General features: G+C 39.3%; 6 protein-coding genes across 8 annotated transcripts in view; 3 read left to right on the top strand and 3 right to left on the bottom strand.

Moving 5' to 3' along the window:
- The window catches only part of sec14l1 (SEC14-like lipid binding 1), an 11,217-nt gene extending 7,250 nt beyond the window's left edge, over positions 1–3,967 (bottom strand). The window contains exons 1-4 of the mRNA XM_080511996.1: positions 3,810–3,967; positions 3,144–3,230; positions 314–463; positions 1–107 (exon numbers count right to left, since the gene is read on the bottom strand). The exon at positions 1–107 is cut by the window's left edge and continues 25 nt beyond it. Of these exons, the coding sequence (XP_080368122.1) occupies positions 1–107; positions 314–463; positions 3,144–3,206 (320 nt within the window). The 5' untranslated portion in view covers positions 3,207–3,230; positions 3,810–3,967. The remainder of the gene's footprint in view (positions 108–313; positions 464–3,143; positions 3,231–3,809) is intronic.
- Positions 3,968–27,488: 23,521 nt separating this feature from the next.
- mgat5b (alpha-1,6-mannosylglycoprotein 6-beta-N-acetylglucosaminyltransferase B) lies at positions 27,489–91,340 on the bottom strand (the record flags this gene model as incomplete). The annotated part of the gene is made up of 17 exons (XM_080510728.1): positions 27,489–27,687; positions 28,285–28,556; positions 34,303–34,377; positions 37,030–37,146; positions 37,289–37,435; positions 37,556–37,711; positions 40,793–40,923; positions 41,843–41,976; positions 43,340–43,471; positions 54,280–54,449; positions 60,797–60,988; positions 63,465–63,632; positions 64,877–64,950; positions 66,794–66,903; positions 70,892–71,036; positions 89,945–90,057; positions 91,303–91,340. The coding sequence occupies 17 exons, from the start codon at positions 91,338–91,340 to the stop codon at positions 27,489–27,491; spliced, it is 2,373 nt and encodes a 790-aa protein (XP_080366854.1).
- A 9,820-nt stretch (positions 91,341–101,160) lies between these two features.
- On the top strand, positions 101,161–107,009 carry LOC308141550 (uncharacterized protein). Its single transcript, XM_080511743.1, has 4 exons — positions 101,161–101,292; positions 101,391–101,484; positions 103,535–103,858; positions 103,938–107,009. Exons 1-4 carry the CDS (start codon positions 101,212–101,214, stop codon positions 104,294–104,296), a joined length of 858 nt encoding a protein of 285 aa, XP_080367869.1. The 5' UTR covers positions 101,161–101,211; the 3' UTR covers positions 104,297–107,009.
- A 14,544-nt stretch (positions 107,010–121,553) lies between these two features.
- Positions 121,554–122,254, top strand: LOC308140954 (ras-related protein Rap-1b-like; the record flags this gene model as incomplete). Its single annotated transcript, XM_080510933.1, has 1 exon — positions 121,554–122,254. Exon 1 carries the CDS (start codon positions 121,628–121,630, stop codon positions 122,252–122,254), a length of 627 nt encoding a protein of 208 aa, XP_080367059.1. The 5' UTR covers positions 121,554–121,627.
- Positions 122,255–125,782: 3,528 nt separating this feature from the next.
- LOC308141778 (phosphoribosyl pyrophosphate synthase-associated protein 1) lies at positions 125,783–134,393 on the bottom strand. Of its 3 annotated transcripts, none has more exons than XM_080511995.1 (11): positions 134,275–134,393; positions 133,838–133,890; positions 133,531–133,597; positions 133,148–133,320; positions 132,941–133,056; positions 132,766–132,821; positions 132,456–132,601; positions 132,173–132,268; positions 127,979–128,049; positions 127,516–127,662; positions 125,783–127,427 (listed from the first exon to the last, which is right to left on the bottom strand). In XM_080511995.1, exons 4-11 carry the CDS (start codon positions 133,299–133,301, stop codon positions 127,269–127,271), a joined length of 945 nt encoding a protein of 314 aa, XP_080368121.1. In that variant the 5' UTR covers positions 133,302–133,320; positions 133,531–133,597; positions 133,838–133,890; positions 134,275–134,393; the 3' UTR covers positions 125,783–127,268. The 3 variants fall into 3 exon arrangements, with proteins under 3 accessions (XP_080368121.1, XP_080368119.1, XP_080368120.1); XM_080511993.1 differs by having other exon boundaries at positions 134,031–134,389; XM_080511994.1 differs by lacking the exon at positions 132,173–132,268 and having other exon boundaries at positions 134,031–134,389.
- A 3,315-nt stretch (positions 134,394–137,708) lies between these two features.
- On the top strand, positions 137,709–143,901 carry LOC308141850 (cytoglobin-1-like). The gene is made up of 4 exons (XM_080512080.1): positions 137,709–137,809; positions 137,902–138,044; positions 141,214–141,445; positions 142,842–143,901. The coding sequence occupies exons 2-4, from the start codon at positions 137,902–137,904 to the stop codon at positions 143,004–143,006; spliced, it is 540 nt and encodes a 179-aa protein (XP_080368206.1). The 5' UTR covers positions 137,709–137,809; the 3' UTR covers positions 143,007–143,901.
- Positions 143,902–144,179: the final 278 nt, after the last annotated feature.

Below are 144,179 nucleotides of genomic sequence, written 5' to 3'. Positions count from 1 at the left end.
ATAACTCTGCTGGAAAAAGTTTCGTTGCGGACTTCAATGCGAAGGGTCCGGTCTCTGCGGTTCAAGGTGTTGTTTTGGATGAAGTACAGGTACTCAACACCAGCAATCTAAAAAGAGAGTGAGTTTTTAGGCGTTTATCAGTTTGCGAAGTTATCAAGCATTACGAAACCAACACGAAAACTGCTTGAGCTGCAGACACCGATCCACAGCATGGTTAATTTCCCGTCTTTGTTCTTCAAAACAAATAATCTCACTTCAGCTAGTTTGTACAGTGCAACACTGTTTTCTCTCGAACAGATCAAACATGAGGTACCCGTTTGAGAAGTCGTGGAGCGTCGATGTCGATCGTACAGCGCCGCTCAGTTACCAGCACTGATCGATCCTCATTTTCACTTTGGCTGATGACCTCACTGTCCACAAACACTGGGATCAATGGGCACTTTGGGAACCTCCTCACATAGGCCTGCAATAAAAAAAATACATGAAATGTCAAAGCTGATTTACACAAGAAAAAAAAAGTTTGTTGAACTTTTCTCCACATCTTTGTTTGTTTTCAACAATAGTTTGCCTGTGTTGAGAAAAGTTGTTTCATTGGAAGGTTTTCCATGTCGTGATATTTATGGAGTCTATTTCTGTTTGGTCGAGGGAAGTGGGTCGGTACTAATTGCTCCTAGAATGAGCTACGTTCAGTGTTGTTAACGAACAACTAACAGCATGTGATTTGTGCATGACCTCCATGTACAATCAGGATTTGTTGGATAGTTAGTGGCTTTAAAAGTTCCCTAAAATACATGTCAACATGTTTATGACTTGAACCTGCAGCTGTGCAAGCTTTTTATACGCACTGATTACTTTGTTTTACTGCCCCGGGCAGATGCCCATATGTTCTAGCTAATTTCAGCAGAGCCCACCTGTCAATATTGATTGAGTAACCTAACCGGAGCTTCAGGATCTGTGACGTTTACTATCCTGGCTATGCCACGAGCAACAGGGAAGCTGCAGATGAAACCTAATGAAGGGACCAGACCTCGGGCTGATACAGTAACAGAAGCTTCACTTGTGGCAATTCAGATAAAGGGACAGCTTTGCAATTAATGTGATGCAATTATCTATTCATCTATCTTCTCCAGAGCTTTATCTTAATCAGGGTCACAGGGTGCTGGAGTTGATCCCTGCTGACTGGAAGGTTTGCCAGTCAATCACAGGCCAAACACAACGAAACACTCACACACAACCAATAGGCACTGAGTCTCAAATTAGCCTAAAATTAGTGTTTTTGTTTATTGTGTGTGTATTTATTTTTTTGTAAAGGTCCCTAAGCCCAACCTGGACTCAAAGCCAGACAAAAAAAATCAATTAATTAAATTATTGGGAGATTTTCTGCTGGAACAAATGGAAGAAATGGACATGGTAAACAGGTGATGGGATTTGTAAAAATTCCATAAACAGCCTACTCGGCAGGATCTCACACCTTCTTCTACACATACATGTCCCGTTGAGGTTGCATTTAAACTGTAACATGAATGATCATGCAAAAGAATTCAGATCTCAGCCTAAGTTAAAGGTATTAATTAATGTATCATCAGGTCCCAAAAAAGTTTCCTGTAAAGTTGTATGCTGTGCACACCCCAGAAGTTCACAGGTCTTTGTTTCACACTATTATATTTCACATTTGCAACCCGATAGCCATCTAATTACCGTGGCTCTGGAGCATAAACAATGTATTTATTATCACAGGTCAGATTGATTAAATGCAATTCAACAAGGGGACACCCATTTACAGTTGGCTCAGTGGCGCAATATTAAAACATAACTAGAGAATCTCTGTTATGTAAAGGCCCAGGAGAGTCATAAAGGGGTGTCAAGAAAAGGACAACAGTGATGTCACTGGTTAAACATTCAGTAATATCCAGGACACTGATTAGGACTGTTAGCTGGAGTAATAACTGTCAGTGGCAGGATCAGTCGGGGGACTAATGAGAAAGCTGGGAGACAAATGGAGAGCAGAGGAGGTGGCAGAGTATTGAATGGATCCTCTCCTTTATGCCATCGAGGCCTCAGCCCTCGCATACGAGCTGCAATTTAGTTTTCACAAAAGACTTATTTTGAGACCCTTTTCAATAACCTGCGGTGACGGAGTAGAATTTTATACCTGCACTGTTTCATGAGAAGGCATTAAATGACACTTGTGTGGGTGCTCGACATACAGCTTTATTGCATTATCTGGGACTGTGTTCAAAAAGCCATAGCTGCAGAACAAAGAATCACTAATGCCTCACAGTGCATACCCCACTGCAAATGGAACTTCAGAGAACAAGGAACAAGACTGAACAGCCAGTAAAGGTGAGTGAAATCAGACTGCCTCTCAAGGAAATATTCTCTATTATACGTTTGTCCTTCATTTGTTTTGCCCAGAGTAAACATTCCTGTGTGATTTTAAAGTACAAATTCCAGCCTAATAAAGCAATGCATTGGTATCACAAGAAAACTATTCCACTCAAAATGAGGGTTGCAACTCAGATGCTGGAAACGTGTATTGAAAATTGTGAGACATGTTGCTACTTCTGTGCACTTTCCTGCTTAAAATGCTGCACTGAACTCAAGGTCTGTTTTGTGTTACATAAATGCAGCCGGGAACATTTCTCCCCATGAACTGTGCTGAGGCCACATCTTATCTTAGCGTTACATCATCTATATTTTGTCACCTGCACATGTGAACAGGCCAGGAAGTATATTTATATTAGTAAAATAGCAGCTTTTTATAAAACTTGCAAAGTGACACGAGGACATTGGTTATATTTAATGAAAAGAAACCAACAGGGACACAGTTAGTTGCTAGTTTACCGAGATAAGGGTTAACTGTCTGAAGAGAATCTTTCCCTACAAGCTGTATTGCGGTATAGACCGCAGCAGAAACACAGAATAAACTATATGCAATGCACTTAGTCCACTCTACAAACACACATGTCCTGCAGGTCACCAGGACTCAGACAGACATATGGCCCTGGGAGGAAGACAGCCTATTACCACTCGTTTTTGTTTTGTTTTTAATTTTACCAAGTGGAGCAAGAGCAGGACAAGTAAGAGTGCACTGAGTGAAAACCCTACAGGGAGTAAAAGTACTCAAGTTTAAAGATACTCACCGCCATAATGTACTCAAACGGATGCTTGAAGACCCGAACAGGAGACTGGTATTCCTGCACCATGGTGGAAAGTCTTACGAGAAAACTCTGTTGAATACGACAAAATGACGGAGGTCAGGAAGAGTCATAACAGAGCGAGAGAGAAATAAATAAATAAATAAATAAAGTTACATCAGCTGAGAAAAGTTCAGTGAAGGAGAGACATTGGTGTTTCGGCTTAACTGGTTCCCCAGTTCATTGGTGACCTACTTCCTTCAGCAAAGGACGTTACAAATCCGTGTCTGTCCTTGAGAACAGTTTAATAATCACGCAATAGTTTTAAAGTCTCGCACCTTCTGTGAGTCTCTATCCTTGCCCGATGAACAATGTGTCAGATCGTGACAGTCACGCAGCTGCACGCGCTCATATTGGAGTTAGTGAGGGGGTGGCGCTCTTACCCGGGTCACCAGCTAACGAGGAAACCAGTTAATCCGAAACACCAGTCACATTCACATGATACTAATTTTGGACTAAATCTGTCTGTGAAGTAAATAAGAACAAACCCAAAGAGATGACAAGTTTCTTAAAGAATGCTGTTCGTAACGGTTAAGGGTGAGAATCAAACACAAATTCCCAACGGAGTCGCAACAGATAAACAGCAACAAAAAAGAAGCAAACTGGACTTACAATCAGTGAAACTCTGGTGGGAACTTTTCGACGAGTTACGGAAGCTGTTTAACTTAGTTTATGCATGCTGTTAGCTGAGAGAAGAAAGTTTAAAATCCTGCACAGTCAACAAACGAAGTAAAAACTCCAAGTCCGTCCAACCGTCTGCCTGCAGCGCCGATCTTAAGTTCCGCCCTTTTGGACACCAACAGGAAGCGCGTCATGACGTGTGACACTGACGTAAAGCAAGGCATGAGGATAAAAGTTTAGAAAAAATTCATTATAGTAATCAACTTAAATAATGCGGAAATACTGCTAAGCAAATTACACACCAAATGTATTTATGCATAGTAAAAATAAATAAATAAATAAATAAATAGATAGATAGATAGATAGATAGATAGATAGATAGATAGATAGATAGATAGATAAATGGGTTCAAGTCCCGGCTGGGCCTGTCTGCCTGGAGTTTCCATGTTCTCCCCATGTGTGCATGGGGAGAACATGTGTTTTCCTCCCACAGTCCAAAAACATGTATGTGAGGTTAACCGGTGACCCTGAATGTAAATGTGTGTTGTTGTCTGTGTTTGGTTGCTATGTGATGAACTGGAGTACCTATTGACCTGTGTCCTCACTCAGAGTTAGCTGGGATGGATGCCAGTGCCCCGCAACTCCGAACAGGTTAAAGCGATTTTGAAGATGGGTCGATGGCCCTTTGTATTATTTATGTCACAGTCACAAGAGGAAACCAGAATTTTCTGGTTCAGATGCAAATTTACATGCTACTGCGAATGTGCAACTGCCATGGATCCCTGAGCAACACCCTTAATCGACAACTTCTCAGGTAGTGTTTAGAAGGATATTTGATGTAAAACTTGTGCGAAATCAAACAAGCAGACCATATGATCTGCTGTGGTATCCCAAAAGGACGCATATAGGTATTTGCATATATTATATTATTGGTACAAACGTACAAATGTGGAAATGTTTAATCTACAAGTATTTACAAGTATTTATAATATGTTGTGTATACTTGTTTAAATGCAATGTATTATTACGTTCTCACTTTATCTATGAAGCTCGAGCTCAGAGTCTGATGTCTTGCAGTCTTCCTACGTCTTGTATTTGATTTGTCAACAGGGTTAGGCAAAATACGTGTTTAACGTCAGCCTAAACCCTTCAGGTCTGTAAAATTGTCAACCTATGGATGAAAAACTGCTCTTGCTTATTTTATTTAGTTGACCACTGACCGAAGAAATAAAAGAAGAATAACAAATGCTGAATCACAGTTACAAGTTACATAACTTGTTCATTTGACCAAAGTAAAACTAGATTAATGTTTAACAAACTCTTAGTTGATAGGTTGTATTACAATTTATATGATAAGACTTTATTGTAACTTTCCTTATCATTATTTATATAATAAGTAGCAGGAGTGAGAATGTGTTGTATGTGGTGCTATATAAATAAAGTTGAATTGAATTGTTAAAGTGAGTGTGAATATTTCTTTCCTGGGCCATTCATACATAAAAATGTGATAGTAACTTTACTTTGAAGGAATAGAGATAGTTACTATGGATGTTTGACTGCATGTTCTTGAAGAACACATCTATTGATTGATGTCTTCTATTATGTTCTGTCGAATACTGATAGTGACTCAGTCTGAACCTGTTGAATTGTTTGAAGCACTTTCCTTGACCTATAATACAGCATATACTTTAACTGTTACTGGATGAAAGAACATAATGTATACTAATGTGAACAAGGCTTGGAAAATATCCTTTATTTTGTCAAGGGTACAGGTGAGTTTTGACAGTATGTGGGATTGACCAGGTGAGCTCCTTCAGGTAGAAGATTAGATTCACTATGTGGTAATCCTCCGTATCTATGATGGTGCCAACAGAACAAAGCTCACTGGGATTTTGACGGTGAAAAATGTGGCATCAGAAATAAGTGAAAGTGTCAAATATTACATTGTTATTCTCTGCAAAGAGTGGATTTTCTCAGCATGAGATCATGGCAGGGTTTCTGAGTGGGCAGTTCATGGCATCCTAAAACAGTTTGAGAAAACTGGATGCGTTGTATCCAAACTGCCATCAGGCAGGCCAGAAGTGAACACACAATGAAAAAATAAATAAATTCATCAAGCTGCTCGCTGAGGGAAAACAATTATCATTTTCATTATAAACGTGGAGTTTCCAAAAGGAAGAATCAGCCTCAGACATGCCAAAAGTGTTAAAAAATAAAATTAAACTGCAATGGATCAGGGCAGTTGTGAGACATAATATGGATATTAGGATCGAGAAGTGTTGTTTGTAAAGTTGAACAGGAAAAATACAGCTTTCCCAGTGTTTTTACACTGTTAGGGTCTGACATGTTTGCTGGACACTCATTTTGTAAAGTTATTTACTCCCTAACTTCGCAGCCTTACATTTTGCATCCCATGGAGACACAGCTGTGCTCACAGAGGGACTCCTGAAGCAGCATCTGTGGGGGGAATTCAAAGGATCTGGATCTGGCTGCCTACAAAAGCTCCTCGAGTCCAGCAGGGGACATCCTGAGAGGGGGGAAGTGAAGTTGAGATAAGCTATTTTTTCCTAATCAGCCTCAGGCAGAGAAAATAATGTTACAATGTTACCGGCAAGCTGTTCTCACCAACTGTCTCTGCGAAATTTTAGATAAAACTCAGCCACAGCTCTGCAATGACTCAGTCACACCCGTTTTTCTTACAAAAACACGGCAGATGTGGCATTGAGGATCTTCTTCAGTATTTTGTTTACCAAACCTGTTAGACAAAAAAAATGCCATTTTAGTTGTGATTGTAAACCTGTTCTTTGTTAAAAGAAAGCTTACACAGCAGTCAGTATATGAAGACAGATTCATGTGAGCATTTCTGTCTTAGTACCGGTACATCTTCTTCTCTCCTTGTGAGTGTTTTTGTTGTCATCACTAAGGGTATAAATGTTAGCGTGCCAATTTTATTTAATACTTTAATTCTGATCAAGTGCCATAAAAAGCATCCTTGAGTCTGTTATGACAAAGATGATTGCTGAAATCCATATCCTGCCACAACCCACCGGCTGGTAGAAGAATATCCCAAAGATACTCATTTATTCAAATGGGAAACTGGCAGCAAAAATGTGAACACTGGAGTTTACAGATTGTCTTCTTTGAACTCAGCTCATCACCTCTCATGGCCCATTATCATTTTTACTTTCCCCTTAGCTCTCGATCTAATTATCTACAATAATGACAGAAGAATATTGGATTTATTTCTTTTGGGATGCACAACACTGTCAACTCTAAAACCTTTGGAAATAAAGATTGCGACCATACAGCTTTTCATTCATTCATGCACTGGTAATGCACAGTAAGAATAATCCTCTTTTGATCATCTGGGCATTTCCAGAAGATCAGAAATAATGTTAAAAAATAAAAGACTGAAATAAAAGTTTTAACGAAAGGACTTTTTAAATAATAAGGCATCTCCAAATACCGTAACTTCAGAAATCAATGGATCACTAAGGCCACTGACTGACCTTCATATCTACAGCACTTTTCAGGTTGGGGCAAAGGGCTTTGCAGAACGATTGATACAGTGAGTACAAGACGAAGCAAGGAAGGACAAGGAAACCAAAAAAAATTGTAATTCTCATAAAATTTAGAGGAAAGAATTAATTAAAAATATGTCATATTAGACAACAAATTAAAAGTACAAAAGCAAGGTAACCACATAATCCCTAAAAAACAACAGTTTATTCCACAGATAGTAATCAGGTAGAATGTTTATATGACAAAGAAAATATAAAACCAGAGGAAAGAAGCTAGGAAGGAAAAGATAAAATAGCTCAAATATAACATAATAAAGAAATAAATCCAAGTAAAAGTAACAGATTGAAGGTAATAAAATAGTTTTTAGCTTTTCTTTAAATGTTGTAATATTTCTGTTTGCCTTCACATCCTTGAGAAGCTGAATCTAACAGTATATCTTACCGTTGAAGCTGAAAGATGCTTCATGGAAGATCTTTGTTTCATATTTTGGGCATCACATCTGATTGAGGGGTTGGTCTTGGTCACACACTGTGAGGATATAAGTCTCATATTCACCAGCGACACCACGAAGAAAGAAATGCACGATCTCCAATAAGTGTGTGGACTTCAACATGTTCTGCAGATGTGAACTAAAACCAGCAGATACAATATTGTTTCCCCCCCCCCCCCCCCACATTTAAAAAATACTTTGAGCTATTTTGGAAAAATTAGCAAATGGGAGAACTACAGGGGAACTGATGTAGATGAGGTTGTTGTTTGTATAAAGTGAACTCAAGAGATTACATTTTCATTTTACTTCTAAAATCCTGCTGCTGTTCTTCTGTGTTTCTTTTTGGAAGGCACCTGAGGGGAGAAGTCAGTCAGAACTGAAATGGGGGCTATTTAAAAGTAGAAAAAAATAACAGACCACGCTGTGAGGAATTTGAAAACGATTTCCAGACAAGCACAGAATTTATCCAGAAGCCTCAGTGTTAAGCAGCATGAAATAGATGATTTAAAATTCAATTATGGCAGGCCTCACCTAACTTTCAAAACGTTCTTGGTGGTGCACATGTTTTTATTTTGAGAAAAACAGAAAATGTTTCAAAGGCTGAGATGCCTGAGGTTACACTGAAAATTCAATACTGGTTATTATTATTAATACCTATATCAGATTAGATAGTGATACTAGGTAAGGATGTTTAAAGACCTTCTTTAATAACATAACAACTGCTGAAACTGTTAGTTATGATGATGATTAATGGTGGAAATACACTACCTTTTCAAGTATTTACAGTATAATACAATTTAAATCTTGTTAATGGTGCTGTTCAAGGGAAAACGAACCCTACAGCTAATTCAGACTCAAGATCGTGGTGTGTTGATCTGTATCATCCACTTATAAGAGAGAAAAGGTCTTTATTTTTAAATCCCCTAAAATCCTCAGAGGGATGAACGAAAACTTTAGCAGAGTTTTTAAAGTGCTAATTCATTAGGCTTAAATTCTTGCTGAAGTTGAGGGACTCAGAAAAAAATAAAAGAAGACTGATTTATAATTCAGATTTTAATCAAAACAAATCCTGTTAGTGAGGGCACTAATCATCTGAGGTCGAAAAGTAATATACTGAGAGGCAGCTTGAAGGTACTGTCACATTACAGCTCAGGTTTACCTTGTATGGTCTGAGACTTCATTCGTTCTCAGTGAGCTTCAATAGATATGCTCCCCTTTTTACTATTTACTTTCTTGTTTTCTCGTCACACTTGGCTGGATCAATCTATCTTAGCTCTCCAGGAGCTGTTCCATCCCCCAATCTGTTGTGTTATTGTTGTTGCAATATTAAGGTTAAATGAGAAAGTTTCAGAGGAAATTCTGTGCGCCTGCCTCTCGTTTGATCTCAGCGCCTCTTTGGAAACAGACGCTGATCTCCTTTGTTCTCCTCCATGAAGTGCCTCTCCCATTCACTTTGTATAGGACATGTTTTCACAGTTTTGGGAGTTTTGGGAGATTTATTCATAAACGGTGACCCAAATCGATCCTAAAATCGAATCGATTGTTCCTTGGATGATGACAAACCATCACTGAAGATTCCATGCACTTCGGATTAATAGTTTTTGCAAAACTACGGTCTGCGGTCGTGAGGCTGGTTGTATGTACTGCCAAATTCCATGATATGCCTTTGGAGACAGCTTATGGTAGAGAAATGAACATTCAATTCAAGGGCAACAGCTCTGGTGGACATTCCCATTCCTGCAGTCAGCATGCCAATTGCACGCTCCCTCAAAAGTTGCGACATCTGTGGCATTGTGTTGTGTGATCAAACGGCACATTTTCAGATTGGCCTTTTATTATGGCCATCCCAAGGCACACCTGTGCAATAATCATGCTATCTAATCAGCATCTTGATGTGTCACACCGGTGAGGTGGGATGGTTTATCTCGGCAAAGGTGCTCACTAACACAGATTTACACAGATTTGTGAACAATATTTGATAGAAATAGGTATTTTGTGTATATAGAAAATGTTTTACATCTTTGAGTTCAGCTCATGAAAAATGGGAGCAAAAACAAAAGTGTTGCGTTTAAATGTTTGTTCACTACACACACACACACACACACTGCACTTTGAATGTGACCACACAAAGATATAACCATATAGAAAGAAAATATGTTTAGCCATTTATTTTTAAAAATGTTTGCAATAACATGAGGCTTGGTTCATGACTTTTTTTGTTTCAGTCCTTTCATGTTGTGGGTTGTTGTTCTTTTAGCATCCACATGATGTCCTCAGCATATTAACAAAAAAAATGTTTAAAAGAAATAAAAAAAAAGATTTTAGCTGTGTTTTTAATTTTTGTCAGTTAAAGCAGGTAACTCAATAGCGATTCCTGTGAATATACTGGCATGATGCATGTTTGATTATTACAGATGGGGAGGGCTGTTGGAACACGAAGAACACCTCTCTCCCAGCAGGTTGGAGTCAGAGCTGACGCACCAGATAAAAAGCACAAAAAAGGCAAGCATGCCAATGTCAGACTAATATTAAAATGCAAAGCACCACCAGAGCGTCAGTGACTGTGTGATTGTTATAACACAGTAGCTGATCTTACCACGGCTCCTATCTGTGGTAAGGTACAACTTTTCGAGGTAGTGACAGTTTAACTGATACAAGCAATTTTTATGCAGTTCATTTGCTAAAAAATAAGGGTAATTACAGTTCAATTTAGACTCCATTCAGTGGTCCATCCTCTATAGAACTTTATCCATCTTAGGGTTTTAGGGTACTGGAGCTGGTGACAGCAGGCAGGATACACTCTGGACAGGTCAGCATTCCATCGCCGGGCAAACACAGAGAGATAGACCACACACACTCACACTTAATTTAGAAAACCCAAAATGCCTGTTTTTGGACTGTGGGAGGAAACCAGAGTACCTGAGCACACACAGTGAGAACATACCATGTCCATAGAGAAAGATCTCCAGGAAAAACCACTACACCATGGGACAGCTTCTTTCTACATTTACTATGACTACGAAACAAGGTAATCGTAAAAATATAATTAAATCCTTAAGAAATGGCATGTTCATGTCATAATGTTGGTTACTGAGTACATGTGTTCTTCAAGCATTTAGATAAGGAACATTTTGCATAAGCTGTCTAGACCTCAGGGATTTTTGAAACTGGATATTTGGTAGGAGTGGGAAGATATCATGTAACAATTTAATTCAACTGGTGCAATATAAATGCAATATCCGAGATGTTCTGCTCATCTTTCTTTCATTTTTTTTTCCTAAACAGCACAATGATTTTATCCCCTGCTCTCCTCCACCCACACGTATACTAGCCTTTGTATTAGTACCATGCTTCTTTGCTCACTACATACAGGAAACCGACAAGGAGAAAACAGCAAGGGAGGAAAAATAGACCAGCAAAAGTGTTATATTTCGGGAGGCTTGGCCCATAAGAAATTGCAAACTATTTGGTACTGATTGATACTGGACTTGGTGTTGATTCATGTCAGTCCAAATTTATGTCGACTTTGGGAACCGCCTTTGGTGCTTGTGCTCCAAGGATAAACGGCAGAAAAAAGGTTTGCATAATTGGGATAACAAATTAGTTTGTGTGTGCAAAATAGGTGTTGCTCTCTGTCAGCTCTGTTAAATACTATTCCTGCATAGGCTGCCACCTTGCGTCACGTTGACACTTGTTTGTCAGCACAGTATCAACCCTGCAGCCCTGCTAATGTTGGCCTGGTCACACTTTATAATAAGCACAGCACCATAACCTTCTTAGGGAAATTAAATACATCCCATCCCTTTCACAGTAAAATCTCAGGTGGTTAAAAATTGAAACGGGGAAAAGATTAAATTCTATTTCTCACATCTGAGGAAGCAAGTGCATGAGAACTTAGTCAGGGAATCATACTATGTCCAGGCACCTGGCTGTAATTATTACATCTGAGAATATATATATATATATATATATATATATATATATATATATATATATATATATATATATATATGTTACCATTAGAATGAATAGACAATGGGGAATAGAAGATAGAACCAGCAGTCAAATTGAAAGAAAAAAAAAGAAACTACCGACAAGCTTATCTGCAAATGCATTTGTCTGTGTGGGAAAAAAACCCCACCACATCCCACACTCATGCTTCTTACAGCTAAAAAGAGATATCAGCAGTGCAAAATTCACATAACTCAGGATGTCCCCCATATTTGAGTTCAATCACAACGTCAAAGTTACGCAAATATGTAGCCACCCAGTTTCCCCCTCATAAAGAAAGTGTGCGAATCGGCACATGGCCAGCAGAGCAGTGCTGATACAGTAGTGTGCAGGTGGTAGTACGTTGCCAGAAAATCTCTCGGTTTTCACAGACTTGGCAGTTGTAGACAGATCTGGCTCAGCTACTGTGCTAATCTAAGAACGGCTAATTAGTGGATCTTTAATACATCGGCCTTCTGATATCTAGACAGATTGCAAGGCTGTGGACTCACAGGCACCGCATGACAAATGATTCTTCACAGATTCTCCTCTGAATCAATCATCTTGATGTATGTTTCCACTGCCCTTTCATATTCAAATGAGGTGCATGCAGGAGTCTGGGTAGCCATAGGAAGAAGAACCTGTACATGAGGCTTAAAGGAGACTCACTTGGATCAGTCATCTTTAAAGAGGTCTGCTTTCTTTACTGTTAGTTATTTAATGGAGATTTAACCTATAGAGGGCACTACAGTAGAGTACTTAGGAGCTAGAATAGAGCTTTTGGGTCTTTTGGAGCTTGCATGTTTTCTCTGTGCATACATGGCTTATGACTGATTTTCTCATATACTCCAAAAACATGCCATTTGATGGCAACTACTCACTTTAAATTTTCCGTGTGAATGTGAGTGTGTGTGACTGTCTCTCTGTGTTTGCTCTGTGATGGAGCGGCGACCCGTCCAGGATGTACCCTTCTCCCAGTGTCAGCTGCGATCGACTGCAGCCCAGAGAATAAATTGAAAAGTAAAGCGGTATAGAAGATGGATGAGACTCATTAAGGCACAAAATACCATGTTATATATATATAAGCTGTTTGTTTTGATAATGATAATGATCTTTCTTATAATTCACAACATTTGACCACATCAAACAAAACATACAATGTTTAAATACATATCATCATATGTATATTTTTGAACCATTATGAATATGATTCATGATTACACTGAATACAATGAATCATAATTCTGATGATAGCTGCCAGAAATATATTTAAAAAAGAGCAGAACTCTTTTATTGAAGAAAGACGCCTACTTACCGAGAGGGAAAGGAATAATAAAAAAAGAAGAGTCCATCACTAAGTTAAAAAATGTTACTTGTTTCTCTAGTTTTCCTAGTTTTCTTAGCTTGGGCCCCTACATAAAGTACAGACGCCAGTCTAGTATGGATCCTTTAAAATACAGGAGAGCAATAACATTTGTATTTTCAAATGTCAAGCTTATTTCTCTGCTGACTGCTTGTTAATTTACAAAAAGAAAAAGATTGCATTCAGCGAAAATGGTATCTGAATCGTCACATTTCTCAGCTTGAACAGTCATATTTGATGTTCACACTTCTTTTCTAAAAGTATATTTCTGACACAACCGACCCTTTATAGCACACGTAAAGCATCTAATGTAAAATATGTTTACATTAAATTGGATCCAGTCGAAGTGGTTTGCATTACCTTCAAGCTATGATGTATAAAACAGTTTCATGCACAGTCTGTTTTAATTTATTTATATTTGTTTTTGCTAACATGAACCTCTAGGCAGAATCAGGCATTGACTGTGTTAAATCTGGAAGACATTACCACCCACATGGCGGGAAAGCAGCCTTATTTGCTTTTTGCTATTTTCACTGGAGATATCCTCTATATGCAATATTGCACAAGACTTCTACATATATCCTCTATCAACAGTTATTCTCCGGTGTGAACAGACAGCAGCAGAGTGTGTGAAAGATTGTTCATTTCTGTGATTTGCTTTCATCTACTGACTAAACAGTTTATCTACCATTGCTTTTCCCACATTGCTGTTTTCCAAACTAGGCTGCATCTTCATGTCACACTCACATGATAGTCATGACGTGCAATTAGTGAGCTCTGACAACGCAAGTAACAGATGTGCCTATCAGTGCAGAGGGGAAGCCTTAACCAGCACAAATGAGATCAGTTAAGGCCAATCAAAGCAGGAAATTACAGCAAGAAGATGCCACAGTTACATACTGCTGTGATTTATTTGTTCGCCCCTTTGACATTCAAGCATGGAGCACCGGCAGCACTGCCTGGTACCACACAATGAAACACATTTATAGACATGACCGTGCGTCATTTCAGTGTCACTCCATCCCGTGAAGAACATCAGTAATTACTGAAGCGCTTGGGTAGCTGAAGCAGCTCTGGAACCAGTCCTCTGTAATTATGTTGTCAGCCAGTGAAACTTCACTGGGGTTTAAGTAGCCAGAAGGTGGAACAACCATTCTTAAAACAACTGATGTATTTTAACTTTGATATACCTTTTACTTCCTTCCTGAACCAGAGCTTCTTTTTTTCATGTTTAACGGGTTAAAACGTTGTTTAAAAAAAAAAAAAAAAAAAAAACATTTAGGGGGGCAGTTTTCAATAGATGAACATATTCATAAAGTTTTGTTCAAAATCACATCTATGAGATTTTGTACAAATGGTCACTCCAGAAACGACCTGCAGGCTACCAGGTTACTACTCCTAATGTAAGATACCTTCAATAGAAGTCTTTTAAAGATATTTCACTTTCACCTTGGTGATTGTGTTTGTTGCACTCTTTCTGTGATGTTTCACTGTGGTTCAGGATGTTGTCAGGTCATGGTATTGAGATCACTAGATATGAAATGTATGAATTAAGGGCAAGTGAGAATGTTTTAAGTGTTTTATTTATTTTTTTCTATTTTCTTTGGTCTCACATACCCTGCGGACTTCTTCAAAGTAATCCCATTTGAAGTAAATTGCCCCTAAAGAAATTATTGGTGCAGAAAGAAGATGAAGTGGCTGTCTAGAGAAACTTAGTGGAAGACTCAAACTTGTGTCCTTGGGTTCTCTGAAGCCGCTTTCATTGCTTTGTACAAATCAGAGAATATAGCACTTAGAGGTCAGCTGAAGTCTCCTACAAGAGTACATGCCCACAAACAGCAATCTCTATGATAGAGCCCTCTACGGAGACATGCATTAATCCTCGGCAACAAACCAGGAAGTCAGGGGAATTGATTAGCCTCGTGGTGAATCATTTATCAAACATAGTCTTCGTCTGCAATCGGTGTACTGAGAAACACATCTGAAGCTTTTCAGGCAGAAAGAGCATTTTTAATCAAGAGTAAACATCTCAATGATTTACTACACAGGATGTGCATTTTGGCAACAGGCCATTTCTGGCTTGAGGGGCATCGTTCTGATGCGGCTGAGGGGGAAAAAAGACACGCCACGCTCAAAGTATCAAGTTAAGAGACAAGGCATGTGCCTGTGATTATGATCCATTATGTCAGTTGTAATTGAGATTTCACTAAAGCAGTTCTGAAGAAGTTTAAATGATTCCAGCGTTATTTTTAATCCTGCTGTCGGGTGAATGAATTTTAACTACCGGTAACTCATACTCCTTGTTTCAAGCTGTGGACATTGTCTCAGTGATACTTTGATTGTTACTGATATTCTTTCTTTTTGTATTATTTCATTAACATACAGTTTTCTTTAAAAAAAAAAAATGTTTTTAAGGGCTGTGAACGGTAATCTCTTTAGAAATTAGTGAAAAATGTATTCTGCCAGCATTTGAACTGCCATGAGAGTTATTGTGATACGTTTATTGGTGCGTTTATTGTTTAATACTTTTATGTACCAGAACTTGTCTGTTCTCATTGGCTGTGGACTAATTTAGGCTCACTCAGGGTTTACGACTGCCTGGGAGAAAGCCTGGGTTTGAATCACACGTGGGGTCTTTCTGTGTGGACTTTGCATGTTCTCCCTGTGCTTCACATTGCTCTTAGGAACTTTAGCTGCTATCCACATAGCAAAGGCACACCTGTTGAGGTTTGCAGGTGACTCTCAATCGGCTGCATTTGAGAATTTTGTGTCCCTCTGTGATAGCCCTGCAACAGTCTGGTGACCTGCCAAATTTACCCTTTCTCCCACACTTTATCAGCTGACATAGGCTGGGATGTATCAATGAGCACCACTCTATTAGATAGATGAAGGGAAGGATAGATGGAACAAATACTTCAAGATCAAGTAAGAGAAGGAATCTTTCAAACTCTCATTTATTTAATGCTTTATTCAATTTGGGGTTGCAGGGCGTCTGGAGCCAATATCAGCTGAAGGAAACCGGAGAACCCACTCATAGAGCTTTTCCACCAGCAAGAACCAGGAGCTAGTTCAAGGCCAAGGAACTGATTCTTTTTCTACACTTAACGGAGCCAAGTGAGAGCCACGTCACTGTGTCACTCTAAAATGTGATACGTCACTGATTTCACAAGTTTGGCACTGACAGCGCTCATAGAAGAACGAGGAAACGGACTGTATTCATCAGTTTGGTGCGGGTCGCTCCATCTAGTCTGGCCTGAACCTCAGATGCAGGCCAAGGAGAGAGAAAACATTGCGTCTCCTCGTATCTCTATTGTTGTTTTTTCACGTATGTCTTGTTTCAGTCCGGAGCCCCGGAGTGGCTCAAAATAAAAAAAAACAAAATGCGTGAACAAGCTTGGAGCTTATTTTTCAACATTTGGGCATTCTATGGTGATTTTCTGCTCCTTTCATGAAATGCAATTCAAATGCTTCAACATCAGGAGGAATGGAGCTGGAGAATGATAAAATGCAGCTAAAGCCATTTATAATTGAAATCTATGTAAACATACACTGATTAAAGTTCTCTTTCACATGAAGCCATTAAAAGGTAACAATAACTCCGGTGGTAACTTCGCCCCCACCTGATGACGCGTCTGCCCCTGGCCTGGCTGTGCTCTGGCCTAACAAAGAAGTGGAGCCAGTGTAGCCCCAGTTTAGCTCCTGTCAAGCACCGGCTTTGGCAGTGGAAAGACAAAGAACTGGTGCTAACTCTGGCCCTGGCTCCGAACTAGTCGTGGTTCTTTCCGGTGGAAAAGCCCTTACACAGGTCTCAAAGGTCCTTAGGCCAGACTCAAACTTGTGAGGGTGTTAGTCAAGACAACCAACGGCATCCTGAACTAAACATTTGACATTATAGACAAGGACAGTTTGTTTGTCTTCAGTTCTATGCTGCAATTACATTTGGAGGTTCGTCCAAAGTGACCCTTTGAGTACAAGCACTGATTGACTACCACCTTAGTTTTCACACCTTCAGGGACAAAAAGACTTTTCAGCTGGCACTGCACTTTGCTGCTCATCTCTTTCTGCATCTGATTACTAAAACCTATGCAGGCACATTCACAGTCTCCCTCTCTCACCTCCTGCATCAATCCATGCTTCACTAAATAACTCATGAGAACATGCAGTGTGCCGGCCAAAGACTGCAAGATACGCTTGATCTTGTTGAAAACATTTACATCAAGGTCCTAATAACACAATAACAAAAAAAAAGACAATATGGTTTTTTTCTGATTCAGATTTCAAGAGCCTTTTCCTACTCATCATTGGTATTGTGTGTGGAAATCATGTGGCACATGATTCACATGGCCTTTACTCCAACCTCAACCTCTTCTAATCCTGTTTTTCAACCATTTGCCTTCTTGTTACTATGTTCCTACACTTAGATTTGGCTTTTCCTTTGCAGGATGGTCAGCCTCTTTCCACTTTTCTCATCTATGTCTAATTCCTCTCAGACCTTTTCAATCACTTCTATTGCAGCTTGACAGTCCAATCAGACAGCAGGGTCACCAATGCAGGTGGACTGTCAAGAAGGAATGGAGATCTCTCTCTCTCTCTCGCTCAGCCTACCTGTTATTTGTCAGAGCTGAAGCTTCGCCCTCACAAAGCCTCTCAATTGTACCAGAAAGTTTTTCAACAGACAGCTCTGCTCTTCAGTCAAAAGCCCCCCCCCCCCCCCCCCCCCCCCCCCCTTTTAGACGAGCACAGATGATTGGCTTCCATATGTCTAGTGAGCTTCAGACTCACGAGAGTGTGTCTGAAACTTCAGAAAGAGTTTGGACTTTTGCATTGTATGATGGTTGTGGCTGGGATGCATCTGCCAGTTGGCAGTTGAAGCAGAGAAAGAGGATGACTTACTAAGTGAGATTGACTGTTGAGCAGCCTCTTAACTCGTCATTGTGTTCTACACCACCACTCAGGACATGCATTACTGAAAAAATACACAGATACATCAAATGTGAAATGTGTCGATTTACTGTAAGAGGGCAGAAAATCCTGCCAAATGAGACCCAGCCTGCAGGCCATAACTCTGTCAGCAGGAGGCTGCGAATGCAGAAAATATGAAGCTCAAATGAGAAAGGTTTTTCCAGGACCTATATCTCTGTTTCTCCTGATTTGAGGGGAGGGAGGAGAACACTTGCTGTTTTTCTTTGTGACTTGGGTTGTTGATGTTTTCTAAATCACTTGGATAGTTTTAGACTAATGATGGTTCAACACTGTTTGCATATTTGAGAAAAGACTGCAGTTATTGGACTCTGCTTGTGAAATACATTTCTGTTCAGGCAAAATGAAAGCAAACAACCTGATTAATGGGAATATGCGAGCACGATTCAGATACTAATTAATGTTTCTGCTATTCGTGTTTAATCTTTATTCATAGCCACCTTTCAAAAACTCCACCTTTTTGTAAAGGTACTATTTAACTAATTAAAAGAAACCAAAAAAAAATAAAAATAAAAACACAATGTGAGGAGATTGCTAATACTTATGCAGCCCTCGTCATGGTATAGTCATTTTTGTGTTTCCCAATAACTAATCTTTTAACCATCAATAAAGCTTCAAGTGTTCAAAAAACAAATTGTATTACGAGGCCATGATAATACTGTATGGATTGAGGTTTTTTTGTTGAAAGATTTCTACAGATCATATCAGGTTTTGATATCTAAGGACAAACAAGGATGAACCTTTTTTTTTCTCCAAGGGTGTAGAGCCGAAAACAAACTTTTGTGATTCAATATTTACTCTGCCTTTCTCCACCTACCAGTGGTTGATTTTGTTCAGTTGTGTTAGACATTCTACAACAAGAAGCCAATGCAAAAAAACCCAAACAAAAACAAAACATAAAACAAACTGAAACAGCAAAATACAAGGGAAAAAAAGAATATTATAAATATATACATATTTGAAATATTGAGTGAAAAGGGCAATTATGGGAAACTGTGATGCTTGGGGGAATGTAATTAGTTTTTAAAAGCTCTTCAACCATTTTCTTTGTAATCAGATGTGATGAAGATGTTGACAACAGAAGCACGGATGGATGAGAAACGATTAAAGCAAAGATTAAAAACAAACTGTGGCAGCGTTCCTATGATTACAGAATCACTCTGTCCACATACTTTCCAAAATATTAATTTGCAAGTACATAGTTCACTGGTAAACAGCTATGCACATCAGTAACCTTGTTCACTATACTTCATTAATATGATGTCTTGCAACTTGACACATATTTTTCATCCAATCTGCAGGCACTCTTCATTAAGTTAGGTTTAGGAGAGTGTCATTTTTTTTTTCTCTACAATTATTGTCACTGAGTGAGATATCTGCTTACAGAATGCACACGCCAGACGAGGCACAGAATAATTACGTGTGATACATTTATCTCTGTGGGAGGCAGCACAAGCAGAAAGCAGCCAGACTCCACTCTATCACCCATACTGAAGAGACATGGGAGAGCACAAGAGAGAACAGGTTAGAAAGGAGTATTGAAAACACGGGATGAATGGAACTGACGGGCTATTGCTCATAGAGAAGCTTTTGGCATCCAGAAAACGAGAAAGCAAAAAAAAAAGTAATCTCCATCCAGAGGAGATGATGATGGAGGTTTTTCAAAGAAATAGAAAGGAACATGTGTATATTAGGAAACATTAGGGAAAAAAACAGATAAAAGAAACAGGAGGAAATAAGAGGGCAGAGAGGGCTTTATTGAGAAGCGGAACTGAGCAGGACGAATGGATGAGTCTGCTGTGTGTGGAGGAAAAGTGATTAGTCCTAGCCTGCGTAACTTCTCTCTTTGGGGAAGGTGACCTGCAGCACAATGAATCATACGGTGTTATGGCCACTATGTAAAATTCACCAGCATGTAAAACACACATACATTCGCTTTGCGAGACAGTATGACGTAAATCAAATCTCATCACTGATGTTGATGTACAGGGGTGGACTTTGTGCAGTCTGTGGCTGTTTTCATGAATTTTATTTTCACCACATCAATTTGTTACTTATTATTTATTGCTATTCATATTACGATATAGATTATTCCATTTGTATGGTTATGTGCAGTGTACGTACAGCTATTTAATTTAATTAGTTGAGTTAATGAGTTGAGTTGATCACCCTGAAGTATGTTGTAGTCTTTTGCTGTGTTGGAAAAATTTAAAAAGAAATAATGTGATATTGAAGCCTGCATATGATCCATAATGGAGATGACCTGGGGAACACCAGGAGTTAAGAAAAGAGGATTACACTACTGAAGTCATACTTTTTTCCTTCATATTTTTGATGCCAAAAGATGACTCTTAATACCCCCTTCATAAAAATGTATGCCAGACAACCACAACACACTATATGCAGATATAGTGTGGATAAAGGAGGGCAGCCTCCCGACAACCTGGAGTCACTTAGGCCGCAGTGTATTTGGACCCAATTCTGAATTTTTTGCTCTTATGTGGCACAGATCAGATATGTTTTTGGACAATGTAAGCTGGAAAAAGATGCATGCATTCAGATATTCTGAGATCAGAGCCAGGCCTCATACGTGGAAATGTATCACACATGTAACGGGTATGTGCCAATACGATATGGGTCAGATATGGGTCACTTGATAAAATGGGTCTATAACTGCATGGTTTGTGTTGAGGAGATGTAAGTGAGGGCTTGGGGTCATTCTGGGGTCATTCCGGGCTCATCACAAAAAGTCATTAAAACTTGCAGCATAGATTTGGTTAGTTTTTATGTCCTTCTTGCTACATAAAAAGAAGGACAGGTTTGTTGAACTTGACTCCCCAACAAATAAACTTTAAACCATTGCCAGTGCATCACATAAATATAGGGTTGTTACTTCAGAACTGTCTGGAAATAGTGAAATAAAATCACTTAACAAATGAAATAATTTATCAGAAATACACTACAACCAATGACTTCCTCCAAATGCACACAACTTTAGGAGGTGGTGGTATGATGGCTATTAGGGCTTTAACTGCTACAGTTTCCACATGTCCCTGTGATGTTTGAAGTTGTAACAACAGCTATACAGCTCAATCAGCCGTAAAAATCCAGTGAAACATGGTGACAAGGGATCCTCCTGGGATGACACAATGGGTAACAGAAGTGTTTCATCAGCCTTTACCTCCGGGCTGAGCTGTGACCAGAAGTAAAATTGCTTTCCTAAACCGAGCGTGCTATGTCTCTGTACGTAGAAACTCAGTGCAGTGAACTTTTCTTTACATTGTCTTTTGGGTGACTTTTACACTGTTTGTGAGATAAAAGGGATTTATAAGAAAAATATTTTCCACTTCAGTCATTTTTTTTTACCTGAGAGGTGCAGCTCAGCTTTCGGTTCTGAGATTTCAGGGACAGAGTTTCAGATTGATCCACAACTGCATGCAGACTAACTTTTCTGAGGTCAAACCCAGGTCTTCAAGACTAAATGTCTGACTGGAAGGAGCTCTTTCAACAAAGTGAAGGTTACTAAGTGTGAGGGATGGACGTCAATCAACGCAGTGGCCAGAATCAAACAAATGATCGACCTTGACAAAATTAACTAAAATGGGCATAGCCAGAATTTTTCTTTGAGAATATCCTCTTTTCATGATCACTTCTTATAATCTTGATTTTAAGCAACAAGCAAGATACTTTGTTTGCAAAGCACTTTAATTCAACCAAAGTGGACTAAAGTGCTGTACAAGTAAATAAGTACAACACTGTAACATATTTAAATACATTTCGATGGAAATTTGAGGGTTTCGAGTGTTATTTGTTTGTTTGTATTTGAAATTTGTTACAGATTGTTTTCAAAACTTTAAAAATACCTTTGCTACCCACTGGAACTGCAAGTCTCAACACAATGGAAAACTCCTTTAACATGTGCTTTTGTATTTTTATAGGTTTGTAAATGTTACAGATGCTTGTCAGTTGATTCATAGCTTGTTAGCCTGAAAACCTGAAAATTGTATTTAAAGTTATAAATCCGTCATCAAAACATAAACATTTTCTAAATCATGTTGTAGGGGAATCACATTCTACTACATACAACTGAACTAATTAAAGTTTTTGAATGCCACCCAGCATCAAAACTACTTTTTTTCAATTCAGTCCAGCAAAATTGCAAGTATTTTAAATAACTATTGTAGGTGCAAGTCTTGCCTTCACAAAAGCTTGCAGACCTTGCAGATGTTCTTTGTTGCTGTAATTAAATCTTTTTTCAGGTTGTTTATGGTGAAAATGGCCGTTAAGAGAATAGTCACAGTGCTGTGGCAGGCAAATAAGAGAATTTCATCCTTTTAAAATGCTTTCTGGACCCACGTGAGGCTCTTCTAAAGCACATAAGGTGTCAGTTTTTTTTAAACTCTGAGGAGAAGACAAACATATCACCCAACAAGGTGCAGATGATATGTTCAAAGACTGAATGAACATCCACTCCATCTGAAATCCACATTCGTGCTAATAATGGATGTAAGAAAAGTTTTATCTTACAAGGAAATTAAACCACCCACTCTAGAGGTTAGGGCCAAAGTACAACCAGACATTAGAAACAATTTCTGATAGGGTTATGGCTCTTCAAGTGTCTTCACAAACAGCAAACCATTCCCTGTATGGTATCATAGCTTCACAGGTGATTGTATGTGCAAAGACTCAGTATATTCCCACTATTGGAGCATCACTTTCATCACTGTTGTGGAAGATATGAGAGTTTTATTACAGTAAAGTTGAGAATATTTATATAATTTGTCAGATTTTTAAGACGGTTTAAAGAAGAATTTGAGCTGAACTGCAGCTGAGCACAAAGTACTTTACTGTTGGAAGAGCTTTGAAGTCTTAGCATAGGAAGAAAAAACATATTCACCTGGTATTATGGTATATTTCTATCTCTTGGAGGTTTTTATTCGGCACACGAATCCTCATCATAAAAGCCCGAAAAGATTCACGGCTCTCTTCCTCTGACTGCTGCTGCTGCTGCCGCTGCTGTCACACACAAACAGTCTTCCTCTTCTGCTTTCCGGGGATCAGGAGAAAGTTCAATATTAGTTTAGAGATTACAAATTTGAGAGTAGAAATGGAAGTATTGTAAAATGGTCCTGACTATCAGTCAAAAAGGCGTTGGCAACATCATTAAATGGAAATTGGCAAATTCCAGCTCTGTCTTCTGAGGCTGTCTCATTAAAATCCTCTTATCTTAGTGAAGAGTTTCAGCTTCAGTGAAGCAGCAGCTCACATCATAATGACTTTAGTGACATTGCAGCCATTGTGTGCATATTTTAATCTTGGTCTTAAAAAGGTGATTTTGATAAAGCTTGGGGTATTCCACTTTTTCTCCCACTTGTGAAAGTAACCAAAAGGAAGGAGTATAGGGTACAATAGAAATACCTGGGAAGTTTCAATCATAAAATATACATGAATCCCTTCATTTTTCAGTGTCGGCTCAGTGCTGCAGAGAGCACTCCATCCGAGAGAAAAGCTGTTTATGCCGATGTGTGTGAACAGTGAGTACAGTGCTTTTTGTAGAAGATTTTTCGAACTTTCGGGGGTGAAGAAATTCATGCCGAACCTGGCAAAAGGCAAAGGTCATTAAATATGAATATTGTTTACTCAGCAACCACAACATTGACTTCTTTTTTTTGCCTTGATTCTTTTTACTTGTGTTAGAACACTCCAGGTTGACACTTCCTGAAGATGACATATCAAAGGAACAAGTGGTCATTATTGGTGGTAAAATCCACTGAAGACAAAACAATACATACACAGGATCTAGACAGACATAACAAAACATGATTATGGTCAAAGGACAAGAAGGTAATAGTAAGATAAGGAGCACCACCACTGTAGAAAATAGTAGGGTCATCAAAATCCGACAGGTAGCACAGCATCGAGCAGGGGGCTCCACTGACAGAAGGCGGTCCAGCAGAGAAAAATGAAATAGAACTGCACAAAAACATGGGCATCAGCAAGGGGTAGGGTAAAAACACTGACACAGCTTCTACCAACTAAAATTTCATGATTTAAAACATTCATGTGAGCATTTGCTGGACCTGCACAGGAAACTCTCACAGCGGCCCAGTGATGGTGCCTGGCCTCCCTCGGAGGTTCTGCTGCTCCACTACTTTTTTCCCTATGGATTCAACAAGGGACTGGATACAATCCTCTGAGATTTTACTACATATTGTCACTAGACTATAGCACAGTTGCTGCAGATTTATCGAATGAACATGCACAATATAAACACCGCCCACGCCACTGGATTGAAATATTTGAAGGTTATTTAAACACAGTGACCATATTCAAGACCAGGGACCAGCTTGAGATGATTGGTGCTTTGGGATGGCATGGGTACATAGCTTTCAACCGATGGATACACTGTTTGGATCGGATATGATTGGATATGCTGATACCAATTCTCAGGCTGTGGCATTTTAACATCACTTACCAACAGCCGAGTGAAACTTTTATCTTGAGTGAAGATTTGATCCCTGCTTTCATAACTACCATCTATATGCAGCAGCAGGAATCAAGACTCATCAGGGCAAGGGAAGATTTTTCCAGGCTCCTATTGTTCAATTTTATTGAGTCCATGTGAAATGTAGCCTCAATTTCCTGTTCTTAGCCGACAGGAGTGGCAGCCGGTGTGGTCCTCTGCTTCTGTAGACCCGTTGATTAAAGGCCTGACGTGTTGTGCATTCACAAATGGTGTTCTGCATACCTCACTTGTACCAAGTGGTTATTTGAGTTATTGTTGCCTTTCTGTCCTCTGGGACAACTCTGGCAAATTTCCTGCACACTTCTGGCATCAACAAGGCATCTGCTTGCAGAAAACTGCTGCTTGCTGTTTATTTTCTCCTTTTCAGACAATTCTCCACCAGTGCTGAGATGCGCATGGAAATCACAGTAAATTAGCAGTTTCTGTAATACTCAGCCTAACAACATGCCACTTACAGCACTTAGCAGCCCCCAAAAAGTCTGTTGGTTGTGGGAATGCCTTTCCCATGCATGACTTTATTTGTATTCTTGAAGTTCTTGAAAAGAAATCATGATAAATGGAAATAAGTGAGGGGTTAAATTTATAGGACTAAACTCAATAGCTGTTGAGAAGGGCTTTTAACACCTAACAGAAGATATACTATCCCTTTTGAAGACTTACTTCCTTCAATGGCAGAACCAATTGTGGGGAATAATGAATGCAGACACCAATCTTCCATACAGAAAAGTGCTGCAGCACTACATTGACTGATTTATGGCAGCGCAAGATACAATCGCAGCTTTCTCAACTTCCCAACGTACAGTCTTGTATTGGTAGTGTATATCAGTCATGACTGAGGCGACATATTCCTCCTTGTGCAATTTGAATAATTTAATCCCTGCTGGGACTGTGATATCCATCTTTTTGTTCTTGCCAATCAAGTCTTTCAACACTGACATTAACAGTTTTTGGTCACTGTAATAATTCATCCTGTTCATTCTGGCTGTGTAGGCAAATTCTCATGCAAGTCCAATATATGAGATGGACAGCCACAGCTTGGATGCAAGCTAAAATGCATCGTCACTGTACCAGACTGCCGTCTCCAAAATCAACCACATCAAGTAGGTTTCAAATCTTTGTAGAGAAAATATGTGGTTGTAGAAAATGCATAGGGTGGATTTTTGGTTCGAAAAAGACTGTACTATCATCCCTCAGTTTCCTAATGTAACACTGGTGATCCCTCATATAAACTATCTATATCTGACATTTGTGTGCTTTCAACTTTTCTGAACTTGTTCAGCTGTGGACCAGAATTTCAAATGTTGAAGTTTCAAAGTTCAGGAAAATTATTTTAAAAACTGCCGCAGTGTGACACCTTCTTTGGCTGGATTTAACTAATCCAATTACCATGAACGTTTATCACTGTGTTTGCAGCATGCATCCCCCTGCATGGACCATTTTGTGTGGTTTCACTTTGAAGTGGCAACAGATGCTAAATAAGGTCAAAATATACTAATTTTAGAGTAACAGCAACTTTCTTTTGAAATATCATCTTGTTGAATCATACCATCCTTTTTCTTTATTTTTAACATTACTTGGGATAAGGAAACTTTCATCTGTGAAGAGTGAGAAAACAATATCCCGCTATATGGTGATTAAGTTATCTCAAATCAGACACATAATAAAACTTCTAATGAGAAATAACTTTGTACTCGAGGATGGTTAAACATGCCTTGGCACATCCTGACGGCGGGATGAGGTGAAATTACATTGGAAAGTGAACTGACAACGAGACAAAACGTGGAAGCAATTATAACACTCTGCATGAATAAATACAGTGTGTGCATGACAGTTTTGCTTCAGAAAGAAAGAATAGCCATTTTGGGCTGAAAAAAGGTTGTAAAAAAAATGTGTAACAAGTAGAGACTAAAAGAGTAAAGCAATAGTGCCACTATGGAACACAAATTAAAACTAGCAATAATAATGATAAAACAAATCTTTGTAGAGACAAAGAGACAAAATAAAAAGTGGTGAAGGCAGAGCACTCCAATGTCCTCTTGTATCCAGACTGCTTCATAAACGAATGGCTCTTTGTCAGCAGTGTTAATATATAAATCACACACCGATATAAATAATTAGAACACTTCTCCACATTTGATTTAGTCAAAATTGCTAAGAAAGATTGATGCATTGCACCTCAACTGAGGACTTTTGAAAGTAATAAACAAAGACCATCCATCTTATCAATTATTTTGGCCTTTATTTTATTAAACAACACGTATGTACAAATATATTCATCACAGGACATGTAAAATAGTACATCTCAACATTGTGTAAATGGCTTTGGGTGCATTTAGTACAAATCCAAACTCCACTATGATACTCTAAGAATTCACAATACACCAAGTAAACACACTTGTAAAATTCAAGCATTTTGCAACATTTTTCATCAAAGCTTTCCTTCTGATTGCTCATGACATCTGCACTATTCTAACTGAGCCAACAAAGTAACACACTTCATCATGACTGTTGGAAGGACTGAAGTCCTGATGTAGCCATGTAAGCGTGTGACGCAACGTTTCAAAGTCATCGGATTGAAAGTACAATCATGCAGTTCCCTGAGAGGTAATAAGACCTTACCTACTTTGGCGGCCTGTCCGGGGACAAAGGTAAGAGAGCACAGTCACAGAATGCATTACTGCATTGTTGTTGTTGTTGTTTTTTTTAAACCACAAGGTCTCCTCAAAATGAGTCTTCTGGGGCAGCTTGCATGCTTCCCAGTTTTACAAAAGGATTCTAATCCATCAGATTCTCCTCTGGTCATAGGCAGTCCCTGCATAATGCCACCTGGCCAACGCGGTAGTCCCTGCAAGGACAGAGGCGCTGGTATTTGGCACTGGAGCCGGCACAGCTGAACAGGAGCGGATCCTGCTGCAAACCACATTCAGCATGCTTTGCCGAGAAAGCAGGGAAGAGATGGTTCATCTCAGACTCCACTCCTTCACACTGGAGGTCCAACCTGGGAACAAAGGCAAAGGAGAACACAATTCACAGTATAATTTTTATTTTTTTTTTAAATCAATTTCATATCTGCATTGTCAGCCTGAATGCCAGAAGGCATGAATGATTATTAAACCCACAGATTTAATATTAATGCTGCAATGTTTCCTTTAATATGATCTTCAAATGTGAATGGAAATATATGGGAAAGGGTGAAACAATGTCATCTTCTATATGTTGTACTACTGGAGAATTTTAAACCTATAGGTACAAAAGGAAATGACTGGATTATTTTAGTTGAATTCCCTGTGTGCAGGGCAAGCTGCAGGAAATGCTTTTTATTATGGCTCAACTAGAGTTTACATGTCACATTAGATACAAATAAATAATTATTAGAAATGTTTTTTTTAGAAAATGAATGTATGAACTCACACATTTTAAGTCTAGATTGAGGATGGGGGCCTTATGTGACGTTTGGATGTTCTTTCTTTGTGCATCACTGTTTTCTACAATTTCGAACATGTATTAAGGGTTAATTGGACCCTAAATTGCCCATAGGTGTGAATCTGAGTGGTTATGTCTATGGGTTTGAATGAAAAAAAAAGTAGTTTCTTACGCGCTAAAGGCCTCCTTAATGTTGATGAAACGATACAAGGCAGGTTCGCAGATCAGCCCTGCACTCTGGCATGCTTCAACACATGACTGGTCCTCCAGTGAAGCCAGCAGTCGCAGCGCGCCGAGAGGAGGCCAGGATGAAAAGGAGCTGCTGTTGGATGCCCAGGTTAAGGCTCTTGAGTCAGGCAGCAGGGTGAACGGACTGGGAGGACTGGCCTGCCAAGCCTGAGATGCATTCACTGGAGGGAAAGGAACTTCAGGGGAACAGAAGTCCTGCAGGAGCAAAGGTGAAACAGCCATGATGAAGCATAGTTGCTGTTGTTACATTGGGTCAAATTGTATACTCTGATTGATTATACCAGAGTTGGCACAAGTGATTTTGCTTATTTTATCTTTATTTTACCAGGAAAACCGCATTGAGACAAAAAAAATCTCTTTTTCAAGAGTGTCCTGGCCAATTATATTCTTCACTTAACATACAGACACAGGTGTGAACAATGAAAACAACACTACTTATTAATCTACTTTGCTCAATGTACAGGTGCTCAAGTACAAAAGTAAAACATTTGAAACCTTTTTTAAGACATCTTGATGGTGGTGGGGCTCATAAGCACATAGATTTAGGTACATGTGGTGTGGATACACTAATTATTAACAAGAACACAAATCACAATTAAGCTCATATCATAGTGTTGGCACAGAAAATACATTATTTATATATAACATTTCTGATTAAAAAAAACAAACATACCTGACTTGACTCTATAATATGCAATGAATTACTGGCATATACTGGCAACAGAAACCGGAAGTTCAACCATTAAGGATGCCACCGCCAGCTGTTTTAAACTTTCCAATGTAACTCAGAATAATAACAATACAGGTAAAATAAGCAACAAGTAATGCAGAAATCAGTTTGAAGAACCTAAGGAGAAGAAAATACAAATCTTTTTGTTTTAAAAAATAATGAGTAAAAGTAAAAAGGCATCAGGATAATAGATACTCCACTAAAGTACAGAGAACTGAAAAAGTCTCCTGAAGTACAGCAATGAAGTACTAATACTGTGTTATTTGCCACTTTAACATCTGGACATGAGTTGTTGGACAAGTGGAATGATAAAAGAACTGTTAAAACACAACCGCGCTCATCAGAACTGACAACTCCTCGTCAAGCTTCCAGGAAATTATGAGGCAGCAGTTATGCTTCCCAGTAACAAATGAGATTTGGAGGCAGAATTATGCTCTGGTGAGAGCCCTGATTAGATCCTCCCTCCAGCTGGGGCTATTCATAAAACCGAGGTAATAACATTTCCCTGACATGTCCCTCTGGCCTCCAGACCCGTTTATTAAACAGACTCCGGGAGCCCGCAGGCAATAACAAGGCTTCCGATCTCTCCGTCTCTGCTGCACTTCAACCTCTATGTAACATCCTTGATCACACACAGCTCATCAAGAAAATAAGACGTAATAAAGAAGAGTAAGATTACGAGATAAGAATAGCACGTGTGTGGAGAAGCTATTATTTGTAGTTTTCGTGTTTTGTTCTTCTGCTTGAATGGATTCTTTTATCTGAATTGGACTGGATTTGGACATGAGCCTTCAGATTGAATAAACACTTAAATTCGCTACATATTTTCTCTCAAACTCATCAATATTGATGGAGAAGTGATTCAAATTACGAACCTCTGTGCAATTGAAACAACTTCAAAAAAAGGTCTTTTGTAAGACAACAAATATGAATCATCACGGTAAATAGTTTCAGTTCAACATCATAGCCCATTTGAAAAAAAACACACGCACACATTATCAATGTGGATTCACTTGAAAAATTGTCAATATCTAGACAGCTTTTGAGAATTTGCCAAGCAGCCAGTGGAGTGATAAAAGTTGTTAAGTACTTTGCTATTAACATATGCCAAAGGAATCAGAATGCAAAGCAGGATGCAATTACCTGAGTGAAACTAAACATTACTTAAAAAAACACTCAACTGCACACACTTTGTAAACAAAACAGATAACCTTAAGCAAGGGTTGTTAAAATATTGTTATCCCACACAGAAAACTATTTGATCAGTAAACTATTCACTTCAATGTTTTATTCCCTCTTAGTTTCAGTGCAAACAAGTCTCTGCACAATATTTCATGGAATGCATTTCAAAACAGTGCTTTGTGAAATCCTTCCCACTTTAGCATTTGTCTCCACAAAACTGTTGGCAAATGTTGCTCAGGCAACCATACACGTATTTATACAAATTCATCCTGATACAAAGGCAATTTTCTCCAGCAAAGACGCAGCGTCTTACTGAAATTGGCTGTTTAATTCAGGGTCTCTGTGTTAACAATTGCAAGGAAATGTATGATTATTGTACTGAAGACTCAAATGTAGTATATTTTGTGGTGAACAATCACAACTAAAAACAAAAGCCTTGTAACTTCAGTATGGATCAAATTAGCAGCTCAAATTCACATTGACGTTACTCGAATGTGTCCTCCATCTGTCTGGACGACTTGTGGGGTGAGCACAGCTGACCAGAAAATCATGCCTGTTTCTACGAGACAAAGTTCACTTATACATCAAGCTCATAAAAGTGATAACAGCTGGAAACATACCACATGTGGCAGATATCTCCAGGGTTCAGAAATAAAAATGCATTTACAAAATAGTAAAATGATCATCTTTTTTGGGGATTCATCATACATTGGACAAAGGCCCAAATTATATATATCACAAATGTAGTCATTATCTTTACCGAATGTGTGACATCTCTGCCTTCAAAGAACAGTTTTGGAGAATGTAAGTCTGATTTTAAATTGTCAAGAGAGCCGAATAATTTTACTTCTATGAATGATTGACTGATTGTGTTGCTGCCCTTCCTGGCTCATATTAAGTGATTACTATGAAACAAACATGATTGACAGGCACGATCAGTAAAATTTATTCTGGTAAAAATCCTTTCTTGAATGTCAAGGCATAAAACTTAATGCGTCCATTCATGCAGTGTCCTTTAATTATATACTGTAAAACACTGCTTCCATTTGTTATGGCACTCATGAACGTCCACAGATTTCTTTCCACTGCAAGAATTTTATGGAGTGATTCATTGATTCTGGCCCTGACCTACGACTAAATTCTTCAATGTTCTATCCAACACACTGATGTTTAATCAATGACGGAAGCATGAAAGCGTCTAATTAGACCAAACAAACAAGACCCAGCAAACACATTTGGTTGTCTAAATTAGCCTTTTATCACCAATTTTTAAGCAATATTTGAGAAATGATGAATCATCCACACAGTTTACTCCCAGCAAAATGGTTTTAATAATGATGCGTGGGATACTTTAGGAAATCACGGGAAATTATTAGGATGTCATCAAGTTTCATTTAGAGATCCGAGTTATATCATCAAATTCTCCTGAGGCACAACTATACAATACAACAACAGCAAATGAAAAATGTATTAATGTCAGTAAATAAGTCATGACAGAAAAAAACAATGTTAAGAACAATGAAAATCTACAACCTGTCTTTGGATGGACGGGAAAAGAAACAAAACGGCTTTTCTTAAAAAGAAATCAGTGCTAAATGTCTGCCGTAGCTTTGTAGGTGAAAAGAGCTTTCATCAGGCTATATTGTACGAGGGTCACAAAGGGATCTGAACTCCATTGTTGAGCAGAGGTGAGAGGAAATCATAGCGGGTGATAACACCGAGATTCATGGGGGGAGTCAGAAAATGAGGCTGAGAGAGGTGTGCAACTGGAGAAGTTGGAAATAGAATTGGAAAAAGTCAGAAATGGAGGAAAGAAGGTTAAGAGAAGTGGAAGAAAGGGAAGTGAAGAGAGTCTGATTGGGAGTCTGTCCTTGTACACGCCAGGCGGCGAGTCTCGGTCTCCGTCAGTCACGGCACATTGAGTAAGCGCGTGCGTGCGTGCGTGCGTGCGTGCGTGCGTGTGCGTGCGTGCGTGCGTGCGTGTACGTGTGTTATTTCAGAAAAGACAGAAGAGTAGAGGCTAACTAGTCTCCTTAACCTTCCACTTCCAGACAATCCACCAGCATGACAGATGTGGCAACGTAAGACGACAACAACTGTAAATATCAACTATATGTATTTAGAAGATTTCCGGGGCAGTGTTTTTTCGTTATTTTGCCCAGGAACAATTACGGTGACAGGCCAACAGATTTATATCTTATGTGAGCGACTGACTCATTCCTATTTTGATGAGTTCACATTTCGGGAAGAAAGAAAAAAAAATAACTAGAAATGAGCAAGATTGTACTCTTTCATAACTGAATTTCAGAGGAAGCATTGAGAAAAATCGTTCACTGTGCCAGTCCACTAAGCTTGCAGCTGCTGCTTGCAAAAAATTAATTAGGTGTCGAAGACTGCATGGTACAGGAATAAGTCCCTGAAAAAGATAAACTCACACGATTTCTTCAATAAGAAGAAAACCTTGTGCAGTTGTAAAATACACCTGTTTTTATTAGTCATCTTTCCGACTACTAAGAAACTTTGTGACGTGAAGTGTTGTCACTGCCAATTCCTCCAAATCCAAGTAGAAGAAACACTCATCAGCACACATTTGATTAAATAAATCCATCAAGGAAAGTAGAAAGTGAAAAAAAAGTTTCCTCCAATAACTAATTTAGTATGTGTGGTATGGCATCGAACTGAAACACTTCAGGAACACTTGAGGAAAATAATGCTTGGCCCAGGGACAAATACCCAACATGCAACAGCAATCACATCCAAGGCAGCCTGGCTTCTTAGCTAAAGCCAATTAAATTCCTTCTGCTGTCAACACAAGGGTTTGGAGATTTTATAAGTAAGATTGACGTGATGAGCAGAGTTAAATACACCCATGCTTCAATTCCCAGTCTTGTATTTAATCATTATGCTTTTGTTCTCTCACGGTAGTTCATCATTATGTTGTGCTTATCTCAACACAAATTCATCAATGAAATAAGGACACCGTGCATGGTTGTGAAATATGTTTGTGGAAAGCATGTGACCAAAAAACAACACTTCAGGTGATCAAGTAACCAATGAGTTTGGTAATTTAGTACAGCACGGCAAGCCACTTCTGCATAAATATTCCACTCAACCATATCTTTTTATATTTCTAATCACACTAAACATGTTTATCCTGCTGCAAAGAAGAAAGTACGAAAGGCAAGCGTTATTTTTATACTCACTGTATTGCTTTGAAATGAAAGCTGAGAAAATTATTACCGCCCATGTCTGTACTGTCAATTCAAAGCTACAGCCAGTAGCCTGTTGGAATCACTTTGCATAAAAACTGAGAACATGAGGCATCAGTTCTGCTCACCAGCCACTAAAAAACTAATAAATGAACATACAACAAAGGACACCATCTAACACCAGCTTCTGAAGACTGATCATGTATTCTTCATATTTCAGACCAATGCAATTGCTATTTTTCACAATAACACTCTTCCATCCAGTATTTCTGTTTCATCCACATCTTTTTATATGAAAAACAAAGGATGGACTACAAAAGTTTTTGTTTTCTACCTTTTTGTAGTTGAATTGGCCATATTCTGTCCAATATACATTTTCAGTGCAAAGCTCCCTCAATAAATAAATACATAAGTACATTTTTTTTTTAAAGTCAAAAAACCCTGTACATAACAATACATGCACACACAAATACATCTGTAACTACAGACAAAAGCTAGTGTTGATAAAAGTAAAAAAGTAATTTTTTGATGATGTTTGTTTACCAAGCTGAAATAGCTTTAGTGGCAAACTACTTCCCTGCTCTGGTTGATTTAATACCCTTGTTGCATGACGATATTAATATCAGAGCAAAAGTAGTTGAACCGTAATCATGTAACTAAACAATGCTGTAGTTCAAGAGCACCACAGCATTTATTGATATGGTTTGTTCACAGCACCAAACTGCAAGTACACCACCTTGCTGGGAGGCAACAGATAATCCCGAGGGTTGTATTTTCATCATGGCTGGCATTTTCTTCTCGTTTTAGCTTGAACACCCACCTGGTTCTGAATGTAGGCATGGACTCTTTCAAGCATTCCCTCACAGGTGTACTCATAGGGCAGGAAAGGCTCCACCTGCGAACACAGATGTTCATACAGATAAAGAAAAGTGGAGGAAGGTCTGTGTGTGTGTGTGTGTGTGTGTGTGTGTGTGTGTGTGTGTGTGTGTGTGTGTGTGTGTGTGTGTGTGTGTGTGTGTGTGTGTGTGTGTGTGTGTGTGTGTGTCTCCACAGCGCCCAGCCATAGTAATTACAGGAACTATGCATCTGATACTTAATCAAAGCTGACAGATTCATTAGCGTAATTGTGAAAGGCTTATATCATGCCACAAGTCTCGCATTAAAATCAATGACCTAATACATCACAGGTGACAGCTTTGAAAATTGATTTCATTATTTTTAGTGATGACAACATCAATATGTCAAACAATGGATGGAAGTGACAGCGGACCACAGGTCATTCAGCACTGAGGAGACTGTATTCTGGGTCCTCTGAGTGCAGCTATCGCAGCTGCTGTGAGACGCTGTCACTCATTGTCACATTTTTGATGGCAGACAATAGATTAATATTCATGAAGAAAGCCCTGATCGATAGACTTTCCTCAGTGACACTTACTAACTGGTGTTATAGAGAACATCGCAGCGTACTTGGTGAGGAAAGTGCCTGCAGGGTTGTTGTCTGTGGAGAGCGTCTTCTATTAATTAACACATTTTAATTCTATTGTGGTTTGATGATATCAATAATCATGAGATATATCAGCGAGGGATGGATTCTGTCAGGATCCCCCTCGTGCAGAGTCCCTTCTGCAAACCTCCCATGGTGTCTGAAGTGAGATCTCACTGTTTACTATTAGCCCACTAAAGCACTTAGGCTTTTAAATTGATAAATGGATCCTTTTAGGGTTGTGTTCCTTTTAGCACTCTCTTATTACTTTATTTCATCTGAGTTTAATGAAATGTATCTGGCACTTCATCAGTTATTCCGCGATGCAATTTGCCTTTTGGGCATCTTTATATAATAGAATCTGAGTCGCAGAGGGAGAGAAAAATGCTTCATCGAGGGTGATTTGAATTCAGCACCGGGAACATTCTTTAAATGACTGTATCATTCATATACTTGAACTTACTGCCTTGACCACAAAAATACGGCACGTGAAGGAGCAGTCATTATTTTACGTCACCGTTGAGGATATAAAATGGAATTTCATCCGAGTTACTGAGGCGAGTTATATTCCTGTCAACTGAAAAAAACAGCACTCAGCTGGCAAAGAAGATCATGCAGGTCTTATAGGCCTTCCTTATCAGGCGCCTGTTTCAGCTTTTCCATCAGGCACAGTTGACGTGGTGTCATTAAAATTTGAGCCAGTCATTTTTCAGGGGAATAGAGGAGACCATCTAAAATTACCAACATAAGCGACTGCACTGCGAAGTAAACATTTCCCGAAATTTGAAGAAATGGAGCTGAGCTGGCTGTATGTATTTTTTTAAGAAACTTACTGTATGTCTTTAAATCTCCAATTTACGCTGGTCCAGACTCTTGTCAGTATATGAACATAACTTTATATACAAATAGAATTCTAAAACAAACTGAAGCCTTGTTAATGCCTGTGCAATAAATATAAACCTCATTTTATTGCACAAAAATGTTAGAAACAGAAGGAAACAGCAATCCTGAATTCGTCTAGTGGAAACAACATATTCCAACTCATTATTCAACATATGTGCACAACAACCAGAATGAAACTCTGGAGACCTGTTGCCAGGTGAGACTGCGGGAAGTTTCTATTTTCAGCTATGCTGGCATTAAGAGAGGCTTGAGAGCTACTTGTTAGGAGAACTTGGAACTGAGCTGGGCTCAACTGAACTTTCCCATTCATCATGCTGGAATGAAAACTACATTACAGTCTCATTTAGAAAGCAACAGGAATATTTTCCACAAAATGTCCCTCCCATTTTATAGCACTTAGCATTAGCATTCAGCAGTTTTCTTGTTTTTTTCACTAATGTGTAATAAATACATAGCGTGCTTTCTTTGATTAATGGTACACTTTTTAATTCCATTTTGCTGTGCTCGTCAGGATTGTGGAAGACAAAGCGTCACTTTTTCAAGCACTCTTTATAATGCCAGATAAGATATTTTGTTTTAAATTTTAAAAAAAATGTGTCTTCACATTTTATTGATTACTGAGTGCAACAACAGGTACTTTATTTTGCCCTATCAGCAGGAAAACACCAGGTCTATTTAACACACCTGGCAGGTGGAAGCACACACATGCGTGGCGGCGCTGTGAGACTCTTGGCTGTGGCTCAGCGCTGTTCTGGTGACAGATTGAGCACAGTGTGATTGATTAATGCGATCTGTTGTGGACAATGCTCACCGACTGTGCGGCTGGCCTGCAGAAAGCTGCCATGTACGCCAAGATGTGGGCACACTTTTCCCACTGAGTTGCTCAATATCTCAAGCAATTAGGGGAGCAGGGAGCATAGAGGGAGCCAGCTAAGCATTTTGCTGTAATGTTGAACGCCATGATTAAGAGCTCTATTAAAGGCCGGGGGCTTCAAAAGTGGGTCAGACCAGACTGCGAGGAGTATAAGAGTAAATCATGCTCCCACCTATGCCGTTATGCAGCAGCATGTACTCTGGTGGATGACAATATTAGAAGACCATTATAGTGCTGAATGAGTGCTGCAAAGACTGGACTGCAAACAATAAAAAGAATGTGCATACATCGATCTTCATGAGCTCTCGGATGGTGGCGTCAAACTCTTCAGAGTTATTGAAGTCAATGGTTATGACGTGCGGCCTGCCAATATACTGCTCTGCATACGGGTGCTGCGAGGACACCTGAAAGAAATAAGAATGGGGCACATGAGACATCAGACAGGAATTAATTACAAGCAACGTTGTTCTATGCTGCATGAGTTTTATTTGTGTTGTGTTACTTAAAATAGATGGCTGGAGACCGTGTATGGTGGCTGGTATCTACCTTTCTGGAGGTGGGCTTCCCTCTGAAGAACTCATGATTGAGAGAGCTGTGAGGGGGACTAAACTTGGGTTGCAGAAATATACAGCCATTGGCAATTGCCTCCAGAGGGGCAGGACCCTCGTACGGGAAGCCAAATCCAATGAAAAGCTAATGATGAAAAAAAAGAAGAAGAACATGGGCTTACGAAGACAGGCACTGAAACGCTCTTATCCAAGTCAATACTTTGTGAGCACTTAGTTTAACTCTATAAAGACATGGAAATCTCACCTTTGCCTTTCGGAGGAGCTGCTGCAGCTCCTGCTGAGGCAACAGGCCGTGGTTCTTAACAAAGGCAGGCACCTCCGGGGGCCGCTGTGTCTCATAGTACACCGTCCCATGGACATCCATGTAGCGATGGAGAATAGACAGGAAATTTTCTTTACCCTTCGAAATATGCAAAGAGGTGAAATTAGTTAGGCATTGTAAAGTGAAATATTTATCAGCAAAACAATGACTGGGTCAAGTTGCAGCCAAGGTTTTTGCTGAGCATATGCTACCAGGGAGGGTTTCTTTTTGATATTACAAACAAAATGAAAACATTTTGACCTGAAGTTTTCAAAGTGTGAGTAGGTGCCTCACTCAAATGCTCCCTCCTAATTTCTGGTTGAATATTGGACTTAGTGATGATTAAAAAAAATAAAATAAATTGCAGTTCATATCTCTGCTTTTACCACATGTTATCTCAAAGAGTGGTGGGCTGCCACAGTATGGTGCCAGGCCGCTGCAATCTCTATAGGCTCCGAAATGTTTATTTGCCGATGCTAGTTAAACGTTTTCAAATTGAAATATGAGGGAAGTCTTTCTAAACTGTCGGCAACTGTCAAAACTGTAGCACTGATGATGCTGCACTAATTATTTCAGTGTATTTTGATACAAGAGCAGAACTGTAAAGTGTAAAGTGTTGTAGTGCAAAATTGTGAGGGAGTCTATGGAACATGGCTCGAGTTCACTAGTCTCACAGCTTCCGGGAAGAAGCTGTTCCTGAGCCTGGTGGTTTTGCTCCGAATGCTCCTCAGCCGCATTCGGAGCAAAACCACCAGGCTCAGGAACAGCTTCTTCCCCGAAGCTGTGAGACTAGTGAACTCGAGCCATGTTCCATAGACTCCCTCACAATTTTGCACTACAACACTTTACACTTTACAGTTCTGCTCTTGTATATTTGTATATATTTTTACGCTCTATATATTTTATTTTATTTTATTACTGTTACCGGGACCTGAGTCCAAATTTCGTATCATTTCTTCTTTTGATATGACAATAAAGAATCCTTGAATCCTTGAATCCTTGAATCCTTGAATCCATATTTTTTTTCATCTTAAAATTAATTTGTTTAAGACGTTTCATTCCCAAAACTGAAAAAAAGAAGAATATGTCGGGAAATGTTCAATGTCTTAAACTGTTTCTTTTTCCTCCTACAGCAGTATTGTTGCCTTGTCTGGTTAAATGAGCTGAACTGATTCATTAGTGATACACAAAGCGCATTTTAAAAGGGCCAAAGGAAATAGCCCAAAGGTGCTGGGGTATAACAACTACAGAAAAAAACCAAAAAAAAAAGAAAACGAAAGATATTGGCTGAGAAATGGGGCAAGCAGAGGACGCTCTAATGAGCTGAGTCTGCTTTGGCTACCAACATCATCATCTTGGTAGTGACCAGCTGTCAAGCACCTGTGGAATTTTGGTGCAACATGAAAGACTGAAATCAGTGTGTGTGCTCCTGGGTTTCCTCTGCGTTATTCCACTAGTTTTATCCCCCCAAAAAAAGAAAGAATTTGTTAATCTCAGGAAAGTTTTTTCCTGGATGACTGTGATGAATTATTCACTCAAGCTATGTCTTGGAGGGATAAATCATTTATAAATGTCATCCGAGTGTTGGTCCTCATTTTTCATTTTGAACCATTTTACTGTCACGGAGCAACAGGGTGATGAAATCATGTGTTCTTTCACTTAAAGTGAGAATACATCCCATATCTGTCTGTGCACAATCAAACTGTCACAATGTGTCACCTTGGAAGTTGACAACAAAAGATTTTGTAGTTTCATCTTTCTCTGACAACAGTTGCTGTGTGGCAGTTTGAGTCATAATTGTAAAGGAAGTCCTATTAGAGAATGGGCAACAACAACCAATCTATCTTTAATTCAGATACTTAAATAATTATTTTCATCAGACATTTACAGAACAAAGGGACAGCTCAAGCTGAGAAGTTTACAGAAAAAGCTGGAGAGGCAAGATTTGAATGGTGACGATAGAGGCTGCAGAAATCAATATACAATATAAAAAGTTTAATTTTATGGATTCTACCATTGTATACTACCTGGACTCATTTTACAACTATTAGCATATGAGTAAACATTCAAAACTACATCAGGTGTGAGCGAATTCCTGAAATAAATACGTAGAAGTTGTGTTTGAGGATTCAAAAAGAAATAGCTTTGCATGGTTCTTTAATGTATTTCAAAATCTTAGTCGCTTAAAGCAGGGCCTCAATATCTCAATATCAATCATCCATTTTTTTTTCTGAATAGCTGTGTCGGTCATCTTCATCATACTAATAACACTGTCATTGTCATCATCCAATTCAAGACTTTGAGTTCTGTGGAAGGACTGTGAGGTCTTGAAAAAGTCTCCACTAACATCCTTGGTTTGAGTTTTGACATTTGGAGACTCAATAATTCCTTTGAAAAGGCAGGCGGACTCACTTGAAGCTGTGTCGATCCATCAATGATGCATCATGAGGTGATGAATAAAGAACAGTACAGAACGAAGAGAAGAGAATCCAAAGCCGCAGATGTAGAAAAAAAAAAGGGAGAACGTGGTATGAAGTAGTGGACAATCTCTCTTTCATCAGGTACAGGCCTCAAATCTCAAACATGGACCTCAAGAGTCGGACAGAGGGATTTCTCTGCAAAAAACAAGGGGGCATTTTCTACCTGGAGGGACCCCAAAACTACTGGCTATAAAACATCCATCTTCCACATTCACAATTGTTACACAGCAGACTTGCGTTGTACTGAGAAACTGGAAAAGCTGTGGCAGTATGGGAACAAAGCAGCAGCAGCAGCAGCCGGATTCAAGCGCAATAAACCTTGAGGGAGGCTGCAGCACACTTCAAAGTTACAATATGAGCAAGAAACCCTGGCAATTGCTCGGAGGGAAAATTTACACTAAACAAAAACAATTGTTCCTTTCCCGTCACGCTTCAGGCCAGATTCCTAGAGGAGGCGAGTGTTTGCAGGAAATGTAAAATTTAGCAGGTGTTTCTCGGCTATGGGAAGAAATTTCTAGATGCCCTTCAAACTGATCACCTATCCTGATTTTATCACATTCAGAACACTTTATAAAGCACCAATAGATGCTGTGCCATGTGTTACCATTACCATTATCCACCTCTCCAAACAGTATTGGCAACATAAAAATATCCGCATTAATTAGATGGAGATTTATAGGGGTTATAGTGCTTTACTCACCTTCCACATGTTGGCTTCCTTGCCATAGACAACAGCCATATTATTGACCTTGTTCCTCTGGATATTCAGCCTCTCTGTCTCGTTTAGCTCCTCCGCAACAAAACCCATAAAGGAGTTGTCTGGTGTGTGGGCTGCCAAGGACAAACAAAGTAATTGGCAAGACAGGGCTCCAATTCCATTTTTATGTCTCAGAAAATGTGGTCAAACTAAAGGTCGTGTCATGTGGATCCAAGCTGTCGCTCACATTGTGGAGTGGAAGAAGCAGTATGGGGAATTTCGAAAAGTTCAGTTCAGTTAAAAAGTTTTCAGATAAAGTGTTAATGTGATGAAAGACACAAAATAGTAAAATTATTTTCTAATCGGATGCAGAGATATTCTCACAAGGTTACTTGAGTTGCCTTGATTAAATATGCTTTTTTTTTGTCCAATAAGTGCTGGGTTGTGGTTTTTATATCATCGCTCTCTGTTTTCAGGAAATAAAACTGTAGTCTGAGTGGTGGCACACCCACAAAGGAGACATGCTACAGTGGGGGGAGTCGTGGGGAGTGGTATTTTCAGTCAATTTGAAGATCCGAGATGAAAGTAGACATCTCAGGCTTTGTGACAGCAGCAAGTATTTCAGAAAGAGCAAGGCTGCCCGTTGTCACTGAATTAATTAGAGAGGAGTACAAACATGTGAAGTTTCTGTCAACAGTTTCACCAAACGTGCCACAAATGTTTGCGATTCTGTTTTTGTACATTTCTGTGTGTCTGTAGGACTGGTTGTGCTCCGTCTCAGCGGGAGGCCTCAGGCATCTGCGTGGGCAGCTGTTTCTGAGCAAGCTCTCTGTCTGCGAGGCCTTCACAACAAACTTTCACAATGTGCTCGCCCTTTCGCTCACACCAGCACATGCACATATGTGTTCAAACGCAACTGGGTTGTGGTCGTCAATAATCACAGAAAAATCACAGCAAATAGCAATTGGACAACTGTCCAATTCCACAAATAAATATGCACACTGGTTGTTTGGCCTTGGTGAAAGGGCCTTCGGAAAGTGAAAAAACACTTACGAAACATGGTCATGTACTGCTGGCCGTGAAGGTTCCAGTACCCCCAGTTGGTTCGGTAGCCATGCAGAGTGGCGTACTCCTCGTGATTGTAAGCAGGCTCGGTGCCAAAAGTGTCGATCACTCGAATATGGCACCTGGGAGAAGAAAATAAGAAGCAGGCACAGCTAAAATTAGAACAAAGCTGCCTTCTTGCTTTCAAATAAAACATTATGCCATAGGTAAGAGAGGCAAATTACAAAGAGGTGATTTAATTCCACTGGCTTGTTGTTCCTCACTAAAACAGCAATGGGAGTACAAATTAGGTGGACTTCGGAAAATGGTACTCAACAATAATAAACAATTATCCTCATTTTGAGTAATAGGGGCTAATTTCAACATAACAATAGCGTCTTTTTGTGAAAGTATTGCAACATAAAACCCTTATTAGTGATAGATGTCAGAGTGTAGCACAAGGTTCTTAAATAGACATTCATTAAAGAAAGATTTGGTTAACAATGAGAGTAAACAAGGAAAATCACTTATCAGCATCTTATCAGCAGTAAATATTCACACTTGGAAGTCAAAAATCAATTGATGTAATCCAATCTGGAGGATTTGTCGATGGCCTGGATGTCTAATCAGTGCCAGGTCTGTGGAGGAAATTAAGGTATTGGTCTGTCGATCTGTGACAGCTGAGGAGCGTCGGTCGATCGGCTGACCTTGAGCTGATGCTGACTGAAATCAGCAGAGTCTTCGACTGCTGCCATGTTTTTAAAGAATTGAAAATAAAGGAGAAACAAATAGCAGCGACAAGCAATAGATGTTCCTTCTGCTCAGGAGATACATAAATTATTCCTGGTTACAGTTGTTAGGTCATAGTTCGTAGTTTGTTGTTTTGTATTTCAACATTCTTATTACATGAATGTTCCATTTTTATTTCCCCCTAGTTCTTAGTAGAGTTGTTCTTTTGTTTCAAAGAACCTCCCCTTTGTTATTCTATAGCAACAGGATTTGCTTGTATACTGTGACTGTTATAATGCTGCCCAGATGGATGCGAAGAATAAAAGCTTTAGCAACCGTATTTCCTGTTTTCCTGTTTCCAACTGCTGGCTGCTGTAAAACACATTGTTTTGGCATTCACAGAAAAACTCCCAACCTTTTTTTTTTAATTTATTTTAAAAGGTGCACATAACCATGCATGCATGCATGCGTGTGCATAGTGTATGACTTTAAGAATGACGAAGTAACATCAATCCAGCAGGCTGTACCCGTGGGTCATTGATCAGAGTTTTAAGGGGCCAAATTGGTCGGGAGGAATTTTGCTGATGCACAGCACAGGCACCGACTCTGTGTCCACCAGCCTGAGAAGAAGCCAATAGAGAAAGATTTTGTGAGCGAGGCAATTACTGTTTACTCAAAGGGACACAATTAACAAACAGAAGCCTTAGAGCTTGGTCAACACACCCAAATTATAGTTCTCCGACAAGACAGACTGAGAAGGACAGAAAAGGGACCAACTTGTGCTTCCTCAGAGAAAGACCCATATGGTGCTTCATCTGTTGCAAGCCATGGTAGTCGGTGTAGATAAGGTCAAAGGGCAGTGGTCCAGTCAGAGGGCAGCTTCCTCTTCCGGGAGGGACGCCCAAAAACCTGGACACAGGTCAGATGAATGCTCATTTTAGTATCGAGGACAAAAAAGCATGAAAGTAAAAATTAATTTATGAAAGGGATCAATTAGTTTACAATGTGTTGCTGGAGCTATGTATCAATAACGGATTATTAGTTAATACATAGTCAAAGTATTCAAAATAATTTAAAAGTGGATGTGGGAAGTTGTGTTGCAGTAGTTGAAGTGGAGAATGTGTTGAAAGGTCGAGTTTATAAAGAAAACAACAGACATGCATTCAGTGTGGTTGAAGGAGAAACAGGAAGCAAGAAAGACACAGTAGGAAAGGAAGCATCGGATCAGGATGTGAAGCGTGTCAGAGCTCTCAGGAAGAGGGCAGAGCCATTCAACCATACAACACAGAATTCAGCACTACCAAGCATGATTGTTTCACAATCGCGACTCACCCAATTTGTGTGAACATGTTTTCATTCACAGACAAAAATCACACAACCTGATACCTGCGGCAAGTTTCTTTGGTTGCACATCTCTGACAGAAACAAAGGCATCATTGTTTCAAGGCATATTCCTTACAAATCTGATGCCAAGATGAATCTCAGGAGAAGGACATCAGTTTTGTTTCTCTTTCATAATTTTTTTTAATCGTACTTCTATCATCTGAATATTACCCAGATAGAAGAACTTGGATAACCATAAAACTTATTGCATTAAATATTTGCTCACAGCACACCTATATTACCTCCAGGCCAGATGGGAATTGGGGATAAAGAAAATCAAGAGGAGAACAGTTACAAAAGATCCTCTTGTTACAAAAAAACAGACAAGACTGCAGATGTAAATTTCCTGTCTGCTATGACAAAGTACAGTGAAGCTTCAGAGCGCTCTCCTTTCAGTTAGGATCAAGGAAGCACTTTGTTTGACGAAGCGGTACTTTGTCTTGTAATGAAAATAGACATGCTTGATTACATTTTTTTCCAAACTTCAGCAGTTCTTAAGACCTGCAGCCCACAACAATACAAGTGAGCACGGTGGGTGTGAGTGGATGTACACTTTTGTGGAATCCTCTGAATACTAACAAGAGCTTACCGCCTGTCAAGATAACCTGACACAAAACAAACCGTGGGATAGAAAAGCCAGACTAATTCAACAGTGTGCATGCACGCAACACGCACACGCACACGCACACGCACACACACACACACACACACACACACACACACACACACACACACACACACACACACACACACACACACTTAGAATTATCTGGTGATGATCCAAGATGGCACCATCCTATTTTTAACTATTAGTGCCATGCAGAGCTGTTGTGATGACTGAATTTCCCCATATGGGATCAAGAAAACATTACCTTACATTATTCTATCTATGATACAAAACCCTCTGTCTGAATCTTTACTTAGTGACCAGTAATAATGGCCCATCTTTTTTCAAGATATGTAAAAGATTATTAAGAAATAAATGCACTGGGGAAAATAGATGCATAAGTCTACTCTTTCAGTGTTGTTATTTGATCAATGGCTGCACGGTGGCAGCCACAGTACGACCATTTTAAAACAAAAATATTTAGTCAGTTCTTGAGGGAAGTCATTTAATTTTTTTAATTGAAATTATTTAAAGTGATAAAAATAAAATGGATTTGACATTCAATGAAAGTCGAAGACAAAATGAGCTGTTTGATGCAGTATGTACAAAGCATAACAATGTTTTTGTCAATATTGACCATGCAATGATTTGCATCTACCTCTTAATGCTGATGGGAATTAGAGGAAAGCCTCTTCATTCCTCTGCTGTTGAAGTTTTCTATAAACTGTGATATTTTTACACTTGTGCTCTTTCAGCTGGCACTCACACAGCCTGTGAATGTTGGCTTCTTTTCCAAAGCTTGAAGGCTTTTACTGCCATCAGCTACAGGTGTCCGTGGGCGACCTGTTTGTGTTTATTTTGATGTGAACCAATGTTTTCTCTTGTTTCCTCAGACCCTTCTACTCTGCTGAACTAATTATAACATTTCAATGGATGGTTTTTGTTTTGTTTTCTGTTTTGTTTTTTTCTTAGGATAGACTAGCTTTTTCCATGTCATGGTAACTTCTTTGGTCTTCATGCCGGTTTCTGCCCTTTGGCTCTAATTACAGGCTCAACAGATGAAAAGACTGAAGGGTGAACGGAAGGTTGGACTCCTTCCGCCCTTTTATGTGCGATCAAAAGGAAAAAGGTAAACACCTGGACAGTGATGCACATGTGTCAGTCAACCATCCATCCATCATTTCCCAACTTTTCTACACGCCAGACATAAACTCAAGCCCCAATACCTTCAATTAGTGATTAAAAAAATGCAAACTGTTATGCAGCTACAACACATTTGATTATGATCAAGAACAATGGGTGCTGATTTGGTCTCTCACTTGTAAACAGATTGCAACAGCAAGTCATTATTTTTCACACAGATTTGGCGACTTTTACATCAGATGCTTCCTGCAGCAACCGGACTGAACAATGATACATCAAAGCTAAGACTTAACCTTATACACCAAACCAGCATAGAATAGAATAGAATAGAATAGAATAGTCCCAGTGGGAAATGCTTTCTCTTTTGGCTGTTTTGCAATAAATCCTGAACAATTTGAAATTGAGAAGAAGTCATTGAGTCAGCAAGCCATGTGTTTTCCCAGTATGAGCACACCTGGGTTGAATAGCAAAGCAAACTTGGCTTTCTCCAACATCAGTACAGAAACAACAAGCAATGTTTGTTCGTTCAAGCGTTCAGTCACCGAATACAATAACAAATTGTTAAAAGTTCCAACAATCAGAACAGTCCACTGAGAGTTCCCAAAAAAAAAAGATGTTGGGTTTGAATAGATTTGTGACCTTACATTGGCCTCCTTTTGTTACCTGCCTCATAAACACACCCTGCACAACAAACACCTACAAAACAGCAGCCTATTGATCTTCTCTTGGACAGTGAACATATTTAGTCAGCGCTGCAGACTGGTAGACAAACAGGCAACAGGCGTGACAGCCAGTTTCTCCACAGTAGAAAAGATAATGAGCAAGAGTGTATCAGCCAATGGTGCTGATGTGGTTTCATCAGTCGATAGATACACAGTCCAGCAGGTTAGAGCTGAGACAAACAAAGGGGCTTCATTTGAGTTGCATTTATGCTGTCTATTGTGTGAACACTGAGTGGGAGGGGACATGTTACAGTATAGCTGAGAGGATACTTAACACAGGATAGCCATGACTGAGGAAAGTGTGTGTGGGACACTGACACCCCCCATTATATTATTTAATGATATATTCTTCCTTTGACTTGCTTCTATGGATGATAAATTCTTTGCAAAAAAACAAAAAATAATTTTGAATTTGACGTGTATAATGACGCAAAAGACACATTGATGCTGATTTAAGTGGTCAGAGCTGGTAAAGCTCTTTAATTTCCCTCTTAAAGCTCTGACAAGCACAGTCGTGACACCTGAGAACAAACTACAGATGCATTTTGAGATAAGCTCATCTGCGAGCATGTGGGGCTTCTACCTGGTTGACTATGAGGCTGGCTGTGTCAGATTTCACTGTGGGAGTTTAGGTTTGAATTACAGTTGGTATGGGATCTCACAGTTTACTGCTGGGGAGCATTAAACTCTGAGAGCAGATGTATTACAGTGACTGAGTGCAGAACTGTATGAGACTCAGCTCCTCACAGATCCTCTAAAAGCTGCTGCTGTTCAGAGGTTTAATTGGATATATGCAAATCCAGAGAAACTTTAAGGGAAGAGTAAAGGGATTAAGGTGCATTAAGGAACCAGGAGAGTGGAAATGAGAGAAGGCACACAAACTGTAGCTCTGTACACACACAGCATCCATAAGGACACAAACAACCTATCTTTATCTTCTTCACATAAATACACACACACAAACACAAGATTACAGGATAAGACTTGCATTATTTTATCTTTTTATCATTACCCACAAATCTTGTGAAAAGCCCAAAACACCAATAAATTTGTTATACTAACTAAACGCCATCAGTGTAGCGTCGATCTGATGCCGCCAGTTCCTAGATAATGTTCGGCTCCTCTGTCAACTATTAACGAAACACAACAGAGCCAAACGAATAAATACTGAAGACATTTCACTTCAGTGTGATTTTACTCAACAGCATCAAGAGGCAGCAGCTCCATGAGCAGTCTCTGCAATGTTTTACTACTGAGCTACTGAGAAGTGAATAACAGTATAAACTACATGAATGTTTTCAATAAGATATTCCACAAAATACTACTTCATGCATAAAGGTTATGGATTACACAGGAAATGTAAAAATACATACACATGTTAGACTTCTATCTGCAAAGATAATCTTGATAAATATGAGTTTTCTTTATATAATAAAAAGACAAAGAAAGTCGGCATATCTTTTCAGAATTTTGCAAATGTAGTGTCAAGGTGTTCTGTAATGAAGGTGGGTTTTAATGACCTGCCCCGACTTCACAGAGAAAAAATAAGTTGTGACACAGCACAAAAGAAAGACTGCATGCAAAGGAAAGAACAAAGGTGCAGGACTTGCATACATTTACTACACTTGACAACCACCGCTGGGCACAATTGCTGTATTTCACAGCTGGCCACTGGCACCACAGCACTTCAGCAGTTTGATGAAAGCGAGAGAGTCAGAGGAACAAACAAGTGAAAGAGACTACACAGTCGCAATGCATTACTTTTCTAAAAGAAGGGTGCGCATGTCCAGCAGGGAGGGGAATTGGTTGAGGCAGATTCCCAGGCACATATGGGGAGATGAGGCTGGGGGCAAAGAGTTTACTGAGGGGGGCTGCAGGGTAGCAGGGGAGAGGGCTCACAGCGTGAAGAGAACGACATGGGTAGAAACATGTGATGTTGCCAGCGAAGCCAGCCGGGCTTACGGGAGCAGTGTCTGGCATGCTGATTGACCACTGAGACAAGCCGATCACAGGACAGGAGGAGGAAAAAAAAGAAAAAAAAATTCAGTATGTTGCCGTTATTGCATTTAGAAATAACAAATCCCCCCCCCCCACCCCCCCTTTTTTTTTTTTTAAACTTACTGGCCTGTTTAGCTTAAATTAACATTAAAAACACTACTCAAAATATGGTAGCTGCATAAAACAAAAAGAAGGATAAATGTGTTTGGCCACTTTATAAACATCGACGAAAACTATAAACACTCCAGAAGAAAACACCATTAATAAAACACGTGGAGAAAAATGACAGGATTTTCATCCTCCATCGCTACAATTTCTTCACTTTCTATTCTTGATTCCTTCTTGAAGCTCATATTGTTATGAACGATATCCTTATGTGACATTGTTTTAATATGAAGAACTGTAAAATAGATTTGGAAAACCAGATTTTTTTTCAATAAAAGTTTATAAATAGCAAAAAACATCCGGGATAAACGCTCTGGGATCCTATTTTTTATTTATTTTTTTGTTCTGTTTTTGACAAATTTTTATTTTAGCTTTATATTTCAACTTAAAATGCTTTACCTTGTCTTGTTTGATGTCTTTGTTTTCAGCACAACCTTACATGTCTAATTTTACAGTTTTTGTTCCAGTTTGACACACCGTGTTAACGCCCTACTATGGTGTGACGCTTGCATTTCAAGCCTTACGGTGGCTTTTTTGGGCTCAGTATCTGTGGCAATGTGCACAGGAACATGATCAGTTCTGCTGCTTTGCCTCAAGCTGACAGAAGAGGAGAAATGCCTCCTACACGTTCAGTGATCAACTGCACACTCACACACGCACTGTACATTAAACACAGTACCCTACTCAATGGTCAGCACCAAAAGTTGCAAATCTCAAAACTGACCATCGGTATCCTCGACTCTGTGTCATCATTGTGATTCCCACAACTTTCTGCTCTTCATAGCAAAGAAACAATTTGCATCATCATACAATTCTTTGATTGGTTGATGTCGTGCATTTTCCCACTAATAATAGTTGCAGACTAAATAAGGATAAAGCCTTACTAAATATATCAGATTTAGAGCATCCACCCAATGATTCCTAACGGACATATCTTACAATGTAATAAACATTTGGAAGTTCATTAAAAACTCATTTAAAAATAACTACTTGGGTGTGAGACAAGGCTTGAACTTCATGAGAGTCTGAGAAAATAAGAGAAGGGAGCCCTTTGTGCTCGCACTGTGGTGATTACAATGAGGTGATAGCACAAAATGATGAGTGCAACACTTGAATGAAGCGCAATTTTAGCTCAGTCACTATGTTACTTTGCATCACTGAAGACAAATCCTTAAGATGTTATGTCACCGCCAGCTTGCTCTGGCTATTTTTAAACAATGCTCCTCATTTGCATCATCTTATTTTATAGAAAAAATGGCATCGATACAAAGGAAGCAGGGTGAGAGTGCATCAGTACTTAATCAGTAAAATAAACCTAGTCATGAGTCTTAGAAATTTAAAGTAAAAACCTGCTTTGACTTCGAGGCTTTTCGGTTAATTCTCACAAATGCCTATTCAAATATATAATATATTTTGCTGTTCAGGGTTAGCCCGATAGCTTACTCGATGACAGACACAGTTGACCCAGACTTTGCCATTCAATAAATCGTTTCTGGAGGTTATTACTGATCACTCACTTCAGGCTCCTCTTCATGTTTGACAAACAGGGTGGAGTTATCTGATGGTGTTGTTAATATGCTCAGAAGATCCTTATTTAGATCAAATTAATAGCGAGAGGTTGTCTGCAAAATACCTCCACAGGGCTGTATTCACATCCTGCATGCTAAAGCACAAGGAAGTGGGAAAGCCTTCCATCAGACAGAAAGGAAGAGTCAGAGTTTGGGTGGAGAGTGAAATCCCACTGTGACAGAAGAGGTAGCTGAGGTGTAGTGTATCCTGTGGGAGGAGGATGGAGGGGGGGAAAAAACCACTGAAATATTGGTATTCTTCAGATTATCTCTGGATGACAACACCATTATGATGAAGTGTATGCTTACATTACTTCTCCACACTGCTGACAAAAATTTCTATACCTGACAGCGTGAAGCTGTCTCCCTTTTTTCTTTCTGTGCTTTCGTTCCCTCGCTCCTCAGGTGCTGCGATGCCGTGCTCTGTTGTGGGCTAATTACCCGTGTCGCTCTGGGAGGAGATGAGGGGAAATGCTCAGGCGGAAGTGACAGCTGTCTTTGCACCTCCGCAAACTGCTGTAGGGCTCATCCCGGAGTGTGCGACAAGTGCGGGTGTTACTGACAGAAACCTTGTAGAGACCTCCTTGGTCTCTACCTCAATTACTGTAAATCCAGGAAAGCAGGCAGACAGATGGTATTTTCTTCCCGATGTATAGCCATTATTATCCCTTTGAGTTTACATATATTTGCATTTACTCTTCATTTGATGGCTCTTTCTCCTGTCAACACCTTTCAAATCTTACACGAGTAGCCCACTTATTCAACAGATGACAACATTTATGGATTAGCGTCTCAGAAAGGCCACAGTCTTGATTTATTGGGAATATGCGATGTAACAAAAAGTTAATAGTGTTTTCAGGCAGCAACTTTACAAAAATAACATTGAAAAGTGTTACATTTCTAAATACACAGGGAGCCTATAGTCCATTATAAATATGTTTTTTTATGATCTACAATGAATTTTCCTAATTGTACATAGAAATCACGTGGTCCATTTGCAATCCACATGATTAAAAGGATGAGATGGTGGAAACAAGCAGTTAGAATATGTTTTCCTCACAGGGTGTCAGACCACATCCTTCATGACGGTGAACGGACAACTCGTCCACAAAACTGCAACCCCAGACAACTCATCCACAACAATTTTTTCAGCATTATTGATTTGCAAGATTGGATTTCAAAGTATATTTAACACATTTGGAAGGATTATTAAGTGTATCTGACACAAAAAACATAAACATTGGCAGCTGCCCAGAGCGCAAACTCAACAGGGCCGTGCCCTGCACCAGCTCAGATGTGGTCTTCGGATATACATTTTTCAGAAATATATTTCTGAAAAGAAATAAGCCGTAAAGTTAAAACGCAGCTTAAGAAATGATGGCTTTGAGTGATGCGTTCAGGTGCTAATTAACGTGTCGAAAGCCCGCCTTCTGACACGTTAAGGAGCTGCAGGGATCATACAGTAGCGACGTTACATGATTTTTCAGCATTACTGAGTTGAAGGACTGGATTTCAAGGTATCTTTGTAACGGTGTAAAGACATTGTAGTGAAAACCAAGCAACAATCACACACATTTTACACCTACGGGTATTTTTGTCAATTACTTTCAAATACATGCTTTTGCACTATAGGGAAAAAAACAAACAAAAAAAAACTAGAGTACCCAGAGAAACCTCACACATTGGCGAACATGCAAACTCACCACCATGTATAATGTTTATAATGAGAGGCTGTTGTGTACAAAAAGAAACTCATGAGAGCATATTTTGAGCTTCTGCCAAAAAGCACTTGAACATGGTCAATATACCTGGAGATATCACCAAGTACTGAAATCTATTGTGAAACCTCTTTGCGGAGCATGTACATTGCGCCATTGCTTTTCTTAAAGCAGGACAGCAGCCGAGGGCACAGCAGAAAAAAGGCAGACAGTGGTTCTAACTACTCCCTCGCACCGGCAGCTCACGCTGGACCTGGGGAAAAAAAACTGTTAAAAGTCTCATAGCACACCATCAGCACCAGTCTGAGACCACATACTCATCTGGTATCTGAGAGGACATCAACTTCACTAAATGAGCTGCAGTTCGAAGAGTTTAGTGGTGATATGATTTTATTTCAGAGATTGAACTCCAGCCTAATAGGACTGGGAGGCAACAGATTGATGAAAAAACTGAGCAATCATAACCCATAACAAACTAATTTAAAAGCGGTTTCAAAGTTGGTGTAATTTAGATTTTCCCCAGAAAATTCTGCAATATGTTGTTGAAGAAAAAAAAAGTGGAGCATCTGGAGGGAGTATCTTTATTTAAAAAAAAACAAGAATACAAATGGTTGAAGAAGCCATGTGTGAGAAGAATGGATTTATCTGAGCATAACTGTAAAGACGCCCGCCGAGGTGACAAGCCAGTGAAGCCAGTGGAGAGCATGAACGTCGCTAGTTAAAGGCAATTATGCAATGCAAACCAACAGCTTGATATTTACTGTAAGTAAATTCCCAGTGTGGCTAATCTGTCTATCAGAGAGACTGAGAGCATACCAACAATACTGTCTACATAAGAACCACAGCGGGCCATCTCAAGATATTAAGCTCCAGTGCATCGCATGGGTGGAAAAGTAGAGAGCAGGAAATGTAAATAGATACAAGCCTGAGGGAATCTGTGGGAGCACAACCCACATAACGATCTGTCAATTTAATAGCGTGTGGGAGAGTCAGAGTAAAAGATGTTCTGCTATTCTGTTCAATAAAAGTCACGGAAAAGAGATTTATGGAAGTTTGGCATCTGTCAATAACGGCCTACTTTGAAAGAAGAGTGATATGCAAACTGTGTTGATTTATGAGTGATATTGCAATGAGAATTTTGTCCAAAAACTGACAAATACATTCTTGACGATTTTCCACTTCCATGTTTTTTCTCTTGGGTTGAACATTTTATTTGCTGATAAATAGAAGCCGCGATCAGTTTTTATAGAGCACTAAAGCCCTCAAATGTCTCTCTCTTGTAGCATAAACACCAAAATGTAGACACACACTCTGTATACCGCTATATTCAGCTCTTTGAAAGGATTAGCGCTAACCTTGGCTGATGCTTCTTTGGGAGCTTCTTTCAGAACTTCTGCAATTTTCTAAACATTTCTGAAGCGGCTCCCAATGGAAAAGGCTTGCAGTGATTCAATACACCATGACACCAATTAGTGGAGTAAATAATGGCGTGGCCAGCAGGAGCATTCCCACTGCGGCTTCCCCACCTCACTGATCTCCCTAGTCTGTCCTTATCAAAGCAGCTTTTCTTCACTGCCTGAAATTTAAGATCAAAGGGCAGCAATAACTCATCAATGCCCTTGCCTCTTTCTCTTACAGCAAGGGATAAAGTGTTCAATAAGCAACGCGCATTATTTTTGGTCAGCGTCACACTGGCAGCACTCTGGTGAAGAAGAGTCAACAGCAAATCCGGTGTTGTGCACAGTCATTACACCAACAAGCCAGCGTGAAACCAGCACAGTTCAGAAAAATCACGGTGCTTTGTTACAAAATCAAGCCAGGACTGAGCACATCTGCTTTCTGAACTGTTGTTATTGCACCTTGCCAACATGACGATCAATAGTTGTTGTTTTTTTCAGATGAAACCAACTCGTCTGACTGACTGACTACAAAGCACATTGTGCAAATGTGTAAGTCTATGTGGGTGCGTGTGCCTCCTGGCCTAATCGCTTATATTTGTGATGATGAGTGACAAGCCTGTTATCATTCAGAAGTCACTGAGCTGCCGCAGCAAGGAAGCACAGGAGCTGTGGAGATGCTGTCAAGCCCCCGGGCTGTAACAGCACACTGCAGCAAAGGCAGAGATAACTTATCAGTGTGTGGCCAAAGGTGATCGAAAACCATGTGTGGGCAACCGCATTCCAATCACGCAGGTTGTCACTGGTAGAGCATCCAGAATGAACAACAAAGCAATTTCATTCAGGGTAGAAATCTAGATAACCGTTAATGGTTTTATGACATTTTTGCACAACTTCTGTAACTCAACGAGCTTATAATAATTCAAACACAACACAAAGCTGTGCACTGTATATCTACAGCCGCCGTGTTCAAACAATGTGCAAAGCAGAGAGAAATCCGTCCAAGCTCATCTTACCCGTGTAGTTCCTTCAGAGAAACAGAGATCTTGAGATCGTGTCCCAGCACATGCAGTGCTGTCAGAATATCGGCCCATTGCACCATCTCACCCAGCGGACCTCCTTTCAGCACTTTGGGGCTGAAAACATCCCCAGACTCCTCTGTCAGGAAGCCTACATGGACTAGAATCTGAATGAAGAAGAAGGAAAAAAAAAAGATTCATCTTCAGACAAGTAATAAAAGGATTTACACAGCATTAAAAAAAAAAAAAAAAGGAATCAGTAAACATTACGGCAATACACACAATTAAAAAAAGCATAAAACAAGCAGACCTCACAGATCAAGTCTGAACAGGCAAGTCTTCAGCTCCCTCTTAAAAAAGTCCTCACAATAGCTTTCAATTCAGGATCAGACATGGCCCAGAGCCAGAGAGAGAGAGAGCTTATGAACATGATACATTCAAAACCACAGATTTGCTTGTATTCTGATTTCTGTGTAGTTTCATGTGGGTGTACCTTTACCCTCATTGTGTTTAATAACATAGTTTTTACCTCTCAAAAATGTGAGCACATAGTACAAGAACAGATGGATAACGCAAGTTAAGGCATATATATCCAAGCAAGGTCATGTGGTCAGTTTGTGGAGAACCGATTGTTGCGATTTGAATCAACATTACCGGCCAATATTTGTCGAACAGGAACATCAGAATCTTGGAATATACATTTTTTTTTTTTTTTTGTAAAACTGAGTTCAACTTATGTTTTGCCCATTCATTCACACGAGACCATCATGAGTCCATGAGCCAATGAACTGCTCACCCCTGGTCTTCATGCCGTGGACTCAAAGGCTCGATCAAGACGCATCTAAAGGTTTTTTCATGTAACAACTCCAACAATGCAGATGCAGAGGGAACAACTCAATTCCAGTCTACCACAGTTGAAAGTTTTACGATAACAATGTGCCTTTGTTAAACTGTTACCACAGTGTTACTGTAGGGAACAGACCATTCCTTGTGCCATCTGTGCGACTTTAACTTTCCTATTCACACAGATCTCCAGGCCTGCGAGATGACTGACAGGGGTTTGTAAGAGCAATTTTCACAAACGCTTCAGAGAATTTACATCAGAATAAATAAACGTATTCGGCATGGGTCAGTGGTGTCAAATTTGAAATATAACCAAGAATCTAATGGATGTGAGAAACAGATTGACAGCATATTACCGGCGACACAAGTGAGAGAAAATACAGTCAACTGTGCATGAAGTTGATTTGAAAATTGACCTGGGGAGGGCTAATTGATATGCATAACGATACATGAGCAGTTTAATTGCTGATGGAGAAGGATACAATTCCCAGCCTGTTAAATATGTAATGATATCAGATTTTTCAACAGATGGCAGTGTTAAATTTTTTTCAATTTTTTAACACCTCAATTTGTCTTAAAACATTTTTTTCAATCTTTCAATAGCAATTTTATTCATCTCCAAGACCCCGGCCTTTTCTTCACAGTTGACACAAACCTATTTGAATCACAAAATATTCCGCATGTAGAGCTGTGCCCACGTATGACTGGCCCGACACACACGTATCTGATGTGAAAATCAATATTCACAAAAACAACAACAATTCAAAAATGTGCTGGGACAAAAATCTCCATTTCGTAGAGGAAAGAGAAAAGGTGTATATTTGGATGTCAGCTCTTTTGATGTGTGCAGTAGACTGTACAAAATAGAACCTAATGATAATATTATACAGGGTTTTGAGTTATGAGCAAAATAAAATGGGGGAAAATGTGAGAAAAAACTACTACAAATGTTCATTCTCCTGTCAGCAGCTGACAAGCCGAGTTAAGGTCTCGCGGGTGCTGCGGTCTGCACCTCTTTCAAATAGCTCTTCCCCCTGTGGTAAAACGAGGCTTCTTCTCTGCTGAGGTCAGGGCATGACAATGAGAGGGGACTGGAAGGGTTTTGGTGCAAGGTAATGCTTCTCAGAAGATGACCAGTTGGTGTTGGAGATGAGGAAAACAGCCATCCGGACTCATCTGAGCTGACTGGTGACTCTAAAATCATATAGAAAAATCAGTCTAGAAGAAAATTGATGGATAGATTATGATGTGAAACATGTAGGTGTTGGGTGAAAACAGCAAGAATGCGTAGCGAAATTTTCATGTGTAGATGTTTTAAAAAAGAGGCTCAAGGCAGAGTGAGCTTTATAATTACATATATGGAGATTACTAGTGTTGATTAAGTTGTAAATTCCATATTGGGTATGACAAAGTGGCCCAAATCTGACTTTCTGTAGAGAATGACTCATACATGACTGGTTCATGACACCCTCAACAGCACAAATCAAATTTGTCAAATCTAAGCTTCAGTTTTAATGATCAACATTCATTTTATTCAGCTTTTATGTCAGTGAAATGAGACAAATGCTACAAAATCATATTTGAAAATTGACAAAACTCTCCAAACTATATATGCTGTATATACTGTAGGTAGCCACACTGCTCCTCAAAGGGCCATTATACATTTTTTTGCACAGTCCTCTTTCCTTCATCATTTGTTCACAATATTGTTGGCAACTTCAAAAAACATATACACGAGAGGACACGTGTTGCATCCATATTTACTCCCACAAGCACAGTGCGCTGCATGTGTCATCTTCTGTGCATAGCCTTTGTGGCTTTGAGAGGTAATATCCTGGTAAAAGTAATTTGACTCATGCATGATTGAGTGTAGAAGTCTCAGTAACCCAAGGTTGCAGTTGAGCCATTACTGAAATGTCATGGGAAAAAAATCTAATAAAACAAAGGAGCCTTTGCACACTCTCACCTCTTTTATACAGTTCAGTATTAGATGAAGTCATATTGGTTTGTTTAGAAGCCAGTGTGCACTTGTAATGGAGTAAAATAGAGACACGATGTAGAATTCTGTGGGCGATATAGGTCAGTATTTGAGAGAATCACAACATAATTTGCATTTTATGTAGATTTTCAATCATAAATCTGGCCAAACATTTACTTGTTTGCTTGATCTTTAATTTTTGAGGTGAAACAAGTGGCCCTGTGTCAAGTAAACTAAGCAGGAAGCCTCCGCAGAAAAGCTAATCTAATTTGTTGTCAAGAATTTGTGCCTCTTCGGTTGTTTAACAGGCTTCTGTCTGGATCCTTGTGACCATCTGCTTCAGCTAGAGCAGAAAAGTGACATTACAGCTCAGTGCAGACAGTTCTCCAACAGTTTTCAAACTAATTAGGAGAAAGAACAGAGGGGCTGCTGTTTTCAGTGAGATGCATCATGGATTTATCTTTTTAGTTCAGTGTTAAGTGAGATATACTCTCGCGACTGCATTGCATACGTTTTCTTACTCTCTGATTATAATTCAATACAGTGCATCCAGCTGAACTACTTATAATGGATGTTATATGTCACATTAAGAGGGTCAATTAATATCAGATTTTATTTAAATACTACAAATGCTGAGCAGACTAAAAAAAAAAGCCAGTTAAAAAAGCTGTAAAATTTGAACAATTCTTTCGTACACAACATCTCCCTCACAAGCAAATCTAGTCTATTTTTGCGCCCTCTACAGCGCTGAGTGATTCAGCAATGGAAGCAAAGCCTACAGAGTCCACTTAATGGACAGTAACCATTACTGTCAAACATGCCATTACAGTAAACAAAGCTCCCTCCCCAGTGGAGAGCAAGCATGCGTTTGGGAGGAGTATAATGCTATTAACAGCACAGACTTTGATTTATTCAACAAAAAAGTGGCCGATGAAAGAAACACACAGGCACACCAGGATATTTTATATATACACACACACACGCACACGCACGCGCGCACACACACACACACACACACACACACACACACACACACACACACACACACACACACACACACACACACACACACACACACACACACACACACACACACACACACACACACACACACACACACACACACACACACACCTGACAGCAAATTGTCATCTCCTTCACAAAGAGTATAACTCTACAAATTAATTCCTTTCATTTCTCACCTTTCACCACAGCTTCTGGAGTAATTTTCAAATACATAGGCATTTCAGAGGAACTCTTCACACATTCTCAGAAAAGAAATCTTTAGAAACTCTTACAATAACAGTATAAAGACAAGCTAACCTATGTAAATGCACTGAGTTCCAATAATAAATGTTCTATAGTAACGTGTGCATGACATGAATGCAAATGCATGCAAGAGTTGTATGCATAAGAAACATGAAAACTGAGAATTAATTGCATGTAAATGATGTGGTGTAATGTATGTATGTCCCTGTCTTTACCAGGTGTTGAATAGACAATGTGGTCTGACAATATCGTGACATGAGATGAAACAAAAGGAACAACTTTCCCTATTTATGGCATTAAATCCTGAGATTTGCATGCATTAGGTGATCTATATTAGCTACATTTTTCTTTTTGAGTCAGTTTGTCATCTAATCATACAAAATCCAAGCAAATTGTCTATTATGAACAGCCATTGATTGATTAATAATTCTTACTGTTGTTTATATACGCTTCAGATTTTGAGTGTTTATGTAGAAAGGTAAAAGAGCAGAGACTATTTCATGCCCATTAATGTTGGTGTTAATAATGAGGAACTGTAAAGATTCCCTCAGTGTTTCTATGACTATAATGAACTGAGCTTTTCTCCTCTTTTGTCACTTCTGTACACATTCATTTGTCACCTCCATGTGTCCTCTTTCTCTCTTCATACCTTCCTGAAGGATCTCTGGTTGTGGACTAGGAAGTTGGTGCTTCCTGCCACTATCACATCTGCAGTGTGTGGATTAGCTTTCTGTCAGATGTCAACCTGTTTGTTGTTATCTCTCCAACCCTTTTTTTTCTTCTTCTTCTTCTTCGACTGTCCCCTCACCACAAATGGTTAAAGTAAAAAGCTGCCACCTCTGAGGCTGGATCGACTGAAGCTCGTTTCATGGTGAAAGAGATTTTTCCTTTCCTGTGTCGGCTGTCATCGCTCATGTAATATTATTAGGAGTTTCTTTTAATATTTGAATGTATTGTGTCGTTAGCTGAGCGTTATGTTGTAATTGGCAGGATATGAATGAAACTGAATTGAAAATCTGATCATAAGGATTCCTAACACTAAAGCTGGCTTTTCATAATTCACAATGAGAAGAATATGTTCGTCTTCTATGCAATTTAGGTTTATCTGAAACATGCTTCAGTTTAAAAAAAAACCCCAATAGAACAAAAAAAAACCCCAGAATGGCCCAGTACCATTTCTGATGTTCTACCGACATTGTAACGACTCACATCACAAAAACATGTCTGAAAGATGGCAACAAAATCCATGTCCTTATAATCTAAATCAATTTTCCCTGGCATGTTTTAAGGTTAAAGTTACTTCAACAATTTGTCTGCAGGAAATTAAATGAAGTCAATGATTAATTGATCAGGTTTGACCCTCACAAGGTTATTTAAAGTATAAGCATAAGAAAACATTTATTTTTATACTTTAAATAACCTTGTGAGGGTCAAACCTGATCAATTAATATATATATATATATATATATATATATATATATATATATATATATATATATATATATATTTTTTTTTTTTTTTTTTTTTTTTTTTTTTTTTAAATTGCAATCAGTGGCATTGGGTATTTTTACAATTGTAAAAATTCAGTGCTTCATGATTGCTGCCACATGAACATATAAAACGTCCACAAAGAGACCTCAGTGATTTAGACATAGTGTCGCAGTAGGAAACTCTTACATAGCTCTCTCCTGCAGGCCATTCTGCAGGATACAGTGTTAATTCATAACATCATTAGCATAAATCTTAGTGATAGACAGTGAACTTCTTACTATGCCTTTCCTCATATGCAATTCAAATTACTCACCCCAAGGACAAAATGACTGTGCGCACACATACACACACACACACACAAAACTTTCTTTTTAAGTCAGTAAGACTTCAATAAGGCCTTTCTGGGTTAATTTCTTGGAAGTTACAGAACCTAAAAAGGGTTTTAATATGCAAGGAGGAATCTAATGTCACTGCCTTCTCATAAGACATCTGTTCCAGCAGGAAAAGCTCTTTGACACTCATGGAAACGTCGCTCTAAATGTCAGGAGAGAAAGTGCAATGAAGACAATCAATGCCTGCCAGGAGTTACTGTCCTTCACTGTCTGCTTCTGTCTGAAACTCGGCAATGTGTGATTCACCCCCAGCAGCCCAAGATAAAAAGAAGACAATATTAGTCCAAGAGAATGTCACAGCTCTTTTAGTAACTTAGTAGTCTGACATGTCTGCATTAATGGACTTTTGTTTCAACATTTCCTACTTCTTTATTGCTGTTTTTTTTCTCTTTACTTCAGAATAGGATTGATTTAAAACAATTGAGAAGGTAATAAATCACCTGCTTTCTGTTACAAATGCAACACCTGGAAAAGATGGAACCACACCACTGATTTGTTTTGCATCCAAGAATTTCATTCTTTCTTGTGTCCAGAAGCATACCCTTGTGTGAAAATGACTTATATTCACCCCCTTTTGCTCTCTCCGGTGGTTGCGGAGCTTGTCGTCAAGCCGTCGGGCTGCAGAGGCCCACTGTGCGGCAAGCCTCCGCATACGTCTCTTCATGAAGCTGAGGGACTCCTTCCCGGTGCCGACCTGCTCCAGCAGTGTCCCAATATCAGACTGGAAAACAGCCTGGATGACAAGAGGAACACACAGAGGATAATTAAAGAATGAAAAATATACAATGTGCAGACTTTTCAACAGCAGAAAATGTTCCACCTTACTCAGGATTGTGTTTGGATTTATACTTTGTCCTGGAGCAGAAGGAGGTAATAGGATACTAAGCGGAACTTTATACTTTTAATCTCATCGACACATTCAGACTCGTATGCCAATGGCAGTGGAGCTGTCATGCAGTGCAGGGTGCTCCGTCGGGAGCAAGTTATAGTTCAATGTGTTGCCTGAGGATGCTTTGCTGACCCTCAATTAGAGGATGACCCACTCTCCATCCTGAGTCACAACAACCCCACAATGAGCCGTTTTCACTGGAGATGGTAGAGTGTAGAGCACAGACAGCAGTCATATCCTCTTATCCACTACTTATCTGCCAATACCCTGGGGTGAGCCTCCACAGACAGACTGCCTGAAGGATCCATGGATTTTCCTCATAAATTGTCACTTTGCATGTCGCTTCCCCATTGAGGCGCCTGCTGCACCTCAGTAGAATATCACCATGTGAATATAAATCAGCACACTAACTACATGGTTGAGAACAGACCCCCCCAAAACATACTGCCAATCACTATAAAACACACATATAGTTAAAAACTAATTCTTAAGTACTAAAACAATACGCAGAGCTATACTCTACTTTCACATTGCAGGTGGGTTATTGCTCTCAAGTGCAACTTGTGTGTGGCGCAGCCAGATGCAGAGCACTGGAGGGAAGCCTCAGGATTACTCCTCGCTTGTACAGGCAGGCAATTAGAGCAGAAGGCAGAGCAGCAGAAAGAATTCACGTCAAGGCCCATCATGCAAGCTGTACATTACTCTGGGGAGAAACCAGGAGGCGGGGACAGTGGCGAGCGGTGGGGTAAATCTCGCAGAATGACTGGAAGCTCGATGCATCATGTGTTGATGCTGAATAAAAAAAATAAAAATAAAAAAAAACAAAAAACAAAAAAATCTAATGAGGCAGGGAAACAAAGAGCACTGAAAACCAGGAGTGACAGCTACTACACTGCCATCCATAATGCACAGGTGGGCATTCAGCATCTTCCCGAGGCAACAAATCAACAAAAATGGTCAGTCAATCATTTAAATTTCAGAATGACAGTGCAGCCCAAGACAAAGTACCCAACTCTTTCTTTTCTCCTGCCATCTTCATTTTTATTTTTCCCAATCTGGTCACAGATCATTTTTTATTTATAGCATCTCTCGAGGCACTTTCTTTGAAATGGACACCTCTGCTGACTTGAGGAGACTGTCGACTTCCCTGTGCCTTCCTTGTGGAGGCTCAGCAGGTTTGCTTTACCTGTCACAGATTTTAACTGAGTAAACATCACACCGCTTTCTAGATCTTTGTAGATCTCAATGCACAAGTGCAAAAACAAACCAGAAACATCCCCACTTCAACAGCATTGGCATGCCTTCTTGTCTGATTCCTGTAGGAGAAAAGCAACAACCTCAACCTTGTGCATCCATCTTTATATGGTCTTTTGGCCTTCAATGAGTCAATTTAAATGATCTATTAAAAGAAATCTAGTGTACAAAATACAAGAAAACCAACTCATTTTCCAGTATTTGGAAGGTGGTAGCCTTAATGTCATTGCATATGCAGTTAAATGTTTTGAATGTAGCTTTAATTATCTTCTCAACACAAAACAGATGTAGAGCAGAAATAGTAGATATGAAGATATTTCTTATTAAGATAATGAATACTTGGCAAAATTGGGTCAAAATCATGACTCAGCCTTGTACAGTCGTCCATGCAAGTTATTCAAGAGTTTTATGCTTTCCCGGAATTAGATATACGATATGCAATGTATACAGTAAATCAGAGGTTCAAATTCCCTTTAGGTAAGGGTCACATGCAGCCCGGTTTCATCTCAATCGGGTAGGACCCGTAAAAATAACCATAATAGCCTATAATAACAGAGCTTTTTCAAACCCTGTATTAGTTGTAGGAGAAAAAATATGTTCACACGGTTTTTTTTGTTGTTGTTTTATTTTAAATAGGGACAAACTGATGTTTCCCAAGAAAAAGGTGCAATCTAAAATTCTAACCACAAGGGCTTTCTTTCCAAGAATCTGGTTATAAACATGAACACAGTATTTCTGTAGACTTTTTCATGTTTTCCCATTTCACCCTCACAGCGTTCCGTGCTGCTTAACTGATCTCTCATCTACAAGCATTGTTGCCATCTGTCATCATCTCCTGGGTCCCAGCAGTTACTAATAATAAAAATAATAATGGTCTTCCAAGTTATTTTTACAAGGTTACCCCCCAAGGGCTGGACAGAGCCGTCTTAGTGGGCTGGCTGTAGCCTGCAGGGTGTCTTGCAAATATTTTACTACCAACTCCCTCTGGCCTTTTCTGATCCAATGTCATAATTTTCACCACCACAACGAACCATTACTGTTGTTGAGTTACAATAAATTGTATTACCTGTCTTTTGGGAGGAGGCTTCAAAGTGGGCGTGACAGTCTGATTCCTCCAGGTCAGTGGGGGGCAAAACCACTCCACCTCACTCAAGTAGACGAGAAAGGAGCAATCAGAGCCATCGACACCGTAAAAAGCATAGCAGGGGTCCGAGGTCCAACGAGCACGCATCCACTGGAAAGCAAAGACCCAAACTGTGAAGAAATCCGACGGAACTGATCATAACGCAACAAACTTATTTAGCTGGAAGTTACAGAACCTAAAAAGGGTTTTAATATGCAAGGAGAAATCTAATGTCACTGCCTTCTCATAAGACATCTGTTCCAGCAGGAAAAAAAAAAAATTTGCTCATGCAAAATGTCGTCTGTTGTCTGCATATTTGATATATTGAAAATTTGACTTTGAGGCTTGGAAGAAAAATTCTTTTTCAGCATGTTCCCATTTGGCACCAAATACAGTGCAGAAAAAAGAGACTATACATGTATTTGTGCAATTTATATCTGGTTCTGCCAGTGTTGCCACAGTTACTTTGAAAGGTAATCTAATAACAGATTACTACTGATTCTTTTAAAAGTAGTAGATAGAGTGCAAGTAACATTTTAGTTATTTGGTTTACAAAGTAACATGTTTGATTACTTGTTACTGAAAAAAGTGGTCATGACAGAGTAAAGTGTTACTAATTCACGCCTCACCGGCATCAGTGGGTTCTGCCAAGTTGATGATTTGGCTGATCCTCAGAAACCAGATAAAGAGAGCGGGTTGTGTGGTTGTGGTGTTAAGAGTTGTGTGGACTTTTAAAAGGCCTGGCTCATGGTGGGCAATCTGTTGACTTTCAAACGTACAATGATTACTAATGAAGCAAGTAATTGTTTTTTGGGGGGTTTTTTTGCGGGAAAGATATAGACTTAGCTGCTTTTATATTCATGCCACCTGTATTCAGCTGTTCTACCAGCTAATATGCACATTCAGACACCACCTTTTCATGGAGGTCATTCAGCGCGCTTCTAGACAACACATAATGCACATTTCCATGCAATAGCGATCTACTGAACGAACATTGCATATCTGCAACCTTGAGAGAGACACACAGTAGCATTGCTGATAATATTCTCCTTGCCCATACTTCCACATATTACATTTTCTTGTGTAAATATTATTTGTGTCACTGTGTATTTCAGACTGTCTGCTCATAAAACCTCTGGTTGCTCTTTTATTCTTTACAATATTCTGTTTTTCTCTGCTGTCAGACAACGCAGTTTATTGCTCTGACAACCTTGTTCTCCACAAGAACATTGTCTTATCTTATTATAGAAAAATTGATGTCTCTGCTGTGCCAAGGTGAATCACCAAGATGCGGCAAAGGGATAATTGCTGTTTGTGTGAAATTGTTTGGACTTAAGCGAGATATAAAGACTTACATCCATCTTGCTGGGACAGTCCGGATACCGGGGATCTTTGGGAATCTCACACTGCCCAGGCGCTCCATCCCTGGCTGGGGAGAAAGCGAATGGAGAGGGTATTTATCAAAGCCTAAAATACACCACTTTGACAAAAGACCGCAATCCCCAAGCAAGGGTATACATCAACTGCAAAAAACACAAACACAAGAGCAAGGAGATGTAACGCATACAGAGAAAATGTACATTTTGGAAAAACATAATCTACTATGTTTATATATCTTTATCAAAAAATATTAAGCAGTGAATTTTCTCCAACATTGTCTGTCTGTCTGTTTTCTCATCTGAAACTGCAGTTAATAAACCAGAACAGTAGATTAAGGTTACCTATAAAAGATACAACTTCACAAAATATATATATATATATATATATATATATATATATATATATATATATATAGGGGGGGGGTTGAGAAATACCAAGGGCTCAGAGAGGAGCTGGAGAGGGCTTGGAAGGTGAAGGCGACAGTAGTGCCCGTGGTAATCGGAGCACTGGGGGCAGTAACCCCCAAACTGGAGGAGTGGCTACAGCAGATCCCTGGAACAACCTCGGACATCTCAGTCCAGAAAAGTGCAGTACTTGGAACAGCAAAGATACTGCGCAGGACCCTCAAGCTCCCAGGCCTCTGGTAGAGGACCCAAGCTTGGAATAGAAAAACAGGTGACCGCCCGCGGAGGGCGAGAGGGGAATTTATATATATATATATATATATATATATATATATATATATATATATAAAGGTGTGAATTAATGCTTTACAATCCTTTGAACACCCAAATAAGTGTGAGCCTTTGGGGCTAGTATTGATCCATTGTCCTTACAGTGTTTCCCCTGGGTATTAAGTTTCATTGTGCTCGGCTTTAAAGAGTATATTCTTCAGCTTTTGGGGTGAAAGGCGATAAATTAGAGACTGTAGCAAGATAACAAGCTTCTGTAAAAGCCTGGTGTCCCTTGCTGAATGACCAGCTCTCTGTTCCAGCCCACTCACTGGATTTACTATAGATAGATTGCATCAGAGTGATTCATAAAAATCATAATCTTGCCCCCTTCTCTCTTTCTTCCCTTCCTATCTCAGCACATCTTTCCTGTCTCTTTCTGTTGCTCCACTGACTCTCCCTCCTTCCTTTTCTGCGTCTTCTCCCTTCTTTTTCTCCTTGAAGCCCGGCTCCAGTAAGCCTAATTAAAAGGAGCGCTTGTAGCTCTTCCACCAGCATCCTGCCAAGCGTTGAAGAGCACAATCACAGACAAATAATTGCCAGCCATTCTGTATGATTACCATGATAAAGACAGACCTCTCACGATAAGAACAGCGACTGCTTGCCGACGTCAAAACTTAGCTCGGTTCACATCAGGCCCATTTAAATGATATCAGACATTATAGCAACAGGCAAATTGCCGGGCGTATTTTAATGAGACAGGGTGTTGAATTTCTTGTCATTCAGTGGAGATACCGAGGGGTGACTGAAGTTGTGATTTGAAACATAATGTCTGATTTCCAATAAATCAACTGAAAAAATGGGTGAATGAAGCACGTTGATAATCCCACCTTGTGTTAACCATGCAGTAATTCAGCACTGTGTGCTTGTGATGAGGCCCCATGCTGTAGGGAAGAGCTTTAGTTCCGTACAACAAACTGTGACCTGCCGTTTCAAAGGTTAATGCTCTGTGAATAATGTTTGTCATGTTCTATAGGATCAACCAGCAAGTGCATGTTAGCCATAAATTGTTCATTCAAGCTGGATTCAGGCCTGACAGCTGAGCTTCCAGAGCGTAGGCGGAGACAAGAGGAGAAGTGTCTTGAGATTGGAAAGGGGATTCGTCAAGGGGCAACAGCCATATCTGGTACTCAACGTCCTTGTGCTTTTTAAAAATTGTACCTCTGTTGTTGGCCATGCTGCGCTGCAGGATCTGCTCCACCCTCACTGCCATGTCAGACATGTTCTGGGCTATGGCCTGGATCCGCTCCACCAGGCCTATAGGCTGAATCCTGGTGGCACACATAAACAAACACACAAACACACACACACACACACACACACACACACACACACACACACACACACACACACACACACACACACACACACACACACAATCGTCTTTAAACTACAATCAGGCATCTTCAAAAAAGCGAGAGCATTATATTTCCTTTATAGCGTCCTTCTATGTCGTAGTATTTGTACGTTTCCTTCCCGCCACAGTGAGCATGAAGTAGAAGAAATGCTAATTATCTAGAACTCAAGGCGTGAAATCGAAAAAGCTTTTAAACACTGACAGATAATTCATTTGTTGAGATAATAAAGTAACTGTGCATATTAAAACAGTCCGTGGGGGAAATAAAAACAGAAGACAATTAGGTTGTTGGCAAATATGTTTCACTGCACTTGACCCCTGTGGCCTAAAAACCATCGCAGATGTAATCAGGAAACCCCATTTTACAAAGGAATAGACATATGTGCTGGAAGAAACAGAAAGAAAGCAAGCATGAAAAGGTTTCAATATCAAAGAGAAACAGCTAATTATCTAAAACTTTGTTCTGTTCAAATCCCTCTCAATAAAAGTTTAATTTTGCCTCCAAATCAGCAGTTTTATCAGAATGTGTCTCAAGTTTTGCTGCTGCATGTGAGTCTCTAACAGAAAAATCTTACAGAAATCTAATAACTGCTCTACAAGAATATGAATCATTCATGGAAAAGAGACATCTTACCAAAGTTTGTCTTCCTTGGGAAAGAAAGAAATAAGAGGCGCAACATCAAGTTTTAACAAACAACTCCGGTATTAATATACTAATAATTATAACTTGATTCTTAATCTTTAAGTTTATGGTTAGACATCTTCTACATATGTGATATAATTGATCCAACTATAGCTACAATTACTCATCATCTTCATTAGAATCTGATTGCACAACAATTTAATGAAATAAAATAGTGGGGGAAAAACATCAAACATACCACAATATGTTATCTTCAAAATGTTTGTCGATCCCATAAAAATCCAATACACAACAGAATTTTTTTTTTTTTTTTTTAATTAAAATCACCAAATGTTTTCACAGTTGGGATCAGTAAATATAACATCACCTGAACCACAACTGGAAAAATAAAACAAAATTAATGTACTTATTTTCCGTATGTCACTCGTCAATCAACTCATGCAAAGAGGCCACATAAGAAACACAAGCTCAACTGTTCGATTGTGTCTTCATCCACGATTTATGAGATGCATTTGATCATCAGCTTCAATCACGTCTTTGATACAATCAGAGTTTTTTTGTAATTATTTTAGAGAGATGACTATAATTGCTTACCAAGATCTTGGACTCAATCAAGAGTATTGACATAAACTATCAGGCGAGATATTCATCCAGCCATTCATCTTCTCCTCCAACTTAAGTTCACAGGGAGGTGGAATCAAACCGGGACATGGGATACAGACAGATTTGCCAAAACACTATTGCTTGCAGTAACACCCACTCTCACAAAAAAAAAAAAATCTAAATAAAATTGGATTCCCAGCGCCGCTCTAGATCCTAGAAAGACTCACACTATGGTTTTCTTTGACATGATAGTGATATCTGACGTTCGAAAGAAGGTTCCTGCACTGGACTGATTTTTTCTGCTCTGCTCAAGGAGTAAAAATACTGACCTAAAATTTTCTTGAATGATTTGTGTTGTCAGTGGTGTAATAAACATTAATTTACAGAACCATGGTCTGATAGCGTATTGTTGCCGATTTACATGAAGACGAACGCTTAACTGAATTATTTTAATGAGCTTTCTTGTTTTATCCGAGCATTTCTGGATTTATATTGCTCATTATACAGCTCTGCGTATGGAAAGCAAGAAAACCCACAAAAACAATTACAACAGTGGTTTAGAGCCGGATAAACATCATGAGGTTAAAGTCTGATTTCATTCAAGTAATGTTTATCACTGGGCGCACGTGTGTGTGTGTGTGTGTGTGTGTGTGTGTGTGTGTGTGTGTGTGTGTGTGTGTGTGTGTGTGTGTGTGTGTGTGTGTGTGTGTGTGTGTGTGTGTGTGTGTGTGTGTGTGTGTGTGTGTGTGTGTGTGTGTGTGTGTCCAGGGAAAGCAATCTAACTGTGCTTATGTGCATAACTTAACATAATCCTGAAGCCCAATTTGACTCTTCTTTATTCCATGGAGGTGAATGTGAGTCAAACACATCGTCCTCTATCCTTTATTAATTGCCAGTATAGTACTGCACAGTAAAAGCTGTCACGTACACAAACCTAAAGACACACATGCACAGAGGATTTTACCGGTGCACACAGAACTCCACCATATTTATGTTGCTGTTAGAGGAGATGCTATCGGCCGCTGAAGTGCAAAAGGACAGCCTAATTGCCTTTTCAACATTACTGCAGATGCGTAAAAGTTTTTCCTGCCAGTAGATCTTATAGTAATTTCCAGGGTTGACGCCAAGCCTGAGCCATATGATTTTTTTCTTTTTTTTTTTTTTTTTTAATCACCTCAGTGAGGTAAAATGGAGCCAAGAAGTATCACCACATGATATATTTTCACCACCAAGTTGGTTTTAAACCTATTTGGCCTTTGTCACTATAACATTTGCAGTGGAGTCCCTGAGAGGCCAATTAAATGATTGTTGGAACTGTGCGACTGAGGATGCATCCGCAGGGCATTCTGCGGAGAAGCTAAACTGTTAAATGTAACATCACACTACTCTTGGAAGTAATAATAATATGAAGAGTTTTGGCTACAGTGCAGTAAATATTTTCCCTCAGGCTTCTGAAAAGCTGGGGTCTGGTTGGATGAGGGGCTGAACATGTGTCATGAGTTTTTCAGCTGCAGTTACACAAGTGGACAGACACAGTGTAAATCAGAAATATCATTACGGTAACCCTTTAAGAATAATCAGATGTGCAGTAATGTATTGTGTGCAGTAATGCAGACTCTTTGTGAATTTCAGAGTAGACCTTTCCTATCTGTGAGGAAGAGGAAGATGATGTCCAGGAAGGAGCAGGGGGCTTCCTCTCCATAAAACCAGAGCAGGTTGTGGGTATAGCAAAAGGTCTGTTTCCAAGGAAACCACAGAGCACACAACTCTGGGCTGGCAGCCTCAACCTATCCGGCAAGACACCTGCTCATTTCTATTTTTTTTTAATGCAACCATCTCTTTTATTTCTCCAGCTGTCCAGGTCGAGAGATTGGGTTTGTTTCAACAGAGATCACCGTCACTACTGCTTCACTAGTGCAAGCTGATTTTTCAGACCGCACACATGCTGAGGCAGGATGCCCCAGGACTCCATATTTGGACTTTTGTCTTTCTTCACAGCAGTCTACTTCTGCTCCTTTCTTTTTCGCACTCTGACGATGCTAGAGAAATTCACCTTTGGCACACAGGCAGAGTTGCAGGTAGTCTTGAAGTTGCTCTTCTTTCACTGCATAGCTCATTAGCTCTTTATTAACAACACTGCAGTTAAACACCTCCAACACTGGGAAGTTTTACCCTTTCACTTTCACGAATCAATTTGGAAAGATGTTTACATTACCATACCGATACAGCTTAGTTTACACTGAATAGTTTCAGTGAAGCCATCGCCAGTAGATCTATTCAGATTTTTCTTCTGATACATGTTATGAGTGCAACATATATAACCCATCACAATATTGAAAAGTAAACTGTACTGTTAGGAATGTCTGTTCTCCATTTGAACCGAAATGTGTCAAGCATTTTGAAATAATTGTGCTCAACTTGGTCAATAATTAAATACTTCTCTAACAATACTCCAATAAATCTCAAGTATAAAGATGTTTATTTTCCTAAAGGCTTCACTTTTCCCTATGAATTCAAAAAACCCATCAAGAAACTACAACCAACCTTGAATGACAAAACAGTATCTTTTGCATTCTTTGCCGCTTCCCTTTCCAAATTTTCAGTCGAATAAATGACAAAGGAAACACGAAACATGCAAGCAAGTGTTGTGCTTTACCTGTCCAAGGCCGAGCTGAGCTCATCCAGTCTGTGGGCATCGGTGGTGTTATTCAGTTTGGATAGAGAATCCATTCGCTTCATAATCACTTCCAGCATGTCGCTGATTTTCCTCAGGACACCACGAGACTCCGGGCCACCGAGTACTAAAAGAAAACAAAAGACAAAGACAGACAGATGAAGCAATGTAATAAAGACAAAAGTGTCATGATAGGACTTTTTCAATTGGTTAATATGAATAAAATGATGGAATATATCTCAAACCATTAGATTTTCAAATCTGAAACTTAATTCTTGCTCTCCTCAAGGAAAACCTTTATTTTTGGCTTAAAACTAAAAATCATCATCAGAATATAACAGATTTGTGCAAGAACAGTGCAACCTTATGTGCACATTGAATACTTCTATTCTGTGGCAGGGTGAATATAATACATTTAATACAGATTATTGAAGTTTTCACAAAATATGCACATAATTAAATTGAAATAGATCAAATAAGTTGGTCAGTTACACCAACTACTATAATGGAGCCTTTAAAAGAAAAAAAGATGGCATTTCTTTCAAACATTTTCAAGATATAAAATCAAATAAAAATCAGTTCATAAAAAATAAATGAATCAGGCTTTTGGCATAACAAACTACACGTCTATCTCGGTTTATGTACACACCATCTTACCCAAAATTCCATTTCACTTAGGACATAATGTAGCAAAAAATGTTGTTTTTTGTTGTGACTACATAAAATATTTACTGTACTAGTTGTAAAATTGCATCAAAGCAGAAGCAATCCATGAACACCACATGTTCAGTCTCTATTTCAGCCCCTAGATTATTCTTTTTTACCTTAAAATGTCCTTCTAGTATACTTGCCATTTACTGTTATTCCTCATTACCAACGCCTGAAGCTTACTAAGGATCCAAGACTTCAGCCAAACACAAGAATAAATAAATTAGTCATCGTATTGAATTTGCCTTCCTGCTTGGCTCGAATTAATAACGACTTGATTGATGGTAAATCGGTTGGATGCTGTTAGCAAACACCTAGTCAATTAACAAGCTTGCAGCTACAAACAATAAGGTCAAAGGCGGCCCCAGAGAGCATCACAAACGAGTCAAGCTCTTGACCCGGTGTTGTTTTCTTTTATCACAGTGAGCCTGGTGCCAAGCGAAACTATTAACAAGTAACTGTATCAAACTACTGGGAAAACACAATTAGCCCTTTGCCTTGGGCAGTGGGTCTAAAGTCGATTTTGATGAAGAAAATTCTGAGAATCTCGAAGAAAAGCGACACTCTGGAAAAAAAAATCTCCAACAGAAACCAATAACAACCTTATATTGTTCTCAGAGAAAATAAAGCCTCACCTCTGAGTGGTCCTGCATCAATTGTATTAGAAAATGCAGTGTGTGCAGGCTCACTTCCCTTGTCAGAGTTAATTTATCACCGCTCAGGCAAAAGTCACCTTTCACAGAAATTTTTTTTATTAAATCACCTGTAACTAAACCAAGGAGAGAGCAGATGAGAACCCACTTCTCACAGTCGGTGAGAAACTATGTTTTTGAGGTTTAAAAAAAAAAAAAAAAAAAAAGAGGCACTCAACAATCAAAACTAAAGCTCAAAATTTAATCCTAAGAGGAACAAGCAATACATTTGCCCACTTTTTCTTCTATTTTGCTCTTTGGTGCAGTTATTTCTGGAATTCCAAGTCAAACTGGCTTAGAGACATCCTCCTTTAAATAATTCAGCACCAAAAGACAAAGTTTCATCCAAGCAAAGAAAAAAAAAAAGGCTTCAACAAAATCCAGCTTAATAGCAGTAGTGATACGTTTTGTTAAAATAATGATGCAGGATAAAGAAATGAAATTCGATTTGGGAAACAAGAAATCCCTGTGAGTAACGTATTACCATGCAGCCCAAACAAGTAAACCGCAAATCTATGAAAACAATTCCAAATAAATATTCATCACCCTAAAGTATGCATTTGTGAGGATATCTGTGGAAAACAAATGGCCATAGCTCTTAAGGAGGGCTCGGGCTATTTTGCTGAAATCAACGGGTCCAATATCAGTAGCGGTCTACTTACTGCAGTAAATCTAAACAAAGCCTGCGAGCTAAAGTGAGGGAAGGGCTCACATTTTTCCCCGGTAATGATCCGCTCCCACATTGTGCTAGTAAATCACTATTACTGAAACCCAACACCTACCTACAAAGTACATTTTTAGCACTAAGCCTTATATATGTTGGCAATCAACAGCTCATCGTGCATCCTTTTACTCCTGCTTTCAGTGGTCTCTCGGGAAACATTTGCGGATTAGTTTTTTTCCCAATGCAGATCGCACTGTGATGACAGCAGCGTAGCACATGTGGATGGTCTGCATGTTAAAGTAATGCCTCCTCTGAGTCATTCCTCATCAGATGGTTAATAAAAGGCCAATTTAGAAGCAGCTAATCTCTTTTAACGACTTAATTTGGGAAGTGCCACTGCACAATCGATATTATGAACAAATTCCAATTAAATCACCATTTGTACCATTTTCCGATGGGACGCTGTGCACTTTTAACACAGTGGCTGACCAAATATAAACAACTGCCCTCAGAAAGCCCTACTAAAAACATTTTCCCTGAGCACACGAGTCACTGCCGCAGATTGCCTTTGCCCATTATTTGTCTGACAGTTGGTATTTCTCTTTTTCTGTTCAGCAGATGCCCTCACTTGATCCCTTCACCTGCTCCTAACTTTCCCCTCTGCTTTCCAAAATATAAAACGTACCTTCCCTTCAGCTACGTCTTTCCACCATCAGAGCTTTAGTGTTTCAGTCCTTTGTGTCACAATGCAATCGGCCTGAATTTTGTTCACTTTGACAACTTTAGCCTTGAACACGTCAACATACCAAGACAAGAAAACCTGGAAGGACAATACCCCTCTTCTAGCAGTCTTCTTCCCATATGACACACACACACACACACACACACACACACACACACACACACACACACACACACACACACACACACACACACACACACACACACACACACACACACACACACACACACACAAAATGTGATTATTATATATGTGAAATTCCATTGTGTTATTTGTGATACATGTGATTATATTATGTATCTCACTATTTTCTTATGGATGTAATATGAATATGATCCAGATCCCTCACAAATTTTAGTCTCTCTGGCCTGGGCCCACACCAAAAAGCCTTTTAGGTTGGAAAAAAAAAAAAAATTACCCAACATTAAATTATGTCTTCCTTTGCACATCACCTGTTGAAACACCAATTGAAATCCATCCATTTGAATTATCCTGCTAACAGACAAACCAACACGCAATGAAAACGTCAAAACAGAGGTTAAAAAAATTATGCAGAAAGAATTAAACCCACGCACCACTGCCAGGTGTGTGACTACTATTGTATTTTCATGATTTGCATTGATTTGCATGAACCCAAAAGACATGTGTCCCCATGTCACATATTTCCAGATGATTGTGTTTTGTCGGGCTTCAGAGACGAGAGAATTTGTCTCAGGGCCACGAGACAGATGAAGGTGGGGTGGGGCAGCTGTACAAAGCCATTAAAACACTAATATACACACACACACACGCGCACGCACACACACACACGCACGCACGCACACACACATAGGGCCTGATATACCAAAGGTCTACGTGATGAAAAACAGGTGCAAACATACTGATCACAGGACACAATATTAAATAATCTGACAGTCACACACAGCAACATGCACTATCCATTTAGTGCATTTGTTTCCATGTATATGGAATATTATGCACGCGTTCCAGATCAAGCCAAACAGAAGGAGGGCTTCGTGCTAATTGATTGATGAGATTTACTGCATCTTAAAGTGTTTTGTTTTTAACATGTTTGCAGACATTATTATATGATTTTCTGTGTTGAACGACTTGCAATATTTTCTTTTCCCGTGTGAACGATCACCTTCTATATTGCATTTTTCCCCACTTATCTTCATTGCTTCAATATGTTTTAATAACTTCCTCCGCCAACACGTCTAACTTCATGGTATCACATTTATGCCTATGAGGGTTCAGTGCAATATTCAATGACTCCATGGTGAAATTAAGCAAAAGAACACAGAAAAATATACAGTTTCCAGTACCGGTAGTTATTCTTGTGTAAACAAGGCACAATTGTTATTTGAATACTCCCGTTTCATGCAAAATATCACACATGATGTTCTCCTTTGATGATCACCTGAAAAACCACACAAACCAACAACGCAATCAACTGCAATTTAGTACACACCATAACAGAGCTCAGTAAATCAGGCGTACACTGTGATTTTATTTGAGTATTGTACAACAATAGGGTTGTTATTTTGGTTATGACAGGTGTACAATCGTTTTCCCCAAATATACTATAATTTGCAGCCTCTGGTATAATAATACTATATTTCACACCAAGCAAAGCAGAGCCGAAGTCAAACAAAGAGGTGCCTGTGTTTTTATCGATTAGTCTCTCAGCACTGAAATCACAGATGGAGAAAAACACAACAGACTGAATGTCCTTCATAGTTATCACAAATATAGAGCTTCAGCATCTCTTGAAACAAAGTCAGAATGAGCAAAAGCTTTGTTTGGTGACCGCAGTTCCATTAGTGGTATTCAATATACAGTACTGCCACAAAGCTCCAGACAAGTCATTTGCAAGGATGATTTGCAAAATAGCTGTTTAAATGGCAGGGTCACTGCTGCAACACAAAGTGCAGTGTGTGAGAAAAAGAAATAATCCAGTTTTGGTTAAAAAAAAAAAAAAAAAGCCAAAATACTGCTATCCTCTTTACAGATTACAGCTTTTGTTGCTTACCTGCTAGAGGCACAGACGCTCTTCTACTTATGTGTGTTTTATGTGCTTATTTGATCTGTCTGCTGGCCATTATGTACCCGGGACATGGATGGTGTGAAGCTATTAAGCATTTTTGCACTTGGACTGATCCTTATTTACACGGTGGAATTGCCCTTTTCAGGAAGACGCCACCCCTAAAGAGTTTACCTTAAGCCAACAACAATCATAAAACGTGGAGACAACCCTAAGCAACGAGTTCAAACAAATCATCAGCGTTGTTAGAGGAAATGGAAGGTATCGGCGCTTTCATCTGTAATCCTGGCCAATGTTTGCTTATTATAAAAAAAAAAAAAAAGGTTTAATTAGAAGCCAATGACCACGATAAGAAAGCTTCAATTGTAACCTTCATCAAAAGAATGGAAGGATGGGATGTTTTATTGATCCTCTTGGTGAAACTACTCCTCTGTGTTTAACCCATCCTATTCGTAGTTAACCTTAACTACACATAAGAGCAGTGGGTTGCCATGAAGTGGCACCGGGGGAGGAGTTAGGGTCAAAGGTCTTGTTCAGGAACCCACAGTGTTCATGTCTCAGTGGTGGGATTCCAACCTCTCAACTTCCCGAGTCTCCTTCTCTAAACTCTCGTCCACCACTGCCCCAGAGACCATGGTTAAACTCTGTCCAAGAGAACAAAATATAATGGATTTTGTGGGATTTTAAAGTCCACTGTGTGGGGTCTGTTTTTATGTCAACCAGCACAGTTGTGCTCCAGACACTGAACTTAAATCTTCCCATAGAATTCCCACTGTTGTGTTTTGTTTTTAAAAAAAATTTGTATTCTCTTCTCTTAACAAAAGTCTATCCCCTCCAGATTCCCTCAAATGTATTTGTGGTGACTTTAACCACTGCTCCATGGATAAAACTCCGAAATCAATATGTCACATGCTCTCCACAATCAAACTAAATATTGGATAAACATTATAGAGCCATTCCAACAACATATGGATCTATAGCACTATACCCTCCCCGCTCTGCTGACTCCATTTCTGCTTGCACGAGTTTACAACCCAGTCAACAAACAATTAGTGAAACATGTTAGACAAATAAGCGACAGATTGAGTCGTCGCAACCTCCAAGGTTATTTTGACTGCACCAACTGGGAGGAATGTTTAAAACCACCACAGACAGTTAAAGTTGTTTGCATATCAGACACCAAGTTGTGAGTTTTTATCACAACTTTTACAAACAAGTAAATAAGATGTTCAGTTCAGGGAGAGAGTCTAACTCATTACTACTATCATATTTGAATAATATATAATAACAATATCATACAAAATCTCTTTACAACCATCTTGCATTGGTCAAAACAAACCCCGCTCGTATCATTCAGTCAACAAATCCACCAGTTATTTATTCAATCACAAACTCTCAGGGTTCATGATCTGCTAGAATACAAAACTGCACATATGTTCAAAGCAGGGAACACAATGTTACCGAAAATATCCAGGAATATGCTTTCTGACAGGGAAGGAGAGGTTACAAGTTAAAGAGACACATACATCTAAAAGCACAGCACATTCACACAAAAAAAACACCTTTTTTTTATTTGCATCTGTGGCGTAAAGCTGTGGAACAGGTTAAATGTGGAGGTACAAAAAAAATCTGAAATATGAATCAGTTCAAAATCAAATACAAAATATATATATATAGATATAAAATATTATATGTGTGTTAGTTTTTCTATGTAATTAAATGTGCGCAACATCATGCACATTTCTGTATTTATTGAAGAGTCATCCATATATTGGGTTTTTGTATTATTGGAATGTTTGTGTGCATGTATTGTGATTGTATCCAAAATTATTTTATAGAATACTCAAGAGATTCTCTTACAAAACAGTTTTTTACCAGATGCTGAGAAGAAAGAAGTAAACACGGAGATCAAGCAAGCTAACCCCAAGCACAGCAGGCCAAGAGCCCTCAATGACCTTTGACCTATTGCTCTTGAGAGGCTTGGCAAGAAGTTTATTACCAACATCACAGCAAACCTACTCGACACACTCCAGTTTGCTTCTAGCTCAGCCAGAGGAGTGGATCAAACTGGTTTGTACTGGACTCAGTACATCAACACCGCACAGCTGAAATTTCTCCGATTTCTCCTCCACATTTAACGCACCTCAATGTGTTCAATGCATCGAGCCTTGACTCACCGGAGTCTTAAATGTTTAATCGTTATATATCATATTAAATTTTGTCTTGCATTGTACTGAGACAAGACTGGATCTGAAAAATAAATTTTTCACATGTTGCCAATAACAGACCATACATCGACGATGGAGGCTTCCTGGTGGTGCTTCAAATAAATTAAGTGTTTGTTGTGTTTCCAATTTGCCGGAAAGGTAGAATAACAGCAATGTCACTGTCTCTCTCCAAGACTGTAATCTACTGTCCAACAGTTTTGATTTCGCAAAATAATAACATACAAAAACATTGGCCAGATAAGGGGAAAAAAAAAAAAGTTCTTGTATTTAAAAGAAAATCTCCCTTGTGTCCCTCTTACATTGAGCTGAAGATTCTCAGTTTGGCCTTGAACGAGCTTCAAGTTCTCACTGACTGAATTCACAATGTTTCTTTCAGGTGGGGAAAAAAAATGCCCAAGGCTTTGAGTGTTTTCAGGCATGATACAAAGCAGGACTGACATTTCATGCTCACATGCAACCCACACTCTGCGTGAAGTTTAAATGATGCTGCCTTCAATCACGCAACCCTCAGGGCAACTTTAACAGGGTGTTCAATCTCACCTTCTTCCTTGTATTGGGTGTATCTTTACTCCCCTAAAATGGCATGTTGATTTAAAATATATATTTCACCCTTTCTGGGAACAGGTCCTTTCAATAAGGACAATCCATTGATGTATCCATTAACAGGGAAGCTATACAGTGAGCTGCAATGCGATGCCCTAAATCTGTGCAGGATAATTAAAAAAAAGGTTAATACAGTTGGCATTATGGACACAAATACACATTTGGCAAGTGTTTTTCAAAAGTTATTGAATATAGAGAAAATAAATGAGCTTTCCATCTCTTTCTAAATGCCAAATAAAATGTTGTGATTCTTAAACTTACTACATGCCCATCACATGATGAACCACAGAGGGACAGACTGTACGCATATCGCCTTAAAACCAGTGAATGCATTTAAGTAAAAAATCTCAAACACGGGGAAACCGAATTTGGAGAAAAGGTCAGGCATTGATTGTTTGTGCAAACAAGTCGCTTTGGCTCAGCAGAAAGCTCGTCTTCCATTCTACACTGCTGGGTACGAACATGGATGACTTGTAAGTGAGAACAGAAGGTGCAAAGGCAGACACAGAAAGGCCAGCAGGAGATTCGACCAAATAACTGGAAGCAAAATCAAGAAGACGTGCTGGAAACGGCAACAAAGATCACTTCAGAGACCAGCGAGAGTCGCTCGTACAATCAGTGATACACTTGGGTGAGAAACGGAGGGCGACATGTGTGAGAGAAGAGCGAGAAAGCTGCAAAAGCTGCACAATTGCATGCAGGCAGCGTGTGTGCACGTTTTATAATGACAAGTTTCCTTATTTAAGTCATAATTCTGTTTTATTACAGGCACTCATCATCCTAATGAAGAAAACATTATGTAAATATTTAATTGCAGCTTATTGTTAGGAATACATCTAGGTTATAGTGGGAGTTACGGTTTGGCAAATATTTCTTATTGTGTATGTTTTGCCTAATGAGCGAGAATTGTATCGAATACAAATTACAATACAATTTATTCAAAAAAAGACTTTAGTGTCTAAAACCTTTTTCAGGGAAACTGTACAGACAGACATACACGTATGCAGGAACAATTTTAGTAAGAAGAAATAGAGACACAAGTGGAACATCGTTATCTCGAAACAGTTGAACATTTTTACTGGACTTTACAAAACACATCTATGAATCCAGTGCAAAGTAAATCAACATTAACAGTATTTATTTCTACAGATTAGGTTGCTGTAGCTTCTATATTTGCTCAATTCAGACACTGAGCAAAAACAAGTGGGATTATATTCAAATTGGTCGTCCATCGACCAACATTAAATAAGAAATATTTCTACATAAAATAGCACCACAAAAACATTATTTTATTTCTTCTTTATTCTTTTTTTTCCAATAGACAGAACATTGTGATATAGAGCTAGGGGATGTTATTGCAAATGGATCTTTGAAGGACAGGCAATCAAAAGCATAACTTTGATCACGCTAGATGCTTTACAATATAAATATCTGGTTAGCCTTTACATATTGTCACGGACTGTTGTAACTGCGACACTTATGGTTTTGCACTAAACTTAATTTTTAGTTATATTATAATTCATTATTATTATTGTAATTGCACTTACACTTAAGACATTCAGTGTTTTCATATATTATTAGAATCTAGTTTTACCCTTCACTTATGTATTTTTTGTTTTTTTTAATAGAGAAAAAAAATATTCTGAGAAAAGGCACCCCCCCCACCAACCCTCAAACTTTCCTTGCTGCTGTCAACCTCAACACCCTCAGGATGCAGTGAAGACGTAACTTTATGACATCTGAGGGAGAAATATATGGTATTGCACCCAGTAAGACAAAAACACAACATTTATTCATCCGTTGATTCAAATGTAATTGTTTCTGTGTCTCTCCATTAGCAACTTTGAAAGCTGAATAAATAAATTGTGTCATACCTGATTTGCTCTCTGCCTGGTGAGTTTTCTGAGTGAGGGTCAGAGCCCTGCACCTCACTCCTCACCAGGATGAAATCGTACATCCCCACCGGCTATAAACTCAACAGGCTCACGTTACCCTCTCTCTGTCCTTTTACTACCAATTCAAATATTCATCCAAGAAAAATGTGATTGAGATTAAGCGGTTCTCCTCTTTTTTAGGCTGCATACGGATGCTATCAAAGCAGAATGCCTCTGTCACAATTCCTGTTCTGACTCCATACGAAGTGTTAAGCTCTGTACTTCAGTATTGAAAACTTTATAAGACAACATTTTGGGCTTTTTTTTTTTAATAAATTCTAAGAAATCTGAAATGCTTGGTTGCAAATACATTAATTTTGTTCATATTTTGTGAGACATTAAACTGGCAGAAATTATAATATTTAACCTACATGCAACACTGGCCAGTGCTGCATGTCTATAGGGCAGTCACAACAATAACAGAAAGTAGAATTTTTGAATTTTTAAGACACAAAGGTGAAACAAAATTGTTCTGTGACATTTATTCAAAATGAAATATGTGAAAAAAGTGCAAGACTGATCAAAATTGCTTCTATTTAACAATTTATAGCTTAAATGTTTGTCTCAATTTGATATACTTGTGAATTTCTGTAAAAGGTAAAATCTTGACATATCTTTCATCACTATTATCCAACACTTCAATGTGTTGTTTGCATCAAAACTGGCTAAATAGACACTAGGTTACCACTTGATTTTTTTAAAAGGTGATTTAAAATGGCTTAATATTGTGAAGAGCTTTATTTATAAAGGAGTAGAAGTTTTCGTGGAACAGGAGCCTCTGCAGTGACCAGTCAGGTAGGTGCAATAACTTGTTTCCTTTTCAAGCATTCATCCATCACTTTCCAGTAAATGCTCACATCATTAGCAGCATGCCACTTATTTTTTTTTATGCACAGCAATTAAGGATGCTAATTTGGTTTAATAATCCGTCTTATCAGCTGATGGCCGTGAGCATTTGGGACTTTCCAAGCAGTCACGCTCATTCAGGACCTGATTAGTTTCCGTATTTGATTTTACACTCATTATATGTGAATATGTTTTATTATTTTAAAATTGGTTGAATTTGTAATTCTATATTTTTTTTCTCCGTGTTGGAAACACAGATCACACATTTATCCCTGTTGTGAACGTACCAATTGTCCAAAATACTCTGCAGCCATGCAACACTGAAAGGACTGTTTGGGGTATAATGGAGACCACTTTCATAAAATAGTGGTTGCAGGTTTAGGAATGTGTTTAATTCAGTAAAGCTTTATTTATTTTTCAGTCTGGAACATCATGCAGTCTCAGAACAATAAGTAGATGCTTTGAAGCTTCCCTGGTGATACTCTCCCAGAGTCTCATAGCTGCTGCCACCCTCGGTTTGTGGGTATTGTGGTCTTTTGTCTGCCGCGTTCACAAAGCGACTCAGCCAGACTGAGATGTGGTGACGGACTTGGCCAGACAAGAAAATTCAACCCCTTTATCCTGCGGAGGGTTTTTGTGTTGGTTTGGCTCGATATGGTTGGAAGATGAAATGTTGACAGATCAGTTAAGTAAATGGCTGAAAAACACTTCGTTTTACTTTTCCTCTCAATAATTTGGTGCTTATCTAATTTTCTGGTACCATTCTGTGTAACCCATTTCTCTTATCTTCTCCCCTCTGTGCACCTGCTTAAATGAACTGTTGATTTTGTCAAAACGACTCACATTACATTATGGTGGATAACTTTACATAAAATTGTTTGCGCATTACCGGTTTTAATCATTATTGTACGAGTGTATTACAAAGTAGGTATTAAAAAAGAAATGAGGGCCAAAACTGAGTTTACACAATTTTTTTCTTCACTTGGTTGAAAACTGAAACATGACACTTTAATGCAGTGTACTTTCTTTTAACTAAAATGCTGAAGGCACACACCTTCATAAAAAAAAAAAGAAAAGAAACTGAACCTGTGTAAAACCATACCTATGAAAAACACACAGTACTCACTTTACCCTGTGGTAGACTAGCGCAGCTCTGCAGCATGTCAAAGCACGCTATCATTTTCCACGGTAAGAGTTTCATTTTCATCCTTTTATGCTCTCACTAGTTTGCATAAACATGTTCCCTCTTTTCAGACAAAAACATGCATGAAAGCAAAAGAAGCAACAAAAGACGGGGGGGGGGGGGGGGGGTGGGGGTAGCCTACCGAAACCAAGAAAGGAAGTGGACTTGCTGGCCCAGTTTGCAGCCCAGACATCTTACAACACCTGATCAATGGCGCAATCCGCAGGAACCAGAACACACAGAAACAGCCAAACTATTGGATCAACACAAGATCGTTTTACTTTGAAAAGGCAGCTGTGTTGTCTGTGCATTATTTAGCTCCAAACCCATTGTTTGTACATGTTTTGCGTGTGTGTCAAAGTACTTACACACACTCATGGGCACGCTCCAACGGAGCCCATTACAACATGGCAGATGCTTTAGAAAAAGCCATAATTAAAACTGCAGTACCTAATTGCCCACTGCTTCCCTCAGGTCACAATTAATTAACTGATAGGACATTAACACACGAAATTAAAGCAACACAAATGGTGTTTCAACAGCCTCAACCCACATGGAGGGATGATTAACAACTTTGCTTGTATAGCGATGTCTTATCTGAAACGTGTCAGAATAATCCCTAAAAGCATACCGAAGGTTTTTTGGTTTTTTTTTTTAATAGAAGCTGCTACAAAGCTGTAAACAACAAAGCAATCTGAGATACAGAAGAAATGCTGGCAGTTGAATCTGGTCAAGTGTCACTGCCCATCTCCTGAAAACAACAATAACTGCAGCGTTTGTTGTCATACCTGCCCCATAATTCAGGAGAAAATCGCTGCTCTTTTCACCAGACAACAAGAGCTTGTGAAAGTGTGAACAATGAGCAGTCATCTTTTATTCAAAAGCCTCCTTTGTCAGACAGACTGTCACCTGCACATTCATTTTCACTTATCCTTAAGCATTGCTGAAGTTTCATCAGAGGCAAAGGTCAGTTTATTTTATTCATCACATTTGCACACGATGGAAAGGAGAACACTTCTACCTCGAGCACGTCGCCCATTCAATTCTTCATGCCAACAAAGTAGTGAAGTTCACAGCTGCGATAGACCTGCAAATGTCACAGCATCCCGATGAGCAACAGCGGATGATGCTCATTTTCATTCATGGATAAGTGAAGATTGCTGAGCCCTGAACTAAAAAAGTTCTCTGTGTCCAAAAAGATGGAAACATGATGCTGAACAATGTTCCTCACACACACCTGATGCATCACTTCGACTCCACAATCAATCGAACTACAAGGTAAAATACTTTCCTAAAAAGTGCAAGCTATTTATTATATAATTTATAATTCAGTTCAGACATAGTTTAGTTAGGGTTGGTAACATTCATCAAACAAGTAATGACTATTCCCTTCCAAATTCAACATATTTTCTTTCATCTGTTATTTTGATGTGAATACGTCTCTTGTGCTGGGGACACTGAACCACAAATAAACTTAATAAGCCAAAACAAGGAAGTTCAGCGAGAGATGCAGCATTTTCACTTTCTGTTCATTGGCCTCGTGTGATGTCGAGAATAGAAATTAAAACTATCTTTTACCTCCAAAGCTTAGAATAGCTCTGTCATATCTTAAAGAACTCTTAGTCCCATATTACGCCGGCAGAACACTTTGTTTTCTAAAGGTTTTCTAAAAGTAGAATGGGAGCCAGAGCTTTCAGCTATCAAGCTCCTCTCAAGTGGAACCAGCTCCCAGTTTCAGTTAAGGAGGCTAACGCAGTCTCTACTTTTAAGTTTACATTTGTCTAATTTAGGAACAACTTGTGGTTAGAGTTAGTTAAGGTCATCATAAACCGATTTGGTGTTAAGCTGCTATAGGTTTAGACCACTGGGAGACAGTAACTGCAGCTCTCTCTCACTCTCTCTCTCTGATCGGAGCCTCCTGAACTCGTTAGTCTGCATCCAGTGGATTAGCTTGCCTTCTGATGACAATCTGTTTGTCCTTCGCTGCTTTCTGTCTCTGTCCTATCCTTTTCTCTCTGTCTTTTCTCACAACAACAAGATTGTGGCTGTAAATAATAATAAACAAATGTTTTTCCATAGGCGTGAGCATGTATGTCTTTCTGTGCCCCATGACATTGAACCAGATACAGCAAAGAACATATGGATTGATTTGTGGATATTAATCTGAAGGTGCATAGCCATTAAATAAGATAAAGACACTGAAGAATAAATTCAGCAATGACTGAAGAAACTCCTTAGCTGTGATTAATTTCACCTTGAGGCTGGTCAACACACACATCTAAAAAAAAAAAAAAAAAAAGAGCAGTTAACACAGTGACTAAAACAGACTTTCTAATCATATCACTATCCATCTTCATTACCACTTTATTGAATTTCGGGTGGCAGGTGCTGAAGCTGATCTCAGGATGAGTGAAGGAAGGTTACACCCTGCACAGATCACCAATCCACAGGGCAAACAAAGAAACAGACAGCCGCACACACTCGCAGTCACTATGACGGAAAATTTAGAATCACTGAAAACAAAAAACAATTTAGTTGCTGACCTCATTGTGGAAATTATGCTTTCCTTCTATTTGTGATTAGAGTAGATTGTTTAGACTTGTCTATGCATGCAAAGCATAAGAGGAAATTCAAGGAAGTATATAGGAATTATAATGATTTGTATTTGGTTATTGAATTAAAATGTAAAAAAATTGGCTTTGCCCTGAAGTGTTTAAAAACTAATCATCTTGTGTTTGCCAAAGAATATCATGATGCAATGAAAATTATATTACAGGACTTAATGTGTTCAATCCAATAAAAAGCACTCACCAGCCACCTCATTAGGTTTACCTTTACAATATAATATAAGCCAATAAAAGCAGCTCTGCTGTGTGTTTTACTTTTACTACTCAGATTTTTCAGTTATGGTTGACTATGTCAGAAAGGTTTTAATTCTGCTTTAGTAGCTGGTAGGTGTTGTTGCAATGGAGTGTAATACAGTAAAAGAAAGATCTTAATTATCTGCAACTGTTATTGGAGTAGCCAAAACATGATCAACACCTCAACAAACAAACTCAAAAGGATCATTCAATAAAAACTTCCGAACATCAAAAAACTTAATAAATACAAATTAAACACAGGTTTTAGATTCTTCCTCCAAAAAATATTGCTGGTCGAAGGATTAAAACCAGTGTCCGGACTTATTGCCACCAATGTGGGTCCTTGACAAAAGACTCTAAACGCATAAATGCTCCCTGTAAAGCTTTCATTTCATTCTGTATGGGTCAGGCCTCACATTATATTTACATATGAAAAATGTCCTGTGACTGCAAGTGTAGAAGGTCAGCGAGCATGTTTGAGCAGGTACAGACTACCTGACCTTGCTGAGAAGCAAAAGTGTGCAATATATCTTTTTCAACACATAGAGGGTATTAATAAAAAAAAACAACAACTCTGGTACTGGAGTGTGCAGGTAAGAACAGGGAGCACATTAATATCTGAACCATTTAGTCCTGCTCTAAGCAGGGTAAAACCTGAAAGCATCCTAGGCCTGTTTCTCTCTTTGTGCTTAAGCTGCATTAAGACCCCTGTGGCAAAAAGGACACACTGTGAAGGTGGTCTTCAAAGAGCTTATTAGAAAGCTACAGTACACCTCTGGAGCCTTTAAGATATCTGGGATCAAACGCCTCCGCCTTTTCATGCTTCCCACTCTGGTGAAAATAGTCTCCCTCTGTCCCCACTCTTACTTTTACCACATCATTAGTTTCCTGTACCTTCAAAGGGGTAGTAATGAAGTGAATGCATGCATTTTAAATCTGGATACAGCTTTGTATCCAAACGCAGCCCGGTATGTTCTTCTGGCTCCCTGGCTGCGCAGTGTCAATGAGTGCACCACTCACGCAGAAATCTATATCGCTGCGAAAAATAGAGCCAAAAAACAGGCAAGAGGTAGATGAAAACCTGTAATGAGAAAAGCAGCGAGACAGCTAGAGGGAAACAAGAGGGCATAAAAAAACGGGAGGCAGAAAGACAATGATTACATATTTTTCTTCACACCTTTTTGCTCTTCAGGCAGATATTGCCATTCAGAAGACAAGCAGTAAACAGTGTGGTGGTTTCTCTGAGCACAGCCTGGCGATTTTGTTTACCCTCCGAGGTTCAGAACGCTGAATGTTAAGTTGCTCCCACTGTCTATGAAATTTTCACACTCCCAGCACAAACGGACACACATCTCACTCACGCGGGTGGGAAGAGTGACAGCGCGGTGTGCAGACGTGTGTGTGTGTGTGCATGCGTAGCCCTCCATAGCCTCCAACAGTGAAGACATGGATGGGAGTGTACAACAAGCACAACCAAGGTGCGGCTCCACTAAACAATGCAGCCCAGCTCATTTATTACACAAACTCAAGGGCTGCTAATTCTCTCTCTCACACACACACACACACACACACACACACACACACACACACACACACACACACACACACACACACACACACACACACACACACACACACACACACACACACACACACACACACACACACACACACACACACACACACACGCGAGAAACGAGCATTTACATACTCAGCTCTCCCTGGTTAGCAGCAAGGCAGTGCTTAATGAGCCGGAGGCCGGATGCTTTCCCTTGACTGTAGCCTGCGAGTGGTTAATTAATCAGACAGCTCTCCTGTCTCACCCTCCTCTCTCCCTGACACCTCCAACCAGCTCAGTCATGTGCGATTTCATAAATGGGTGAGATCCTTGAAATCGTTTCCCATGACACGCTTTGCTGCTACATTCTCCACGACTATTACAACAATGGTTTTCCTGAGGAGGTACTTGAACTACGAGGCATAGTGAAGTGTTCAATAGCCTAAATATTTACAGCAGTCAGTCAGCAGAAACACTGTCTTTCGACAAACAACCACACTACAACATGTTGCGTTCTCATTGGCCTTGGAGTCATAGTGCATATATTCAACATGGAAGAAGTGATTACTGCTGCTCCATTTGAATAGAAATGACATCAGTGCAATACGTTACCAATGCAAACGAGGCACAACTGGTGTCCTTGGGTGAGCTGTAATAGATGGAAGCCTTGCGTCGTCTCATGCCAGCTGGTATCTGTTGCAGAGCGTGATGCGCAGTGTCAACAATGTGCTGGGCTGTGATAAAAAGGTGACAGACAATAGCCCAAAAGCTAACACTGACACTCCCAAATGGGCCATGCTGTAGTGGTTTATATGCAGAGGCACAAAGCGCAAACGCGGGGAACGTGCTGAGAAAGATAACAACTTTTTACTCAGGGATGATTGCATATAGTTCACAGTGGCTTTGATTTGTTGATCACTGCGAGAGCGAGGTCTTTATCACGATTTTTAAAGTACACTATGACGACTGTAGAGGTCACAGACACACAATATAAAAATCCTCCCATGATCATAATACCGTTTATACCAGAAGGGTAGGTGTGTTATTGACATTTGTGACTTTAAAAGTCACTAGTCAGCAAGAAGTACAGGACATTTCATTTTTGGTTGCTTTATTATTACACCCTTCCATTAAAGACCTGTGATTGTTTTTCCTTTAGGTTGTATTCAACCATCCGTCCTCTACACCGCATTATACAGTTCAGGGTCGGGTGGCAACGGAGCCGATCCCAGCTGACTATCGCCAAAGGCGCTGAATTTGGAACTGCGCTCCAGCCCATCACAGGCTAAACACAGAGAGACCGAGAACCGCCCACTCATATTCACACCTTGGGGCAATTTAGGGTCACCAATTTACCTCTCACACACACACACACGTTTTTGGGCTGAGGGAGAAAACCAGAGTGCCTATGATGAACTCGTCATGAAGCAATAGCACTAACCACCATACAGCCCAGTTTCAGAAGAACTGGATTGTTTAAATCACAATTTCCAAAAAAGGTCTCCAACATTGACCTGGAGAGTACTACCGGGTACTTCAACACTTCACACTATCACACAAATACTATTTACTTCACTTGTGGTATTGTGAAGTGTGAGAGGGTAAGTGTTCCTGATATCAAAGAGTAATACTAAATTAACAATCAAGAAATATGTGCTTTTCACCTGAGGATAAATGATACAATGCTGTAGATGTTTGAGTATTTTTAGTGGTGGATGTCCAATTTATTGTTTTGTTTTATTTTATGTTTGTTTTGTTTTGGGGTTTTTTTTTTTTGGGGGGGGGGGTTGGTTCTCTTCCCACGGCTTCTTTAGATTACAAAAACAATTGAATACATAAGTCTCCAAATTTGCGTCCTTTTGAAGGAATCCACTACAAAGCCATTACTTTGTTAGTAATTATTAGTCTACACCCTTTATTAGTGTCTCCACTGAGAGCAGAGAAAGTATGGAGTGAGTAGAAAATCAATTCATTCTGCCGTGAGCAGAACTGAACTTCGCTAACCACATGATCATGGTCATTCTTCCACCGCTGCTCTGTGGTACACTTGACACTCTAAAAACCAGTATATACAATATACCATTTATCTACAATACTGTGCTGTGATGGACTGGCTACTAGCCCTGCCTTCACTCACAGTCAGCTGGGATGAAGATGGATGAGCCTTGTATGGATGGAGGGATTGTTCAAGACTTTTAGGCAGGTGTTGGTAAAAGTGCCACCGACCCATCAAGTAACACAATCAGGAAGTCATCTGATTAGGCTACGCGATTATTCTGCAACACCACCAACATAATCAAGAATACATGAATAACAAAGGGGTGTAAGGAGATGAAGAACCCACCAAAGATCAATCTCAAGAGAATGAGTCAATAAAGATGGACAAGAAAAATCAAAAGGATTCGAAGCCCATGTTCATATAAGATCTATTATTTGTTCTCTCTCTAAAGATTATGTGAAAGTTTTACTAAGATGAAAATATTGGTGCTTGGAATCCATAGTCACCAAATACACACATTAATTCTGTTCATTTGCTTTGCATTTAGTTATTTAGTAAAAAAAAAAAAAAAAAAAAACTATCGACCCTTTTATTCAGAAAGCCTCCTTGCTGCATTTTTTCGACAGTAGTCTACCACCTTTGCAGAATCTTCTGTTACTGTACAAGCTCAATAACGAATAGCAGCCAATGATAATTATGGAAATTGCACAAGCAGCAACCATTGCATACAACAAAATGTATCCATATGAGCCAGACTAAGGTTGTGACAAAAAAGACAATAAATGACCAAGGAGAGGAATCCGTCCATGTGACTGTAACACCTCCTCAACACAGGTCTGTCAGCCCAATGGCAGCAATCAGGGAATCCCCACGAAGCTCTCGGCATGTGTCCAGGCTGTTCATTACCAGCACAGGGCGCAGACACGGGAGTCACAGGCTACCAAGCAGCACTGGTGTGTAACTGCCGGCTTACCTTCAGCTCGCATGGTGAAGGGAGAATCACCTGATCTCTTGGCTGAGAGCTGGCCCCCGAGAGAGGTCATTAGAAAGCACAGGCTGAAGAAGCCGATCCCCACCACAAAGATCCTGCAGGAGAGCGATAAAGCCAAAGAGCTGATTAAGTGACAAAAGACAAGGTTAGAGCTCATGGGACAGGAAGATGAAAAATAGAGGACAGACAAGGGCAAGACAGTAGGTGAGGAAGATGACAGAAGCGATGCTGTTATTTCACAGCAGAGGAAAAGTAGCAGTTCAAGTTCAGTTCAAAGTCAGAACTTGTGAGTCCCCCCCCCTGAGGTTTGATGGAGCGTGGACTTATTCTTAAAAGTTTATGTCGCTCCGTTTGGGCATCAGATAAGCATTGTGTACTCGCTTGACTGTGTCATTTCAAATGAACCATTATATGGGTGACTTTTTCTACATCACACAGCACTCAGCAACCAAATGTCCAAAATAAAACTAGTCAGTTACAGGCGACTGGCTGCAATTTGGCGAGAGAACACTGTTTCAAAAGCCTGAGAAATATTTGCAAACGCTTTGGAGCGATTAACTTAAAAGAGGGTTTGTCTGAGCGTTCTAGGAGTCATGCTGAGGAAATGTTTGGAAACAATCCTTTAATGGAGGCAAACTGAGGGACAGATTGTGGCACTTCTGTTCTGCAAACCTCACTTTCTATATGTGGATTTAATGGTGCAGAAAGCTGACAGCAAAGAGGGTGCAGGCACTCAGCTAGGGTGTGTGATAGAGCCAGATCCAATAGGGGAGATAAAGGTGAAAACCAAGACTTGCATGCAGTGAGTACCCTGTCTGTATCATTCACTTGAAATCCCTGGGAGTTTCTCACTGGGTGTTAAATCGAGTTCAGACACCAGCTTATCATGTATAACAACACTGTTTTCAGTTAGGAGGCTGTAAACATCAGGGGACTGTAAAACTTAAAGGCAGAGTGCCAATGTTGATATCACGAATTACTACAAGCCATCCAGGTCCTCAGTTTATGTCTTGCCCATCTTGTCAAGTTTTAATGAGGTTTTGGGTTTTTTTTGGTCTGCTTGAATTGGTTTCACTGCTGCTGCTGCGACTTTGAGCTGAGGAACCTTAATTGTGACACAGCAGGAGCCCTGCTGTTCCAATTAATTCCAATTGGGCTGAACTTGTAAGACTTTCTCTGTTGAAAAAAGCCATAATTACTGTGTTTAATACCTGACCGAGGATATTACTGTAAAAAAGCTGAATTTTAATCATGATGTGGCTTCAAGGCTGTAATATAAACCAACATGCAAGAGCAGTAACGGTCATTTGATGTATTAGATGAGGACAACGTGCTCTTACCTGAACGGTTTGAAAGTGAGCAGACATCTCCTCACCATAATGGAAAGCTCGCTCCCGGCTGCAATCATTTTCCAAACATGCATGAAGCTCCGGGTCTGCTCAACATCGTGCGAGTCCGCGTGTCAGGCATGACTTTCGACTGGAGGCGCGCGGACTGACGGCGAGCGCGTCCGCACACACGCAACTTCTCAGTCGCACTGATGCGCGAGGTTTTCTGTGGATAACTTCAGCAGGAAAAGGTGCGGGCGCGTCCTGCGGACCTCTCACACGAGACAGTCCTCCTCCCGATAGTGGCAATTAAGAATAAAGGAAAACGTCTGCGTACGTGTCCTTAAATAAGTTGTGATTGAGTCTTTAAAGCTGGCGGATGACCTGGAAATCCTGACGCACGGAGCGCAATATGACTCAAGACTGCTGAGTTCATTGAAAACCTCTGAGTGCATGAAGCTCTGACTCTGCTCTTATTACACATCCTCCTCAACTGTGGCTTGTTTACTGAGAGCGCCATCTAAAGGTCCACACTGGAATAGTGTGAGCAGCTGTGACTATTGAAATCATGCCACTTTTTAATTTCAAAGAGTTTAAATGATCTTCATGTAGTAGTTCAAAAGTACAATTTATTGATTGAGCAAAAACATGATGTTTCAAAACACTAGTATCATACAAACAAGATTCTTCAAAACAAGATTATTGACATTGGATTATTTATGAAGAAAATGAATGACTGCTGGAAATTATGTTATTATAAGGTTTACTCACGTTTGCCCACACAGTCAAATAAGCCCACAAACCACATCTAAACAAGTGAAGCAAAGAGGAAACACACCGAAGTTGTGTTTCCCATGCTCCTGTTATGTTTAAACCAGAAGAAAGTGTTGTTCAGAGTGCTTCCATGTGTAATAATCGAGAAAGAAGTGCCCTCGCGGGTACTCTTTTTGTGGAAGAAAATGGGATTGTGCCCCATAATGTACCTCCACAAGTGAGAAAACATGATATAGTAGTTTTAAATGAACAAAATGCCCTGTGAGATAGTATGGTATTAGGGTGGGCTGGAGGTCTGTAAGCAGCATTATGGTAATAAAACAGAAGACACCAAAGTGCCGAGTAGGGCGTTTTTTCAGTGAAAAATTCTATGAATGGGGTTCTCACCAATGCTCCCATATGCAAGATAACGTGATGCTAGAATAAGTGTATTCTTCGACATTATTTAAAACACACACACACACACACACACACACACATGGTCATTTACCCAATGGGTGTCCTGCACAGAGAGAATGTATGGTAAAGGGTATTTTTAGGAAAGAAAACAACCTACTGAGATGACCTTGCACTGACCAGTATGGTGGAAGTCAATTTGTACAATATGTGGGCAGAATTCTTTAAAAATGATGCGTGTTTAAAATATTGTGGGGTTGGCTCCAACACAAAGAAAAGCTACAAAATGTTTGGCGTGACAAAGGGGTCTGCAAAACGCAATTTTCGGTAGTGTAAAAAGAAGGCAGGAGAGATAAATGGTGGAGGTAAATATATTTTGCAGAAGTCATCAGAGCAACCTAAGGAAGAAAATGTTTTGGGTTTTTTTTTTAACAGGATTGATCCTGCAATAGAGGGAGTATGAAAGCTCAAATTAAATAATTCCTTCAGTCTGAGTCGGTATATAAAATACTTATTTCTTTGGTAGACTTTGCTGTTGCCTGCTGATGGAATGCTGATGATATCAAGTGTAATTTCGTGTTTTCATTCTCCTATCCGCAGCTCAAATTGGCATGCAATATTCGTCCCCGAGTTCCCTTCAGCGCCACAGCAGAAATGCGTCGTATCAGTACCTTGGACAGCTCTGAGCTGCAACGACAGCAGCCCAACAGCGACACCTAGCGATCAGGATGCATCATTTCCAACTTTCTTTTAATTTTCATGGTTAATGGACTGTTTGTCAGCCTATAAAAGAGATTTGATCACCTCCAACATGTGGAGACATACATTATGAGTTGAAATCTGAATACTGACATAAACAGCAGAGCTCTGCATGAACCCTACGTTGTTTTGTGCAGGCCTGGTGCCGCTTCAGCTTGGTGAATCATTATTAAAATGCCATCATTATTGTCACTGCCAGCAGGCCAGTACAAAAACACAACAAATTCTGCTTTAAGAAGAAAAGAAAAGAAAAACACTGTGTGCTGGTTGTGTTTTTTTTATGACAATTGAGCATCACCATCAAAACCAATATAAATCAACATGGAGCAAAATAATCCAGCGCATAATAACATAAAATAGAACGAAATAGTATAGTATAACATAGCTTGTAAAAAAGAACTGTATATAACAAAATCTAAAATATGAGTGGCTAATAATGATTAAAATAAACACTCATAGAGGGAGAAAGACAGATCAATATTAAAACAATTAAGGATGGTAAAACGAGTCAACTGATATCATACCAACAACTTATTTATTTTCAGTCATTCCATCTTTCATAATTTCTCAATCTGATTTGGCTATAAAATATATTTTTCAAGACTAAAAAGTGACTGAAGAGAATTTGTCCAGGGCCACATCTCGCTCTGACCTCATGGACGGCACTCCGCAGCTTCGCCTGTTACCATGGTGACAGCTTTTACTGTCTTGCCTGTGTTTGATGCTGCTATACTGCCTCTTGGCTCGAAGCCCAGCAAGACCGACTCTGCTGACATTACAAACCCGAGTGAAATTTAAAATTCATCAGTGGTAAGATCACATTCATTCATTCTGAAATGACAACTCGAACAGCCTTCGACGAAAAAAAGTGAGAAACATTAAATCTGGATCCACATCATCCATCATCCATTCACAGTCAGACCTCGGGACAATTTATAGTAACCAATTAAATTCACATGAATGTTTTTTGATTGTGGGAGGAAAGCAGAGTACCTGGAGGAAACCCACACACACAAGGTGAACATACAAACTCCACACAGGAAGGCCTGTCCTGTATTTGAACACATGCATTTCCATCTGTGAGGTGCGAGTGCGATCCACTGTTCCCAATCCACATCATAAAAATTCCAAATAATCTGCAACTTTTTTTCGGAATCATATGAACAAATCACAAATTTCAATAATACAAAAAAATATCCTTGTTCATTCACAGTGCAGGTATCATAGTTGAAACTTGATGAGAAGACTAAATGTAATAAATTCAGACTTTACTCTGTGATTCATTCATGAAATCCAGTTGTGCAATGGCATATATAATAGATAAATCAAAAAATAATGAAATGCTAAGACAAAAATAGATCCCTCATGCAAATATTAATATTACCAATACGAAGAATTCAATTTTTTAATTCACACCAAAGAAAATTCCAAAAAATTATGGAATACTCAGATACATATTAATACATTACATTATTTATTACTAACAAAGAGCAAACCTAAATCACATTGTTTGTAGCAGCTATTGCAAATATAAATGCTAATATCTCTATGAATAACAGTGAACTGCATTTTCAAAAACATTGCAGGTTTAAATGAACGTAAACGGTTTTATCATGCTCACATCTGAAACAATACTTTTTTACAGTTTCTGTGAGACACCAAAACACAGCAGAAGAGAATAAAAGTAGTCTGGTCTACAGAGACAACATAAAACAGAACTTTCATGCCTGCAAAATCCCCCTGCATTGTTTTCTTGACCAAACCACAGATCGGTGTCAGATTGAATGGAGAAGAAAACATTTGGACGAGCTTCCAGTCCCAACTCTTTTGAATGGGATTGATAATGCTGATCTGAAACGAAAGTTTCAGCTACCATTCTATAGATTCTATAGCATGCAAGCAGTGGGAAAATATTTGAACGCACTCTCCCAACATCTGTGAGTTAAAATAACGAATGCGGGTCTACCGTGTTGCGCTGTGGCCTTAGAGAGAGAGAACTGAAGATTTCCATGTGACTGTAATTTTGACCTCCTTAAAATGCCAGGCCCTTTGGAAGCGGAAATTGACCACCAGCCTGTTAATCACTGAACTTTCCAGCAAAATAATTATCCATCCCTGTCTGGCCAAACTAAATAAAATAATGCTTAAATGACTATCTCAGGTCATAGGTGTGTGTGTTTTCTGTTTTGTTTTGTTTTTTGTTTTTAACTCTAATCTCCATTACGTAATACCATGTTGGGCATTTGGAAGTTTTTTTAAAGATTTATTTTTCAGGATTTTAAAGATCTTTACCACTTTAAGCTTGTGCTCTGTATTAAGCAATTGCACTTATTTGTATTTACATTATGTTTTTTCTTGTTCATTTGCTTCCTCTACAATCTAGGATAAAATAAACAGTTTTCCTCAAACCTATCAAGCTTGTAGCCACCATAGTCCATTATTCGTGAAAGAGTTGTTAGTCCCATGTTATTGAATCAGAACAGTTTGTTCTGAGTGCTGCTTAATGGAGAATCATAGAAATTCTAAAGATAGAGCGAGAGACAGAGCTTCTCCTGCTTTCATGTCGAACCACATATTAGACTTCACCCCTTCCTATTGTTTCGTGCAGATTGAGTCGCCCTGGACCATTTTCTAGTTCAGCTCCTATAAGTTTAGGGTGTTAAAATACCTTATTTATTACACCAAGGCTTCTCATTTTCTCTCTCTCTTTAGTTACTATTAGATGTCACCTAACATTCACCCTCGGGCAGAATCTCAGACTGAGAAGCTGGAAGTGTGTGATCTGTGCCTCAAGCAGTCATCGAATATGCAGAGAGTAGATTAGCTTGATGTTTGATACCAACTTGTTTCTTTGCTGTTCACTGTCTTGTCCTGTTTTTGTTCTCTCTCTCTTACAATCCCATAAATAACCAGCCATCATAAAATTATAGTCACATTGCTGGAACTTGGTTGTTTTGAAATGTGGGACAAGCAGAGAGTTAAAGTGAGGACAATCCCACTAGCAGCAACCCTCTGGGATCACTTTCAGACTTTGAGACATGTTTCTCTTCCTATTTTGTTTTTCTCTCATCTTTTCTTTGCTGGCTTTCCTCTGGTTGTGAATTACTTTGTCTTCTACGGCTTCCATGTTTGTGTTTATGTTCAGAGCTCTCATCTCCTTTTCCTGTGTCACACTGACCTCTGCATTATGCGCATGTATTCATTCTTTCATTGACCTACTGAGCGCAGCTTCTCTCATTTCTCTTTCTCTGTTAGTCTGCTTGTCCCCTGTGTATCCACTTCCACTGCCGCTCCTCTCTCCCTCCCACTGTTTGGTTTGCACTCCCTCTGCTTTGCTAAAGACTCACATCGGCAGATGCCCAAGGACAAAAGACATCTTGAAACATCAGCTTTAAACGAAACTCTGTATTTGCATTTGACTTGGAAATATACACCTGGGAACAGTGAAAATTGAAAAAAAAAGCAGAATATAAATGAAACCCACTCAAAATTCCTCTCCAGGACATACTTCCTTCAAAAAATGTGTGGGAGAAAAAAACAGGCATTGGCTCCCCAACAAGCCAGTCGGCCCACATTCTTTCTTTCTTTTTTTTTTTTTTCTTTGAGCTTCACTTAATAAAGATGCAAGACAAATAACAGAAGTACTATGAAACAAACATCTTCGCTTCTCCACCGCTCATCTCTCAGATGTCTGAAAGAAATAAAACACAATTACCAGACTCTTTTCAGGGCTTTTTACACCTTCTATAGTTACATTTAACATTTGTTGTTCATCCCATATCTCTCTGGGGACTTAAAGATAATAAAAAAAACTAAACTGTGTGCCATCTCAAGTGTGTAAGCATCTATTATTCTAATAACTTTTTTAACTGGTTGTTTAGCATCTACAAGTTGAATAAGTCACTGTCAAAGTTTGGCAAATTTCTTCTACTGGGAGTTTGGATGAGATCATGTTCCATTTTGTTTTAAATATAAAGTACAAACATGTTTATTTTCACCAACATGTACATGTTCATTACTACATTTTTCTGCTGAGGAAGTTTAGCTTGAACTCTGCTCTTTAATCCCCTTTTTGTTCTAGCTTCGAACAATATTTGATGCGTTTCCTGTTTGGAAATCTGTGATTTTATTCATGAATATCTAAATAACAATGAGGTTTTCCATTTTGTAAAGCACATCAGTGAGTCAGTGTATTATTTCTCATGGAGGGGGCTCACAGTGTCAAACCAACAGGAAGAGAGAATCAGGCAATATTCACAATAAAAACATAAATCTGAAAACTGAAACCGTCAGCAACTGATCACAGAAAAGCAAGGAAAAGAAATGTGCTTGCAGGTGAGGAGACTGGAAGTACATGTGGTAGAGTTCAAGGTACAACAGTAGACAGACAGAGAAACAAGACCAGACACAGACTTACTTACGCAAGAAAAGGAAAGTATGAATCAGCTGGAACAACCTGCTCGTCAACATGAAGGAGGAATGGGGGAACCACACTAAAGGTCAAGAGGAAAAGAAGACACATCTGTGACTTAAGGGTGGCAGACAGATGAAAGGAAGTAAAGTTCATCGAGACATGATGTGAAATAATAGCACAGGGTCAGGAGCGAGGAATGCTGGAATCCGATGTTGGAGTACAAAAGCTCTGACAACATGAATCCTTAAAACACAGAAAGAGAAAGACAATCCCTCGACTTCGGACCCTCAGCAATTATGTGTGCACTCATCCAACACTTCTCTTCCGTCATAATGCTATACATGGCTGAAATTTCCATTAACATAACATAGTTATAGTCTTAATGGTCACTTAAACTGTTCCATCAAGAGTCAGATCCATTAACGTCCGAATTTCTGTGGAAGTTCAAATAAAATATTCATGAAACTACCACATGATTCAGCATTTTCAGTGGTTTGATAAATCTATACAGCAGTGTTTTCTCCTCTGTAAATGAGTTGTGCCCATCTACACATTGACGGTAGCTTGATTAAAAAAAGAAAGAAAGAAGAGAGACTCAATGTGACTATTATTCAAAATGTGTGCAACTTGTTTACAACAGTTGGTGAAAAGTACCGTTGTCATCTGCACACTCCTACATATACATATGCCTGCAAACACACATGATGAAAACAAATGCATCTGTCACTGAATGAGAGCTCAATGAAATCAGTTGTATTGAAGTTGAGTCAATAATTGAAGGACTTGATTTCCCAGGGGAGTTTTGTCTAAATGCTGTCGTACATACAGAGCAGAACACTGAACTTACTGTTGGTTTCTTGATAGAAATATGAATATTGTTATACTAACATCACGCCTTGGCCACAAGTCCAATTTGATATCAATTTGGTTTTAATAGCATTGAGTGAGAACAACTTGACCTTGTTTTAATGGAAAGAAATCATACTGAATTCTTAAATAGTATGATGTAATGCACGTTTCACAAAATCTATGGAAAAAATGTATTTCGTCTTCTTTGCCACATTCATTCTCTCCAGATTAGTTTTGGCAAAAGCCTCCAGTCTGCATATGTTCATCAATTCTCCCCCACAGTTTGGACATATTCAGCTCATGGAAGAAACATTGAACGATATTCAAGCAATATAATAAAACACTATACATGTCTATTTACCTGTAAAGATACAGAATTGATATAATTTTCTCAATTCTTAAAAACAGGAATGCATTTTATTTACAGGTGCCTTTCTTGATGGTTTCCATAGGCACACTCCTTAAATTGTGCTGGATTCATTTCAATTCATGTGCAAAGGAGAACCTTAGAGGCTTTTTGGAGATGCAGTAAAGCAACTCTCCAGTAAATCCTTTTATAAAACTGTCAGGCGTCTCTGCATCCCTGCAGTGCAGCACTGTTTGGAGGCCATTACCACCACAAGCAAATTAGTGTGTGATGAGAAACGCTCAGGTTTTACATCCTATTAGGAAGGAGGCTTAGCCCTCGGGCTATGTAGTGTTTGTCCCGAACAGTTTGGAGAGAAGAGCGAGAGAAGTTCTTCAAGGCAATCCTTGAGTAAGTCACAGTGGACAGGCCTGAAGTCTTCAGCAATGTTTATCTGCCATCTCACACAGTTTGATCTCGAAGATGAGAGGAAGACGTATCAAGAGAAGTTGAAGCAGCAAGGAACAGAATATTCTGCACAAACAACAAATAAGTGGCAATAAAATAGTGGAGTCTGAATATGTACTTTTCTATTCAGCCTTATCAGGTAAGAATGAGACCATAGAGCTAAAGTTTGAAGGGGAAAAAAAAGACTCAGGGGTCATTAGACTGCAATTGTTTTTGTTCAGGCTTCATGTCGTGCACTGCAGTAAGGATTTAAATCTCTTTAACGCTCCTTCTTCTATCAGTGTTCAGACCACTGCTGTTACAGGAATGTTCTTTTTGCAGGTTTGAATACTAACAGATCAAAAATAACTTTTCTTAGAGGTTCCGCACTAACCAGCTCATTGTACTTCCTCCTTTTCTCTCTGATTGATTTTGCTTTAGTTGAACAGATTTGGCAACAACGCTGCACTCGGAATCAATAAAACTGTTCAGGTTTTTAATTGCCAGCATCTGTCTTTTTGTTTCACACCATGTTTAGTAATTTCACCCAGACATCATTTACCAAAACCTTTCCAGTGACGCAATCATTCCTTACCTGTCCGACAGGTATTTTCAGTACACCATGCCAAGCCCTCACACATCACCATTTAATGTACATGTTGAACTTTCCAGAAAATATCCCCCCTTATCACTTGCCTATATGAACCTGATATTATGCACACATGAGGGATGATTATTGTGGTCAGATCTTTAATATTTTCTGCTTCATAACTCCAAAAAGGACTTGAAATTAAAACAAGAAAGCAGCAGTACTTGCAAATGCAACAGTCCTCTTTCAAAACTCCTATTTTCTCATACATAATCTCCCATGTGACTGCGTTCACAGGCATTTTTCCTACTCGGGACTTATCCTAAAGTCTCGGCGACTCATGAATGCACCATGAGAGAATTGAACAATCCGATATAACTGTGACTGTGACAGACAAAATAGGTTTTATTTATAGGTGTAAAATGGAATAGCTGTGCGGAGGAGACTCATACATATACATGCACAGGGAGATTTAGAGTTCAGCTTTCTGTTCCTATTTTTCCTTTCATTATAACCATCACTGTTTGTTTTTCTTGTAGTCAGGATGAGTTGCGACAGCTCACCAAGCTTCATCTACACACAAATACCTTCCAGTGATCTGAGCAAGTCCAAGCTGATCCCCTCTCCTGGTAGGGTCACGTGTTAAGTCAGCCTGAAACCCTGAGCCTTCCCAGCTCCTGCAGGTAACATCACACCTTTATATATGTGCCCTGGTGGTCACTTTATCTATTGTTAATATATGTAGACAATAAACTGTTTCACTGTGTTCTAATTAAAGATTTAGGCAACTATGAAACAACAAGTAATGCAACATACTGATCATAACTGTGTTTGTGTACAAATAGCTCACTAAAAGTCTAAATATGAGTTCAGACAGAAATGGCAAACACTGGATAAAATCTCTGTCGCTTGAGGTTTGATATTAGATGTGTACGCAGTTGTTTACACTATATCAGTTGGAAATTATCATCTTATTAAGGGATAGAAAAGTAGGAAACATGTTTATATTTGGATATGCTGAAGAAAAGTGAAAACACATTAATGTATTTATGAACAAGGAAAGCAATAATGTTAAATATAATTGTATACTGTACATTTCACTGTGAAGAATGTCAGGAAATATATATCAAAGCTGTACATTGGGAGGTTTTTATGTAGGATCTCAGAAATGAATCTCTCCCTCTGCTGCAGTTTATAAGCACTCACCCATTCCTGGGCATGTCAGCTCACGTTGGATTGTAAACCCGATACTTCACCACCCTCATCTGAAGTTTCCTTTAGCATGCAGCAGATGAGCTGCCGGATCATCTTCTATACAATGCATCCTCTTCAGCTTCAACTCCTAAAATGAAGTCGACTTCAGCCGCACAGAAATCTAGTCTGGATGAAAGACGTTCACTAAGTGTGCGTGTTCAGGAGAGCACCATGGTGGGTACCGACAAACTTTCTTACTCTGAGTACAGCAGGGCTCTGTGTTTGGCTTTTATCTGTCTCGTCTGATGTGATGAATATTGATTTTAATACAGATCAAAGCGATGGGTTTCTCCTCTGCTGTAAGGACGCCTCGTGTTTTTACCTGGGTTTCCATTTTCTGGCTCACTTCTGCAGTTGGTGTGGCTGGTGAGTCTTTGTTGTGTCTATGGCGAGCATGAAAGAATTCTCTTGTACTGAGAGCAGTACTGATGAGATAGAAAAGTATAAAGCAAAGTGTGTGGTTTTTTTTAAATGTATTTTTAGCAACACATAATTGTGGTAAATGTCTTCACGATTCAAACAAACAACCCAAAACAAGAAATGCAAAGTGGAGACCTTTGAGATGCTGCATCTCTACTGTCTCATATTGATTTCTCAGTCAGTTTCTTGAGTTTCTGGTAAACCCTCTAATTCACTACATCGCTTCAGGGTGTAAAGGCAAAACACTTTCAGAACCACTCTGGTCGTTCTCATTAGTGGTAACTATATTCAAAACTACTGGTTCAAGCTGTAAAATATTCATGGTTTAAAATTAAACTTAATGTATGTTTTTGATGTTGTCATACTGCACACAAAAGTAAGGACATTTGTGTGGTGGATTATGTTCTTACTTTTTAACAAAGCTTCTCGGCATAGAATTGTATACCACTGAGAACTTTATTTCCCTTTTAAAGAATACCACATTTGTAAGAAAGATCTATTTGTGCAAAAATGACTAAAATATTTCACTTGTCAAGTCTCAAGCTAATTACAGGAGAAGTTTAAGTGTGTTCAAGTCAAATCTGTATATTCTGACATGACTTGAATTCTCGATCATACGCCATGACAAACATACTGCTGAAAACTCTCTGCAGACGCTCAGTGACTCATCATATTGTGACATGAAGCACTGGATCAGGAAAACTTAACTTAAAAACAAGAGAGAGAGCAAAACAGAAACTGCTTTTCAAAATCATGTCTCTACCTGTAAACCAACCTCACAAACCAATTTCTCAGTTTTACATAAAACAAAAAAGCTGTGACACATTAAAGACTGAAAGCACAGCCTGGAACAATGCAATCAATGGTGATATGACATAAAAGAGAAAACTAAGAGAAAACAACTAATTTTACATTTTCATGAAAGTAAATACTTTTTCATGCATCTATTGACACAAAAGTTTGAACTGGATTTATTCTCTCATGTATGTCTGTGTTAGACTTTAGATAAAGTAATCACAGTTACCTCAGCTCTTTTACAATGTTGTGTTTGCCTCAACAGGTTTCATTGTGTTGGATTAGTAGCTGGACTCGATATGCAGAGGCATGCATAGTATTAAGGTTGTGAAATGAGCTTCATTAAGTAGAGGAGTAATGCACCTGATCCCAGTTGTCATTGTTATACTTCTATTATTGCTTGGATTTAGCGAATTGCTTGCACAATAATTGGTGAGCTTGAGGCTTCAGATGGAAACAGATTGTTTCTTTGTCTGTGTTCGCATCAGGCAGCCTCGGCTATGTCAGGCACTAATTGGAAAATCAGTGAAACCTTTGGTGAGAAAGTCGAAGCGTTAATGTTGAACAACAGCAATGTTTTGCCTGTAATCAATATCAACTTCAATTCAGATGAAAAATTTAAGCTTTTTCGTGCTACTCACATATATCAGTGACCCTCCAGAGTGTGGGATGCGGCTCTCAAGAGTTCATTTACCACATAATGTTATTTACTATGATTAACAATAGGCACATATGCTTTTTTTTTTTTTTTACTATTGATTTTCTTCTGTGTCATTCTTTATGTATTTGACCTGCATTCATCTGGTTTTGTCTTGAAGTCAGTTTTCCATTGGTGGGTTTGGCCCTCTGACCTTAAACTACAAGTTACAAGAAACAGACTTCAACACAACACTGGAATATAAAGTTAAATGAGGGTCTCTAATCACAATCAATAATTCATGATACATGTTTTCTAATGAGTGATTTGCACATAATTCCTTGTCTTGCATAAATGTGCATGACATACTGTGGATATTTATGGATACCTCATATTCCAATTACGTTTGAGATTTTGGAGTTTGGTTGACCTTACAAGATTGTGTGGATTGGGCATTCTTGACAATAGGAATGGCTGATAATCATCATTTCAAGACCAAAAAATAAGTGTATTAGTGATGTAAATGTGGAAGCTGCTAAACCTTGTTATCTTTCTCTCTGTCAGTTTGTCAGGGTGTACAGATACAGACCGTGTCCCAGCTGTCAGCACACTGTGGACAAAATGTCACACTGACATGCAATGTCAGCTCATCACAGAAGTTGGACATCAAGCAATTTTCCTGGCTGGGGAAAAACAAAACTCTGTGCAAGTACAAACATGACCAAGCTAAGCCTGAGCTTGAATGTAAAACCACAAAGCAAGACATTTCCCATCACAGACTCACTCTCACTCTCATCAACTTTAAGTCGATCGATGTGGGGGAATACATCTGCAAACTGCACTCAGCTCAGGGTGTCAAATCTAAGAAAACTACTGTTGAAATGCAAGGTAAGTTAATTTAACAGAGGTGCTGTGTTGTCTCATTATTGCCTCCTTTTCTCTGTGTGAAATGTTTCCACTTTTACAGAGTGCCGTGGAAATGTGATCCATTCCATGAACGCGTCTCATGCTGAATGCTCATTTCAAGGCGTTTATCCCGATGGGGTGGTCCACTGGTTTCAGGGAGAGGCAAACCTAACAGACTCATCCAACACAACACAGGACATGGACAAGCATGGACTTCATAATATCTCGAGTATGATACATGTGAAGAAAGGAAAATTAAAGCAGCCCTATAGCTGCTCCCTGTGGATGCCATCTCTGAGCAAGTATCACCCCGGGAATCTGTTGCCTATAGTAGAAGAAGTGGGATCATCAGGAAGTGCTGCAGGTCTGAAGTGGATTTGTATAGTGGTGGAAATCATCATACTGAAACTTTTAATGTAAATTAAACACTGATCTTGATTTAATTTTTAATTTGAACTTGATTTTATATTTTCAAATGAACAAGTGCCTGAAACAAGAAATTGTGGGCCGTGTAACATGTGGTGTGAAGATCAGAAAAATTTGCAAAGAAAATCTGAGTTTAAAATAAAGTGGGAGAACGTTTTTCTTTATATTTAATATAAATTGAAGCTGCATTTCTGGCTTTGCAAGCAGATTTTTGACACCAAGACTGAGCTCAACAAGGTTCCCCACTTGGTGGCAGCAGAGCAATTTTTATTCCTTACAAAATGAGCAGTCTGACAATTGCACAATAAAACAAGGAGACTAAGCTTTTGTCTGGCAGTTTCCCCCAAGGACTGCAGACTGTATTCAGATTTTAAAAGATTAAGCATTGTTTAGCTTTTCTGTAGGTAAGCTTAGAAAAGAATTCCATTCCAGGTTCAGGCTTGTTTTATGCTCGGCGTGATCAGGAAGGCTTGTTCAAGAGCAAATGTGATGCTTTCATATGACTTTCTTCATATCCATCAACACTGAATGATAGCCATGAGAAAAGTCGAAAGACTGCTGATGCAGATATGCACTCACATAAAGAGGTTGTCAGTGCAAACAATTAAAAGGCTGAACTTTCTGGAGTTGATTGTACAATAAGTGTGTTTCCTTCAGATTTCAATCCGCAATTGCCGTGTGTGTCACTTTGATTACTCTTATTGTGTTTGCTCAGCATTATAAGATGTCATTTTTATCAGCCTTGCATTTTATTATTCATTCCAACCTGTATGTGAATGTGACATTGATCAAGAAAGAGTTCCAGGCGATGCTTCCGGTTTGGATAAAAAGCTATGAATACCTTGGGTTTGTAATATTATACATAAAAATGTGAAATGCGATAAATGTGATGTAGGTGGGCTTCATGAGCGGAAATAGGAATCCCTAATTGTTGCTGTAAGTTTGCTCCTTCAGTCCAAATCACATTATTTTTGCTACTCTGTGTATTTGTGTTGTTTTGTAAGAGCTGAAGGTTCATGCATATTTCTATTCACAGCTGGTGAGTTTGAACTTGCCTCCAGAGTTTTTCAGGTGAATGTTAAAAAGTCAACAGCCAGGCTTCATTTAGTTTCTTTGAGTTGTCTCACATTGGCACAAGTCCGGTGATCTACATTTAGCTGGAAGAATAGGATGAGTCTCGAGAGCCATAACAATGAGTCACTGAGATAAGATCGACAAACAATCATGCAAGAACATGTGCAAACAATGTGTTGCACTGTTTTGTTCATAGGGGTGAGTGTTGGTTCTACACAAAGTATTAAAAGGAAAAAGTGAAACAAAGTGTTAAACAGACGAGACAATAAACTGGTTATGAATGTTTGCTTAGAGTCAGATGGCACTCTCGCTTTGTTTCTGTTAGATCAAAATATGCCTCTGTACACATGAAACTAATGCAAAAACAGTTTGTTCCTTACTTTAAAACATATGGCAAATGCTTGGTGTGTTATATTGAGGGTATTTTACGAGATAACATAAACAGTACAAAAATAATGTAGTCAAAGCTTCTTAAATGTGTGATATTTGCCAGTTTTACTCTTTTAAACCGGTATCATTGCAAATAACTGATATGTAAGGTGTTTTAAAGTTTTGAAATTAAAATCGAGGTCTTGAAACTGCCACGTTCAAGGGTTTAAAATTTAAAGTACTTTGATAACATCAGCACAAAGGGTTAAAACATTAGGGCACAAGCACAGGGGAGCGACCAGTGCAATCCTTCAATAAATGGGAGGGCAGTATGCACCGAGTGAGATTTTCTGGTGAATCATGTTATATTAAAGCAATGTCCAGAGGGGAAGATGGTGATATCTTTTAGAAATTGTTTTCCAAACTGCACTTGGGCCTACTTATTGTAGTGCAAATGCAGGTGAGGCTGTGCCTCTTTACTTTTTTATATGCATGAGTGAATCACAATTTCAGTGGTCTCTAAACTGATGATTTCATCTGAGATTTTACTCTGCATCAGCAAATGTTGTCTCAGGCCTTAACAGACTAATGGAATGGACGCACATTTATCAACTGTTTGTTTTGAAGCAGATCATGTTCACTGACCTCATGCTATACCTCCAGAGATGTCAGGAAAAAATGATAAAGCTTAATAACAAGAGTGTGTGCATTTGCAAAAACATCATCGCACCTCCAGTCAGTCACAATATTGGTACAGGTGAAACATAAATGTTGAGATAAATCTTGTGCCAGTAGGAAGTGAATTTGAATCTGTGTTTGTCAATGAGAGTCAATGACAAGAAAGCCTGGTGATGAAAAGCGTACAGTTATACTGCGATTTTGTCAATGTTATAGTTACACAGAAGGAAAAAGTTCAAGCCACCAATTTTAGATAAACCACGGAGAAGGATGGTGTTTCAGATAGAGATGCTTTAACCAATTAATCTTGAATGTGTTTCTTTTATGATGACTCCTGACTGTACCTCATCGATCAAACTATCCATCCATCTTTTTCAGATTTCAGATAGATGAGGTGTCATGGTTGCCTATTTGGTCAGGTCTGTGACAGTGGCTTGCAAACATATTCATACCCCTTTAACTTGTCCATATGTTGTCACATTAAACTACAGATGTAAATGTTTTGTATTATCGATTGGGATTGTACATGATAGTCCAAAACAACATGCTTCACAATTGTGATGTGATGGATGGATGGGTTGTTTCTTCTTTTTTCCACAAATAGAAAACTGAAAAGTATTCAGCCCTCCTGAGTCAACATTCAATAAAACCACCTTTACACCCAATCAAGTCTTTGCCAGCTTTGTACATTTAGAGCTTGACATTTTTGCCCTTTCTTCTTTGTAAAATTGCTCAACCTTCATCAGAGTATGAACAGTTTATTTCAGGTTATAGCGGAGATTTCTAGTTGGATCAAGGTCTGCACTTGAACACATGAATATGTTTGGATCGAAACCATTTCAGTGTCATTCTGGCTCGCTGTTGTCCTGCTGGAAGGTGAACCTCTGTCCCAGTCATGTTTTCTCTAACAGAAAAGCCACAGCTACATTTCGTCCATAACATTTAGTTTTGCTCTGATCTGACAAGAGCACCTTCCTCCACACGTTTACAATGTTCCCAACAAGGCTAGTCACAAACAGGACTTCTTCTGACTTTGCTACAACAATGGCTTTCTTCTTGCCACTCTTCCATAAAGGCCTGATTTGTGGAATTCATGGCTGACAGTTGTCCTGTGGACAGATTGTCCCACCTTGTGTGGATATATACAGCTCCCCCATTGTTACTATGACCTTCTGGGCTGCTTTTCTGATCAATGCTCTCCTTGCCCAGCCTATAACTTTAGGTGGCCTGCAATGTTTTGGTAGGTTTACAACTAGCTTCACGATACCGTTTGCCCATAAATGACTGTTGGCCTCAGATCCCCAATATAGCCTCAGACTGGCCAGAGTAAGTAAGTGATGATGGAATCACCTTTTTAGGTGATCCCCATCTATTGAGTTTCAAAAGTGCACAACAACCCCCCCCCCCCCCCCCAAAAAAAAAAAAAATAGAATAAAGTGCATAGGCAGATTGAGGAGTGTGGCTCCTCCAGCAGCAGAAACCGGAATGAGTTAAATGGCGCCTTAAATACAGTGCCCTCAACTGGGTGAAACCATTAAAACTCCATAGGTGATAAAAGTTAACATTAGTGTCTTAAAACTAAGTTAAAATCCTCCCAACCAAAACCATAACTATTAGTTCATGAAACAAAACCCATATTAGCAAATACACCTAAAAACCAAACACCTAAATAATAAACTAAATCCTAAACACTCCTAAAACTATGTGCCACCCCCCACTTGCTCCTCCTCTTGGTTCAGCTGGGAACGTTCTTAAGTTAAAAACAATTATGTGCAAATGCTATTTATATATGTGCAAGTAGCCTGATCTTAAAGTGCTGTGTGTTTCTCAAAGTGCCGGTGAACATTTAAAGTGATGAGTGCTTAAATGAGGAACAAAACGATGACCTCTAATGAACATCTGAGGACTTTACAGAATAGCTGGATTCATACTGAGATTGGATTGCACACAGCTGGGCTCCATTTAGTAATTAGGCAACAGTTGAAGGCTTCTGGTTGCACTGAGAGTTAAGGGAATTGGAGTAGAATTTTTTTTTTTTTAAACAATGTATTTTGTTTTCCTTCCACTTTACAATCACATAAAATCCACAACAACAAAAGACACATTTGTTTGTGGTTGTAATGCAACACGGTGTGGAAAAGTTAAATGGTATGCAGACCTTTGCAAGTACTGCACACACTGGTCCAACCAATCTGGTTTAAAACTGGCAGTGGAAGAACAGACAACATAACCTATTCAATGCTAAGCACTTATTATTGTTTGACATTATACACCCTTTGACATCTTCTCATTGCCTTCACTCTTGAGGGTTTGCAAAGACTGAGCAGATATGCAAAGACTGAGCTGATGTTCACTCAATAGAACAAATCTAATACTGTTGCTATGGTGACCTGAAGCAACTGACCTGCGGAAATGCAGCTTTTTTTTTTAAATGTGTTGTTTTTCATCTTATGATGCACAAGATTTAGTCTCTCTTCAAGACTATTGATTAGATGGCTCAAAGAAGTGATGCAATTCTTCATAAATGAGCAGTTCTTTATGGTTATAGACTACTTTTAGATATAAGTAACAATCACAAAAGCCATTTTCTGAACCACCGTGAAGAAAGAAATGTGTGATGAAAGAAAAAGAAGTGTTTTTTTTGTTGAGTCTTGAACCTATGAAGAAGCATGTCACTGTCACTGAACAGGAAACAGTCTTCAGCAGAGCAAACTTTGTTATACAAGAACACCCACACACAGGAATAATGTCCTTTGTCGTAGAAAGGGAGGCAGCCTTTCAATAATAATAGTCTCATTCTGTACTGAGAGGAGAGCCACGTGAATGACCGTAGAGGTGCATGTGAAGCTTCAATGCAATGATTCAATGATGCTGTAAAATCACGTGGCTTCGCACAGCCAGTTTTCACAAGGAGGACCCATCGGAAAACAATTAAGACTATACAAAGGTTCTCAACAATTCTTTAACAATCAGGCAGTGTACTACTTTCACACCACAGAACTATCAGGGCTGAAAAAGTGGTTCGGTGTGATTACATGATGACGACGCTGGATTAGATGAACCTGAGCTGAAAGACCCTCTTCACCCCGATTCTCAGAATAGCACACCTCTGGAGGTCCTAATTGCCTTCTTTCTCTCTCACACACAGATTGCATTGCACTCAGGGCAGCGAGATGATGGATATCTCTCATCAGTTAAACATCCCTTGTTTCTGTCTTGACATCTAGCCTTTAAACAAATCACTTGTTAATAGGAATGAGTGACAAATATAAGAACGATGTTGGCTATTGAAGATTAATGGCTGGTTCATGAAGCGATAAAGGTACGTTGAGGTAGTTGTATGATAAATTGTCCCCATCCATTATTTGTTTCGCGTTCATTTCTTTAGTGGATTCTTTAAGTGATTTCTCTATGAATAGTCAACAGGAAGTTGCACTTGCTTTAATTTTCACTTGGTTTTCTTTGTTTTCTGTGATAAAGGATGGACTAATAAGCCTTTGTTTTGAGTAGTTTGTTTAAGCTTTCGCAACTGCCTGATTAAATATGCTGCTTCGGAGCGAGAAACTGGTTTGATCATGCTGTCGTGTGTCTGTACATATTTTGCATACAAGCATACTTGCAGTGGATGCATTTGTGTGAGCTGTGGAAATGTATTTCTAAATAAATGTAACAGGCAACATAATTATATATAACCCATTTGAGAATTTCCATCTGATTCCTTCAAACCTCACTGCGTTTAAATCTTGAGATGTTTTTCTGTGCTTATATATACATAAGATTTAAGATGGCAATCATTGTTGCCATCTTAAATCTACTAACGCCAGTGTTCTTTTTAGCAATGGTGAATCCGAATACCTGCGTGGAAATGCACAATGCTTCTGACAGCAGAGTGCTTGTGGCTGTGGTCTTCGCGTCTGTGCTATTCATCTTCTCCTGCTCATTCACACCCCGCCATTTAGCCTCAGTTGCAGCGTAAAGTGGTATTCTTCATTGACTACTGATTCCGTGTTTGAGTCTCTTTAACAGTTTTGACATGGAGGTGCTCAAATGAGCATGATACGGAAACTGTAGATGATTTCACTGACAAGCAAAGTGGAGCACCGCCAGAGGAGCACCATCAAAAGGCAGAACATTAAACATTTTGCAGTTGCATAACCTTCCAATTATTTTATATAACGGAGGCTGTTTAGACTCCTCCTGCTTGGCGCCGATCCCCCCAGAATTCTTCCATCTGTAGAGGCTGAGTACCATTACCACAGACTGTACAGATTGTACATTCATTACTTCACTTATAACATGCACACTTTACACATCTGCGTAGGATGGAAGGAAGTAGCTATACCAACAAAAGTAATAAAGGCACTTTCTTGTACTTAAATGTCTATATTTAAACTGCACAGTTCTCATCACTCGAGCAGGGACTGTGACACCCAACATTAATGAGAAATGTGTCAATTTATGAGGTTTTCTGCAACAATCATGCGTTTGCAAGTGTGAGGGAAGAGTTCTGTCCAAGTATTGCAGTGTATGGAGGATACATCTCAGTTCCATGCATTTCTTTGTACATGTTCCTGTTAATATAGTACTGTATATTTTTACAGTTTCTTGTCTGTTTGGTTTTGATGCCTGACTGGAAATTAATATCATTGGTGAGGCTGGCTGCTCTAATCCTAACCATAACAATATGAAAATGAATGATCATTAAGGACTATGTGACTGACAAGCACATACAGCTGATGTAAGTTTCCTTTGTAAAAGTGTTTATCTTCACAATACTTGGTCAATGATCTCAACTGAAATAAAAAAAATAAAAATAAAAAATGACCACCACATGCCATTTCCTAAAGACAACTAAATATTGTTGCTTCCTATGCAGAGCTACTTTGTAAAGTAATGGCAGGGCACATCATCCAGTATTCATCGTCTTTCCCACTTCATCCAACTTAATGTCTTGTGGGGCAAATGCAGGGTAGATCCAGGACAAATCTCCAGTCCATCATAGAGCAAACACAGAGAGATAAACAACCACACCTAATCTAAGAGTCACCAGTTCATTTAAAACCTTTGTTTTTGGATTGTGGGACAGCATGAAAACTCCACATACAATAGCCCCCTGAAACCCAAACCAAGGATTTTCCGACTATCAGGCAAGAGTGCTGCACATTGCACAAAATGTCAAAGTTAAAATAGGTGAAAATGACAAACCATGACCTATGATATAGTCTGGGAGTAAGTCAACCAGTTTCTTATAATTTATCGCTGAATTGAAAGGAGGTAATACTGTGATAAAAGCCAGATGTGCAGCGTGCGGTGCAGTCCTCTCATCCAGAGTGACGGGCACATTACTATCCATTATCTCGCCGCATTACACAGTCAAACAAAACCTCAGGTCATGTGCCTTGAAACCCAAACACAGACACAAACCACTACACCCTCTGGATAGGGTTCACGACACTTCACACTTCCGCCAAGGAGACAGAGTGGTGTGTGTGTGCGCGTGTGCGTGCGTGCGTGCACACTGGAAAATCAGGCAGGAATGTAAGCTCAGGTGAGGAGGAACGTGTTCCTGCTGATTCAACACTGTCCTCTGAGTACAAACAATACAAACGCCTGCCCGACCACTGGGCTCTCATTTCAGTGTTAAATACATCTAATAATGGACGGCATTTAAGGAGGGGGAAAAAGTAATTTTACATTTACATGAAGAAAGTCATCGAGGGGCTTTAAAGGTGATTATTCTATTGTTTTACGTGTCACTTGAAATGGAATTGGGTTGTATGTGAGCCATTAGTGAAGAATTTTAAACAAAAAAAAAATCTCCCGCCAGCCACCGAATGTACACTAGAAATGAAATGCTTCCAAATAGATGTGTTAATCCAACTGTGTTCAAATATGCACACAAGCATACCCTACATTCACACTTTTACATCATCATTTCTCTATGTCTCTTTCGCATCATCACTTTTTGTATTGGAATTTTTTGTAAAGAAACCCATTTTAATTCACATGATTTCTTCCATTTTTACATGTGAATTTCCAAGTCATAATTGCAACATCAGATTCAACCTGAAGATACAATGTAGGTGGAAGCATTTTAGTAAGGATGTCTCTGTTCACCACTGCATCACACAACCTGTTGTATACTGTAGACGTTTTTCACGTTTACTTACTTTGCTCAGAGACTGTCCTGAAAATGTATATTTTCTAACACTTTTTGACGTTCTACATTGCCCTTGTTGAAATAGTTATGGAAATTTCCATTGTTGTTATATTTGGTGTAGTTTGAAGACTACAATTGAAACAGTGACAAGAACCACACATTTCTTCTTTAAATATCTTTAACTAGATTTCTGTATTGTTGTTGACTTTTTATCTATTTTCTTCTCATAAATGTGGTATACCAACAATATGACACATTAAGCATTAGGCACATGTTTTTAAAAAGGAACAATCTGTTACTTTCATTAGATTTATGTGTACAGTATTTTTGTTTATGCAGATTTTTAACAATTTTTTAAATATATTGAGGTCAGAATGTTCTGATTGGGTATAGCAGTGCACTCGCTTGGAAGAAGATATATTCTGCTGTTGCACAGGGGGCATAGTAAAGTATATATCAGTACAGTTTTGGAGCCTTACAATTTAAACAAAAAAAGTCCCAAATCATATGAAGTCACACGTCAATTAGGAAGGAAATTCCTTCATGGGGAATTAATGCAAAAAAAAAAAAAAAAAGAAGTCATCTAGGCCAGAAGTCTCTCTCGTGTTGCAAATACCCTCAAATTGTTTCTGCCTCAATGTCGATGAAATTTGGAAACAACAGACAATTTATTTCTGGGAGTGCTTCAAGTGGAAGGAGACAGGTAGAAACTCAGGCTTTTCACCTACGAAACCTCATGGTGAGCAGTTTTTGTTCGCAGAGTTTGTTACTGTGGTGACTTTGAATGGATCCACAAAAGACATTTTCGAAAGGACATTTTATTTTATTTTTTACTTTTTCTCAGTTATTGGGCCCATCGATATTGTATTGTAGTTGTATTGTGTAATTTTTCATTGCTCCAATAATTCTTCAAAACGAAATCGTTAAAATTAACTTTATATACTTGTGCCCTATGGTTACTGCTGATTTTGTCTCTTCTTTTCTTTCCATTTCATGACAGGATGAACAGTGAAACCCACACACAATAGGGACTTTATTTGATGATTTTGTAGTGCAGCCCTATTTGTTTTATCTGTGGAGACGGCATCGGAAGTGATTGCTTTCAGTCGTCAGTGTTTGCACTGTGCCTCCCCCAAAGAAAGAAAAAAACATATCAACTACAAATAATTATTCGCAGCTTTATATTTTTGCCTAGAGGAGATCTTCATGGTACGAACAGAATAATTGCTGGCTCCAGGGAAGTGACCTTTTGGTTTACCTCCAGTCTCTATATTAAAAGTCAACTGCCTGTGGTCATTATTAAAAACCCTTACATCACAACACATGGCTCAATGGCATAGTGTCATTTCTTTCTTCCTTTTGTTAATTTTTTTCCCTGAATCATATTTCAATGATAAAGAGCACTCAAAATCATTGCTTGAAGTTTAGACATCATTTCCACTCCCAGTCAATGTGAAGTCAGTTTTAATTATTTTCTTCGTGTTTGATAAAACCTGAAATGTAATTTTCATCATACTTCATTTTGAGATTTAATTACATGTTATGTTAGGACTGGAAGCTATATGATTGAGAAAGACAAAGACGTGACCTTAAAAGTATTTTATAATGAATATATGCCTTCGGAAACCACACTAGTTAACTTTTCTTTTTAGCTCTATCTTTGGCTCCTGGACATTATGAGAAACAGCAGGAACAGGGTATGGCAATCAAATCAGAATTACATTTGCATAACAAAGGCAGCTAAGAGAGAAGATGGAGATAGGAGAAGATCTACTTGACATGCTGTGGCATATATATGACCTTCCTCACCAGTTGGTCTTATTGAGATATCGCAAATCTCTCACATCCAATGGGAAGTGAGGAGAAAATAAAGGAAAACCTGTTTAATTTACACAAAATGCCCAAATGTACATTTTCTTAAGCTTTTGTGGAGAATTACAAACATATCAGCAGGTTTTTGTCCCATGCTATTAAAATATAGGTGGATAACATGTGTAAATGTAAATTTGAAGGTTATGGTGTGCAATTCAGAGATGCAGGCTTTCTGATTGTTAAGTCTGTTATTGGTGATTGACGTTGTTGTCTCGTTAATTGTGTTCAGAGCAATTTCCACCACTCTGATTGGTGAGAGGTTCAATATCCCACCTGCTCCCTGTAGCTAAACTCATTTCGCAACACTGGGTGGGTGCTGGAAGTCATTCGTCCAGCCATTCGTCTTCTATACTCACTTCATCCAAGATCAATTCATGGGGAAGTGGCCTGTCCCAGCTCATTAGGAAAAAGTCAGCCGCTCCCTGAACTGATTTCCACACTCTGCTAAAACCATAAGGAAGCATTGAGAATCCAACTATGATTGCAGGAGGAAGAAGTCAAACATCCTGTTTGGGAAATATGTTTAATAAACATGACATGATTCCATTTATTGCAGCAACTCTCAAAGCTGTCATCAGAATATGTACAGAAGTAATTTTTTTTCGCTATCATAGTTACGATTAAGCAGTTGATCCTTAATTAGTCAGGAGATGAACCCTTTTAGTTTCTGTATGATATATCTGGTATTTTAGTTTGTACACTACTTAACAAAACATTACTAATTTGCTGTGACGTCAAATGGCCCACCCACCAGAGTGCCGAAGTCAGAACGGACAGCTTATGCAACAAGGTATCTGACATAAAAGTCAAATAATAACTCCCACGAGGGCCTGAATCACTACACGATCGCCTAAGGGACTGTTTTCAATCGCTCATCACATATTGCTCGGTGCAGGGTAAACATCTCATCTTCACTTTTAAAGGCAAAAACAGTAGATTGCCTTGTGCCTCCTGAGACCTTCTTCAAGGTTAATTTATTCCTCAAGCATGAGATAACGTCTGGCACTCAACAACCTTGATGAGGGTTGCAACAGTGGGTTTCAGTTAAATAAAGACCACAGACATGTTTTCCTTTGTCTCCTGTTTTTCATTAGGTAATAACAAAATTGACAACGAATCAACAATTAAACATATTTTGCTTTCTTAAAGTCTCAATATTTAAGTTACGAAATAGTTTTATGATCACAGATACTGTGAAGCTTTGTTGTTATTTATGATACATTTCCTGACAATCATATCCTGAACTGATATTGGCTTTGCATTTATTAATCTGGTCAATAATATCAGTGACAATCACTGGAAATAAACTGAAGTTGTGATGTGTGCTCAGCAGACAAGCAAACGAAATAACATTGATAGGATCAGAAAAATGAGAAAACTAAAGAGATTTTGGATATAAAGCAGGTTTGTGTTTCTATTACTATACAAACAATGCCTTTACTTTCTTTCATTGTAATTTTCCTTTTTTTGTGTTGAGGATTCTTTTCTGAATTAAACCTGTTATCCATTTTACATGGCTTGCTACACATTTTGATAATAATTTAATCAAATCAGTGGGATCCCTTTCAACTTATCCTGATTAAGTAACAACAATTGTGACATGTATCATCTATCAAACACAAAAACACAAACTTCAGTAAGAGTTTGTTGCTTAAAAACTAGATAAAGCAAAAGACTGGAGAAATGTGGATTTGTAACAAATCTGCCACAGAACTAAATACAATTGTGTCATCCACACATTAATTATTTACAGGACGCTTTTTGTACAGTAACATGTAACTATTTGAGGGATAGTTTAAAGGCCAGTGTTGGATGACTTCATGGTCGAGGTTCATAGCGATTCCATCAAATAAGAGGGTACAAAAGGATTTAGACATTTAAAAAAATGATTAAAAGGACCATAAAATTCAATTCTGAAACACATGGGAAATCAGTGCACTAGTGTAATGTGAATGGCCAGAATGGACCCGAGGGTGAGCTATTATTGGAGAACAGATCATATTTTTGGAACCCTGTCATAATGGCGCAATGCCTCATGGCAGAAAGGTTAATGTGCAACATGGCAAAGACTAAGTTTCTGACTCGTTTTAAAAGTTGCTGACTTGGGTTAGAAAAAAATGTGTCCCTTCAGGTGGCTAATATGAATAATTTATTATTTTTGCGTGGCGTTGAAGTGGTTTGAGGAGCAGCATTTCTGAAGGTTGTAAATAAAGGCTTTGTTGAATTTTGATGCACAGCTGAAAAGATCTGCTGGGAAATACTGACCCTGGAATTGATTCAGGTAACTTTGACAGTTTGGGAAAGTGTGAACGACTTTGAAAACAGAATAGCAGGGAAAGAGGCAGATCTTATAAAAACTGCTGCTCCAATGTTGACGCAAAAATATTCCTCTTCAAACTTTTGCCTTAAGCTGCATTTGTGGGGTAGGTTACTGTATTATTGCTTGGATCTCAAGAGTTTCCAGGAAGGGAGAAAAATAAACATTTTCATCAGTGTTTACAAATATCTGTACAGCTTTAATTATCCTGTAAAAATATTCTCACTTGAAAATCTACAGCTTGTGGGAGGATTTTGTTTTTTTCTCTAATACTTTATCCCTGTGCGGTGGGCCGCCAAAGCACAGCACACAGCTGCTGGGGATGCAGCTGGAATACATCTAAACTCTGAAATATATTACTGTATTTAATTCACAGCTCTCTCATTCAATCTTCAAATGTGCACCTGCTGCTTGTCAATGTTTCCATGCACATAAAAGACACAGGCACTCAAGTGGATGTTTATATGAGTGTCCCTGCTCATGCCTGACCTGTAAATGTCATCTCTGCACACAAGGACTCCTCTTCAATCAACACTAACCTTGGCGCAGTGAGAAAGTGTCCAGGGCATTTTCATTGACTTGGAGGTTCGACAGGAATGTGACAGATAAAGCCAGAAATGAAATGCTATTGCCAATGGCAAAATGAGAAGCTGAGCACAACGATCAAGGTTTGAAATAACTTGTTTTTCTTGGGGGGGGGGGGGGTTCCCCCTTTCATTGTGGTGTGTTGATTTAACTCTACATCCTAAAATCTTGTTCCTTTGCATGCTGAGCAGTTTTCCTGGTGCGGTGAGGTGGAATGAGACCAGACACAACTGCATGTAGCTGGTGTTGTTTCTGCCCGCTATGCCACTCCTGCCACCGCCGCTCCTCTCATTATCCAGGACATGATGTACCAGAGTCAGAGGACCTGCTGCCAAACTTCTGAGAACACACCTGCATGTGTGCTCTCATTCTCTCTACAATCAGAAAAGCCACTGAATGAAAGGATTGGATTAAGAGAACCGATAAGAAATTAGTGGGTTGGTGTGAATGGCCTTGTGTTTTCTTTTTTTTGTTTTGTTTTGTTTTGTTTTATATTTTTGGTGCGCAGGTCTTGTTGGGACACATATGAAGAGGTGTCCATAAACTTCATCATGAGATTAATGACAAATATATAACATGTAAAGACAAAAGAGGATCCTTCTGGACGATCACATGTACACCGTTGACAAACAATAATGGGGGTGGGGGGGGTTAAAAGACTAAAATGTTAAAAGTATGCAAGTAAGAATATAAAATTTGACCTTTAATCAAACACAGATCACTACTCAAACTGGGTGTTTGTGATTTTTTTTTTCTCTTTAAAATAATTCAAATGGTTACAGTCTGCAGAAGGAAGCATCCAAAACAGTAGTCAGATGGCTTTTTCGCTGTTATGATTATGCATGTCTCATGCTGTTTGTTGTGTTTGACTGATCATAAGACAGTCTCCAGACTCAGACCTCAGAGTTACATCTATGTCAGGGAATGTGTGAAGCCATCGATCCCAAAATAATGAGACAGTCCATTAAAGTGATGGTACTTTAACCTGAAACCTTCCAGACACCCACAGAAAAAAACCCATTTCAGTTCATACAGTGTGGATGTCAAATAAGGTGGTTTTGCAAGTCAGACAGACCGTATGTTTTTGGAAATAAAAGAAATGATGATCAAAATGTGCTCTTCTCTTCTGTTCTTTAGATGCCAAGTGATGAACAGCCTGCTGACCTCACCTTTCCTCCTCCAGCAAACAAAGTCTGCACATCTTGTGTCTCACAAGACAACTATTTTCTCTCCAGGGGAGCGGAGACAATTGCCCCGTGAGCATTGCTGTATAGATCAAATGACTTTACAGCATAGCGCCCAGCTTTCTGGGTCGAACTCCATAACCACTCATGTTACACTGATTATAAGAAGTAGAGTATTTCACAGCAAGGATTGTACTATGGCAGGCATTTTTAGAATCTATTTGTTTTGCTTGGATGTTCCAATGTATTGTTTAAAATTTCTGAATTCTAAATTCAGTCATTTTCATCAACTGAAAACACACAAGAGTGTGATTTCAGTTGATGAAAATAGTGACTTTTTGGATCTTTGTTGATATATATTCCTGGACAATGGGAAAAGAAAAGCAAAGATTAATTTTCAACAATCTAGTCCTAATTTCATATATCAATTGTTGTTTTTTGGTTGTTTTTCTAAGCAATAATTGGGTGAGTTCGGTCAAATCTGAATTGCACAACAAAGCAGTTGAGAGTGTCTTGTCCTTCCTCTGTGATCAATGCTCATAGAACAGCTTGTTCCTGTTTTTAACCAAAGCCGGTCATTACGGAGCAACACCTCAGAGGGATAACAGGCTCAATACTGCAGCACAGGCAGGGAATAAAGTCTGCCTTCTCTAGCTGACATGTGAAACAAATCTAAAGCAGATGATCAAGAAGGAAAGAAATCTAACTGCCAAAATGTGATGAATTTATCATTACATTTTTATTTTGGAAGATTTTGGTGTGTAAACTGTAAGGCTCCTTGTTTTGTCATTAAGTTTGGTAATTTGGCAGTATATGTGTTGAGTACTCTTGCCTCGCTGCATAATGATCCCGAGTTCAAGTCATGTGCTTTGGAAACTTGCTTTTTGCTGTACATGTGTGGGTTTTGGACACCGGCTCCTGCCCTCAACAAACTCGCATTAGCGTCTAACATCGTAGAAGACCCCTCCCAACCTGCACACATGCTGTTTCCCACTTTCTACTTTTTTCCTTCTATTTTAAGTATTATTTATATATTTTCAACCCAAGCTAAGTTACAGATTTTTATATTTAGAATTTGATTGAACTGTCTTGCAAATGGTTTCAGATGTGTCTCTTTCTGTCTCCAGGCTATAGCTGCTTCTCAAGGTAGATTTTATTCATGACAACATGCAGGAGTGTGACAATCAAGCTTCCACTTAAAGTCCTCAGACAACACACAGCACATAAGCTTATGTTGGGTTTGGCCTCTGGGCTCCTTCATTCATCGATGGACCACAGACTGTCATCACAACCACTATTCTCCAGATAATCGATACAGGCGCTTGCAGTCAGACCCATTTCATTGTTTCTATCTGTGAAATGTACCTGTACAGAGGTAGAGTAGAGAGGATTGAGGTCAGAAAGTTCTCACTTCAAACAAACCAAACATTAGGACATACACAGAGAATGATTATTAAAAAAAAAAGACATGTTTACACTGAACTGTAAACTGTAACAGACATAAATCAAGTGGGTACATAATTAGGTAAAGATAGCACACAAACATAGTCTAATCCAACCTGAATTGATTGAGATGAATGCTTCAATTCATTCTTGCAAATAATGTCCACCATTATTCACAAACACATAAAAGGTGCTGCAGCCGGTGAAATTGGTGACATGAAATTTGCCTCCAATATATCTAATTAGGCAACATGCTGGTCAGTGCCATTCCCCGCAATGAATGACAGAGTAATAAGGAGCAATTTTCTTCCCCATAAATCCCCTTTCAGTTCAGGTAATGGATTTGGTGGTCTCATAGCAACAAGTGACAAAGTCTTTGTACAGAGAGCATATGACAGATTTGATCAGGATAATTGCAGAATTGTGTTGTCTTGCTTTCTGAATGCAGACTGAAGCCGTTTATGGACTCCGAGGCAACAAAACTTTTTTTTTTCTTTCAGCTGCTTGAAACATATTTTCTGGAACATGCATGCATTGTATGTGTCTTAACAAAGGGGTTGGTTACGTGCAGTGTAACAAACGCAGTCGTGTACAGGAATAACGTGCCCGTGTCACGAGAGCAAAATGTCAGTGAATAAGATGCATTTGTTATTGTGAGGGGAACCCGATGAAAGACTACACCTGCAAGAGAAGGGATCTGAAACAAGACGGCCATAAGGAAATATGTTTCTGCATGAGATTTGTGCAAGTTGCCCTTGCACAAATTTGTGTTGTCTTGTTCAAATTGCCCTAAATATCAATTTTCAGCCTCACCTGTTAATTAAAGCAAACTGTCTCTTATATCCAGATCACTGCAGTGTGCTTCCCACCAAAAAAAACATTAACACTTGCATTGACATCCAAGTAAAAAAAACCTGAAAAAAACATTTCAGTCATGCGCCAACAACTACATGTTTCTGATGGACAGTTGAAGGAAACCCATAAATTCACAGAGATGATGCAAATACCCACCATGCCCAATCTGGACTCAAACCTGGGAACTTCATATGATACGGCAAGAGTGTGAACCACTACATCACAGCATCAGTGTTTCCTGCCATATATGCAATTTTCTATCATTTGCCATCACAGATGCCACAGAAGGGAAACCTAAAGAGTCATTAAATCTCAACATATGGCTTGGTGTGTGTGTGAGACAGAGAGAGCGAGAGCGAGAGCGAGAGCGAGAGCGAGAGAGAGAAAAGAGAGAGATGGACAATGAACCTGTCAAAAGCCAAAAAAGAAGGATGGTTTAACCACATTTTTTTCTTGATGAATATCTTTTGTTTGCAATGGCAGTTGAAAATGTTTTGTGCCAACAAAGAATGTGTGAAATCAACTCTGTCACCTTTCTTCTCACATCCCCAGCCTGGTCTGCACATGTGTCTGATTGGCTGCAACAAGTTGAAGAGGGAGATGCTGCCCTCTTCTTATTGGCTGTAAGCAGAAGGGGGCCGGTAATGTGTGTAAATAAATACAGACTAAAGCCTGGCTGCCACACACTCACATGCAACTCCTGTTCAACACCCTTCCAGCTCCATCACTCTGTCGTTTCCCCAGGAAGGATCCACAGGCAAAGACAGAAGAGGGACGAGAACAGCAGCATGTCTCTCGAGGTGAAGGAGAAGACAGAGGTGCGCATAGTGTTTCTGGGAGCAGGAGGAGTGGGGAAGACAGCTCTCATCCAGCGTTTCCTCAAAGACACCTTTGAGCCAAAGCACCGGCGCACAGTGGAGGAGCTCCACAGAAAGGAGTACGAGGTGGGCGGTGTAAAAGTCACAATCAACATCATGGACACCAGTGGCAGCTACTCCTTCCCCGCCATGCGTAAACTCTCCATCCAGAACAGTGATGCCTTTGCCTTGGTCTATGCTGTGGATGACCCCGGGTCCCTGGAGGCGGTCAGGAGTCTGCGAGAGGAGATCCTGGAGGTCAAAGAGGACAAGTACACACCGATTGTGGTGATCGGGAACAAGATTGACCGTCAGGATGAGCGCCAGGTGTCCAGCGAAGACGTGCTGTCCACAGTGGAGCTGGACTGGAACCACAGCTTCCTGGAGTCCTCGGCCAAAGAGAACATCAACGTGCTGGAGGTGTTCAGGGAGCTGCTGCAGCAGGCCAACCTGCCCAGCCGACTCAGCCCAGCGCTGTTCCGGAGACGAGAGACTTTCCCAAAGGAAAGCAACAAGAGACCTCCCATGAACAAAACCAACAGCTGCCTCATCTCATAGTGATGCAGAGCCGCACAACAAGAGACTGAGAGACAAACGTGCAGAAGAGACTGAGAGGTGACTCTGAGACTATGTGAAATGTGTTAAATGAATGCAAAAGTCAACGGAAAATGTCCTCATTGCAGCAGCTGCAGATACAGAGATGGTAAAAAAAACCAACAAAAAAAAACACATGGGAATGTAATGATTGCCCTTAACAGAAATATGAATGTAGCTGAACTTACTGCTTCTTACTACAAATGTTTAATATATGTGTAGAGCTCTGTTATCTCACACATCCATTTGTATTTTGTAATAATTGTGTGCAATTACCGTGAAGGAAAAAGGTCAATTTAAAGGCAAAACAGCATTTTTTTTTCGGCATTTGATGGTTTCATGAATCATGTATACAACTTAGGAAACTAACAAAGACACTTGATATTTTGGGTCATTGTGTTTGCAATGTGAATCTGAAATGCTTGATTCACAAACTTCATTATGCATTGTGAAACGACCACATAGTACATTTACAGATGTTTCCTTCTCTATTAAATACACAGATTTTGTATGGGACCATGTTTTGAGTATTTAGACGTTATTTTCTTGTAACTGTAAATGTACAAAATTCAATAAGATGTTCTTCAAAAAAAAAAAATGCAAATAAAAGATTTTTTTCTATAAAATAAACATGATTTATTTGGAGTATATTTTTCCTTTTGTACTGTTGACATTTTTTAGTGAATACAACTAAAGTCACTGTACTCATGGATACTTCATAGTGTTATAAGAAGGTGCAGTAACCATAATTTTAGTTGTGGCTTCCACTGAGACGCTTAGTGAAGACTAAACGTCTAAAGAAAATAATCTGCTTTCCCAAAAGAAAGAAGAAAAACAACACTCACAAAGATCTCCATGGTATACGTGTTGTTGAGAGAAGTCTCTTTGCCAGATGTAATCTAGATCTTACAATGGAGATTTGTATCTTCTCAGTGGAGTATCAGGTTCTTTTTCAAGCTGTATCATGGGGACACTTTCCAGCCCAACCCACCAGACGAGTTAGTTTTAAACAGTGGAACAACCTGTACAATGTTAATAAATGTGCACTGAAGTGTCCCTTGGAAGCACTGTGTGACTGGGTCATCCTGCAAGTATTAGGTTATAGGACTGAACAAAACGCCACTTTATTGTGCATTTGGTTGTATTGCCCCCTGGTGGTGAAACAGATGAAGTCCATGGCCTCGTATAAGGAAACCATTACACATTTCAATTCTTTCACCTCTTCACAAGAATTTGGCATACTGATGAAGATTAAGTCTAAAAATAATCAATGCAAGCTAACATGACTCATTCAGTGACATTAGTGACGCAGACAGTTTAAGTGTCGAGTGTTGTTCATCCACATTGTTGACTTTTGGGCTTTGTTTCATTTGCAAACACGTACAGGATCAAATTCACGTTCCAACTAAACTTTAGGAGCATGATTAGAATCAGAGTCCAACAAAAACTCCTTCTGTAAATAAAGATGAGGGGCAAAAATAACTCATGTAAAAGTGTTAATGAGGGCATCAATATTGACCTTGAGAGACTCCACTGGTATGTGACATGTCAATAAACGGTGCTGCACATACTTGAGAATATTCTCTTATCAGCCATAACATTAAGACCAGGGCGTGAGATCATTTACATTTCAGTCAAACTTGACCCATCGAAGTATAAACTCTATGAGGCATGGCAGGGGTGTCAAACATAAGGCCCATGGGCCCAAAAGAGGCTCCAGTTTGGCCAACCAAACCACCAAGCAAATTTTAAACATTTCAAACAAATTCTTTTTTATTTCGTGTATGTCTTGAGAGTAGGCGACAGAGCTCAACACTGAGACCTGAGCTGGGATGTCGACAATGCTGTCATGAAAGATAATGACCTCGCTGCTATCAAACTGGCCTCAAAGACATGCTGTCAGGGTGAGTTTGTAAAAACATGCACGTTGCAACAGCTAAAGAAGAACATCTTTGTCATTTCTCTGTATTTTGCACCAGAGGGTTTTTCTTAGAAATTGCCTATATGTTGGGCTTGTACTCATTTTCCATAGTAATGGTTTAGTTTTGTGAAAATATAGACATTTGAAAAACCTGCCAGAGGTCATGATGTTACGGTTGATGGTGTATCGGGCTGCAATGCTTAATGATATATTGTCATCATTTTAGTGAACAGTCGTTGACATTTTGTGACCGTTGAAAGGCCATGCATGTCTCTGAAAGAGGTAAAAAGGTGTGCTTCCTCTTTCCAAATACACAGACAAGGTACATTGTTTCCCCAGAACGAGACAAGGAAGTGGCCTGTAGTGATCAGCTCTCCGCTTCCTCTTTATGCCCTGTTTAAACTGACAGCTGCGATCAGATGGGCCAGTGACACACAAACCATTTCAGGACGTGGATGGAGACACAGAGGTAGATCTTCATTTTTCTTTCAAGCACAGGCATTATGTAAACTTTGTATTCAGACTGTAGTGAGGTTTGGAAATCATTCTGATTTTTGAACAACCCAACAAATTGTAATGCAATGTGGAGAGACAGCAAAGAGGAAGCAGTGGTGTAATATATCAGGTTACAGTTGGGTGAACAGTTTCTAGATTTGTCTCTGCTCCTAGACTTGGTCCAAGCTCCTCAGTGCTGCGCAGATACCTGAGAAGTTTCGAACAAGTTCAGGATCTCTGGCAGCCACATCAGGTGTTCCGTGTGTAGGACGAGCTTAAACCAGGTCAGAAATTCTTGAGTCGACGAGATGAAGTAGCCATTGTTACAGAGAGTTCAACTGTCGTCAAGCATGTTGATGATACATGTTAATCTCATGCAGGATGAGTGATTTACATAGAACAAATGTTTGAAGGCATAACGATTTGTTTCTGACAGCAAATATCAAGAAATAAACCTTCTGAAAATGGTATGCAACAATTTATGCAAACTTGAAGTTAAAACTACATTTAAAGTCTCAACTACAAAAATGTCAGCAGTAATAATCTCTGTAATGGACTAATAACTTGCTTTGTGTCCCTTCCTCTGCCCAGTGCCAGCCTGGCGAGTCGCTGATGAGTGAACACTGCTCATTGAGGAAATGGCCACAAGTTGTGGGGTTGAATGCTGCACATGCCTCACTGTGAGAAAACTACCTGTAGAAGTCCAACTGGGTTCCTTTCTGTGCAGTTTCCATGTTCTCCCTGTGCACGCAAAGGTTTCCTTCCACGGTCCAAAGCATGGAATGGAGACTCTGGAGTAAATGTGTGGGTGTGCGTTTGTCCTGTGATTGACTGGCAACCTTCCTTCTGTCAGCTGGGATCAACTCCAGATTCCTGTGCTGAATAAAGCACTCATCTATTGACTAATACATTTCTTCCACCCAGCTTGTTCTCTTCAATATTAGATATAATTATCAGAAATTACATACCAAAGCATTTTTTTTTAAATTATCAGTCAAGTGCAATGTATCCAAACAGGAATTTCTATCAGTAAAAAAAACAGACTAAAAGAAGAATTTGAAGAATATGACCTTTATTGCAGTCTAAAACTAATAGATTTGACAGTAAAGTAGCACAGACTGCATGAACACTGAGCCTTTCATACAAACTTTCATCATTTGGCAGAGCCGAAGCACAAAAGGAGGCAACCGTTATATTTTCATACACATTTACAAACAGCAAGACGGAGGGGGTAGCGGGAACGCGAGAACAGTCAATACATTGAAGACGTCATGAAATGAAACAATTTCAGCTAAAAGCGACAGTATTTATATCCTGCAGTGATTCTACTTGACACCACTGTGCTAATCTTCAGCTCTCAGGGGAAAACCCGGTGTCTTGTAAGCTAAACTAAACCAGTGGTGACACAGAACTGAGCTGTACAGTACTGCATGGAATACATTCACATCCTTCTAGTCATTTTCATTAATGTGCAACATAAAAAGACAAATAATTGTGCATTGGCTTATAACGTATACTTCCCTGAGCAGAAAGCTCAATCAGCCAAAAAAAAAACTCGAGGGAACAAAAAGGTGCGAATGAATGAGATCAATATCAACCCATTCTGCCTCCACGGTTTTTCTTATTTAGTAGAAGTAGTTTGAAAAACACCAAGCAGTCCCATTGCATGTATCACACCTGAAAGCAGGGATCAATGCTGGGATCATAAACTCAAGCGGGGTGCTTTTTAATTGGAAGTTAACTGGCTAAAAAGTCCATCTTTTATTTTTATATTTCAACCCAAGTGTAAAACACCCATTTATACTATTTATATATTGTAAGTCTCTTCAGCCTGCCTGCGAACTGAAACAACTGTCAGTTATTTTAACGCCTGCCTGTATTCTATAAACTATTATGTTCTAATTTGATAGTTTGTATTTATACTGGAGAAAATACAAGTTTATTATGATGTAAACAGCTGAACTTCAGACTACAGTTTTAGAAAGTCTCTACAGAGGAACATATTAAACAACAAACTGAATGTTTAATAAATAAAATACAAAACAAGTGTGTGAACTACTTAAGCCAAATGGAATATTTGACAATCCAGCAAAAAGTGCACAAAAAAAAAAAAAAGCTCTAAAAATGGAGTTGCTGGGAAACTGGAGTTTTTGAAGCAACACAGTCCTTCACATGCAAATAAAGAAATCACAGTGTCTGAGCAGCTCTAACCACAAGAGCCACCAAGAGTTTTGGGTAAAGCACGAAATAAACTTTGTAATGTCTCTTCTTTTTGCAGATGAAGCTCAGTCATAAATTTAGATGTACGACAGCAAACATTGTTCATTTCAGAATTGGAGCGGCCAGAGCCGAAAGCACTCGGTCTCGTCGTTTGCCATCTCCACACAAGAATAATGCGTCGACATCTTTTGTTCAAAGACAAATGCCATTGCCTCATTTACAGATATTAGATTGCATTAAATTAGAATAGACGCCTCACAGCCACACTACGTAGAACATGACATAATGAACACGCCGCAACAGCAGTCAGTCACCGAGCTCGGGCCGTCACTCTGACGCCGTCTAGTCGTCCACCGTGATGTTGCGGAACAGGTAAGCCATGGACTCTCCGTTGTGAATACGGCGAATGGCCTCGGCGAGGATCATGCTCACGTCCACCGTCTTGATCTTCGGACACTGGAGTTTCTGCACTTCGTGAGGCACCGTGTTCGTCACCACAACCTGAGAAACCGGACGAAGGACACGGAGATGATCGGTGTAACGATAAAAGTTGCATGACGACTATTTAAGCACGTTTCGCTGTTCTCACCTCGTCGATGGCCGATTCCTCGATGAGCCGGGGAGCGTCGGCAGAGAGCAAACCATGTGTGGCCATTATATAAATCTTATAGGCTCCTCTCTCTTTCAGGATTTCTGCAGCTGCAACAAAGTCCCCGACATCATCTATAATGTCGTCCTGCAACAACAAAGACATACAATGAGCGGGTCAAGCTTGAGAATTGTGTCGCTTCTCGTGTCGCATGGTTTGATCCGATGAATCAGCCTGCAATTCCAGACTAAATAAAAGACTATGTTACGGTTCTTATTGCTTAATCGTACAATATCCCTTTCACATTGAGAATTCTTGCGTACACACACACACACACAAAAAAAAGTACTGGTGATACAAAATATGAAGAAAGATGAAAGTGAAAAGTAAAGTGTTATTCCTTCTCTGAGCTCGGTCACTGCTGCCTGAACAAACACTTCAAATGTCCTGATAATTATCTTACCACTATTATGGCAATTCTTCCGCCCACGTCTCCGACTACAGTAATGGGAGGCTTCTCCTTGGCCATCATTACTGAAAAGAAAAACAGCCCTGGTTACCTGTGAGAACATGTACGGGATGTTATGCGCTCGACCTTTCACAGAATTGAAAACAAATCTCAGTAGATTGGGTAAAATGGGTTGAGAAATTTTTTGGCAATTTTAGAAAAACTTGGATTGGAAAATATAAAGTTTAGTTGACTGATGGAGGAAGGAACAACAACAAAAAAAAAACCTTGTAGAAAAGCTACAATAATTTTAAAAAGCAATCGAAAGCCAGTGATGACATGAAGACTTCCCCCTCCCATTGTACCCCTCCTACCCCGAAGAGATTGAACTGGAACGCCAGACATAGTACAGAACATGCCATGCAAAGATCAAATGACCCAAGGGTTTTTCTGCCCAGGATACCCAATCAGAAGACAATGTAGAGCTGCCTGGACACACACACACACACACACACAACCTCGGGTCCAGGCTGTGACGGGCATATGGCAGCAGTCTGCATATGAACCAGAAAAGCACCAGACGATCTTATTTCACACGGACAACAGTGGCAAGCACCGATGAGGGTTTCTTCATACACGCTTGCCAATGTTCTGGGAACAGTCCTCAGTCGAACATCAGTGCTGCCAGCAACTACTTTTGCATGCACACAATAATCAAGGGGACATCTAACGGCCACATTTAAAAGAGGAGCCATTCACTTTGTCATACTGGAGCAGCTTCATGATTCATTCTGGCTACTGGAACGTCCTGACTTAATAGTTTCTAACCTGAAGCAACGAGTGGGTCCAATTATTTTGTTCCCGACTGAAAACATATTGAGCTTGAAAATGCCACCCAACTACTCAATCTGCAGGCATAACGAACACGCAGCATGACGGCCTTCTGCCCGACTTAATTCTTCATTTAATTTATGCATCAAATTGTATCCGACACATTTTTTATTTTTTTTAAACTACAAATGAGAGGCTGTGTTTTGAATATCAGTGTGCATGTAAATGTAGTCACTCAAAAGGGGGTTCGAGGAAACGATCAACTGGTAAAACAATCAGCCAGCCAAGCCGATTGTGAAGGAAAAGAAGCAGAGAGGAGCATGCCTTGCAGAACACTTTGCTGAATACCGTGAGTCGCACAGCATCAGAAAACCTGCAGTGTCCTATTCACTTTTTTATTGCTATTAACCAAACAGAAAACAAACAAAACAAAACAAACAAAAAAAAACCCAGCAAAAGCCATGTTGTTAGCAACGCATACATTTCTCAAGAAGACATTGTTTTCCCAGCCTGTGGACAGACTACACGGAGCTACCTGAACAAATGTTTGGTCACGCTTGTTTGTCTTCAAAACTTTAATACACAATGACTTCGCTTTAACATGCCATGGCTGTGCTCGGAGCCTCGAAGACATTCTTATAACTATTAGTGCTGTCTAAATTAATGATTTAATTGTGGCAATTCATTTATGTTTTAATTTGTTAGGAACTAGTAAAGCAATGAAGCAGCAGTACACCTCGTAACAATGGGGGAGGAAATATATTAGACGGATAGTTTCACTTTAAAAAGTTGCCCGACAGCTTGTCGGAGAAAGCGCAAGTCATTTGGACACTTGGTAAAGCTGAATGCGACGACCACAGGAGTGATTCTGCACAGCAAAACGGCAGGTTGCCCTGTTGACTGACCAGTAGCTCGTCAAACTGCTAAGGTAAAATATTGATACTTCCTCCCTCTCTTTCCCCCTCACTGTCTCCTTTACGTGTCGTTTCTGTCTCTTTCTACTATGCATGTGTGTCCATGTGTTTCTTTTTGTGCGAGTGGATATTGCAATATATCATTTCAAATTTGTTCATGCATGGGAACAAGTTCACAACTTTTTCTCTAGAAATTTTCAAATTGTCAAAGTCGTTAACCTGCAGTCCGGGTTTTGTTACGTTATCTCTGTTGGTGGATAGATTTATTATTTTTTGGGGTTTTTGCTAAACTTGGACAGAAATAGTTTCACCCAAAGCTGAAATAGTCATAAAAATGGTCTTTAAATATACTTGTATATAAATACACATGTTTTGAGTCTACATAAATTCTATGACTTCCCACAAATCCATTACTAGCTTCAGTCTTAAAAAATGCAATTCGTTACAGAAAACTGATTAATTTGCTCTTTTTTTTAATCTATTGACAGCACTAATAACTATAATAGTTAAATTTCTTAATATCAACACATTAAAGTCGAGGCTGTATTATTACAGTGGAATACCATGATTTTTTTTTTTTTGTGTGGAAACATTAAGTGGTATTTTCTTGCTTTACTTATTGGCCCAGTGTGATTTTGCTCTGATGCTGTGTGAATATGCCTCATGTGCATTAGAGAGAGCGACTGAGATAGTAGGGAGTAAGTGGGGATGTTTTCAAGTCAAAGTCTTGTTTTGCTTTCCTTCGGCTGAGTGAGGTAAATCTGAAGTTTGTGTCAGATTTAAATGGCGATTTCTGTGGAAAACGTCTAAAAATGTATCAAGTTACTTCTGATTTTCAAACTGAAAACAAGCTCAGTGCACCTCTTTCTCTGGTGATTAAAATGTAATTCACTGTAATGGCTGTAAAAAGTGTTAAACATATAAACTTACAAGTCAAAGAAAAATCTATTTTTTTTAACAACAATATATTTTAGTGTGACCAGACAATTAAAGCAAACGAGGCCTTAAAGTCAAACAAGTCGGGGTTCACTTGCACCGTTTGTCAGCAGATTTCAACACAACATTAAATATTACTGCTGTTAAACTCATTTCTGCTTCACCACTGCACCAACCATTTCATTTGCAGTGCTATTCTTTCTATTTACAAAAAAAGTTTCAAGAAGCATGCTTTGATTGTTCTGATTTCATGCAGATACGACCAAATCAGGTTTTAGAGAGCGAGTTAAATAGGGGTGCACCATGTGTTGATTGGCAAGATGAGTCCAGATATTGAACTGAATAAAATTTAACACACACACACAAAAAAAAATCAAGTTTGCCATGGATTTCGGTTTGATTCATGGATGTTAAAATAAATTCAGAACACAAACAAAAAAAACAAAGAGAGGTTTGGCCATCTTGTAGAACTGGCTGTCTGGAATTGAAGAAAAGGTGCAGTCGACATGGAGGCTGTTAATTTCAAGTCAAACATGCCATGCAAATTGCGTGGAGCACAGAGCCGCTGATTTATATCGAAAGGTTTTTCAAATGCATTCAATGAAAAGCCATGAAATTGCTTTTTTTTTTCTCTCACAGGCTCCCCCTCCTGAATCCAGACGGTATTTTCACAAGATGCATCACAAACCCTTTTCATCTACACATGCACGAATTGAGGAACCATTTGAAGAGGAATCATTTCAGAATCAGATGTAAATTAATTTTACGGTCGTACTTGGAAGCTCTATGCCGGGGAACGGAGCTTGTTGTTTGCCTGCTATTGTCAACAAATAAACACCACGTTAACACAAATGCACAAATATTTGACATGACAAACACATGATGCCAAGACTTGGAAAATCCTCTCCCAGAAATCCGGGGAATTATACGAACTAGAATAAAATCTGGGGCTTAGTTCTTTGTTTTTGTTTGAGATTGCAAATCTAAAGGAGGATTTTTAAGTCAAGGTTTAGTCAAGACAGGCAAAAAATAGAGTTTTATGTTTTACTGGTAGTTGTTTTGTTCTTTAAACTGAATAATGAGGTCAGTGCTGAACGCAAATAAGGAGTCATTTGCCAATGACACACACATCTGTTAGAATTCCAGACTTTTAAAATCGTCTTACCGGGATCCAACACTGAATGTATTGTAAACGCTATACGCCACAGTCACATCGATTAACATTCACAAAGAAATCCTAAACAACATGCTACGAAACGAGCGTTGGGACTGTGGTTCAAGATTATTCAGGAGTCCACTCTGTAGGTTCGGCTTCCTAGGGATGCGACATGAGTAGAAGTTGTGCATCTGTGGAATTATATCATGCAGTAACACAAAAATCTATTTCTCTGGGGGGGGGGTATGGTAGATGGGATGAGTGGGGGGAAAAAACGGCAGAATCGTCAGCTCAGAAAGAGGTTAGCACAAATAAGAGCTGGATTAGTTTGTTGGCTGGAATATCGGTCGTTTTCACAGCAAGCATTTTAACCTATTGCAGCAGGGAAAGCAGCGGTGGATCCGGGGGGGAAGGTTGGCCGCTGCGCAGAAACGGCGCTTTCCCTGCTCTGGTGGGTCAAACTGTCGGCTGTGAAAATCTCAGTTAATTCATGAACACAGTGAGAAGTTTGACATTGTGAGGAAACTATGACACTTGTCTGGCTAAATTTGGTCAAATATCATCTATGAACTCAATATTTGGAGCTATAAAACCGAGAACTAATTAAAAAAAAGAAGGAAAAAAAAAGCAATATTTCTTAACAATGAGTTCTTACAGGGTAGCTCCAGTCCTGTGTGTCCGGTGGTGTTGCGTACACAAGGTGGGGAGTGTCTTCCATCAGCCATGTCGGACTCTGAACACTGAGCCTCGCCGTGAATGACAGCCAGTCCCAGACGGAGCCTTTCTGCATAGGACTGAGCCCTAAAAACAAAGGAAAGACAAACAAAGTGCAAATGCAGTTGCTAAAATACAGATTCCCCCCCAGGAGCGTTTTGTCAAGTCGATGCCATTAAATGAACAAACTATTCATTTCATCACAACAAATCTCCAAGAAAACAGAGGTGGAGTCTTAAATCATAAAATACCTTTTGGCTGCAGCAGGCGACTTTGCCACAATGATTGCATTTCTATAATCAGGAATCTGTCGGGGTGAAGGGAAACAGATGTCACTCTGCGTGTCAGGCTGATTAACGCACTTTGTTGACATGGAGTTTCCAAAAAACAAATGAACACGTAAAACACTCAAATTGGCCTCATCACCTCCTCTTGGATGTACTGTATCAGGAATGGGGAGGCGCGCAGGTTGTCCACGGGAAAGCTGAAGAAGCCCTGGATCTCCTTCTGATGCAAGTCCATGGTGATGATGTGTGTTAATCCTTCGGAGCACAGAGCAGACCAAACTTTAAAAAAAAAAAACAAAGACACCTCTGGCATTCTGCATCCAGAGATTGATTTTGCTGCTCATACCTGCTTTTGCCAACATTGAAGCTAGCAGCTTGCACACGATGGAGCCCCGCTTTCTCATCTTGCACTGCTTGCTGTAGGGGAAGTACGGGATGACTCCGATGATGTTCTTTGCACAAGACGTCTTGAGGGCATAGGCCATAACAAGCAGCTCCATGATGGCTGTGTTGACATCTCTGGATGGAGCAGAAAACAAATAATGAATCGTGCGTTTCAGATAATAGAAAGTACAGCAACCAACGGAGTCACACGGTCTGGTTCAAAAGGGTTTTTACCTGGCAAGAACAGGCTACTTCCTGTCACATTTAGCAGTCATTCGTGTATATTTTCTACATATTTCTATAACAATTCATATTTTGCTTCAGGGAAACCTGATTTGTACTCACCTTGGTATGGTCTGGATAATGAATATCGTCTGTCCCCGGACAGATTCCTTCACGTCCACTCTAGTTTCTATAAATAGAAACAAGATCAAGTGAATGGTTTTAAATTGGGAAAATGTATCTCAACTTGAAGCATATTTGAACATTTATATTATTTACTTGACGAACGTGCGTGATTTATGTGTGACAGTGCTGTGCTTGCATGGATTGGCTCAAACTGAAGGACTACAAACACACTAGACGTCACTGTGCACAGGCATTCATGACACATTTTGTTTTTGGAGAAATAGACGTAGAGTACCCTGCCCACCTCTGTTAGACTCTTGAAAAACTACAGACTTCCCCAATTCAACTCCCAGCCGCCTGAAAGAGAAGAGCACAACAATTTTAACCACATGATAACCGGACGGTGAACAAGGTCAGGTTCTCCTGCCCCCCCCCATTCAATCATTCCTGAATCTCACGTGTCGAATATCACAACGAGCAATGATTGAATCACTCACTCCGTTATCTTCTTGGCCAGTTCTGTGCATGCTGCGGAGGAGTTTGCAGAAAACACGCGGTAGCCACTTTTAGGAACATTCATTCTAGACTCCTTTAAGTTTATTTTAAGAGATAACGGAGGCTCGATTCCGCCGATCACCGCGCTAACTGACGATTCGTCTCCCACAACGACGCGACTAGCAGCCGAGCTAGCTAGCAGCTGGACACGAGCCTCCCGCCACGAGCTGCTTTGTTCAAACTAACCATCGGCGTTCGGATAGAAACTTTCTTTAAACACAGTCACGACGCAGAATGTTGGCTGTTTCCGCGAGTTTCAGGAATAATACTGCTGTTCTCCTTAACGACTCGCTGGTCAGTGTCAGAGGAAGGAGTGCTGCTGCAGCTTGAGGTACAGGAGCCCGCAAGGTTCAAACCGAGCGGTTGCGCTTTTAGCAAGGCGTCACGAAAGCCCAAAACACATGTGGCGACTTCAGATTTTCCAGAAACCTGCATGGAATCTATTCATAGATGCAAAAAAAAAAAGTTATAAAATATCCAGGAAGGAAAGGGAGAAGTCATCTTTATAAAAGGTAAAAGTATTCATGTTGCAGTTTAAACTAACACGTTTTGTTCATGGGCCACACTCTTATTTCATTTTTAGTGGACCTGACTAAAAATAATTCCATCATAACCTTTAAATTTAAACTCCATAGTTTTGTTGTTGTTGTTGTGGTTTTCGGGTTTAGGTCTTTTTTCTTGTAGCACAGCGTATATGTGAAAAAAGTCTATTTTCGCAAAACCTAACAAAAAATGCAGAACGTGACTTCAATCTCAACATGAAGCCAATTTTAATTTCTGGTGCAAAATATTATGAATCCCCTCCCCACAAAGAACAGTCATATAACTGCTTTGCGTGCATCTCTTTAAGGATAAGGATAAGGCTCGTTTGTAGTTTCACAATGAAGTCACCATCTTTCATGGCAGCAGCATCAATGCCTCAGTTCATCTCTTGGAAAATGTGTTTAAAAAAAAAAAAAAAAAAAACTTTGTTTACTTTGAAATTTTTACAATTTCTTTGTTAGTTTAGGCAGACCGGATTTGCGCCTCTTGCGCACAGGTCTTTTGTTTGACACCCATATTATGCAAAATTCACTTTCTACTGGTTTTCTAACTGTGATATGTGTCCCCATAGCCTGTGTACAATGCCCCCGAAGTGAAGAAGTCTGTCATGTCCCTCACTTGCCTGCTCTACCTTAAAGCAAATGTGTGGTCATATGGGCAATTCAGAGATTTTCCCTTCATGACATCAACATGTTCTCAGTAGAGTTCACCAGAGGGACTTTTAGAAATTCAGATTCCCTGGGTTTTCAGGGAATACACTTTCAATACAATGTTGTTGGAACTCTGACTAGTATGTAACATTGTTGGAAAACTATATAATGTGGGACTTTCAAAGTCTTTTTGAAAGCATGACAGGTTTGAGGATCAGGAGGATGCCTTTTCCCTCAACCTTTTCCCCCATAAACTTCTGAGAATTTATGCATTTCAGCATATGATCTAAAAAGCTGGTAATCGTTATATCTCATAATGTGACAAAGATTATGAAATTCGAAATTCAATTACCCAACTCAGTGTGAGATATGTGTTGCTTCGGGAGTCAAGGTCAAGGTAAACTTTATTATCTCTAAGGGGCAGTTTGAGTTACAGGCAGCAGACAGAGCATTTGTGCAATGCATACACTGATAAACCTCTTTACAGTTGTTGAGACACTTGTAATTTTGTACCACATCACGACTTGGTTATTTTTTATTAAAGGAGAGAGAGTAGAATGATTCTTGCTGAAATCTACACTCACTGAGCCTGAGAAAGGTCCACCAACTGCAGGTCACAGTGTGGTTTAAACTATGTGTGTGTGTGTGTGTGTGTGTGTGTGTGTGTGTGTGTGTGTGTGTGTGTGTGTGTGTGTGTGTGTGTGTGTGTGTGTGTGTGTGTGTGTGTGTGTGTGTGTGTGTGTGTGTGTGTGTATGTGTGTGTGTGTGTGTGTGCGTGCGAGATGTATATCTGCTATATTAGTCCAATTACACAATTCATTGTCTTCTTTTGTCCTGAACAAGATGAATCAAGCAGTACATTCTCTCTTAGTATCATGAGAAAGTGGTCTGTGATTTAATCATTTTGAAATGTTTTGTCAGTGAATGGATAAGACACATTATGAGTTCAGATTATTGTTTCTGTAGGCAAGCTGAATCTGCTGTGGCTGTCACATTATGGTTTTCACCATCCGGTTGTGACACATGGTACATTTCACATGCAACATTAATAATTAACCTTTTCCCCCAATAATTAACAGAAATTGTTCCAATCTTATTGATTTTAAAAGCATGTGGATTTCAAAAGTGGGTATTACCCCAAGTATCCACTAGATGTCCTTACTTATTTAACATCCATCTGCTGTGGAGTTACACCTCTTAATATATAGATTATTGGGATAAATTAAGCTCTTTGTTTCTGGAAAGAGGTCCTCTGCGAGAGGGTGTGGATATCAGTGTTGATACATTTAATTCAATATAGTTTCTAATCCATTTGGACGGTTTTCTTGAACAAGAGCCCATAGTTTGACCTAGAATAACCTGCACTAACATGTCTTTTTTGTCATGACAACCATGCAAAATGCCTGCAGAACCAGTTGACTACAGATGGTGTTTGGAAAAGTACCACATCTGCTAATTTGATATGATAGTGGGGACATCGTATTCCCTGGAACATAAAATGTGTCCAGCACACATATTTTTATTCCCAACTTGAGTTTTATTGGCCTACAATCAAGGACCCTATCAATGTTTAACGTGAGCTTGCTCATTGTACCGCTCAACAAAGGGAGTTATGAGCCCTTCGATCTTCACCTATGTAATTTTATCTGAGGTGTTTTCCCTGCACTCATGTTTGCTCCCCTTTGACACCTAACGCTCACATTCCAGGTAATAGGCCATGTTCACCCACCCAGCTCACTTTTAAGCTGAAAGAACGATAAATCCAAGTTTTCTAAAGCTGACAGCTCAAGTGAGATAAGTCTTCCTACCAATAACGCCTCCCTCGACAAAGCTGTAAATGTATAATGTTGCAGTGACACGTGTGGGCGTCTTTGAGGGAGTATACATGTAATAAAAATTAAAAAATAGACTGAAAACATGCTGATATAGTCAGTGTATTGTCAGTGGCACAGGGGGGAAAAATAAAAGGAATTGAAATGTGTCCTATTTTCATTGGACATCTTGCTGTTCAAATCTCAATCAGCAAAGTATTTTTTACATTTACATGTGCGGGTCTTTGTGACAAATTCAATATCATCACAGATTAATCTCCTGGGTAGTCTGCAATGATAACTCTCGAGAGCAAAAAGGTCAGGTGAGGCTTCTTTATCTTATTTTGGCACCATGATATTACACTGCATCTACGCGCACACATTGCATGGATGACATATCTGTCTCCCTTATTGAGGATTTGTTTCCGATCTCATCATGTTTTCATCAAACACCACCTACAAAGGTGAGGTGGGTAGAGGGAGAAAGAGGGAGAGAGGGAGGGAGAGTGTAAAAGAGAGAGTACAGTGGCTCCTCCTCATTCGCTGCGTGTGTTTCTTGTGTTTTTTTTTTTTTTCTTTCAGCCTGTTCTTCACTCACACTCCCGCTCAGCACAGATTCAGAGGTAGAGAGCAAACATTCTCAGTGGGAATAGGTGGAAGGGGGAGACTGAATTTCTTCCTCTCTCACCAAGAAACAGACACAAACCAGAAAAAAAGGTAGAAATTGTGTTTATTTTAGGGGGGAGGGGTACTCTCTCATCAGACCTGCCTTCTTCATGTGCTCAGCTCGCTCCACACTGTGTTTCCAGATGGAGAGGATGCAGGGAGAGGGAGAGGTGGACCACCTGGAGCGACCAAGCCCACTGACTGACAAGGAGAAGGTGTTGATCCAGGACTCCTGGGGAAAAGTGTACCAGAACTGTGATGATGCTGGGGTGGCCATATTAGTAAGGTATTTTTTTCCCCTCAGTTTACTTGTTTCATGTTCGATATTTTTCATGCAGCTTGAACACAGACCTTACCAGATATTCTATGTATTTGATACAAACAGTGTCGACAGAAACGACTTAAAGCTACGAATGAGAGCTGCGCTGAGAATATTTGTTTTTAAATATTTGAACTATTCCCACATGTATCATCTTTCGTGATAATTATGTATCATTTACACGCTGCTTGTCCTGTTTTCAAATCGATCTGTGTTCGCATGTTGAAAACACTATGCTTGATGTTTTGTTTTTCGTGATTGCATCTCTCGCCTGTCTGTGCAACTTTGTTTACTTCATTCGTGAGGTGGTTAAGCTTGTTTTTTGAGTCTGACTGCCGGTGCAATCAAGTTACCTGTCAGTGCCAGACAGGCTGCTGATCCTTACTACTTACTTACTACTCTCCATACTAAATTCTCTAGTAACAGCCCACTTGATGGGAGTTTGCTCTCGCATGAATGAACAGAAGCTCAACTTTAATGAGCTCATCGAATTTGCAAGTTTCTCATCTGCATTAACGGGTAAAGTCAATCGTATATCTAGATGTAATATTCTCACCTCTCCCGTTTTGACTGTAACCCCATTTATCAAATTGTAGAAGAGAAGGATAAACATTTGAATCCATCAGTCTGACATCGTTGGCTCTCAAAGCACTCCCTCCCTTACACAGTGGCTCATGTTTTGAATGCTTGCATAGAGGGCCAAGAAACCTACAGCAGCAAGAATCGCAGCCAGCCAGACCTCCACATTGCCGCATTTTGATATTACAACAACAGGTTACAGGATTCTCTACTGCGATGCCATTCCAGATGTTTTATATAAATGATTAGACTCTTTCAATGTTTACTGTAACAAGTCATATAGACCTGCTGGAGAACTCCAGTTCCGAGAATACTCTTGTCTTTCTTTCTTATTTATTTATAACTCAGGAGGGGGAAATATGTAGAAAGAATCAAACATCTGCATGGTTTTGAAACTGTGAAAGCTTTGACAGCCTTTCAACTGTGACTGGATTCTGTGCGTGATGCAACACGCCTTTATAATCCCTTCTGATTACAAGAGGAGAAAGTTGAGGACATGTTTGTGCAGCAAACACTGGTCATCAAGTAATTTATTTCTTACAGGCTGATCATACGGACTACTTTACTGCCTCAATCTGTAGCTCACTCTTTTTCTACTCAAGAAAGGTTTCTCAAAGACAAAAAATCTGACATCTGATTTTTTTTAACACACATTCCATCACTAAGACCCTTTGACCTGCAGGAATCTGAGGAATGAAGGTGATTGATGAAAACAACCCGAGGAAATTTGGCCACCTGAGCACCAGTGTCCATCCTTACACAATGCCTCTCTGAGGTTGTACAGATAAAGATCCAATGTAGCATGTTGTCATGCTCTGTGTCTGAAATGAGAAACTTTCTCATAATTTGGCTTTTCAGTCAGTCTTGAAAAAAGATAAGGAAGGAATAAGCGTCCAGTGACCATATGAAATACTAATGAGGCTATTTATATGCAACCACAGGTCATGCAATTACAAGACAGAAAGATTAAACACCATGGTTCCTCATTAGTTTGCATTGGAACTCTGGCACTTGCAGAAACCTTCAGTCCTCAGCTGAAAAAAATGGAGACACCACCTTGTATGCTCCACCCTTCTCAGACGTTAAAGGAATTCAGATGTCTAACCATATGCTTCTGACCAAAAAGAAAGAAAAAAAGTGTTTTTGTGTGAGCTGTTGCAAAGAGAGAAGGAGATGGGACATTTTGATTTGGTATCCAGAAACCAGATGCATTGGCCCGCTTCCCAGACTGTGGGAGTGGGTTAGTTTATAGGTTCTTCTTCACTAATTCACGATGATACCGCTGAGGGTCAAGCAGGCGTCGACATCAAAGACAAAATCTTTGAATCAACTGTTTGTTCTGGGAAAGATCCCGGCTTCAGGATAAACAGGGATATCAGATTCTAAACGTGAAAAAAAATGCACAAAAATGTGATATTCATAGCAACAAAAACATCAAACATGGGTTGTCTTTACAGAATGATTGAAACATCAATTTCAGGTAAAAAGGAAGGTGCCCCAAGGTAATTGGTGACATTCAATTTGTCATTTTACCGTCTCAAATTTGCACATTTCACATTTTACCCGAATCAACACAGGACTGATGAGGTTTTTAAACCCATGTCAGAAATCAGAGTGCAGATTCAGTCAAACTTTCAAACGCATACATTCACATGGGATGAAGGGATGGAAGTATGAAGAATAAATAAAGTAAAGAACAAGTAACTCCAGATGCCACTTTGATTTCCCCCAATGTGCTATTTGACATACAGTATGTTTTGAGCCTCAAGACAACCAAAAGGCCAAACATCATGAAAGAAGTTGTACAATTAAGTAGATGTCATCAACATTTCATTCATTCAATTACGTTTCTCAAAAACGTAATTGAATGAATGGTCAGATTTTTGGGAATATTAATTAAGCCATGCAATACTTAATTTAGAAAGTGTGCTGACTTGCAAAGATATTATCCAACCATTACAGTGGAAAGTACAGTGGAAAGCATTATGTGGAAAAAAAGTCAATACATGCATTTATCAAAGCAAGAGCGGAAACAGTTATGAAACTGTGTGTCTCTGCACAGTAACAAGAATTAGATCAAGCTCTGGGAGATTCTGCAAGTCTCTGTATTTCTGTTGTGTTACGTTGTTTGTATTTGTCAAATTTAAGAAATATCCATCTCAATTTGGACCTACTGATCTGTATAACATGTTAAGTTACTACCATTTGATATAAATCTACACAACACATAACTTTAATCTCTTTCGAAGACACATTTATTCAGTCATTTTGCCTAATGAGTTGTCTGTAATTGGATGCTTTTCTTCACTTTCTTGTTTTTTCTTCAGTTTTATTGAATCTATACCACACGGCAACAGTTCGGAGCAAACATTTGAAGAGAAAACATGCAGCACTCTTGTGTGAGCGCGAGTGTTTACTTATGGTATCTTGCCAGCTTGAAAAATGAACGTGGGTTTGCAGGATCAAGCTGACTGAAGGGAGGGCGATGAGAATAGTGCAGCTCCGGAAACTGCACATATACCTCTCATTTAACTCTCCAAACTCTGCTCCTTTGCAGGCTTTTTGTGAACTTCCCTTCTTCCAAGCAGTTCTTCAGCCAGTTCAAGCACGTGGAGGACCAAGAGGAGCTGGAGAAGAGCCCCCAGCTCAGGAAACACGCTCGCAGAGTCATGAACGCTATTAACACAGTGGTGGAGAGTCTGGATAACTCGGAGAAGACGGCCTCTGTGCTGCGGCTGGTGGGCAAGGCCCATGCTCTTCGACACAAGGTGGAGCCTGTCTACTTTAAGGTAAAGTTAGTTGCCTGAAAAGGTGAAAATGCTTGAAATTATAGTGTTGTTGAACTCAGTGTGAAGAAGGTACAAATAAGAAATACAAATTAATCAAATCTGAATAACACTGGAAAAACACACAAGCTTTGTCATTCTATTGATACACATTCATGAATCACAGTTAACAGTATTACCAGTTTGGATGAATTGAGTGAATATACAACTGCACCAGTGATGTGCGGTGAGGTTCATGGCTGGTGAGGCACTGACTTATTCTCTTTACAATTACTGTAAACAAATTAAAGTATAGAGACGTGTGCAGCACAAATTAAATTTTGGCCTTTCTGTTACTTTTCAAACTTTAAATTCTGGTGCTTTAATCAATTTTAATAAAGGTTGTCTATCAAAATGAAAAGTAAAATAATTATTTTAGGCCAAAAGTTGAGTTATCACATACTTGAAATTTATTTCTACTTACTCCTATCTTGTTTTTTTTTTTTTTTTTGAACAAAAACTCCATCTCAATGGAGATTATGACCAAAAACTCAGTTCACCTCTGCCCCCTTGAGGTGAGGCTGGGTACTTGCGTGCCTCACTGGCTTGACTTTTCTCTGTGCTTTATTGTACGATCAGCGAGAACATTTCTCCCACACATACATTAAATACATGACACAAGCTATAGAGAGTCATGCTGTATAACAAATATTTCTGCAAAGTTCATATTGGCGATATGCTGAGGAACAGACACGGGCAGCGTCATGTGACCCAATTTGTATTGGATCACATTTGTATTGGATATTGTACAGTCAGACATGAGGCACAGCTCTCCACTGCCTCACCCGTGATTTCTGCTCTGGATTTGATCACCAAATACTCAAACTCTGCGATTTTTAGTTAATAAAATGTGTAGATTCATACTGAAAATGCATCTTTAACACAAATCAGTGGAACATATTAATATTTATTTTATGTACATTTTCTTCTTCTTTTTTTTCCTCCCTGCCTCCCCTGACCACACGTCACTGAACTGCACTTTATTGTTTTGTATTGATATAGGATAATACAATAATACAATGTCAGGTGTCAATTAAATCACACATTTACTGTAAAAATCAAACCATAATTAGGCGGTGTCATTATATTTTCTCACTCAGTAGAAGAGTCATATTTTTGTCTGCTATTTTATAGGACAATTTAGTCCTTCTGAAAAACACAAAACAAGATTTTATATGCAAGTTTTCAAGTTGACTACGTATATTAGTTCACGTTCCACATAGATGAAACATTCGATGTTCGATTGAAGTGTGAAAACTATTTATTGTAGGTCTGGCATCAATCTTCTAAGTCAGCAACATTCCCAAATTGTCCACTTCTGTAATATCTTTCAGATGTGCGTTATTTTTATTGTACTCAGATTCTGAACGGTGTGATTCTGGAAGTCCTGGCAGAGGCATTTTCAGAAGTCATGACACCAGAGGTGGCTGCGGCATGGACCAAACTCTTTGCTTCGCTCTACTGCACTATCACAGCTGTCTACGAGGAACTAGGCTGGAAAAAGCATTCAACCTCAACCGGCTAAAGCTTTTCAACATGGACCAGGCATAAAGGGACTGCTCTCATTCTTGGGTTGTGGCATCACAAGACGCCAATTAAGTGACACGTATTCCGGGAATTTGGTTTGGTGGAATCTAGTATAATTGTGAGCTACGCAACTTAAACTGTATTATAAACTATATTAGGAATGAGCGATTGCGCGAGTGTGTGTCCTGATTTTACTCTCTTTGTAGGATCCTGGGAGCATGCCAGACTTGTGTGTTCTGAACTGACCAATGAAGGCAGAAATATGGAACCTGAGTGTTTTATCTGGGTTTTTTTTTAAAGGGTAAATAAGAGTTTTAGAGCAAACATACAACTATGTTAAAGTTAGTATTAGTGTTGGGGATAGCAAGTTAGGTCACGGTCAGGGTGAGGGGGCCAGGGAATACATCATGTCAATTCTTGAGCCCCCACAAATCTACAAATAATGTACTGCAAACATCGGTGAGTGTGTGTGTGTGCGTACATGAATGAGTGCAAGAAAGGGAAATTTAAAGCTGCTCACCTTGTGTTGCTCTCTTGTAAAATACTACGCGTAAACAATTTGAAGGAGAGTGCAAAGAGAGAGGAAATGCAAACAAACCCGACCGTGGACAAGAGGTCACATTTGACTTGGATGTGCCTTCTATTGAATGTGTATATCTAGATACTGAAATGTAAACAGTATTCTTTGTAAACAGTATGATGCTTTTCAGATGTTTCCTCCTACATCATTCTATATCCACTTGTGTCCACTTTATTAGAAAAGTATAAATACTAAGACATTTTTACATTTTTAATGGGTAATTGTGACGATTGTAGATTTTTTTCATTATAAATCACATTTATATCTGTAACAGACAATACTTTAAAATAAATATACAAAGAAAAACCTTAAATGTCAAGTCATCGTGCTTCATTCTTTGAAACTTGAGATTGCTCTAATCGGCTTCCCCTATATGTAGAGACATGTTAACAACATTACACCTTTCCTTTCTTCTCCTTGGTCTTGTTAGCACTGCTGACTCAAGCAGAGAATAAGATAAGTATAAGTGGCTTAGCTACTGACAGTCTCTATTTATACCAGCCTTTATCCCACTATGCTCTCTTCTTGATATATTGTAGAAACTCTGCACTCGAACTGCAGGGATGTCATTAGAGGTGCTATTTTTAGAAT

Source organism: Blennius ocellaris (assembly GCF_963422515.1).
Source record: "Blennius ocellaris genome assembly, chromosome: 16".
Taxonomy (NCBI): Eukaryota; Metazoa; Chordata; class Actinopteri; order Blenniiformes; family Blenniidae; genus Blennius; species Blennius ocellaris.
Note: the sequence above shows the minus strand (reverse complement) of the source record. Positions and strands in the feature narration are given on the sequence as shown.

Excerpts from the sequence above, each read along its gene's own strand:
- LOC308141550 (XM_080511743.1), top strand. The coding sequence starts at position 101,212 with ATGAAGTCGACTTCAGCCGCACAGAAATCTAGTCTGGATGAAAGACGT. Across the intron at positions 101,293-101,390 it reads GTGTTCAGGAGAGCACCATG|ATCAAAGCGATGGGTTTCTC; the intron begins GTGGGTACCGAC and ends ATTTTAATACAG. Across the intron at positions 101,485-103,534 it reads TTCTGCAGTTGGTGTGGCTG|TTTGTCAGGGTGTACAGATA; the intron begins GTGAGTCTTTGT and ends TCTCTCTGTCAG.
- LOC308141778 (XM_080511993.1), bottom strand. The coding sequence starts at position 134,113 with ATGAATGTTCCTAAAAGTGGCTACCGCGTGTTTTCTGCAAACTCCTCC. Across the intron at positions 133,057-133,147 it reads TTCAATGTTGGCAAAAGCAG|GATTAACACACATCATCACC; the intron begins GTATGAGCAGCA and ends TGTGCTCCGAAG. Across the intron at positions 127,663-127,978 it reads GAAGAATTGCCATAATAGTG|GACGACATTATAGATGATGT; the intron begins GTAAGATAATTA and ends TTGTTGTTGCAG.
- LOC308141850 (XM_080512080.1), top strand. The coding sequence starts at position 137,902 with ATGGAGAGGATGCAGGGAGAGGGAGAGGTGGACCACCTGGAGCGACCA. Across the intron at positions 138,045-141,213 it reads GGGGTGGCCATATTAGTAAG|GCTTTTTGTGAACTTCCCTT; the intron begins GTATTTTTTTCC and ends GCTCCTTTGCAG. Across the intron at positions 141,446-142,841 it reads TGGAGCCTGTCTACTTTAAG|ATTCTGAACGGTGTGATTCT; the intron begins GTAAAGTTAGTT and ends TATTGTACTCAG.